At 49.9% G+C, this 140,218-nt stretch overlaps 10 protein-coding genes across 35 annotated transcripts in view; 3 read left to right on the top strand and 7 right to left on the bottom strand.

Moving 5' to 3' along the window:
* Window positions 1-1,942, bottom strand: part of LOC122385978 (adenosine receptor A2b-like) — a 6,599-nt gene extending 4,657 nt beyond the window's left edge. The window contains exon 1 of one of the 2 annotated variants that reach the window (XM_043374735.1): window positions 426-1,942. In XM_043374735.1, the coding sequence (XP_043230670.1) occupies window positions 426-1,166 (741 nt within the window). In that variant the 5' untranslated portion in view covers window positions 1,167-1,942. The remainder of the gene's footprint in view (window positions 1-425) is intronic. The other variant, XM_043374734.1, reaches the window with a different exon arrangement.
* Window positions 1,943-3,637: 1,695 nt separating this feature from the next.
* Window positions 3,638-34,973, bottom strand: LOC122385985. The gene is made up of 3 exons (XM_043374748.1): window positions 34,077-34,973; window positions 13,009-14,805; window positions 3,638-5,078 (listed from the first exon to the last, which is right to left on the bottom strand). The coding sequence occupies exons 2-3, from the start codon at window positions 14,803-14,805 to the stop codon at window positions 5,055-5,057; spliced, it is 1,821 nt and encodes a 606-aa protein (XP_043230683.1). The 5' UTR covers window positions 34,077-34,973; the 3' UTR covers window positions 3,638-5,054.
* A 5,544-nt stretch (window positions 34,974-40,517) lies between these two features.
* LOC122385980 lies at window positions 40,518-47,561 on the top strand. The gene is made up of 4 exons (XM_043374736.1): window positions 40,518-41,712; window positions 42,090-42,137; window positions 45,998-46,041; window positions 46,767-47,561. The coding sequence occupies exons 1-4, from the start codon at window positions 41,113-41,115 to the stop codon at window positions 46,864-46,866; spliced, it is 792 nt and encodes a 263-aa protein (XP_043230671.1). The 5' UTR covers window positions 40,518-41,112; the 3' UTR covers window positions 46,867-47,561.
* Window positions 47,562-50,070: 2,509 nt separating this feature from the next.
* Window positions 50,071-61,996, bottom strand: LOC122385967 (mitochondrial tRNA-specific 2-thiouridylase 1-like). 10 transcript variants are annotated; one of them, XM_043374718.1, is made up of 11 exons: window positions 61,891-61,904; window positions 59,817-59,901; window positions 58,973-59,138; window positions 57,912-58,093; window positions 57,440-57,538; window positions 57,154-57,281; window positions 56,765-56,782; window positions 54,761-54,928; window positions 54,263-54,381; window positions 52,270-52,402; window positions 50,071-51,523 (listed from the first exon to the last, which is right to left on the bottom strand). In XM_043374718.1, the coding sequence occupies exons 2-11, from the start codon at window positions 59,899-59,901 to the stop codon at window positions 51,407-51,409; spliced, it is 1,215 nt and encodes a 404-aa protein (XP_043230653.1). In that variant the 5' UTR covers window positions 61,891-61,904; the 3' UTR covers window positions 50,071-51,406. The 10 variants fall into 10 exon arrangements, 9 of the variants coding, with proteins under 9 accessions (XP_043230653.1, XP_043230650.1, XP_043230649.1 ...); XM_043374715.1 differs by lacking the exon at window positions 61,891-61,904 and adding an exon at window positions 61,735-61,813; XM_043374714.1 differs by lacking the exons at window positions 56,765-56,782; window positions 61,891-61,904 and adding exons at window positions 51,789-51,876; window positions 61,735-61,813.
* A 65-nt stretch (window positions 61,997-62,061) lies between these two features.
* On the top strand, window positions 62,062-77,085 carry LOC122385965 (histone-lysine N-methyltransferase family member SUVH9-like). 16 transcript variants are annotated; one of them, XM_043374712.1, is made up of 9 exons: window positions 62,062-62,079; window positions 70,245-70,407; window positions 72,548-72,709; window positions 73,055-73,220; window positions 73,545-73,668; window positions 73,974-74,061; window positions 74,338-74,491; window positions 74,822-74,928; window positions 75,722-77,085. In XM_043374712.1, exons 2-9 carry the CDS (start codon window positions 70,306-70,308, stop codon window positions 76,331-76,333), a joined length of 1,515 nt encoding a protein of 504 aa, XP_043230647.1. In that variant the 5' UTR covers window positions 62,062-62,079; window positions 70,245-70,305; the 3' UTR covers window positions 76,334-77,085. The 16 variants fall into 16 exon arrangements, with proteins under 16 accessions (XP_043230647.1, XP_043230631.1, XP_043230641.1 ...); XM_043374696.1 differs by lacking the exon at window positions 62,062-62,079 and adding an exon at window positions 69,072-69,107; XM_043374706.1 differs by lacking the exon at window positions 62,062-62,079 and adding an exon at window positions 69,082-69,107 and having other exon boundaries at window positions 70,236-70,407.
* LOC122385969 (beta-parvin-like) lies at window positions 62,569-69,006 on the bottom strand. The gene is made up of 8 exons (XM_043374723.1): window positions 68,578-69,006; window positions 66,197-66,286; window positions 65,720-65,893; window positions 65,217-65,314; window positions 64,814-64,975; window positions 64,427-64,567; window positions 63,820-64,063; window positions 62,569-63,469 (listed from the first exon to the last, which is right to left on the bottom strand). Exons 1-8 carry the CDS (start codon window positions 68,690-68,692, stop codon window positions 63,393-63,395), a joined length of 1,101 nt encoding a protein of 366 aa, XP_043230658.1. The 5' UTR covers window positions 68,693-69,006; the 3' UTR covers window positions 62,569-63,392.
* Window positions 77,086-77,846: 761 nt separating the features above from the next.
* On the bottom strand, window positions 77,847-96,132 carry LOC122385976 (ubiquitin carboxyl-terminal hydrolase 47-like). The gene is made up of 22 exons (XM_043374732.1): window positions 96,017-96,132; window positions 89,624-89,851; window positions 88,546-88,798; window positions 87,821-87,996; window positions 87,292-87,466; window positions 86,816-86,937; window positions 86,039-86,232; window positions 85,200-85,407; window positions 84,613-84,813; window positions 84,124-84,279; window positions 83,666-83,845; window positions 83,193-83,414; window positions 82,659-82,865; window positions 82,300-82,426; window positions 81,666-81,997; window positions 81,204-81,366; window positions 80,736-80,854; window positions 80,280-80,417; window positions 79,978-80,093; window positions 79,668-79,776; window positions 79,212-79,476; window positions 77,847-78,914 (listed from the first exon to the last, which is right to left on the bottom strand). Exons 2-22 carry the CDS (start codon window positions 89,840-89,842, stop codon window positions 78,667-78,669), a joined length of 3,930 nt encoding a protein of 1,309 aa, XP_043230667.1. The 5' UTR covers window positions 89,843-89,851; window positions 96,017-96,132; the 3' UTR covers window positions 77,847-78,666.
* A 549-nt stretch (window positions 96,133-96,681) lies between these two features.
* LOC122385960 lies at window positions 96,682-103,303 on the bottom strand. Its single transcript, XM_043374685.1, has 4 exons — window positions 103,125-103,303; window positions 97,987-100,909; window positions 97,496-97,672; window positions 96,682-97,182 (listed from the first exon to the last, which is right to left on the bottom strand). Exons 2-4 carry the CDS (start codon window positions 100,877-100,879, stop codon window positions 97,151-97,153), a joined length of 3,102 nt encoding a protein of 1,033 aa, XP_043230620.1. The 5' UTR covers window positions 100,880-100,909; window positions 103,125-103,303; the 3' UTR covers window positions 96,682-97,150.
* Window positions 103,304-103,671: 368 nt separating this feature from the next.
* On the top strand, window positions 103,672-118,378 carry LOC122385958 (small glutamine-rich tetratricopeptide repeat-containing protein alpha-like). The gene is made up of 7 exons (XM_043374683.1): window positions 103,672-104,023; window positions 114,796-114,915; window positions 115,281-115,445; window positions 115,761-115,909; window positions 116,391-116,527; window positions 116,764-117,031; window positions 117,544-118,378. Exons 1-7 carry the CDS (start codon window positions 103,937-103,939, stop codon window positions 117,662-117,664), a joined length of 1,047 nt encoding a protein of 348 aa, XP_043230618.1. The 5' UTR covers window positions 103,672-103,936; the 3' UTR covers window positions 117,665-118,378.
* Window positions 110,483-113,786, bottom strand: LOC122385959 (roundabout homolog 1-like). Its single transcript, XM_043374684.1, has 4 exons — window positions 113,589-113,786; window positions 111,815-112,080; window positions 111,282-111,526; window positions 110,483-111,037 (listed from the first exon to the last, which is right to left on the bottom strand). Exons 1-4 carry the CDS (start codon window positions 113,653-113,655, stop codon window positions 110,692-110,694), a joined length of 924 nt encoding a protein of 307 aa, XP_043230619.1. The 5' UTR covers window positions 113,656-113,786; the 3' UTR covers window positions 110,483-110,691.
* Window positions 118,379-140,218: the final 21,840 nt, after the last annotated feature.

Here is a 140,218-nt window from a genome sequence, read left to right as displayed (position 1 = left end):
CCAGTTCCGAGAAACATCGGTGAGGCGTTTTACCTCGGCGGGGCGACTTGCCCCGGTCTACCCTACACTAAAAATGTTTGAATAAGCCTATGGCATTTGACTTGAAGACCCATGAAAAGACCTGGGTCACCTTTTTAGCTGCATTCGAAATAAATCGCTAAGACCGCTTTGGCTTATATGATTTATATCGCTTTTCGAAACTTCTCTTTTTAGGGAGTTACAAGATGCGAAAACGCCCCACTCACGAAACCGTGACTGGGTTACCCCAGCCCTAACCAGGGGAAGCCTTTTGGGTGAAATAACTGTCAGAGGTAATCATATAACTTGCATGTCTTGAATGTTAGCAGCTCGTACATCTCAGGCAATTGATCAATATTTTAACCCTCCCTAATCACAGTCTCGTCGTTCAGCCGCTCGCTACTTACCATCATACAGGCGGTCTTGGTGTCCCCGGAAGGCCGGTGGCAGCGCGGCCCAGGCCCGGTAACCTCCCGCGCCATCCTGTTCTGACGCCACGCCTCGCGGAAGATGCCCACGTAGAGGCCGGTGGTGGCCGCCAGGGCCATCAGCACGTGCCCAGCCACCAGCGGGACAGCCGTGGCCGCCGGCAGGACGTACACCAGGTCACACTCGGCAGCCGCCGGCGTCCAGGCGTTCAGCTCGTCCACCAGTACGATCGAGTTGAGCAGCAGAGAGTACACGTAGATGATCACGACCAGCGAGAGAGCCCTCCGGCGCGACATCAGAGCGGGGTAGCGCAGCGGCAGCTTCACCGCCACGAACCGGTCCACCGAGACGACTACCAGCAGCAGGATCGACATGGTGTTGGTGGCGTTGGTGACAAAGTAGCGCGCCAGACAGGGCCCCTCCTCGCATCGGTACGACACGTCAAAGTAGAAGGAGATGTAGTAGGGCACTGAGAGCGCTGCCAGGAGATCAGCACCAGCCAATGCGACCACGAAGGTGTTGGTGGTGGTGCGGAGGGAGCGGAACCGCGCCACGGCGACCATGACCAGGAGGTTTCCGGACACAGCCGCCACGCACACGATGGCGTCCAAAGTGACCACGTACGGCGTCATCGCCGTGTAGCCGCCCAGGGAGCAGTTGGAGGGCGCCGGCTCGGTGGGAGGCGGTCGGCCCGAGCCCCACGGAGCGCCCAGCTGCATGGTGAGCGTAGGGGGAGCCTGGTGAGGTTGGAGAGACAGCTGCCCGCTGGATACGGCTACAGACGAGCGCAGTTGTCTTGCGGAGCAAATAGAGAGGCCGTTGTTCACTGCAGTACCAGCTGAAGACGAAGAGTCTGTCTCACGGCCACTGTGTCACTTGAGAGTGGCCGGCCTCCGATCACTCCAGAGGATAGCCGTTTGATTCACATAGTTCGTGGTCTGCACTGGGCCAGCCTAATTTAGCTGGAAACTGAAATGATAAGAAAACGTCCTACTCAAATAGCAGTCGTTTTCCGAGTCATTGCTGGTAGCATCGCTGACAGTACAGTACACAGAACTCACGCTGGTCTTGTGTTTGCTTCTTAGTCTCTTTTATCGGATCTTCAATGCCCTTTCACGGATTTAAACCCATCTTCAGGAAACACTTGAACTCTTCTGATCCACTACCGCAATCCCCGTTCGATATCCTCTCAAAATACTTGGAGAAGGACTCTCGGCCACAGCGACTCTCTCCACCTCACGTCGATGTCGACTCTGACCCCGCCGGTGCCGACGCGCAGCTGTCGGGTCCCGGTCGGCCGATAGCGACTATCGTTCTGCCGGCAATTACCGCACTGTTTGCGCAAATAGCCACACCATCAAACGCCGATGGGCAGCGCCGAGAGCGCGGCCCACGCAGCGCGTATACGGGCGGCGCCGGGCGGGGCAGACGGCACGCTGGGCTGTGGTATGACGCGTATAAAGAGACGATGGTGGGAAGAGTGCTGTGGAAGGGTATAGATAAGGCACATTAAACGTTATGCGCCAGGCGCGGCCATAGCGCGGGACGCGACGCCAGCGCCGCCTATCGGCAACGCCAGAGAACTAAGGTCGGTGAGAGCACGGATTTTGATGGGTGATAGCGCAGTGTGAAAAAATAGGAAAGTTACATGAAAATGTCGCTATACTACGGTATAGTTCACCATCTGAGCGACATATTTATGTATTTTTTATCCATGGCGGATAAAAATTGGACCCGGGATCTGGCCATGGAAGAAAAAAATGTTGGTCAGTGTAAGCACGGATTTTCGTGGAAATGAGCACAGTGTGAGAAAATAGGGAAGTTACATAAAAATGTCGCTATACTACGTTGTAGTTCGCTATCTGAGCAACATATCTATGTATTTGTTATCCATGACGGATAAAAATTGGACCTGGGATCTGGCCATGGAAGAGAAAAATGTTGGTCAGCGTAAGCACGGATTTTCGTGGAAATGAGCACAGTATGAAAAAATAGGGTAGTTACATAAAAATGTCGCTATACTACGCTGTAGATTACCATCTGAGCAACATATTTATGCATTTTTTATCCATAGCGGATAAAAATTGGACCTGGGATCTGGCCATGGAAGAAAAAAATATTGGTCAGTGTATGCACGGATTTTCGTGGAAACTAGCACAGTATGAAAAAATAGGCAGCTTACATAAAAATGTCGCTATACTACGCTGTAGCTCACTAACTGAGCAACACATCTCTGGCCTCTGCACTTTTTATCCATAGGAGAGAAAAATTCGACCCGGGATCGGGACATGGAAGAAAAAAATATTTGCACCACCAAATGAAATTAAGATACATCACTCCCGTTATATTTGTATTGAGTCTTTCATGAAACAATTTCGCTATACTACGGCAAACAGCATGACGTCTCGCATATATTGAGACATATTTTGACAATGCAATGTAGGTATAATACAATTTGGAATGTTCATAAACATTTTATCTTCTCCTGCCAAATCCCGGTGCCAATTCTCCCCGAATATTGGTAAAAAATACGTCAGGGTAAACGCATATTACTGAATTTAATTGCATTATATCGCATTTTTCAGTTTATCGTTAAGTCTCCACACAGGGACGTTTTCATCTGAAGTTTGGCCGCCGGAGCCACCGCGAGGCCTAGTTGCACGAGTAGCCGATAGTCGGCGCCACCGTCGCACTCGGCCGCAGCCAGTATACTGCCAAAAATGGAGCTATTATGATATCGCTCGTTGGTAACTAAGTGTGGCGTGCTTCATAAATGATCGCCGCATAGAGAAACAACCGTTTAATGAAGAAAATGACTTATATTTTACTCATAATAACAATCTGAACCCCAATGTCCGCTTCTATATGGAGTTTGGCGCATAACGACATGTTTTGTTTGCGTTCAATCGCTTAAATCACATAGAAAGTAAGATATGGGCGAAGGCTATTTAGTTTGGTAATATTAAAACTATTTCTTATGCCTATTTAATTTGTTGTATTCTTTTTACCGACAGCCTTACCTAAATAAAACAATTGGCAATAAAAGATACAGAGGAAAGGAAATGCCCACTGCAGTGCTCAAGCCTATCCTCTGCTGACGTGACGCTGCAGTGAGGGCCTCTGATTCCTAGTGTCAGGCTCATTGCTCCCATTGACAACCGTTCTCTTGACTCATGAAAAATAATTCCGATAATCGACACTTAATTGAGCATTCAGACCTTGTCCATATTCTCAGTGTAACACAAACACGGTGTGTTGGGAAACTTCATCGCTAAAGGCACCTCAGTTCGCTCAGCGCTCACATTCCGTTGACAACTTACTGAAAACTGAAGCTTCATAAAAAGACAACAGTCCAGTCCTCAGTATTGTGACAAAACATGACACCATATGGGTAGTTAGGTAGGTACAGCAGCACATGTTATCCCTCTAAGCTGTTGCCGTGTAGCACACATCACTCAAAGAGCCGCTGTGTGTTAGTAAGTGCACTTGGTACACATTATGCAATTACATAGTGTATTCCAGACTTCGCCAAATTAAACAGTAGTACCGTAACGTGCCACGCTGCAGTGTTTCTACTTTTGGTGTTCGGAATTATGTAAATGTTTGAGTTGCAAGTGGCCCTTCTCAGACGGTGAAAGCTGATACATAGTTGCAAACAAATCATCCGCCGGGATAGCGCTACATTTTCATAAGTACACATTGCTCTCCCCCGTTTCAGGAACTAACGCTACCAAGGAATAGAAAGCACTCGTACTGTAACACCATGCGTATCCCAACTGCTAATACTGTACAATCAGGGCCTCTAAATAGACGATCAGGATCTAGCCATCTGCCATTTTCTCTGTGAAACTTCATAAATGTCGTCCAGTCCAACATCAATTATATCAGCATTCATAATCACTTTTCGATGATACACTCGTTGTGACGATCCATCGGTCCTCAAAACAGTTTACATTTTGACCTCAATAGCACCGTCTATTTTTCACTCAGCAACCTGACGAAGTTATAATATCTCACGTTTCCATATACTTCGACAGAGCACACGCCCTCACCGCTAGCTCGGTGTTTCTCTCAGACGGTGTAGTCTCTCAGTGAGTGATCCGTCCAACCTGGCGGGCTCTGGACCACCACGGCGCTGACGCGGTGGCCCAGACCACCGCCGTGCCGACTCCGTCGCGCCCAGGAGCCGTGTCCGCCGAGCCACCCGGCCGGAACGGTTCCGGACAGCGCCGATTGCCTCACAGGCCGTGATATCGTCCGTAATGATTGCCTCAGAGTAGTCCGTATCGTCCGTGCCGATTGCCTCAGCGGGCTGTGTTTTTAGGCGGGCCCCATCACCCATTTTATGACAAAGGTTGGATCACGACTCACGAGCGCTGATAGTCATGGCCTCGACATCTTTCAGTCCGAAAGACAAGCGACTGTGACAGTCTCTCGTGGTTTGTTCACCTGTCGCGCGGCACATGTCCCTCACTCTCCAACCCTTCCCTGACAGACAGACGTATCCTCCCCTGTCGCCCCGGACGCATTCTCGTCAGAGCCCGCGGCCAGAGCAGCGCGTAGTCGCCGGTTTCAGGTCGCCGACACCCTGGCGGCGGTGGCCGGAACTACTGCGCCGCTCTAGTCGACACCTGAAACAAACAGACCCGTGTGTGAAAATGGTGCACAGTAAATGTACGATATTCCCGGGTTTGAAGTGCACTATGCTGCGCTCAGTAGCAGCCATCCACTCACTAGTCACTACTGTATAACGGCACTGTTTCATTCCCTGGTGTGCAATTTCGTTTATGATGATAAACGTTTATTCGCAGGTGGTTAGCGCATAAATGGAGCAACAAAGAAGGATTCCGTTTAATTTCATCATTTGCGTTGAGCTGCGACTAAACAGAAAGTTAAATGAATGAAAGAAGTGTGAGATTGCTTAGACTTGTGCCCGGCAGATTCATTCCTCGTGATTGCCGGTAGCAGACCCTTTACAAAACGCAATCATGGCTGCGTTTTGTAATTCAGTGTGGCACAATTAGTTATGTTCATGATTCGTTGCGTTTCGGGTTTGTGCTAGCCTCTGCAACTAGCGCAATGGCCAAACTAAGGTTCGATCGTCAATTATATCAAATCAGCCTCTAATCATATGTAGTCAGTTGATCGTTAAGTGACGTCACAAGGCGGGTGGTGACGTCACGAATCCCACTAGAGCTACGTCACACCGGATCCGTTGCCGTTCTCAGAAGGGTTGGCCCATACCGGACACTGAGTAACGGGGCACTTCTCAATAACCGCAAACGTCAACTTCACTAGACATGTCGCCCACTTTCTCCTGTGTGTTTTATGCATTGACATTGCCCAACCGGTCGACTTCAATAGAAGCGGCTCCTGTTTTCATTTCGATGAAGCCTCACTATCAGTTGGTGACCATGGCGCTATCAGACTCTGGCCGGGACGACCGTGGGGATGGTCGTGATCGGTTCGCGGCAGTGAACTTTCAAACCGGCGAGTGACATTCGCCGAGGCTGAGAAAGCGCCTCGCCGAGAGAAAAACCCGTTTGTTTGCGGTCCATTCGCTCAGCAACAGTTGAGCACAGAGTCACGCTTCAGCAGACACCGGCACCGGTCAGCTGCTTCGTGATCAGTTATCAGTGTCTGTATCATCATCCGCTGTCTAGGGGATACAGGAGAGAGACAAAGAGAGACAAAGCGATAAATCGCATAGCTAGAAAAAAGAGGAAGGTGCTTGGTAAAAAAGAGTGATAAATAGTGAGAAAGCGAGAAATAGGCATGGAAAGGTGGGACGCAGAAAGACAAAGGAGAATATCAGAGGACAGAGAGAGAGAAAGAGAGAGAGAGAGGGAGGGGGAGGGAGGGAGAGAGGGAGGGAGGCAGAGGGAGAAGAGAGAGAGAGAGGGAGAGAGAGAGAGAGGGAGAGAGAGAGAAAAAAAGAAAGAAAGAAAGAAAGAGAGAGCGAGAGAGAGAAAGAGAGAGAGAGAGAGAGAGAGAGAGAGAGAGAGAGAGAGAGAGAGAGAGAGAGAGAGAGAGAGAGAGAGAGAGAGAGAGAGAGAGAAAGAGTGGGGAGAGAAATGTAGAGAGATATAATACCAGCTCGTGAATTATGAGGCATTCTTCACGGATCACCTCGGTACCGTCTCGCCTCTGCCCGGCTAAAGTGCTGCTCTCTCCCTAAGAGGCGGGTCGGGATCACGGGGCCGTCTGCTACGGGTCACGTCGCCCCGCTGCCCCCACCCACTCTCCACGCTTCGGTGCTGCAGAGGAGAGAGAGGCGGAGAGGCTGGGAGAGAGCGGCGCGGTGGGTCAGCACAAGCCGAGATGGAGACTAGCAACTCTGACCGAGTACATACCTTTGTCAGACAGGTCGCTTATCAGCTGCATAGCTCAGCTCAACTGTCTGACAGTCTTATCCCCAATAGCGACACAGCTCGCCCTGTTGGACATCAGAGAGACCTCAAGACCTGAGTCCACCGTCAACTTACACCCTGCTGACACACGCCAGACATTCATCCGGCACTGAACGACGGATTAGAGAGGTCAGAGAGCTAACCTGTCTTCGCAGCAGGTGAACGTGATATGTATCCGATTCACAGACAAATATCAAGCATCTTTATTCTCTAACCGACGCCGTTTCCGGCATCGAATGTGCTGTTAGCCGGACAGTCACGCCCTACCCCAGGCCCCGCTGCATTGTCAAGGCCAGCGAGGCTGCCTAGCAGCAACCGGCCGCGCCGCCCGCCCCGCTGCCAACACAAGCAGCCCGCATAGCACTGACCCACCGCCTTGCCCAGCAGCGACCCGCTGACCGTTCAAAAGCTAACCCATCGCCCTCCTGGCACGAACGGCACGCCGGGTCAGTTGGGTCAGCGGCTGGCGCAGACTAACAGCTCGGAGTGGGACAGGCGGCGGCCAGTGGGGTGGGCGATGGCTAATGCACTGACCGACGTAAGACAACGCGGAACGCTCAATAGTCAGCCGCGCCCCAGTCAGTGCATTATTAGACGACTGAGGTCTGTCTATTGGTTCATTTTCGTCTACTGAGTCGGTATTATAAAGGCTGCGTCAGTAAGCTTACTATCAGGCAATGTTATGTCGTGTCCTGTCGGCTGATGAGTTGCTCTATCATCTGATTTAGTGCGCAGTCCTTTGTTTACATTTACTAGTATGTCTGATTCTGCTCTCTGTCACCTCACAATAATGTCAATGATTTGAAGTCATGAAATTTTGACGGCGTTGTCAGTCTGATGGCCGTTCAACGCCCTCCTATTGTCAATTCCCGCTTTGTTCGCCGCTCGACCGACCGGCATACCACACCTGGTACCGCCCGGGGCGACCCGTGCGCCGACGGACGGCCGACCAGCCGTTCCCGAGTAACGGGTCGGCTACAGGCGGCGACAGGAGCCGTCTTTGCAGCCACGTGAACGGAGGGATCCTTGGGCGGTGACTGTTCGGCAGTGGTTAATCTACACCTACTCATCCGGATGAGCAACATAGGTGTGAGCATTGAGAGCACACCTTGCAGTGACTCAACTCTCCCTCCTTAGTTCATACTTCAGCCCTAGCTAACCGACCCCGCCTTCTAACTCCACCTGACTGCATCGTGCCCAGCCCGACAGCACTCCCCGCGCACCCTCGCCGCGCCGGTCGTCACGCGCGACTGGTCACCGCCCTGCCCCCGGCCAAGATAACGTTACCGGACACGGCCGGCGCTGTCCGGACGACCACGCCCCGAGCAAAAACCATCGATCGACACCGTCATTTTCAGGTATTTACGCATGATTGATGATACAGGTGTTTCTGGATGCCAATAAGTGGCGAGGTGCTAAATCACGAAAATCTGAACCATGATTGTAGATTTTGGCCGGCAGGGATATGAAGGAATGCAATAAAGCAAAAGTGCCGAACAAAGAAATGCAACCGTGTATGCATCATACATACGTTGATAATGCCTTGGGGACTGTGAAGCTGATATGCGTATATCTAAAACCATTCAATGTATGACTTAAGAGTCATGTTACCTTTTCCTCAAGTTATAATGAATATGAAATAATATTTTCGGAGTTTCTTGAGTGATATATATTGAAAAATTGATAGCAAATATTTCGATACTCGTAGTGGTACCTTTTTCAATGCGAGTGATGCACAGTCCAACCAACAACAAAGCTCGCACTGTGCATCACTCGCATTGAAAAAGGTACCACTACGAGTATCGAAATATTTGCTATCAATTTTTCAATATATATCACTCAAGAAACTCCGAAAATATTATTTCATAAAACCATTCAGCCAAAAAAAAAAACAATCTCAATTATCTAAACGAATGACATGCTTACTGCAAGGCGATTGGATGGGATTGTCAGTGGTCCGATAGCTAAAGCCATAATTAATGAAATCGCGTCTATAACGGCATATTCATTAGTATTTTCAACAGCCGTTTCCGATATTTATTGGCTGGTCTGTCTGCGGCCACATCCAGGTTCAATAGTTTCCGATGGCCCACGAACCAGTTCCAGTTGGCGATTATTTACCGCTGGGTTTGCCCGTTTTCCCGGCGATAAGGACCGCTAGTTCCCGGTGGGTTTGTCCGTGTTGCCACGCCCCGAGCCATGGATGACCGCGGATACGACCAGGGAAAACAGCAGCGGGTGTGGGCTGTGGACGACTGAGGGTGTGGGGTGTGAATGACCACTGGTGTGGGCGGTGTATAGCCAAGGGTGTCGCCAGTAGGTCGCCCTCGGACAGGGGCCGGAGCACTGTCCCACTGACCGGCCACCGCCCCTCTGTTTTGTCGGTGCCGCGCGCGTGACCACCGTGCCACTCTGTGCCACCGTGCCACTCTGTACCGCCGTGCCGCTCTGTGCCGCTGTGGTGTGCCGCCCTCTGCCGACTGCCGCGGTGACCGAGATGCACACAATGGACAGCCCTCCCCTCCCTCACCTCCCCTCTCATACGAGGTCCCTGTTGGGGCGCGCCTTCCCTTCCCCGCTGATGATTCTAATACGGCGAGAGCCGGAAAATTCAAGCCTCCAGTTCCCAACAGATGGCATTGGAAACACACCTTAGCATGTCTACTCAGCATTTTTGAGTCCGTAGCTAAGGAAGGTTTCATCAACTTCATCGAGAAGCGGCGTTCCATCTGTTGAATAGGCCAGCAGGCGCGGCCAATCCGGTCGTTCCAGCGCCATATGGCAGTTGATCGCTAGCTAAGGTTCGTTAGCCCTCGATGGCCTATTTCCCGGAGCCGCTGTCGGGTCGCTTGGTATAACTGTGGCGTGGCTCCACCATCTGTTGTGTTAGCCGACAGCATGCATACTGCTATAGGCACTGTCTGAATATCGGCGTGTGGCTTGACCCAGTCTGTATATCGGTGTATAGCAGCAGGCAGCATGCTTATACCGCTACGTACTGTCTGAATATCGCTGTGTGGCTCGACACTAGTCTAGATATTGGTGCAAGGTTTGACACTTACCGGTATAGTTAGTTATACCGTTTTTTTTTGTACGGCAGTTGTTTGACCTTGTTCGTTTGACAATTCGATTTGGACTTCATACGCCCCGGCGTGATATTTAGTCAGACACGGTAGCAAGACTGGTGTGGAGCCTTTACCGAATAACGGACACCACCTATAGATTTGCCAATGAGCAGTTGATAGTAATCGAGAGCTATAAGGACTGATATATGCTGAAGCCTTGAAATGCTGAATGATGCAGGGCTTAGCACCATGATAGTTTCTGAAATAATGCACACAAGTCCCTTCATACTTACAAATTTATATGTGGCAAGGGATAACAAAAGATTAAATAGTTTCTGCCACAGATAGAACATGTATGACATCGCGTGAGCCTATATGTATAAACACAACTATTTCAGATCCAGACTAAATTTAGACTGCTGATAAGTTATTCAAGGCACTTGTCATGGACTAATTACGGAGCGAGCGAAGCGAGCGGAGTCTCATACTGAATTAAGGGAAAATCCTGAGTATGAGCGGCCGGCCGGCCGGCCGTGGGGACGCTCTTCAAAAGCTAATATCTTAGGAACGGGACATCCGATTGACAAGCGGTCTTCTTTACTGAATGTCACTTGGACGTAAAAGTTATGTGGTGTGATGGCCACCATGCGTTCTTGCCAACTACCGCACGTGGCGCGTGGTAAAGTTGGACATTTTTTAAGAACCCCCAAAATTGCAACCTCAATAACGGCACAACGGTTGGGCCGATTGAATTGAAACTCGGTACACAGTTAGGTCTCCATCACATAATTCATCTGCATGTGTTAAGGTTGGGGTGCTACAGCACGTGCGCACGTGCAGGGGGCGCTCCCAGATCTCGAGAACGGCCTGGCCGATTGCGCTCAAATTTGGTACACGGTTGGGGACCAGTTAGTAGGGTGCCGTGCAAAAGTCAGTTTGGACCCCGCTTGCACGTGCGCACGTGCAGTGTGCCGCTTCCAGATCTCGAGAACGGCTAGGCCGATTGCGCTGAAATTTGGAACATCGCTAAAGACCGATTAGTAGGGTGCAGTGCACAAGTTAGTTGGAGGTACCCCCTCGCAATTTCGCACGTGCAAGGCCCATCCTCTCGCTCGCTCCGTTGGTCGCCCAAAAGGCGTTTTACTGGTTATCAACATGGTGTTCCGTTATAGGCCTGCGATATCCTTCATCGGTTTCTTTCTTCTGGGCAGCAGTAAATGGCTAATCCTTTCCCTGGATGTCACCTTTGTAACGGGATTAAGTCCGTAAGCCGATTAGTAACCGCAAGACTATCATGGCCTCCCCACTTTACAGGGTGATTGCAATTATGATTGAACGGTGGGAAAGAAGGAAATTATTTTGCTCTTCCGAAGCCCAGACACATGCTGGACAGTGGATACCCATATGCCAGCATATGTTTTATGGAGTTTTAACAAGTTTGCTTGCTTTGAAAGTTGTGACTTTGTCGCATTATCAAAACATCAGAAGAAGCAGTTAATGCAGCCGTTAATTGAAAATGGTTTCTATGTAGTTCCACGGCCGTCTCTCCGTACTATTTTAGCGATAATATACCTCCGCATGGCAAAATCCCGCTATACAAAAGCGCATTTCCAAGATTGCATTGCCCTTGTAGCGAAACAAGGCAATTGTTAAGTCCTTGACAGCGTGGAGGAATTATGATAATCTGTCCGCGAATCGAGGTAATTTTGAGCAAACAGGCCGTCACATAAGCGTTAACCGCATGTGTTTAGGTAACATAATCATTGAGTCCATATGCGGAGCTTTCACATGATTACCCACTTAAGTAAAATATGTCTCCGGTTAGCCGGAGCCCGCGGAGTAAGCCAGGTTCCATGAAGCTGGTTATGTGCTCACGCACATGATGTCGCAATAGCTTATAGCTGCACGGTTCACCTTCCCACTGCTCAGTAGAGTGGGACGTCTCGGTCTTTGTAATTGGGCAGCAGCAGACAAGAGGCAAGTACCGCTTGCCGAGGAAACACGGATCGAATCCCACACATTGGTTCATTAGCAGGTGGGACGCTGCTCTGAAGATTGTAAGATTTTCAATCTTGGCATAGCAGTGACGTAAGTTAGCGGGGCGATCTCTGCCCGTCGTAAGACGATTTGTATGCGCCCTTCGAAGTCGAGGTGCATGGGATAAACCTAGGCCATCACAAAGCGAGAAGGTGAAATGGGTGAGCCCAGCCATCACAAACCGATTAGGTGAACGAGGTAACCCCAGCCCGTTGTGATCCGTATGGGTGAGCGGGTGACCTCGGTCGGGGCGGCGTCACCGTACCGAACCGCCGGCCTTGGTCATCCCTGGCCGGCTGATGGGTGACGAAGTCGGGCACGGTTCCGGTCCCGCGGACGCGGCTCCGGTGAGCCGGCCGCTCTGGCTTCCACCCGTCTGAGCAGCTCCCACGGCTAATCTGGCCGCTGAGCGGCACCACAGACTCACAGGGTCGGAGCCGAGTCCGACCGACCGCCGGGGACGGCCCCGCTGTCGGTGTCCCTTTCAATGGCACTTCAGAGCGGCTTTAAAGTGGAGTGACCCTGAGACTGTTTGAACTGGAATTCCACCGGAGTGGCCCTGACGGACCGCTAAATCACAGAAGTTCTGTCAAAGAAACCGTTCAAGGAAGAAATAGACCACCCGCTAAAACAAGGCAATTCTGACATTGACGAGCCATAATACATTCACTGGGAACCTGTGTGGCACCTGGGGCATTTCCTGGACTGGTGCTTTTGGCACAAATGTGGTGCTTTGTTATCTGTATCAATTAGGACAAGAGCAGAGAATCAATTGTTTCCATGTGTTGAAAAATGTATTTAATACGTCAATAATTTTATAGCGTAAAAATATTCAAGTCAAACTATATAATATAGGTATGTATGTACATCCTTGACGTTGCTGATAATATGATTTGAATAGACTGAAGGTATATACGTATTACATAAGGCATTCATCCCTTTGGCCGTTCTGGTCCTAGTTTAGTTACCTACTCTCTCCGGGTTGTTCAATGAATGCATGACTCCACAGGTGTATGTATGTACGACCCACTCTCTCTGATAGTACTGACCTGCTGTCCGTCTACTGACGATGCGCAGCTGCCGTGTCGGGAGCCGACCCGGTGTCCCGGCTGACAGACAGTGGCCTCCGCCGGAGCGTGCAGACCACAGAAGAGCAGCCGACCGGCGGCGTGCACCTCCTCTCTGTCCAGAGCGCGCTCGCAGCTGGCGCAGCGCAGGCACGCCACGTGGTAGACCGAGTCGGCGGTGGGCCGCACGCCGTCCTGCGGGTACACCGTGTCCTCGCAGCGCACACAGAGCGGGTACCAGCCGTCAGAGTCGGTGCCGAGCGCGGCCAGCGCGGTGGCGGCGGCGCGGCGCGAGCCGGAGGGCTTCCCGGCTGCCCGGTACCGTCCCCGTCGGTCCACCGTCCATGCGTCGATCGAGACACCCGAACGGGAGTCGGTGTCGGGAGCTGGAGGCTCCTCTGAGCGGTTGTCGGGCTCCTCGAACTTGGATCCGAGGTCGTCCCAACTAGCCGGGTAGCCTCGCACCGTGCCTCCCAGCACAGTGTACAGGTCTGCCTTGCGGAGTCCACTCATATCTCCACTCTCGAGAAGAGCCTGTTTGAAGGCGAGGAATGAGTCGGGCAGCGCCGAGCGAGCCTGTAGCTCCTCCAGTCGGCGCACGTTGTGTACCGTCAGAGCGGCGGAAGGCACTTCCACTCCAGGAGGCGGACAATCGCCCTGGCTGCTGCCTCCCTCGCTGCTGGCTCTCTCAACTTCCTCTCCGAAGTAGAAGTGTTTGTCGACCGTGGTGGCTGCCGATACTTTCCGAGTCGCTGTTGGACTCTCAGGGACAGCAGGCTCTTCCTCTTGCTCCTCCTCAGAAGAGGCGAAGTCAGCCGGTGAGACGCGCTCACTGACAACAATGAGGAACTCCTGGCTGCACTCCCGCTGCTCTTTAGCGGGGATGTAGCAGTAGCCCGACTCCTCTGAGATGACCGTAAATGATTCACCGGAATCCTCCTCAGTTGCAGCAGCGGCGCACGCCTCCGACTCTCCGCCGTCACTGGCGCCGCACCTCTCGCCCGCCCGCTCCGCGCGCGACTCGCTCTGTTCCGAGACGGCGACCCGCTCCGAGCCGCCGTCCGTGACGTCACTAGCCCGCTCCGAGCCGCCGTCTGTGACGTCATCGGACCGCTGCGGCTCCCGGGCGCGGTCACGGGTCGCTGCCTTAGCGTGGCTCTCTCTATCCGAACGCGGTGTCGCCTCGCTTTCTGACCCTTCCAGACCGGAGTCGTGAGCGTCGCTGCTCGCCGCCCAGTCGCCGGCGAATGCCGCCGGTGCGCTGATGACGTAGCTGGGCTCGGCGAACAGCTGATTCTGGTATTGTTCTGCCAGTGACAGCCGGTAGTGGAGGCCGGTCGGTGGAGGCGGTACCGACTCGACACCGCTCCGCTCACTGTAGCTCGACGCTGCCGACGAGGGAGCCGGACTGGCGTCGGCGTCGGTCTCGATGTCAGAGGTGGATGTGCAGGTGGCGGCGTCACTGGTCGACGAGCTGCGCCTGGGTAGGGGTGCTGCTTTCGGAGAGGGGAGGTACCGCACTACCTTGGCCTCCTGCCGCAGGTGGCGGTCGCGGTGGTGAACCAGCTGAGTGCGGCGGCGTGTGCGCTGCGGTCGCCGCGGCAGATCCGGTGACCCGCTGCCGTCGACCTTTAGCGTGACCCGACCGCTGGCGAAGGTCACCAGAGAGGCGTCCCCCGACTCCGAGCGGGGGCTGGGAGCGCGAGCAGGGGTCGGTCCCACGCCGGCAGGCAGACTTTCTGGCCCTCCGCTGATGCGAACTATTGTCACGTTCGACATCTGAAACATGAAAGGAGATACGGGATGAGAATGTAGCATAACTATGAGAATGTGTCATAACTAGACCTTTCACTACATAGTCTGTAAAGAGAAATGGGCTATTTGAATGGAATGCCGATTGTTGGCATGTTGATTGGCTCTCTGGAAGCTGCCTGATAAACTAATGATTTGTTACATAGTTTTAGGGGCTTATCTGTTTCAACAATCAGCATTTTGAATCATCCACGACGTTTCATTAATTTAGACGAATGAAATCGTAAGCGCACAAAGTCGAGCTCCTATAAATTTTTGAGATTTTCTTCTATCGCTTCAACCTAAAACCTAGGTTTTGAAACTGAAGATACATCTTAGTATTTCGTCACAGCAATGTAAAGGCATCATTTTACCATAATTGGTGCGGCATTTCGGAATTCGTGAGTCGGACATTCTCCTTGATGCCGGCCCGTTCCCACGATATTCGCTATTCCACGCTGGTGATGTTCAGGAAATGAGATATAGCAGACCGGTAATTGTCTATTGTTCAAGTCGAGTCGAACGGAAACGATCGTGCGCGGTATATAGCGTAAAATAGCCTCTATACGGACAAAATAGGATCTCTGTTTCAACAACTTACTACCAGCCCCATACAATAGTAAGAGTTTATCACACCTGAAGACCCAAGAACGGCACTATAACGACGCTCCGCTGTTGGCATTGTTCCATAGAGCTTAGCTCCCCAATATACCCAAGTGGCCATACCGGAATGCTGTTATAACGGTTGTACGGTTATTGGTCGCGCCGGGCCGCGCGGCGGCGGCGCGGGACGCGCTGTGCGTGCGCCTGGCACTTATGCTGTACCGCTGTGTCTCCGTCGCAGAGCTGATGCTGGGCAGTATAGGCTGCGGAGTAAACTGGGACTTCTACGGCTGAGCATCCGGGCGACGGTGGTCAGAGGTCAAGTGCGTAAAAAACAAAACTGCACGGCGGTAAGCATTTGCTTCGAACTTTTGATATAGGTGATAAGTGTATGCCAATAATTTTTATGTGGGTCGTCCCAGGTCCCTGGGTGCCAGGTACTAATTGTGCTATTGATGGACCGGTGTCGTATGTGGTGCGCCTAGAAGACGGAAGATGCTGGAGACGTCACATAGATCAACTTCGTGAAAGGGGACGAGAGTCAAAAGAGATCGATCTCCTAGTCGGCGGCGCTGACGGAGCTCACACAGCTGCCTCTGGCTGGCTGCCGACTGCCGCCGCGCCGCCGCTGCGTTGAACGCGGCCACTCGCTGCGATCACGCCCAATAACCGCACAATAGTGGACTAGCAAAGCAATGTGTGAATTTTACTTTCGGAAGATCAGAAATTTCGATTGAAAGATAATAAGCTGAACCCAATAGCCTCGTGATGCTAGGGTGCTTGCTGGTTGTTATACCATGTAAATCTGGCCGGCTTGGGCGTACCTACCTAATTTAATGCTCTGCGAGGCGCCATTATGGAGATATAGGTATTTACCGAACTTGATGCTTGGTAATGCATTCAATAGGATGCGTAGCTAGAAACGACTGCTTAGTAGTCCCCCAATAGACTACGAGTGTCTGCCCAATGAAGTATAGGTATCATAGAGAGACCTCTCTCCCCCTCCCTGACCTCAAGACGGCACCAGCACCCGACATGCTGTGCTGATTCGGCGCACCACGAGGTGGCGCTCGCTGTTGGATTTAGCGGAACGGAGCCACAGACAGGGTCTGGTGGGCTCTGCCACCTACCGGTCAGGTCTCGAAGCAGCCAGTACGAAATCAGTCCACCTAGTGGCGAGTCTCCGAAGCAGTGGCGGCACAGATGTCTCTGTCAACAACCATTGGAGCCGGGTGCCTTTACGACTGGATAGGTACTTGTGATTGTGAAATGTGAATCCGATAGGGGCCATTGGGATTTGAGAGGCCTATGGCGATCTAAGAGGGCCACACCACATGCTTCCATCGTTGATCATTCAATACACACATTGATCTATCCGCGGGCCCTCTGGGTCTTAGGACTTGAAACTGGTCGAGAAAAGGCATTGGGCAAAATAGACTGTTAAACATTCGATTGTTAGGGGTGGCAGGGGAAAGGATTTATTTATAACCGACAGGCTCATCTGAGCTAGTCTGGCTATTGACACCTGGAAGTTCCTTTTTTAATGATTTCTCTATAGCTCGGTGCTGCCAATATGCACTAGCTCCAGGAACACCGGCGAGCTGAATAAGGCTTCGCAGGGGCCAACCACTAAGACCAGTATAACGACTTTTGGGGCGACTAACGGAGCGAGCGAGAGGGTGAGCTTGCACGTGCGAAATTGCGAGGGGGTACCTCCAACTGACTTGTGCACGGCACCCTACTAACCGGTCTCTAGCGATGTGCCAAATTTGAGCAGAATCGGCCCAGCCGTTCTCGAGATCTGGAAGCGGCACCCTGCACGTGCGCACGTGCAAAATGGGGCCCAACTGACTTTTGCACAGCACCCTACTAACCGGTCCCTAACCATGTGCCAAATTTGAGCGCCATCGGTCCAGCCGTTCTCGAGATCTGGAATCGACCCCTGCACGTGCGCACGTGCAGCAGCGCCCCAACTCTGGCACATGGATATGCAGTGCCTAGTGGGTGCCTACCTACATACATGCCAACTTTCAGCGCAATCGGCCAAGTAGTTACCGAGATATTGCAACAATTACAAAACGGACACCTCTTCGTTTTGCACGTGGCACGTGCATAAGGGGTCACCCACATGCATCGAGAATAGTCCAATACTTGGTAGAAGGAATGAAGCTATCCTACAAAAATTACCGCATGTAAATCGGTCAAGTGGTTGCTGAGATATAAGCCTCGCAAAAGCGTGACCACGGCCGGCCGGCCGGCCGGCCGCTCATACTCAGAAACTTCCGTTAACCCGCGCCCTGCTGGGGGGGGTGTTTGAACACCCCCCCTTGTGGTTTTTCGCGAATATCTCAAAAACGGCGGCGCGGAGCGCCGCCGTTTTTGGTACACCTTATCATACATCAATTCTACACATGTTGTGAAAATTTCAGACCAAGGTCATTCAAGGTCAGGTCACCAGGTCACTTGAAGTGACCTCACCTCATAAAAAGTTTCAATGTCTGTCATAGCTACACCGAGTGACCGATCGCTTTGAAACTTTCAGCGATTGCTAAGAGCAATAGCATGTACAAAATGTATATCTCAGAATTTTGATATCGATGACCTAAGGTCAGGTCAATTTTGCGACCTCCCCATTATAAGTCAATGGGAGAAAATTGAAATGAGCCTCTTTTGGATGAAAGACATTATAAACACTCCCAAACACCGAATTACAAGTGGTTTAGACACACTGAACATGAAAATGGTGTCCGTGACCCTTGTTTATGCCCTGAGGTCATCTTAGGTCACGAATGGTATCTAACAGTTTTTCGCAAATAACTTTTGATAGAGGCATGCTAGAGCGATGAAAACGCCTTAGATGTGTTCAGCTCGACGATACGGATCGACTGATATGCAACATGACCCTTTTCGGTCAGGTCATGACCTTGACCTGAGGTCAAATTTTCAAGTTGACCTTTCAAGGTCAAGTTATAGTTCATTCGATGCGTCTTGACGAGAGGAACACGATGCCGGTAAAAGTAAGCTCGTACAGGGCTTGGGTCAAAAGTTATTGCAGAAAAACTGTTTCCAAAAAAATCGGCTATTTTTGCAGTTTTTGCCCCCTGCAGGCAAAACCGTTGACGTTAGGTCAAATCTGAGAGAATTACTCAGAAAGGGCGTTAATAGGGCTATCGAATGCGCTTTTCCGCGGCGCTGTAGCTCTATTTGTTCCCGAGTTATGCGTTGGCTTCTTGGAAATTTTCGCCATTCGACCTGGAAATCGGCGAAATTTTGCCTTCAATGACCTCTGGTGACCTGACCTTTGACCTGACCAAAAAATTGACCGAAGTGATTTCCTCATTAGTTTTGACGCCCTTTCGAACGCCGCCTTCCGCGTATCGCTACGTGGCCCAGGAGCCGAGTTACAAGGGGGGTGTTCAAACACCCCCCCCCCCCCCAGCAGGGCGTGGAAATCCAGGACCCCCAGCCGGGCGCGGGTTAATCTAACGAAAGACTACGCTCGCTTTGCTCGCTCCGTAATAAACCAGTATAGCGCCTTTTGCGGCGACTAACGGAGCGAGCGAGAGGGTGGGCCTTGCACGTGCGAAATTTCGAGGGGGTACCTCCAACTGACTTGTGCACGGCACCCTACTAACTGGTCTCTAGCGATGTGCCAAATTTGGGCACAATCGGCCCAGCCGTTCTCGAGATCTGGAAGCGGCACCCTGCACGTGCGCACGTGCAAAATGGGTCCCAACTGACTTGTGCACGGCACCCTACTAACCGGTCCCTAACCGTGTATCAAATTTGAGCGCAGTCGGTCCAGCCGTTCCCGAGATCTGGAAACGACCCCTGCACGTGCGCACGTGCAGCAGCACCCCAACTCTGGAACATGTATATGCAGTGCCTAGTGGGTGCCTACCTGCATGCCAACTTTCAGCGCAATCGGCCACGTAGTTACCGAGATATTGCAACAATTACAAAACTGACACCTCTTCGTTTTGCACGTGGCACGTGCATAAGGGATCACCCACATGCATCGGGAATAGTCCAATACTTGGTAGAAGGAATGAAGCTACCCTACAAAAATTACCGCGTGTAAATCGGTCAAGTGGTTGCTGAGATATAAGCCTCGCAAAAGCGTGACCACGGCCGGCCGGCCGGCCGGCCGCTCATACTCAGAAATTTCCGTTAATCTAAGGAAAGACTACGCTCGCTTCGCTCGCTCCGTAATTAATTCAAGTGACTACGTTACGAGTAAGTTTAGTTATTTTCTGAACGCCATTTATCGGCCTTTGCAGTATTCTTATGGCTGAAACAGACTCTTTCCGCATTCAGGAAATCGCTTGCGAGAACCTATTCAAATATATTATAATTCTGCCTGCATCAATCGCATGCGGGAGGTGCGTGCGATTGTCGACTGATGCGAGCGTACTTTCAAGTATTTGAATAGGCTCTCGCATGCGGTTTGCTGACTGCGGAAAGAGTCTGTTTCAGGCTTTAGCCTCTCTTTGCGCTTTGCAGCTATGCATGAATTGTCTTGCAAGGAGTATCTTAAGGTATCTAAAATATAAGGACACGATTTCTCATATATGATATCAATTTTTCGATGGACGTTCTGCCAGGACGAGCATTTCGAGTAATCATTATGCCATGTTCGCTGTTCTAGCAGTTTCGCCACACGGAGTGCCGCTGTTATGAACGAGTCGCTGTTTTCTTTTACCGTGTGACACTATGTAGACTTTCTGTGTCTCCTTATGACACGTCAGCACCGCCACCGGGCGACGACAGAAACCGTGTTTGTGTTATGGAATCATCACCGTCTTAGCATTGCCCCTTTCACATCTTCCCAGTGTCAAACAGACCAGTTGATCTCAGCCCAGATTTCAGTCACCTTTTCTCCTCGCTGCGATCCCTTCTCTTGATAAGTCATTCAAACCCTCAAAGAAAAAGTAAGCTCTTTAGAAAACAAATAAGTGGTGGCACATGTCATGCGTCAATCACTTGTTTAAATCTGGGATCTTTCTGATCCTGTTTTTATTCCATATGCCTACATCTCCCTCAACTAGTGCTTCAATTCAAAGTGCTGCTAACGTGACGTGGATATAAGCGTAGAGCGTTTAATCACTTTATACTGTATTCATGTGCGCTTCACTGCAAAAATGATGTAAAATATTTTTTTTTAAACCGTCTAGACAAAGATATCACAGTTCAACAAAGTTCGACCATGTTTGCCATTCCGTGTGCTTCTTTTCTTGTAACAATTTGCAAGTACAAACAGCTAACAATGGCTCGCAGATTAGGCAACAGAACCTCTCACATCTCACGCATCACGGACACAACAATTGGAGGCCCACCTTGTCCGGCCGCGTCGGAATCCCGCATCTCCGAACACAATACAGCTGATCGCAATGCTACCAACACACAGCGTGCCCTGAGTGACGACCGAGTCGAATCCATCCGTCTCATGACGCAACCGCCGCCCGTCCGACTTTCGTAACGCGCGCCGGACGTCGTCGTCACAGCGCCACGCTCGTCGACATCGTCACTGGCGACAGGCGCCGCCACGCGAACCAGACCGTGCGAAACGCGGTCACTGTTTAGTGTTTGCAATGCACGGCGATGGGTGGGGATGGACAGAGCAAGTTGGGTGATGGGCAATGTGGAGTTGCTGGAGCAATGCATGTGCAACTTTGCACTTTGCACGGTGTCATGAGCTTGCTCTGTTAAGGCATGAGAGCACGCATCATACTTTCTTGCGTGCGAATGAATGCAGTGATCTGAGGCGCTGAAGGTCTAGCAGATCACTTCAGACCAGCCTGAAACCGACCGGTAAAAACACGTCGGCCCCCGTTATTGGCCGTCTGAGGTGAAATATGGCGTCTATGGGGCGGCGGCCCTGGCGCCGGCGCGACGCCGTGGCCCGCCCCTAGGGTGAGGATCACAGGCACCGGACGCCTGATAAACGGGACCGGGGGAGCCTGATTGCCGGTCTGTGAAGAAGCGAGATTTCGGTCTACTGTTCACTGGCATTACGCAGCCGCCAGCACAGAACTGAAGGCATACCGAGCGGCAAAAAAAGCGCTGACGGTATGACCGGAGCTGCCAGAGCGGTGACGCGGAGGCACGCACACAAAACCAAAGGGTGACGACAGACAATCCAGAGGGTATAGTATTGCAGTATTGGACAGTTACTATTGTGCTCATGTGCAGTTCCCCACCGATTTTGATGTAGCTCCATATAAAGCCTCCCTACATCTACATCTGTAGACGTAGATGCAGAAAGACGCAGACGTGGATTCCTACATCTGCCGCTTCATTTATACTCGTTTCAATTACGACCCTCCAGATAATCTTAGCAAACCTCCAGGTACTCCAAACTCCAGAGTCCATGAACATCCCTCTCGTCTCCCTTTCAACACGGAAGGAAGCACCGCGGTGTGCAGGAGCCGAGGAGCGCCTCCGGCCGTGACAGACGGACGGGGCTCCGACGTCGGGGCGCGGAAGTCTGACGAAAGTCGACGCGTCTTGCGGCGGGCGCATTCTGACCTGGCGCCCGTCCTAATGAGGTACTTTCACACCATGGCCACCGACGCAGAGTTATGCAGCCACGGCAATGGGGAGGCTGCGCCGACTGCTAAACATTCATTGGAAGGACAGGAAATAAAATCCAGAGATAGAGAGATAGAGATAATGGGAAAGTGTCGCATGTAATGAGAATGTAGCTAATGCTGGGAGACGGTGACTAAGAAAAGGAGCAGACACCGTCAAAAATAGAAAGAGAATGTGATCCTACCAGAAATAGGAAATTATGCCTGAGACAGGAGATGACCCCGGGATAATGAAACGCCGCTCTAAAGTTCGATATAAGACGATTTCAGAGGCTGGGTGCCGTACCAATGCGAGGGAAAGTGATGAGATGGTAGAGATAGGAAGGGAGAAATGGAATGATGGAGAGAGGGATGATGCGAGGTAGGAATTAGAGAGTACAGTTAACTGCTAATACGGGTCATGGCCACTCAGATAAGACTGTTGTTTGGCTAAGATTCGGTTAGAACGAGCAATCAAAATAGAACGCGGACTAAGATACGCCACAATAGGAAGTCCAGCAAAGGGATGCACATCACGAGCGGCATTATACGCATGCAGTTGCTTATGGAGAGCTCACGAGAAGAGTCCGTACTACAAGCAACGTTCGTGAAAGGCGAGCCGATCTCTCCTCTCTCACAGCCCGTGACCCGGCCGAATCCTCACAGCTCCCACATCGCCCGCATCCTGTGACGTAACCTCCACTGTGAACGCTCGTGCCCGGTTTGTGTCCTGTCACTATTAGTGCCGATCCCCGGCGGCACGGCGTGTCGTCGCGCCGGCTTTCGCGCTACTAATGGCGGCGGGCGGAGGCTCTCCCACGCAGCTGGGAGCAGCCAGACGGGCCACGTGCCACCTACTCCAGATACACTGGGAACGGGCGCCGCTAAACAGCCCGCCCGAGTCGTAAACCGACACCAAGTGAATGCTCCATATGCGACGCGTCGAAGATGCGCCAGAGGTGAGCATTGTCCCCAATACACGGCAATTAGGTTTACGAGAAAAGCAGCAGAGGTTAATTATTTGGGAGAGAAAAGTATACATGAGTACCTACCTATTTACACATGTACACGGAGCGCTGATTATTATTTTTTTGTTATTGACGAGCTGATTTTTGCGATGAGATAAAAATACATATTCTAACGTGCACGGTGTATTTTAATTGAAAAATTACGTAATCTGGTTAGTGGTTACTGCGTCCGACTCTAATATGCCCGCATACGCACTATAATTCATTGTCAATGTAATTCGTATTTGATCAGATTCGACACGATTGAAGGTGTGAGAGTCTGTGACAGCAATTTCTTATTGGATGCACTGAAGTTGGCGTATTGAAAATCGATCGATGACTTCTGTTGCTACCACCCTCCTTTATATTGAATGGTTACAGTGCACCACTAAACGTATGGTAAGTGACAATGAGCGCCGGCCGTTTATAAACAGCCTTTGTAGCTGGTCAACAAGCCAATGTAAAATGGGCAATGAGACATAAGCCACAGTGAACAGGCTGTGGCATTACCAGCACTGCCATATCTTCAATCTCTTTTCAGAATTTTGAATTTAATTGAGGCTTCTACGACAAGAAAAAGAAAATAAAGAAAATGTAAGGAGATCACTGTCACAAACATGGCTATGTTTGATATCAAAATCCGTCCAAAGCCCTTTACTTTTACTGACAGCGTACAGTAGTTAATCTATGACCATTGACCAGTGCTGACGAATATAGCTCATGCCTCTCGGGCACGGTAGGGTTTATTTGCCAGCCTACTGCCATGGTAACGCACCTGACGCACCTCACATTACCCAACGGCCGGAACACTTTCATCCTCCTCCGGCCCATCGGGTCCGTTTAGAATCACGCATAAAACACGGCCCTGAATGCTGCCTGATTCCCGGCCGTGTATTAGTGTAACGACGCTAGTCCGGCCGGAGGCAACCACTCGGAGCCGGACTTGGTAAAAGTACCGCCACCTGGCACATTACAGCAGATCGCCCGGCCGTAATGTCATGTTTTCTCCGCGCCGCGCCGGGCGCCAGAGCAGCAGAATGAAGACCGATCACGCCGCGCCGTGACTAGAAGCTGCGCAGGGAATGGTGCAGACAAAGCGCGCCTCTTTCTCTGAACTTTCGGCGAACGGGAGAAGATTCGTTGGAGAAGCAGTGGATACAGGCTTGTATTCTAGCGAATGGCAAACTAATCACGCATCATGTTACACTCATTTACCCGCTAGCTAGTGTGACGTCCATCATGTGCTAGTTACGTCATAAGATCCCACACATCAGTAGTATCCTCTGTCAAGCAGCTTGGCTCCTATTGTCACTCCAGCGGTGGTGTGTGACGCCGGATCCGCCCCGCCCCGCCACACAGCCCGGTCGGGTCGTCGGAACCGGCGTCCGCCCGTCAACTATGCAGTTATTGAGACAACTGACGCGTGGTCTGCTCCGCCCCGACAGGGCATCGACCTCGCCAAAGAATCGACAGGCTGTCGCGAAAGGCAAGAGGGCGCTGTTCCATTAGATGATCCTTGCTATTGTCTGTCATTGGGCTATCTTCACGCTGATGAATCGTGTGTGTTTTAAATTTGCAAATGTCAATTGTTATGCTGATTGTGAGAACTATCATCGATCTACAAGAATGCACAACGGTTGCTCTTTTTATTCACGGAACCGTATAAGCCGTTAGGTAATTGATAATGTTTTTCTATAGATAAACAGTGAAGTTGTTTGGTAACGATGTTATGAGGAATAGGAAAACGTTTCTGCTTATCTATAAAATTGCTTTTGCTTACACTTTGTTAGGTTTTACGTCTCTGGAGCTGTTTTTGCCCATAGGTAGTTCTTTTAAAACATTGGTCCGCCATTTTTTAACTAATCAAAATATAGGTAGAGCTTCAAAGACGTCTCTGCTCTCTAGTGATGCCTTTTTGTTTTTGATTTATATACATACCTACGTTGGCAGTTTTTCATTAATTATACAAAGAGCTTCCGAGACATAAGTATTTCAATGTTTCGAAGGAAAACAATTACTTGATCCAAGCCAATTTCTTCATATAAATTCTCGATATTTCAAAAAGCGGGAAGTGAGTGGCAAGGCTGTAATAATTATTTTGCAATGTAGTTATTTTGGCATCAAGAGCATGCGTATCACTGAAGCTTACTCTTTTTTCATTGTAAGTATTTGATATGATGCTCAAGCATTCGGTATGTGAAAAGTTCAGCGCGATGCTCATGAGTCACATCTCAATTTAGGTATATTATCACAAGCAATATACCTACTCTATAGCAATATACAACACACTCCAGATGTGCAATCTATAGGAATAGGAGACACAAGTAGCACCTTTTTTAATTGTGAAATTATGAGCGATAAATGCAATATGTATGTAGCAAGGTCTTTCCAATCTGCCTACATCAGCTCAGCAGTGCGGCTATGACTGTCGTGTCTACATAATTCCCGTGATACTGGCATATCTCATTCTAGATGTGACGTAACACCGCCATATCTCGGTCCCAACTGTGACACAATTCTGCCACACTTCACATCACAGCCGCGGTTCTCCATCACAGCTCAGACCCAGCTATAAGACAGTCGCGTTTCCGGTGCCGCTGCCGCCGCTGCCGCAACTGATTGTCCCCCCTCGGCCCTCCAGTGCCTTCATACACCCAGGCCCCTACAGGCTGCACCCACCCAGCCAAAACGCCGGCCAGTGACGGCTCTGGCCTGCACTTATTCCGCTTCAGCAGCGCGTCTGGACTGGCTAGAACGGCCACGCGACAGCAGGCGAGATTCGTTTATACCCGTATACGGTGATTTTGATAATTATAAAACTTTCGATAGATCAACATCACGATGCAAGTTAAATAAGATCAGCATCGTGTTAAACTTGCATCATGAGGTTGATCTATCGAAAGTTTCATAATTATCAAATCAAATTATTAAATACAAAGCATATTCAATGTAAGCCTAGTTCTGTTGCTTCTTTACTCTTCTTTACTCAAAAGATACGAGCAGAGCTGAGTAGATATGAGTGCGAGTACGAGTTTTGTTCAAACTACTCGTACACTCGTTAAAACTTGATTTCTCTGGAAACTCTCACGCTCGCCAAGCGTGAGACCTGACCTGACCCTTACCCCAACCTCCCATGCAATGTTTATCACGACTGTTTGTTTGTCTGTCACTAAAGCTGAGGCCACACAGCACACAGCCGGCCCAAACCACTCACGATTGCACCAAAACAGCCCACAGGCCGCGAGCGCCCCGGGCTGTTCGCACCGTGGGTCGCCAGGGAGTGGTCTGGTGCAACTACCTCCGAATACACGCACTATCCCTCACTCTCTCCACCCACCACCCGCGGCTCTGCCCGCAGCTGCAGGGCGAGTACGATTGCCTGGCACCGTACGACCGCCTTGTCCCAGGATGGTGAACTGTCTCCGTGGGATCGGCGAAGCGTTACGTCGCGCCTACTCTGGGAATCGGGCGTGGTCGCCCTCCAGCTCAGTGAGAGTGCGAGCTGACCAGCGGTCTTTCGACGGTTACTGGAAACAGCTCACTCTGGGCACTCGTTCTGGTTTCTCCGATGACAGTTATTCTGTTGAAACATCAGCGAAATAGCGTTTCCAGAACTCTTCAAGGTCTTACCTGCTTTAAATTGTACACACTTTTCGATCTTATTTTTATAGGTAAAGTTCCTATGAACTTTCAATTGACTTCGAACATCATTTGTATGGCTGCTTGTTTGATTAAAAACTTGGTAAAAAATTCAATTGCAACCATTTAGGAGACATTCGGGACATTTCATTCATAAAAGTAACTATTTCACATTTTTCGTTGTGTCGGAGTTGATTCGGTGCGGATCTTTGCCGCGTTGCCGCGGGGTTATGGCTCGGTGGTGGCCCGATCGTCTCGGGGCGGCTATGACACAGCGTGGGAACAGTCTGCGGCTCGTGCGTTTGTGAAAGTGGCCGACGGTGGGGGCGTCATGCTTCTCTGACGCCGGGGGCGTCCACGGTAACCGCACACTTGGTGCGTACTTGGAACGTGCTTACTTACGGTTATGTACTTTCTTACACATGCAAATGAATATGTGTAATGTGCACTATGAAGTGTTTGACTCTGTAAGTAATAGAGAATGAACCCATTATGTTTCTTTGCCTTTATTTTACTTTTTAAGTTATCCCACAGAAGCTGTGTTTACCTCATAATTTAATCACAATCTGCTGTTTCGTTCTTTTTCACCTGAAAGTTAACTGCCTGGTGCAAACATATGCCCTCTGAGTATAGCAGTTTACACTCAATACACTTATATCTTATTTCGTTTTCTCCCTCCGTCGCTAGGTGTTTAATGCTTATGCTCGCTTGAACAACACTCCAAGACACATATGTGCTCACCTACACATAAAATACGACACCGACTCTCCTCCCCAGCCGGTCTATTCCGCGCACCTGCGGTCGTCGGTCACGCGCGGTGACCCAGGGCGCCATATTCACTATTCAGACTCGTTCGAGTCGGCTGATGCGGGGTGGTCTTCACAGTCAGCTGGCCAGCCGGCGCGCCACGCGCCGCCGCTGCGCCGCCTTCGTCGCAGGTCGCGCGGGCGATACCGTGGATACCGTATACTGTACTGGTTTACCGGCCGCAGAAATACCGGCGCAGCTGTGACCCGGCGCGACTCGGTGAACCGACTCCACTACAGACAAAAATCGGTCGCAGTTTCTGATAGCTACCATGGACTTATTTTTCTTTAAGGAATAGTCGAATATCATCATGCATTGTTAAAGAAACTACATAGATAAGGTTCGTAAATTCAGGGCTGGCTGACAAGTGGCATCCTAGGCCGATTCATGCATCACGTTGCCATTCATGTGTGAAATGAGTGATGTCATTATGAGAGGTTTTAGAGAGCTGACGCGCTGGACTGAACGGAAGATAAACTGTTTTGTTTATTTTTTAGAGCAATTCAGGCTATTTTGGTGAGACTCCGTTAAAAATGTAATTACAGCAATACTACTTTCATAAATTCAGCTCGTGATGCATGTAAATATTGCATGCTAATTGTGCACCATACTGGCCTCAATTACTTCACATTCCCTTGGGACTCTGCTATACCCGGCGCTCAATGATGCCACACGAACTCAGTGATGTATGTGGGCAGCATGACGTCACGTTTTGGCCCACCAGATCGCCCGGGGCAGAGTCGGGTCCGCCGGTGCGACTGGGTCCCTGTCTAAACGCAGCTTCACTCTCCCAGCAGTATAGGAGTTGCAGACAGAGTTGGGTTGCGAGCGGCGCTACTCGGAATATGAAGTAAAAGTCTCGTCACTTGCTTGCTGCTTGTAATCGTGCATGCTGGGAATAAGATACGAGTAGGAGCAAAATAGATGTAAACAAATGAATTAATGCCTTTTATAAGCCGCTCGAGTGTCAATGAATGAGCAAGGCGTTAATTGATTTCAAACTGCTTTAATAAGGTTTCACTCGAGCGATAATACTAGGATCAGCTGTCTGTGACGCTGGTTCATTGACTTGTGGCTAGAATCAGTCATCATTCATTAACCACCTATAAAGTGATGTTTGTTTAATCACTAATTATCCATTGTTGCGCGGCGGCTGGTTTTAAAGTCCAAAACATCAAAATTACTCGTGCTACACCAAACGTGAAAGTGATTCACTTTCTTTCTGGCACCTACAATTTGCGACACCGTCTGATCATAGCTCTGAACACCTTACCAGCGAGGTGGAACGAATGGGTTAGGATGGTCTACACCACTAAATTTCTTTAAGCATATGAGTCGCTTTCTATGCTCAAGCATTGGCTCAAGTCCAAAGTTACAATGCACTGCATTAATTACATCGACGCAATAATTGCATGCGCATACAAATTACAAAATGGACAATTCCTGCACAATTCGTATTCGTAATTCGTATCCTTCATATTAAGCCAAAACATAGACCTCTGTATACAACAGAAGTCCGGCTGAAATTTCATCAAGCCTGTTAATTAAATTTGAGAACAAATTGGCATCGCCCAGCATCCGGAATCGTCGTTTCTTTGGCGCACTGCTGACCATTTACGGCCACCTTTCATTAGAAAACATCCGGCCTCCGATAGTCACCGGCCCCTGACTGGGTAACCCAGAAACGAGAGGGTGCGCCGCTGGCTGGAATGGGCGCCTCTGAGATACAATATGGCCATTCGGTGGTGATAGCCTACAGAGCCGTCCCCCGGACCATCCATCTCGCCGGGGAGTGTCGCGGGCGACGGAGAGAGAAACTGCAGCCCGGCAGACGGACAGACGGACGGACGGACGGCGCCGACCATCTGTCGAGCGGCCGCGGCGCTCTCTAGTGGCCCCCGGCTACGTCGGATAGTGTCCTGAGGAGATGCAGCTCATTTAGCTGATCTGCGTCTTGATGAGCTGTAGCTCGGATATGCAACAGCACTTTCAAATTACATATGCATGGTTGTCATGTCATGCATGAGTCTGTGCTTAAAAAAAATAGGTTCCAGGACGAGAATTTCAAATTGCACACCACCCAGCACAGAAACTTTATACAACCCGGCTGTCCGGCAAAGGGAACATCGCACAGAGCTGTCCGGCATGCCAGCTAAACGTTGCACGGTCCGGGCGTCGCAGGACCCGCCTCAGCCGCGCTGGGTTCCCTCTGGTGGTAGACTGTGCCGCCAGACATGCAGGGTTAGTGGCTTGTGCAAAGCTGCAGTCTCCCGACGCTGAGGTCTCCTATGCTGCGGTATCGCGTGCTAAGCAGGTTTTCGTTCCTGTGATGAACTGCAGTCACCACGGGAAAACGCTGAAGAATACTGTGCCGCTGAACACTAGGATATCTTCCTATGCGCAGCGGCAGTCTCCATGGATTGAGGGCGCCTACGGTAAGCATAGAGATGTTTTTCTTATTTAGCTCTTACCTATATGAATTAACCTATTTGTCACTATGCATTAGAGAGTGTGCACATGCTTATAACTATCAAAGAATTATCGGAGCAATGTCGCTTGATGTTTCATCGCCCTCTTCAAAACTGCCTGATCCACACGGCAGTGAGCGTGCCTAGCGTGTGTAAAAGTCGGCCGGAGTAGTTCCAGCACGAGCTCCAGATGAACAGATTGGTCCGAGATCAGTGTCGCCAGCTGGTCCGCGGGCCATCAAAGACACGCAAACCGTCTCGACCTCTTTTGACTTAAGATATGTACCGCCCGGTGAGGCTATGGTGCATGTGTGCTACAAATCGATAATAAACATAAAATATCTATACACACGTAAATCTCTATATGCTCACATATAGCCTTCCTATTGAGCAATTAACAGTTAACACTTTACTGAATGTGTTTAAGTCTCTGAGAATGAGACTTGAAGACACTTCACGGAGAGCTTACAGCCAGCTCGTAACACTAGCAGCTGAGTCACTTTGACTCATAGCTGAGTCACGACTCGCTACCGAGTCTCGACAGCCGTCAGCCAGGGGAATGTAACACGAGGCCACCACAACCGTAAGGCGCCGCGATGACAGCGCCGCCGATCTACTCCCGTTCTTTTCGTGGCATGATACTGAGCTGCCGTCATCACCGCAGTGGCAGACACCACCACCAGAAGCCGAGCGAGCCGCGCGGAGCCAGCGAGGTGTGCAGTCAGTATCGCTGTTAGCGGTGGGTCCTGACCCAAAGCACGGGACCGGGGCAGCCACCGTGAACCCGCGACGCCCCGGCCGGCCTGCTCTCACTGCGTGCCGGGGGCGCCGCGCTCAGCGCCACGGCCACCCTAACGTGCGTCCAGCGGGGGAAGGGAATAGTACGATACTTGTTGTGCGAGAGACGGATGCTGAGAATCGGAAGTAGTGAATGAACGCACGTGCAAAAATTGTGCCAAAACGTGTTAAAAGGAAACGCTACGCTCATGGACAAAAAAGAAACGAAGAACAATGGCGCGTCACATCCGATGCAATTTTGAAGGCATGATAAAAATTAGCTCGTCAAATACGCTTAATATGAGAAATTTGTCACGCCCCGCATTTATTCTGTCCAGCTATGATGAATATGAGAGATGGCGGATGATTTTTTTGTTAGAATTACGCAACTTTGTCTTTTGGCAATTCATAAGACCATCACTCAGGTTCCAAGCAGCGGGAGTCAGACGCTAAATTTATACGCACGAAATCTGATGAGCGGTGACCTCGGACGCACCCTGACGTAGATGAATGAGTCTGCGCACACCCCTACATCAAGTGAAACCCATGCCTAGTTATTATGTGAATTCCTGGGAGCTTTAAAACCCGTTCCTGTGTGATTGGTTGCCAGGGCTCGAAAGAACATCGAGTCTGCGAGGGAGCGTCTGTCGGCCCGTCCTTCCAGGTAGCGTTCTTCACTGATTGGCCAGCCGGGGAGTGGTTCGCTCATCCATAGTCGAGGCGCGCGCCTCAATATGCAAACGGGCGCGGGATGTACGCAGATGTGCAGGCGAACGGCCGGCCGCTGACCCCGTGTCACGGTCACGCCGGGATTGTGTCGACAGAGGTCACGCGTCGGGGGTGCTGGTACAGCGCGGGTGCGGGGTCGCACTGTGGGGCATGTACGCAGCTTTGGACGAGGTCACACATCGAAAAACGCAGCGGGGCGCCGGTAGAACACGGCGACAAATGACAACAAGGAAGAGATCACATACTCGAGGAAAACTTCATTAAAGGGACACTCCCACCTTAACATTAGTTTTGAGTTGAGATAGCCAAATTGGTGGCCATGGCCTGCAAATACCGGTTTGGGCACTCACAACATCGACAAATGCTTTAATTCGGAGATATGGAATTTCAAACTTGCAGTTTTCGGATTCTAAGGGCTAGTGCATTGGTATGCCCCCTTAGAATTTGTGACGTCAGCGGAGATCTAACGATTTTTAAATCTTTTACTAAAACGTTTGGTAGCACGCGGTGGTATATGCTGCTTTGCGCGCAACAAATGCCGCACTTTCAAATAAAGTCGCTAGGAACAGCGGAGATCCCAAAAAGTAAACAAAAGTAAAAGTCTAATATCTTGAAAACCGGTGAATATTTTTCGATGAAATTTGGTAGATATTCGTTTTCGCTCTTTCTGAACCGAGCGACATCACTTTCGTGCCAATTCATTAACTTTTTTGAAGGTGGGAGGGTCCCTTTAAAGCTTCGAGCGGGGGGATATTTAGTTTTGACAGACATACCAAGGATATTCAAACAGCGAAGTGCTTAGATTTCATCAAAATCGTAAAGGATCCAAAATGTAGAAATATATAAACACATCTCACTACATCATAGAGCCATTTAAGTTGAATGAAACCAATGAAAGATGCTGCCCTTCTTCCATAATCAATTGCAAAAGTTACCTACACCTCTGCGAGTCAATTTATGAGCATGCAAGTAAGTACTGGCACTGCAAAAGTGATGGTTTGCGTGGTCATTCTGCTCATGATGCCTAGCGCCTACACACCAGCCCCGCTCATAGACAACTGGCGATGTGTTGCCGAATAGAACGTTGTAGTGGAAATCCTTATATACAGCCACGGGGATGTTTCGCTGTGTGTGTGCCCCGGGCAGAAAGAGTATGGGAGGGGTTCCTAATGGTGAGAAATACGCAAACAGCCCGCTCAGGACGTGCTTCACTTTAGAAAGTTACCTAGCAGCGTGTTCAAGTCGTAGTGGAGGTACAGTGAGAACGGAAAATAGTGGTGAGCTTTTACGGTATAGGCTCGCAATGCAATGCATGCTACATTAATGCTTCATTCGCTGGTTTTTTGTTGTCAGCTTTGTCAGATTGTCAGCACAGTCATTATATTTGAAAGCAATTCCATGGAAGGCAAACAATAGTTAAGAACGTGTTGCTTTTATTAACTTACTTATCTAGGTGGCAACAGAAGAGCCTATATAAATCAGCACCATGCAGAATAAAGTTTCGCCCACTGTGCCTTATGCGTTGTTTATCTATAGGTGTAAAATTAGCCCCACACTTGCAGGCTTCATCACTGTCACTTTTCATGACTTTGTTTCTGCATATTACGACACACTTTTTGTTGTAATATTCCGTGACAAACATCCGCTTAGCCATAATTACCTAATATGCCCTGCTTGTGTAATTAAATTCCCTCAGCTGAATTACTGATGGGAGGAACGGCATCGTTGTGCCAATAGTAGTGGTGTAAGCTGTGAAAATCCGTGTGTTTTATGCCAGCTTGGTAGCAGTAGCGCCGGCGGCAGGGTGAATGCTCCAAAGAAAACTACACTGTCCATGTGGGAACAGGCACGTGAGAATCTGCCGCCAGCCCCTGTGAGGCCTCCCTCCCTCTGCAGCAAACCGTCGCGCCTCTCCGGTATTAGAAAATGCGCGCAAGTCAAGCGGATTGCAAACTGGCGCTTTTATTTGCAACGCCCTTTATCCTCACCAAATCTTTCTGGAGCTGCTTCTGGGCCATCAGTGCGACTGATAATGTAACCGACCATTGTGAGGAAGGCTTCGCTTGTGTCGTGCGCGACCACAAACCTGTAGCCACAACCTCATTATTCTGAATATGCACGAATGGGTCTAAGTTTCGCGACATTGGAAAAGTAGAGCATCTGTAGTGTAGCTTTCTTGATGAATTTGTCTCTTAAAACTATGATTAGGTCAACGCCTTGATAGCAGGCCTTAATTTGACAGAAATGTTCGTCCAACATTTGTTGACTTCTGCATAGACTGGACATAAGTTTCTTGCTTAGCTCGCTAAAGATCAACAAAATTCAGTTGTCAGTAACCAAAGCAATGCAGATGTCATGGTTTGTTGTTCCGTTTAAGAGATTCACATAGCACCCACCGGACCATACCTACGACCACTATAGGTATGCTGCAGCTCGTCGGCCCGTCGCGTTTTTATGAATAAAGGGAGATGAGCTGTCTAATTTTGTTTTCAATGACACATGGTTCGAGCGCCACGCATAGGTATATGTGCTAGTCAGTTTGCTATCGCTTCAAACTCAGTTACTCAATTTACCATAAGAACATGCGCTATATCGGCATCTGGTTATAGCAAGCTTACCACAAGAGTAGTTATCCCACATAGAGCAGAGATTCGACTTACCTTGAGTCCGTAAGATTCTGTTTATGTAGATCCTTTCCTTGCCTTCGCTTCACTAGCTGTCACTTCGTGATCTCCAGTGTCTCACTTATTACTGTCCAGCACTTATTAGTTTCTTCGACTCCTATCAGCTCTGCCTCTCCCCTACATGTCCACTATGTAAGCACACTCCTCGTTTGTCCAACTCGCTCTCCCAGTACCGCACTCCAGTCCCCGTGTCCGTAGCCACTCGTGTCGACCTCACGTGCACATTGCCATGCGCCGCGCGCTGCCGCATCCGCGCCGCATCCGTCGCTGTCCGCGAGCCGACTGCGGCGGCGGCGCGGCGCCTCACTTTCCTCCGTCGGCCGCCGCAAGTGCGCCAAAGACGCCGTGAGCGCAGTGAAAGGAAACGGCGCGAGGGCGTCCGCACGCGTCGCCGCCGCCGCCGCGGGGCACGCTCGCCCGCTGACGAGCGTCGCCCTCCCCCGGATCCCTCATTAAACAGGCGCTAATCGAGGCGCACGCTAGCCGCTCTAAACATTAGCTGAGGCGGAGGAGACTTCCGATTGTTAGAGGAGTGGTCAGGAGATGCCTGTAGCGCTGACAGAGGTCGTCAGCGGTCGGCGACATGGATGGAATACTAAACAGGCAATCATGAACACGTGCAACTAATTGGTTGACTCCTTGTATCTTCTCATGGTTGGGCTTTGCAGTGAAATTACCGCAGCACCGCAGCAAGTCCAGTGGTTTGGTGACATGCCACTCAGCAACCAGCTCGCCATTGTCCATCCTCAGTATTTACGGCGCAGTGTTTCACGCCCAGGAGCGTCACTCTGCGGTGGGCGTCCACACAAGAGAGCGCGTAGCTCGTCAGCTCCCATTGTGACCGCGCACCGAGCCGTCTGCCCGCGGCGGCTCGGCGGTCGGCAAAGGGAAGCGACGCTCCGCACCCAACACCTGCCGCCGTATTGCCTCATCAGTCTGTGTTCAGCCCGCGGCCGGAATCGGTACTCGTCTGTTTGTGTATGCCTAGAAAGTCTCAGGAAGCTACGACAGACAAGGAGAGTGCTCCCAGCTGTCTACCAGGCGACACGTGATGGGCACGAGCTGAGAGCCCACAAAGAAAGGGGGAAGTCGAGCTGGGGTCTCAGGGATAAACAAATATGGAGTATGATGACCGAGCAGCTCATCGATAACTCAGTGTTTGGACTTCGGAGCATGCAAGAAAGCCGACATGGTACCTAATGATGTTACGACTTTGATTATGAACACTGAACAGTGCACTTCCACATTTTCATTATAAGCTCTTATTTCATTGAAGCTAGCCGCTCTATAACGAAAGTTGCGAATGACAGATGTGCTCAACAAGTGTAATTTGGTACCCGTTTAGGGTGAAAATTATTGAGTAGATTGAGTGTCGGATAATTATGCAGCTCATTGTGCAGACCTTGCTATTGCGTCGCTGCTCTTCCCGGGAAGAGTCGGTCAGCGAACTCCTAAAACGATCGGCGATTGCATAGCATAAGTCCTTGTCTAAGCACTAAGCACTAAGCATGGCACATTGAACGACTCGCTTACATTTGTCCGTAGTATTTTATTTTCAGCACAAACGGATACACCTTTTGATCATCTTCGCACATGTTATATTTGGTAGGGTTATATTTGGTATGTAATTGATAAGTATGAGTTGGGGATCGGGGATCCTTTTAGAAATGGCACTCAGCATCAAGGCGTGGAATATTTAACATAATGGATATATATTTATTGCAATCACGTGAGACGCCTTAGGACATTCATATCAAAGTCGTGTCACATTCCCGTGCAGTGAAGTACCTCAAGTGCGTAATCTACCCCATATAAAACAGGTGCTCGATCACTTTGAATACTCGTGTCTGATCTGCGATTAGTCACGGTTCTTGAAAGTCGTTTTTGCTCTCGACTAAATGCCGTCAATTGCTTCATGCGTCACAGACAATACATCATGCCGACCGGCCAACGAATGAGCTCGGGTGCGCTCCACGGTCAGAAACAGCCCGATTACCGACCCCCGACCATCCCCGGTCTAGAAGGGACTATTCATTATCAGAAATTAGTCGTGCTAACCCCGCGCACCGACCCGGAGTTTTTGTGGCACTCTCATTACCGACCGCGACTGGTCTGCGGCCGCAGAAAGTATGCCCCCGCGGCTGCGCAGGGTGCGTTGAGGTGCACCCTGCCCGCCCCGGGGCCGTCCGTACGACAGGACCCCATGTCCCCGGTCCAGCGCGCACCCATTGCTCAAGGACCTCAGTCCTGGCGAGTGAAAACTATTCGGAGCGATGGCCCCTCGCCGCCGGCCGCCGGGGTGGCGTCTGGCTGGCTAACTTTCGCTGCTTCTGCCGGGCTGCCGACGATGAATCCAGCTCCGGCGGGCCCATTGCCTCCGGACGACATCTGTCAGACGGTGGATCGTACATTCCGCGGAGAGACGCTCCATGGTCGACGGAGAAAACACGCCAGTGATCGGCCGCGCCGGCTGCCGAGTGAGCATGTCTTATTTCCGTCTGTGAGGCGAACAGTTGTCCGACGCTACGTGTCTGAGATTCCATTGGATAGGGGTGGCGTAACATGTAAATTATCGACGAAGGATAATCGCTTTCGAAGTTAATGTTATTCGTATATTCTAACATTCATACCGTGGTAGAATTAATTCAGTATGATTATTCCGATAGTAAGCGAAAACAGTAGGTATTTTTGTGATGAACCTTTTACTTTTGGCATGGTTTATAATCAATTCAAAATCATACAATCAGAGCCAAGGCCCTCACGTCAAATCCGAGCACGATCACATATAAATTATTAGCTTTATAACATCATGGCCAAGTAACAAACGCCACTGCCTCTGTCGGCGTTCGCTGCTGAGCCAAAATCAATAATCGTATTTGTGCTAGAGCTGAGCCTCTAGTTAGCCTGTCGGTTCGTGTTTCCGTCATTCATCGACTATTGTCTCGCCATGTGATGCGTCTAGGTCTAATGTCGGCGTCGGTGACCAAAAGCAGACGATCGGAGATATACCTAACTCGTCTACAGGTACAACGCGTGTAAGAACGCGTCTACATTGTGCATTACCTCTTGCTGTGTATCTGTCTGAGCAGTGATTACTGTCAGAGATGAACTGTGGGATGAACGGGCATGAACCGCAGTCACAACTCCATCACACGCTCTGACGACGCCCAACCAGCGCCGATCAAGCGGGGGTGACTCGATGTCTCTAGTCTTCACTCCTGCCTGGCCGCAAGTGCAGTATCGCGAACCCAAGACCGCCCACCTCCCGAGTCCCGACCTCGGGTGCCCCCGGGCGACCGCCGCGCCGACCGAGCAGCGTCACCGAGCCATCGAGACCGTCACGTCACGTTCACGGTCCGTGACGTCACGCGTCACGTCCTCGGCGGTCAGCGTGCGGTCGGTGCGCGGGTCGCGGCTCCGGTAAAACACGGGTGCTGTGGTGTGGATCACTGATTTCCATACGGTGGGCCGGTGAATCACACTTCCTTGAAGATGTCGGGCAAACATGAGCTGTCATCGGCCTCACAGTTGTCTTGGAAGTTGGAAGTTTGGTTAGGTTGGTATGCTGTGATCCTTAAACGCTGCAATGAGGGGCGTGTTTACCGTGTTTTGAGATGCTCTGAGAGTGTCCAGCACGCACAGGATGAACTCCAGTGACCCAGGGGTTGTCGGGCCGGTCGCGGCCGGTGACCGCTCGGTCTAATGAGCCACTTATGTCAGTAACGAGCCCGCGTTTGGTATGGGGAGGCCGACCATGAAGTCCTGGTCGAATCGAGAGTGATTGATGTGGACGCCGCTCGCCGGGCGCCCCAGGCAGAGGTCAACGATACAGCTGCCGCGGAAAATCCAGCGTCACCTTCTCTTGCCGTAACATCAGTAGAACACAAGCGTAAGAGATAATTTGGCACATTGTTCTACAAGCGGGGATTTAATAGGACGACAATTTTACGCCGGTTGGACTGGAGATCTCCCTCGCCGGACTAGTGCGGTGTAGTGCCTATTTCTGGGCCGAGGTCACCGGTACTGCTTGGATAGGTGTTTGAAGGCCATCCCGCTAGTGGGATGGCCTCTCGAGACTCTCAGTCCGGTATTTACGTCTCAAACGGACGCACTTTGCAGAGAGCATCCGGGCACAACACTCCAGAATGGCGACAAAGCAACCGCTGTTATACGTGAGGACTGTTTGCCAAACGAGGAAGAGGTCATGTCGGCAGTTTAGACCCCGGTGGCATGACCTCGGCATTTGGATTGTGAAGTGTCCTACTGTGCGATAATTGGCAGCATCCACTGCAGAATATCACCCTCCAAAACAATGGCGAGCCCAACGGTGCCGGGGCCGATGCCATTTCGGCTGTCTAGGCCGGCACGCACTGTCGCAGTTTTGCAGCCAACTCGTCCGGTAAAAGTCTTCGTCGTCTGAGTTTTCTGTTCCGTGGCAGTTCACAGAACCGTTTCGTGTTTTTATCGCCACGGTCCGACTGTCTCCGCGTTCTGTGCAATCCGGAAAATAGCGGCCGAAGAGGGTCAGCCGCCGCCGCGCAGTGAAACCAAGTGCGTCTGATTTGTCGCGGGCTCGCCGCGATGGCAGCCACGCTCGGTGGCCGTGCGCCATTGTCTCCCGAGTGATGGATATCTGGCCAGGAGTCGGAGAGTGGCGCCGCGTGTTTGTCGCCGCTCGGCTGACCAACAAATGATTGTTTGCTCTCTCGTCAAAGTTTCAGTGAAAACGGTGTAGCCCCAGGCTATCCAATAAACACCATATGGCGGCTGCGCTAGTAATTAATAGCACAAAGTGATCGCCACACCCTTGATCCTACCCATATCATTCCATGGCAAGAGGGTGTAAAAAAATGAACAAAGGGCTATCTTTGGTACAGCAGCTAACACGTAAGTGGTGCAAACGGTGCATACCTACTCATTGTTTAGAGTAACAAAAAAAAAATAATCACCATAGAATCATTTATTCATAAAATATTCGCACTTTATTCTCCCACAATACGAGCATCACATTGGCTTTTTATCACCCACACAAAGAAAAAAACTGAAATACGAATGATAGCTAACGACGTTTGTCGACTAAGCAGGCACGATATTGACTAAGTTTATTATATTGTTTGATATTGAGTAAGTCATCGATGAAGCTGACCGGTCTTAGAAACTTCGCGTGACGCACTTAAATGCCTCTTGCTATTCAATGGCTGTCATGATTGGGCACGATAAATTTGGAAACTTCCAGCAACGACATTAAGCTAACGTATATTAAGTTCGGTTCCCACCCACTTTAACTGAATGATGCACACCTAACCTACCATTAACCTGGATAACGTTTCGAAACTTCAAATATTAGAGCTAACAACTCCATCAAAACGGCTGTAAAGTTTGTCGAATGTGCGCCAGATGTTAATTGTGATTCGTCAGTTTTTAATTACGTACGTTACATTGACAAACCGTTCATACAGGGTGACACAAAAAAGCGGTCATCACCAAAATTCGAATAACTTCGGAAGTTTTATTCAGATCATCACCAAACTTCGGCCACTTTAGGTCACACCTATGTAGCAGACATCCACCAAGTTTCAAGTCTTCACTACGAATACTTTTAGTACAGTGTGTGTTTTACGGACGCTCCACAATGTGCTCGTGAGCGCCCCGGCGCTGCAGGGCGTAGGCACACCTGCATCCGGCGGGCAAAGTTGCCGATAACCCGATAAGAATAACGTTTCAGGGGTAGCACACCCCCTGAGCACTGTCTCCAAAGGCCATTGCACTCTGTAAAGTGCACAGCCATCGGGTTATCGACAACTTTGCCCGCCGGATGCAAGTGTGCCTACACCCTGCAGCGCCGGGGCGCTCACGAGCACATTATGGAGCGTCAGTAAAACACACACTGTACTAAAAGTATTCGTAGTGAAGACTTGAAACTTGGTGGATGTCTGCTACATACGAGTAGGTGTGACCTTAAGTGGCCGAAGTTTGGTGATGATCTGAATAAAACTTCCGAAGTTATTCGAAATTTGGTGATGACCGTTTTTTTTTGTGTCACCCTGTACCAAAAACTATTAAGCTGGAGAAATTTGTAATTTTGCAGGCGGTGTTTATTTCATTAGTATTTAATAAAACGTTCCTTTGTTTATCGCTAATCAAAGCTTTAAAACAGTAGACTCATAAGTAAAAATTATCTCCCACAGAAAATTGAAAAACACCGTTGCATCCTGACCAGTGACCCCTCTCCGTTACACCTCCCCTACCCCCCCCCCCCCCACCAAGGTCGATGACCCGACCCCTGGGCGGGTGGAGGAGGCCGGCGACGGTCAGCATCGGTCCGTCGTTACCGGCACTAAGGCGACGGCGCCGACGTCGAGGGCGGCCATCGATCTCCACCTGTGCGCGTCACGGGCACCGACGCTGTGCACCGGCAGCACAGGTCGGAGGCGAGCCACAACCGTGCTGGGTCGTGCGGCAGACTGGAACGTGCGGGTGGCGGTTCGGAGAGACGTGGTGAGTTGAGAGACGTGTCGAGAAGGACGTGACGTTTAGAGAGACGTGCTGTTGAGAGCCGAGACAGACGTGTTATCCAGCGAGACGTGCTGAGAAGAACGTGAAGTCGAGTGAATTACGTAGACTACGGTGCCTAAACTTTCTCTGGTGTCCGTATTCTGTGTGTGATCGGGACTAGAAGTAGTGAGAAGCCATCAGTATGGGCTGAGGACCCCTGGGGCGAGCAGTCAGGACTGTAAGAAGGCTCAGTGCGTAGGTGATACATGGTAGTCAGCCCAGAGACGATATAGCGCGAGCAGGTGTGTGATAAGCCCCGAGGTCTCGCAACGTATCTGACTGTCGGCGATTTCGCCACTCCGTGTGACATATCGCTCCGTAAGACGCCATGGTCAGCGGGCCGGCGGTGTCCCTGACATTGTGAGCGAGTGACGCGGCCATCCTACACAACACCAGCTGTTGGACTCCTCGAAGCCAGTTAGCGCGGTCAGAGACAGACTTCGAGAGACAGTCGGCAATGGGCGCCGGGTCAACGAAACCTGGCGAGCCCGGCCAGCGGACGGTGCACACATTTGACGAGTCCAAGAGCAGTAGTGATGAGCCGACAGAGACTTCGTTCGGTCTGGACACGCCGCCGCCAAAGCAGAAGCGGTCACCGCCTCGGCGAAACCCCGCTGCCAAGGCGGCGTCAGCAGCGGTGTCCAAGCGCGGCGCGGCGAGTTCGAGTCGTCGCAGCGCGGCAGCGACCGGCAGCCGCGACGCGCCCGGCACCAGCGCCGGCGGCGGAGGAGTCGGTCTGGACACACGGGCTGCCTCGGCCGCCGACCTCAGCAGCCAGCTGGACGAGCTGGACGCCACCTTCACCTCTCTGGGGATCGTGGGCCGACAGCTGGGCGGCGACGGCTCCAGCTTCAGCAGCCCCAGCAGCTTACAGAGCAGCCAGACCAGCTGCCAGCTGCAGCAGCAGCTGGACACCCAGCAGTCGCTGCAGCAGAGCTCCGGCAGCACGTGCTCGCGCTCCGGCGGCTCGCGCGCCAGCCGAGAGAAGCGCCGATCGCAGCCGTTCAGCTGGGAGCAGCGCTCGGCCAGCCAGCAGGAAAACTGGCAATACCAGAAGGTGGGCGCGCGAGGGCACGGGCTGGGGCAGCGGTGGCACCGGGCACCGGTAACACACACGGATAGAAATGAAATCAGTGTGGATATAAAGAGTTAGCCAATGGCATTTGCATCGTGAAAATCAGTCCGATGATTCGATAGATTTTCGGGAGAAGGCTTACGCCCTCTTGCCACTTCCAGCCTAACAAGGGTCGGCTGGAAGCTGTCCATTGGCTAAAATACGCCTTTCACCATTATCCGTATGGCAGAGTGCCTATGTGAAAAAGTGAGCACCCGACCATCTATTTTGTGGCGGTGGACCCCTCTTTCGGCGCCAGCGCATCGGACACGAAAGTTATGACTCCAAATCCAGTCTGATATTGCCTTTCTTTGTTTCAGGTGTCACTAGACGGATTCGATCCGGAAAAGTTCAAAAAGGCCAATAAGGTAAGTGTGTGATGCTAAATATGAGTGTCTCTGAGATCTAGGCATGAACATTTAGGTATTTGAGAAATAATGTCCTGTGAATTCACTTTACGCCGAATATGTGCAGAAAATATGCATCGTTCACCATGTGCTGCACTCGACAGGCTTTTAAAAGAATTTCCATTTCCTTTCCTTTTGCATTTGCGAAAGCCGAATCACCTATTCTCAATCAATCCGACTGCTATCAGAGATCACGCTCGTTCCGCACTGTTGGCGATACACAATAGGTAGGTGTGAAAAGTGAGACCGGACAGTTTCGCGCTTGTCGCCGTCACAGATCTCACAACCCTGGAGATCTGCACAGATCGTCCGGGTTCTACTGCGGACTACTGTGACGTGTGCTGTTGTGCTCGGCTGTCCGGTGCGCTACCGCCACCAAAACACATCAAAGGGCGTCGTACACTTCTTCGAAACTACATGTCCAGTACCTGCCGTGTCGTTAGTCGTTGGCCTGTATACGACATGATACTATGTATGCTGGCCGGCGGGTGGCCGACGTTCGATAATCACGTGACCCTTATGTATACGACATGATACTACCGATGGTGGCCCGCGGGTGGCCAACGTTCGATAATCACGTGACCCTTATGTATACGACATGATACTACCGATGCTGTCCCACGCGGGGCCTCTGGTCGATAGTCACGTGACCTAATGACGTCATTGGTTGGCCGTGCTCTATTGTTGCTGGTCTTTGCTAGGTCGCGACCTTTTCGACCCAGTGATACCCTGACATTGATGATTGATGCATGTGTATAGATGGTGTCAGGCTTTCGAGAACGTGGGGGACCACGACATTAAGACGGTCGACTATTGATACCTATGCGCTGCTAGAACACTTTGGAGTTTCAGCAAAGTGACGTTTGTCATTGTCTTACATAACCATTACCTACCTATTTCTATACCTTCATGCTGTGTTGTGAAACTAGTTAACCCTATTCCTGGCGGGGGGGGGGGGGGCCTCAGGAGCCCCCCCCTGAGGTTTTTTGGTTATATCTCCCAAACGCGTTGAGCTAGGAAGCTCAAATTTTCTGACTTTTCCTAAAAGGCTTCTACGCAACATGTCTGAAAATTTTGAGTTGATCTGACCTCAGGTCAGGTCACCAGAGGCGGTTTGGTGACGCTACCTCAGAAAAGTTTGCAATCACGCCAGAGCTAGAGTTTTTGACCGATCAATTTCTTCTCTTCAGGGTTTAGTTAGGGTACCAGTATGTGCAATTTGTATATCTCGGAATTTTGATATCGGTGACCTAAGGTCAGGTCAATTTCGCGACCTCCCCATTATAAGTCAATGGGGGAAAAATCAACTCCCTGTTTTTACCACTAAAACGGGTCGGAATGGCCCCATATACCATACATGACTTCATATACGATCAACCTTCACTACCTTGAGGTCTGTTTTGCTGTTGGGCAGCTGTGAGGTCATGTGACGTCATCAAAGGTCACCAAAGGTTTTTGGCCAATAACTCCGTACAGGAACAAGATACAGACGCGTGGATGGTCTCATTGTGTTCAGCTCGTCAAGACGCATCGAATGATATACATGATGACCTCGAGGTCACGTGACCTGAGGTCAACCTTTGACCTTGACCTTTCGAGGTCAACATATATATCATTCGATGCGGATTGACGAGAGGATCACGATGATGCCCTTAGTTTGTTCCTATCTTGACTAATTCGAACGTTATTCGAGAAAAACTCTCTCCATATCTAGCGCCGCCATTTTGACTTTTTCGACCCCTGTGACGTCATCTTTGACCTGACCTGAAAATGACCTTTGTAAAAATTGTAGATCTTGGCCGTGCGTATCCGATGCCGTTTACCGCTTGTCGCTATCTTGCTTCGTTCTCGAGATCTCAGGGGGGGCCGAATCGGCCCCCCCCGCCAGTTTCTTGTCCCGGCGGAGCCCGCCAGGAATAGGGTTAAATATCAGCACATTTTTACTTTCAGGGAAGAGCATTTCCTTGTCTCCGTTTTCTCTTTTTTCCTAATCGAATCGCTGTAAGATACCGTCAATTCATTTACCTCCAGATCTACCTAGCTTTCTCGCCCTGTATTATGTCACTATATGTAGTCTTCCGCGTTGAGATCCCCATCAGAAGAGTATATAAATAAACTGTCCGTTTCGTAACGCCACGTAACTTCAGCTCGGACCGGTCTGAACGCCCCTGGCGATTCTAAATACCTGCCTTCCTGGCTCCTGCCTCTCCCCATCACTCTGCCCGGCCTATCCCTCGTCCTATGACGCCGGAGAAAGGCCGGGGTGCCGCCGTCGGCCGACGCCCCTGCACCCAGCACCTGTTGCGTCATCGGGGCACTCAGTGGTATCTCGCCTCCCTGCCCGTGCCGCGTCTTTCACTATACCGATCGCGCCGCGCCCGGTAAACGGACCACTTTCGATCTCAGCTGGTTGGTATGCCATCCGACGGCCGCCGCTGGGGCTGTACATTGTTTGTATAATGTAGTGGCCCCGGAACTACTTCTCAATCTCATGGGAATATCATAAAGAACATAGATATTCCTTACCCTGCAGTAATGTTTCATAAAGCACATGTGCTGTATGCTGAGGTGGAAGAAGCGTAAAAAGCAACGTAGCTTACGCAAATTCACCGTCTTATCGAAATTTAATAGAAAATACGCTTCCGTTTGCAATGGCCAGCGCCCAGCACTTAACAAAATATGTCTTGACATCACCGACCCTTCTGTCAGAATGCACAGTCAAAATGCACCAGACTGTATAAGAGAATGGAAGGAACGTTCTACCTCACTGAGTTGCCCAGCATCATCTCTATTAGAGAGACTATATGCCACATTTTCCGCCCTAGCTGACGCTGAGTGACCCTGACATCTCTGCCCAGTCAGCCCTCCATCATGGGCAGCGGGTCATACGTGTGTAATAGGACAGCAACGCTACCCGGATGTCGGCTGCTGTCAAGTGCCAAGAGTCTCTTGTCTCGCATTGATCGGTGACGTGTCCGTTTGTCGAGTCGACCAATAAATGGCCAACACCCCACTGCCCGGAAGGGGGGATGGCGACAGGCAGTATCCTTATTGTTACATGGCTGAATTGATTGTATCCTTGTTGGCATATTGTCAGCTTTAATATGGATGAAAGACTGTAAACAAGTGAAATTAGCGTCCGAATATTTTCGGGAAAAAATTATCGGCAATCAAAATCCATTTATGATTTGGTGTTCTTCCCTTGCACGGCAATCAATAAGCCTCGTCTCCCAAAGAAGCAGGCATTTCAGCAAACGCTTAAAATAAATCAAAGAATGATGCTTACACACGTGACTCTCCAAGCTTACGTAAAAAAATATGCTTTCATCAGGTTTGTAGCCTGTCAAACATCGACTCTCCCAAGTCGAGCTATCGCGATCCCATCTAGTACAAATTGTTGACATTTCGTCTCCCTCCATGTTAAGCAGGATTTAGTTATGCGGACTTATCATCAAATCAAGCCGACAGAGTCCCTCAGGGGATCCAGCCGATGGTAAATCCCCAGCTGACCCCGATGCTCCTCTGACGGTTATTTCTCCGACGACAGAGCTGATGGACATTATCCTCTCAGCTGTCACATGCCTACTACTCAGTACTCCCGTCACCAGATCACTGAGCATTGATTCGGTGGTGTCGGAGTCAAGCTAGCGATTCGGATACCAATTCCTACAGCACCGTGACAGTCATTGTATTATTACCAACCCCCCCCCCCCCCACCTTACCCCACCCCTCTGTTCCGACCTGTGAGTCCGGGTCACGAGGTCGACGTACCGTTGCGTTTCCGCTATCCTGACAATTGACATGCCGTCGTTCTGTTTCAGGGCGCGGGCTTCGATGATAGCATTGGACTACCCAGGGACTTTGGGTGAGTCAATGGGTGGTCACATCTCTGAACGACGAAATCATGGCATCGTAAAGCTTCATGATGAACACGCATATGTGTTACATTGTATCAATTCAGTTAAATTATAAGAGCACTTCGCATCATTCGTTTTAGCTCGTTTTCACGCTGCGCAGATGCACGAGCCCACATTTATAAATAGTAAAGCTACGACACGATCCGCTAACAGCACGCTCTACGATTGCTGACGCCTTTCGTTTCTTTGACTTCCATCGCGTAATTCACCGGTGAAATTGCAGCGGATGTTGTTCATGTTGCCACCACCGGCCAGTGCCCTGCACGTGCCAGGTGCACAATTATAGTGTCACTCAGATGTTCACAGAGTGTGAAAACCAGCCATTATCTCGCTAGCTTGTAGTGGTTTCTAGCCCGGTGTAGTGCACGAAGTTATCAAAAATCCGAGGTGTAATATCTTGGCGAATCTGAAGTGCGGTGCTCGCAACTACTCTGCAGTCTGCAATATGATATTTCATCATATTCTGCATATTTCTATTATGCAGCCTATGTAGTATGTTGTAGACTCATGTTGCCTGTAATCCAGTGCAGTCCACGATAACCATGATGCACGTGGAGGCATTCACAGACATTTGCAAGATAATATGCCAATAAGAAAGCAACAACAGCCATCCACCTCTGAGGTGGTTATCCTCAACATGCTGCTATTGACTGCCGTTTATGTTTGCTTTCAGGGCTCGGGGAGGCAATATGACGGTGCCCGAATACGACCATCAAGACCAGCAGATCCTGGCGAGCATCGAACGAGACTTTGACAAGCTGATCCCGCTATAGTCGATCGGGTCGAGCGCCGATCTCATCCTTTCATATATAGTATGCTCATGAGAAAGCACAGGGAAAGTACGAAATGCAGGAGATAGCTCGTCACCCCAGCATCTGTCGGGGTGCTTCAGACCCAATCGAGCACTGGGGCTCCTAAGTTGGGCTCAGAGAGATATTCGCGGTAAGACGGGCCAGATCGGAATCCTGGAGCTCAGTGCAACACTGCTGAAAGAGACGTCAAACCCGACAAGATCGAATGTCGGCAATTCCCATGACGAGGGTGATTACAGCTATTAGCTGGGCGACGGCAGCTGGCGCGTTCAACTTTCAACGGGCTCAGAGGTCGGCGTATGAGGGACGGATGAAGGTAGCTATCTCAGAATAATAGGCAGTTCGTATGTCGAGTTTCGTGAGGTCGACCCGTGCATCTCACACCGAAAGCCGAACCCAGTCTCGAGCAGACAGCCCAACCTGTATGTCGAGCTGACAGTTTGGTCCGTGATTTGCGCAGGCAGTTTGTCGAGTGGGAACTATGTCCGCAGAGACAGGAGCGATTTTGCTGGTCAACTCACTGAGTCAGTCGGTCTCCAAATGCCGTCCAAATGTGATTTAGATCCGTCCGTGGCAGCCGGGAGCTTCGTATGTGATCGGTGGTTTGCTGTTACCGGAGGAAATGGTGTTACATATTAGAGTGAATACAACTGTATATAAACATGCCGTCGTCAATGACTTCCGCAAAACTATTGTAAACATATATGATGCGTCGATATTCCATCCACAGAAAGAAGCAGCCCAGTCGACTGTGGGCAGCCGGGGAACAGTCTTTTTTCCCCTGTATGGGAGGAAAGTTAAGAAGCTCAGAGACGTGACGCGGCCGAAGATAAAAAAGTTTGAACTAGGGAAGCGATGGTCGATGGTGAAAGACCAAACCGTTTGATTCTATTTTGAATGTACTCATGATGTTGCTGTATCTTTGCAATGGATACTTTTGGGTAGAAAAGGTACTCGGATACCTTATTGACAAAACTTGTTAGCTGCCTTTGGCCAGTAACAACTAAACGGTACCTATGGCGGTGCCACGCCAATTCGACGCATCGGTGCAGTTGGGCCGCGTCCTTACAAACAACCACCAGCCGACGATTCTTTTACAATTCAGCAGCAATGAAAGCAAAACTTCGCCTCCTAACGGTGCAATATTTAGAGCGGCAGTGGTCCAACTACACGATCGATTAGGAATTCCCTGTTAGTCGGCGCGACTGCGTCATTCAGTTGGAATTTAGGGCATTTATTTCAGCGAAACTCCCGCATTCCAGGCAACAACAGCCTATTCTGTGAATTGGATCGTTGTCATTGAGCCATCAGCATGCTAGAATTAGAAGTCGAGTGCCAGCGTGCCAGCAAAATATGTGTGTTTACGTGCACGGCATGGCACGTGTGCCCTACTGTGCACGTGCTTGCAACGTGCGTTGACAAGCATATGCGTTTCTGCACTCAAGTTAGTCTGTAGCGATGTTAATAGCTCAAATGTTGACTGGTGTCAAATAGTAAGTAATTCAATAATGCAATCATCTTTCCTTAGCACGCATACAGCCTTGACAAAGCTGGCTCTGGTTCTAATACTGAGTCTAGTGATGCGTCGAGTGATGAGTACATGGATCGACAGCCGGGTAACACTTCTGAGCGCGATCCGGAATCAATACTCGATTCCCGACGGTCCGACGTACAGCGAAGTCGGCACGTAGGTTATCGAGGTCAGTGTCGACGTGTCTGGAACATTATGGGAGTGTGCAGTGCAGTGCAGTGGCGTCGATCAAAGTCCAAGCATCGACAACGGGGTTCAGTTAAATTGCTATCTGTTTGATGACTGATCTGGCGTATGGATGTATCAGCAAACATGCGCTAGAAGAGGTAATTAGAGAGGAAGCATATAAGTCGCACTTGTACGATGCATCCCACTTTTCAGTACAATAATATTAAACGGTTCGAGTGCATTACATAAAGCCTACCAGTCGATAGTACAGTCTGTCTTAAAAGTACCGCGCAAAGTGACGGTGGATCCACCAAGCCTGACTGAGAAAGGGCCTGTTTTAATTTAAAAGTCACCGACCAATTGACCTAGGGAATGGACGAGGATGTCCATTGCTTCGGTTACCCAAATTTAGCAGGCCCTTGCTCAGTCAGGCTCGATGGATCCACCGTCACTTTGCGCGGTACTTTTAAGACAGACTGTACATAAGTTAATCGGTAGGTACGAGCTACGTGAGTAATGGCTTCGGCCCATTTTATTATTATTTTATTTTGTTTACGTCCGGAGTTGTTCAATAACCTTTCTAAGGCCCGCAATGTTTTTTACTAGCGTCTACCCGGGTGTGCACAGCACGGCTATCGTCCAGTCGCCGCCACCGGTACCTATACCTGCATCGACCGGCCAGTAAACGGTGGCCTGCCGGTCTGCTACAGAACCAACAGAGCGGCGCTGAATAAATAACCGGCCGGCCGGATCACGGCCGGCGCTCGGGGTGGGGCGGAGACAGGGTGCAGCTGTAGGTAAAGGATGCGCTGGGTAGAGTCTTTAGAATTCAAGTGCTACGCTCTGCGATTATTATTGCTTTTTTGGGGAGGGGAAATAAAACAAAAAACTTTAATAATTTATCAAAAGCAAATAAATGAAAAAAGGTGCAGGTAGGAGAGTCTGCATCACAGACCTAAGAAAACTGGAAGTAGATGAGATGCGAAAAACTCCTTCATCCAAGAGGTACTCCGCCTTTTCGCTAGCACATACTGAGTCTGTCAGTCTAAGCAACAGAAAGTCAAGGCGATCTAGCGGGCCGGATGAAGTCAAACGCCTGGTCAAACGCTGAATAAAAAGAGCCGAGCAGATTTAGTGGATCAATCCTCTACTACATGTTCCAGAAAACTTTGTCGCTGAGACAGTGCGACCAAGTTATCTTCTACTTTTATTGGTCGCTTAGCACGATGCTAATTTCTCTAAATCCATCACTACATGGATTTATCAATGAATGGAGTTCGACGCCAACGTCAAAAAAGAATTGGTAACACGATTTTCTCATATCAGGAATTGAGCAAAAAGAAGCACGGTACATCGGCAAACACCCTCCGTATCCTTTTGGGAATCTGAGGAAAGATACTATCGTATCTTAAAAAGTAAACTGCATCAATCAAATATTTCCATCGCTCTTATCATTAAGTCGCCGATGTAGTCAACATTCTGTATTTAAAACATCTCATCTAGCACCAACAGCCTAGTTACATTGCCACAACATTTCATTCCTGTGCTGACAAACTACACAACAGTAACACAAAACAATCCGCGACATAGATAACATTTAAAATCGATGACAACATGTATCTTCCACAGGCTACAGCTCTATCGAAATCCGATGGCAGTTTCCGAAAACCCGCAGCTCCTGGCGCAACCCCAGTACCATCCAGCTTCTAATCAGTACCGCCCTAGGCACTCTATGGAGCCTCGAGTGCTTCCAGCGTGCCCAGCCATTACCTGCTGTGGTCCGGTCGGTGGCGGGCTGGGGGGGGGGGGGGGGGACGTAACCGGTGCCTCGGTGCCATGGCAATGACCACGACTACCGTGAGCCGGCGAGCAGGTCAATACTGCGATCACGGTCACAGGCGGGGCGCCACGGCGGGCGGGAGGGTGGGGCCAGCGGGCGGACAGTGCCGGGTAAGGCCAGCGGGCAGACTGTGCTGGGTAAGGCCAGCGGGCGGACTGTGCTGGGTAAGCCAGTAATGCCACCGGTGCTGGGTTTGGCCTGTGTTTGACATACGGCTCAAACTCCAGCAAATATCGAACGCGAGCCACCGATCCACGTTGGGCTGAGCCTGAGTTACAGTGGCGGTACTCGCTGCTTCTCGAGCACTATTGCACACGATACACGCCATAGGTACTAGGAAGGGCGTTATTATTACCCCTCCCCACAGACATCAGCCCCACCCAGCCGCAGGGCAGGCTGCCATTAGGCCAGTACGGCGAACACCTACGACCAACAACATAGAATCCGTCACGTCACAAGAACGCGCGAGCACAACAAACCGAACGCCGCCAAACAACGTAGATTCCAGCTAACAAGCTCTAAAACAAGCTGTGCATAACTATATGGCTATCGTCTAATGCGTAAGCTCCATTGAGTTCAACAATCCAAAACGACATCAGACATATAATGCTAAGTAGTCTAAATACACGTGACCTGTTCCACGTGACGGCAGCATGATCAGCTTCAGAAACAGATATTATCTTCATGACTTAGCGGTCTAACGGTTTTGACTAACAGGCGGTACCCCGTGACTACCTACATATCAATGTCATCCACATATGGACGCGATATTTCAAGGCATCGGACTTTTGAGGGCCAACACTGAACACACCGCTCCTGGTGTTTAGCTTGTCAATCTTGGGCACCTGGCTAGGTCACCACTCACAATCTTAGCTCCCCGTCCCAGGTAGCCGATAGGGCTCACCGGTCCACGCACCACCCCCAGACATTCGCTACAGATCAGCGGCTAGCTCACCGGTTTGTCAGCTCTCGCGTCGCTTGGTGCGGCAGCTGTCCACGTCCAGGTCGAACTGGGACGGCCCCGGCCGGAGGATCCGGGCCGAGCCCAGGCACTCGTCGCCCCGGTAAAATACGGCGAACTGAGGAGAGAAGGGGATCGACGCCGGGTCAGGGCACCAGAGACGCAGCAACGATAGGCTCATTATCAAAAACGTCAAATGGTTTGCGTGTAATACCAGTGATGGTCCCATCCTAATTTCACTTTATTTTAGTTTATTTCACGAAAGAATGATTCTATTTCGCTTGACTTATTAGTGCGAAATATGGTCAGCCGACAAAAAATAACCGACATAGTCAGCCACATCAAAAGTAGACGTGTGTTTCGTCACACGAAGCATCTCTCACCGAACCCCTGTCCAACATGAACGGGGACAAGCAATGACGGGGAAGCCAGGACGGGCGGAGACAGGCAGTGCAGGAAGTAGGCAGCGAGCTGTGATGGTGGGGGCCAGTGGGGCGCTGCCGTTACCGACAATGGGTTCGGCAGATCAATGATGGATCACGCGACCGACTGGTGCTGGGTCCCGCGGCATACGGAGGACACGGACACAAGGATACGAGGCAAGGACACGGACAAAAGCACACCGAGCAAGGACGCTAACATGAGGACACAATGTAAGGACACTGTCCACTGACATAAGGACACAGACATGCTGACGGACGGATACACGGACAAACGGGCAGGAACATACATACAAACACGGGAAAACAAGCACACAGACACATGTCAATAAACGAGCCCACGGACACAGATCACGGATATATTGACGAGAAACGTACCAAGAACACACGGACACAGACTCGCCTCTCTGTCGATCTCGCTCACCTGACCCGGGGTTAGGGCGCGCAGGGGGTTCGCCAGTGACACGGTTAGGTCGTTCTTGCTGGGTGACCGGTGCCACGGGTTGTGGGTACGACTGGTCACCACACACGGTACTAGCGCCTCGGTGTGCTGGAACCTGCCGGGGATGATACGTATCTCTTAGGGCAGGCGTTATACACCCAGAGAGCAAAACATTGAACGAACAAGCGTCGCAGACATGAAACATTTGCAAAATACCTTAGTATCGAGTCAGTTAAATCGCAAAAGTAGGAGCTCCTACCACACCACAGCCCTGACGTATGTATTTTGCCGTACGTCAGCCATTTGATGTCACAGCACACCGTACCGCGTAACGTATCCATGTGGGCGGGCGTGCCAAAGAGCGTTCAGAGACCACTCATTTACCGAGATCACAGAGTAAAAAAAAAACTGGCATTGCCGCTGCTCAAGAATCTCATTGGCAATCTCAGCAACGTCCAGTATTTCAGTAAGCGTTTCCGGCTTGCATTATTATAGTTATTACACAAGGGTGGGAGGGGCGACCAGCCCAGCAGTTCAGTCTCGATATAAGCATTTAAGCAGCCTTCGATATCGAGAGCACTCAGAGCAGCCCTTAATAGTCAACTACTGACGTCACAGTCGCTCTCAGTCACGAGTGCCCAGTCGCCAGGTAGGCTGGGGCAAGATTACTTGGCTAAGGAGCTCCTCATTGAGCCTAAATTGGGCAAAGTGAGAGCAGTGCTCTGCTTGCCGGCTTAACAAGTAACCCAACATTTCATCGTACGAATGGCGCTTTGGTCGATGACGAATACTGACTGTACTACCGGCTACCGCACATAAGACTGCTTCCCAAATATGTTATCCGTAGATATGGAGAGGTATAGCACAAAGAACGCGCAATACGTGTCCGACGCCTTTCCCCAACTAGCAATCTACCGCCGACAGTCCGGACGGTCGACCGATGGTTCTTCCGTGCCAACCAATCTATCGACTGTTATTGTCATCGGGTCGCTCTCACAAACAGTCCATACGAATGGTCCTACCACACTAAACACCAAATTGATGAGCCCATTTACACGAGATGGTCTTCGATAGATTAACGTTTGAACTATTACTGATGCACATATTCAAACGATTGATGCTAAGTAATAAGCGACAACCATCACGTCTGTCTCCATCATCCTTCTATTGGAGTCTTGGACAGTGTCCGTAGATTTCGTGTCTCGTCGTTGATGACCCGGGGTGTTGACACGAGAGCCAGGGACGATGTCGTGACATCGGACATTGGTCGTCACCCGTCAGCGTGGCGTGACGTGACGACGACGGGACGACGTGACGCCGTCACCGCCGCTGTTTTCACGCCGCAGAGCGATCGATAGCGGCTCAATGGTCCGCCGCAGCACCTGGCTCCTACAGACGGCCATCTTTTATATGAGGTCTTACGTGGGTAAAGAAAAGCAAAAAAAATTAATTGGTCTAACCTTTTATGCGTTCCAGATGATTTAAAGGTCAATTGATATGTTTCAGGCTTCATACGCTGAATGGATTGCTTTTCAGAGGAAGGAGGTTGCATGTAAACAGAGGCGAAATCAGCGTCTGCCGATCGAAAGAAACACACTATGAAAGTTTGAAGTGCAGAAAATTGAAAAGATTATCAAGGGAATCGTTTGGCCTAAGGGTCTTTAGATAAAAGAACGACCGCCTGAACTATGGACTCCCTCAACTAACTCAACCAATGATGTTCGCAGTCAATCAACTTACTCCATAATTCGATGGCTTTTCGATAAAACTCCATTAACCAGAATTCATCCGCGGTCAGTAAATTTAATTCAAGTAATCCACACTAATCCCAGCCCACCCACACCAGTCACCAACCAACTCAACTCAACTCAATTCAGCTGTACTCACTCAAGACACCGCCCGCGCTCACTCACTAACTCTCCTCCGCATTCTATCCACGATCACTCGAACTCAAACTCCTTCTGTGCCCACTCACTTGAACTCGCACTCGAGCATTCCCCGTCCGTAGAAGTCCTCGGGTGGGCTGTGGATCCAGTGCGGCTGGCCGGCGTGCACTGTAGACGAGTAGAGAGCCGGGTGGTCGTGGCCGGGAGCCTGCGGACAGTGTCCGAATAGTAAGTCAGTGGGCGGGATCGGAGCAGTCAGCGAGGCTGCGAGCTTTAAGCCGTTAGTGAGCTGGGACTAATCGGTCACTGAATGAGGATTGAGCGGTCAGTCAATAGTAATTGAGAGGAGACTTAACGACATATGAAACCGACAGATCCCCGGAGGGTCGACAAAATAGAACGACGAGCGTGAGCAAATTATGTCGTAGAAACGGAAAAAAATGTACCAATTGCCTCCTACAGCAAAAATACAAGAGCCATTCACCATTCAAATAGATGATAAAGACGTCAGTGTTAGGACTACAATCAATAACAGTAATATCTAAGGACCCTTAGCGACACTATTAACCTCACGATCATCCACTCACCACCAGAATATCTCCGGAATCGGTGAGCTTCTCGGCGACAAAGTAGGCGCGCGCCAGCCCGGCGATGTTGCAGCGCTGGCCGACGGTCCACTGATGGACTCCGTTATGGCGTCCCACCACCTCCCGAGTCTCCAGGTCCACGAAGTTACCGGGCCGCGGGTCCACGTACTGTCGCGGGTTAGACCGGGCGGGTTAGGGGGAGAACTTGGTGTTCTGTGTCGGCGTGCGAGACATCACACTGGAGAAATCACAGAAATGCACTCACATCGATCGCAATCAGTGAACACATGGAATCCATACGACAGGATAAAAAACAGAGCTCATGCATAGGACACACATTGGTCATGGAAGGAAATAGTTCACCTTGTGATATGTCAAATGTACCACAGCTAACCAACTTCCGTGGTATAAAACAAATAAAACAAATAAAAGTAATTTATCAGTAACGGCACTTGAATTGACTTCAGAATGCCGTTTCGAGGAAATCCTGGACAATTGGAGCAAATAACAAAGCTTATATAACTGTGAAAGGTGAACTATTTCTCTACGCGACAAACGCAAATAACTGTGGCAGAGCATAACGCAAATCAAAATAAGGAACAAAATACACGTAGGTAGTGGGAACGAGGACTGAACCATGACTGAAGTTAGGATACTAGCATCAACGTTGTGCGATTTTTAATCACGTACGAGTAAGATGAAAACAAACATACACGATGACAACTGATCTGGGTGTCAGTAGCAATATGCCTGCCGACGGCTATTTTATAATGCATGCAAAAGAAGCAACCGATGAGCTAAAACTGGGCCTTGCATTCAACTTATATTTGGGAAAATAATGGCGCTACCATAATACGATTTTATAGTTTCATGTAGACCTATTTCGCGAAGGCCTCCATACAAAATGTATTCTTGCCATGGTTGCTGTCCAAATATGGATTGATATAATAGCACGCCAAGGACAATAGGGCGCAATTTAAGCCAAATTGTTCCAGCACAGCCCTGTGATGGCGACTTCCATCGATCCCTGCGGTGAGCACCGTCCTTGAGGGCCGCTGCAGCCCTCCCTAGGTCGCTAGCAACCACTGTAAAGACCTCTCAATAGTGCTCATTGTGAGCAGTAGATACCGATCGTGTAGCTGCTCAGCCTGTCCGGTCCTGGAGACATTTACTTACAGTGCTGACTGCTGTATGACATTGATCGCGGTCACTTTGCCCATCGATCGAGGGCACATAATGAAGGCCGTCGCTCTGTATTTGCAGAAAGTGTATTCAGCCATTGCACTAGGCCACAGTGCTAGTCTACCGCGAATCAATGGTGGACAAAAGCTACCGAGACCCTTACGCCTGTCTTGATTTTCGTGGCAAGCCATAACACCCAACCACTACCCAGTTTTGACTTCAAAGAACTACTAGGAACCCGGCTAGGCTCTAGCTTTAGCCGACCCCGGTTCAAAGGCCTTGGTTGATCCAGCGAATCACGTCACGCGTTGACCAGCGTAACGGAGGTGGTTTCCGTCACGGAACTGGTGGGTCTGACCGGACTCTGACCGGGATCAATAATCCGTCCTGTGTCACACTGCCAAGACGTGATCATCCGTCAGCATGGAAGTCGACCATTACCGTGTAGGATGCTTAGCAAAAACGGTCGCTTTATCGTTCCGACATCAAGTCTCATCAGTTCCGAACATGGCTCCGATCACAATCGAAGAGGGAAGATGAGAAGTCACTGTTTGCTTGGCTAGTGAGACGTTTTATGCAGTGATAAGCAATGTTGTGCTCACACAGGTAATCGGTGTATCTGCTACACCGATTAGTCTAGGGCTACGAGTCTGTGTCTGTTTTTTACAAAATGCCAAAAAAAGACAAAAACAAAAAATAGCACTTCCACACACAGCCGATGCTGTGATGAAGCCAACATTCAGATACAGTTCAACGAGTAGAACAAGCACAATACAGGATCACACTGACACTAAACCAGCACGGCAGCCAGCTTGTATTTACCAACTGCGCAGTTTTACACTGGCCAGCGTCCCATGGAAAAGTAAAACAACGCAGTCAGCTTGCTGCGGTGACATCGAATATCGTGTATCAGACACAAGCTACAGTTTACATAAAACGGCAAAATTAGGTTTCATAAATACTGAAGACGAATGCTGTTCTCATTCCAAACATAACAGGAACAGGTAAATTATTTATTGCCTCTAACTCATTTCAAGAATCTGGGAGAACGTATAACTTTAGCAGTAGGTACTTAGCTGATTTATACCATCTGCTCCATCATACCAGAGCACGTCCGCACATAACGCTAAAATAATTTGCTCTACGCAGCACCTCTTTCCATTGCAGTCCATCCAGCTCCGAGCAGTTCTGCATACCCACCTGGCACCCACCTGAGCTATAAACTCGCTGAAGTTCCGTTTTCCGATGAAGCAGATCCCCATCGACTCTTTCCTGGCCGCTATCCGCTCCAGGCCCGCGCTGCTCGCTATCTTCTTGACCACATCTTTTGTAAACTCGCCTAGGTGGCAGCACGAGCGGTGTTAGACAATACATTTGGAGTGCCTTCAAAGGTTATGCTGAGTCACCAAACGCGTTCATTTCATATCAAAAAGGTGCTACGATAACTTCAGTGTTAAACTTTTCATTCGAAGATTGACGATATGGACGGATACTTACCGAGAGGAAATATGGTGCGGCGCAGAGCCTTCTGCGGAACTTGTGACAGAAAGAACGTCTGGTCCTTGAGGCGGTCCACGGCTTTCAGTAAACGTACCTCTGTAACACAACATATATAGGTGAGACAGTAAACTCTCCTCTACAGCTGCAAACAGCATCTTAAGCCCCTTCCGAACAAAGTACGGCAAAGATAATACATCCGAATTAGTCCACTTACATGCAGCTTACGAATATAACTCAACCATCTAGCATAGATTACCTGATCCATTATCTTCAGCGATTCGCCACAACCACAACTACCTTAGTCGCTCGTCAAATACCGCATTTATCCCCTTTCCTTCATGAAATAATGCATACCATATCCATGCTGCTCTGTTCCTGAACAGCCACATCTCTCCATTTCCAACTCCCAAGCCACCACCCCGTCACTCCACAGTTCACTCTCCCCGTGTAACTCCCCTCCGCGACTCACGCTGGCCGGAGTATTCTGTGGCGAACTCCCCCGCCGAGGTGCGCGCGTAGTGTCCGGTGGCCAGCGCGTCAGCCCCCACAGTGTGCCGCGCGTGCTCCAGCAGAGCCGTGAACTTGATGTGCCGGTTACAGAGAATGTCCGGGTTGGGCGTGATGCCCGACTCGTAGTCGCGAATCATCTCACTGGAATCGTTACAAGTGAGGAACGGCGATGAGCGCGGGATGGCAGGGAGGGGTAGCCTAAATAGAGTCTGCAATGATGGGGCAAGAAAATTGGGTCAAGAGCATAGGCGCGGGAGCCGGGGGGGGGGGGCAGTGGGGGCAGCTTGCCCCCCCCCCCCAACTCTGGGGCCGTGGGGGCGGTGCCCCCACAGCTTTGAGACGGAATACCACACTTTTTTTGCAAATGTTTTCTTTTTTTGTTGAAAAAGCCGAGGGGTGAAAAATAAGTGGCCTAAAACCGGTGAGAAAACTAGATTTGGGGAGAAAACTAGATAAAGCCGGTGAGCTGAAAACTAGATAGATAACAATCTCTATTATGGTGTGCCCCCCAGTCGGAAAGTAGTTCCCGCGCCCCTGGTCAAGAGTGATAGAGCTTGTGAGTGGCGACCCGAAAGAGTGGGTTGTTTACATACTACAAAATCAGTGGATATTTGTCTCCAATGAGAAGGCAACATTAGAACTAGTGCCCAGTAGTCACATATACAAGTCAGGATAGGTATAGAGACATCTGATGACATAAACATTAAACACACTGAATGGATGTTTAAATGAATGCAAAGGTGAATGCAAAGGTAAATGAATGAATGAATGAATGAATGAATGAATGAATGAATGAATGAATGAATGAATGAACAAATGAATGAATGGAAAATACATGAATGAATGAATGAATGGCTGAATGGAAAATACATGAATGAATGAATGAATAAATGCATGAATGAACGAATGAATTAAAGTGAAAAGATGGAAGAGGGTATGAAGAGATGGGTGAATGAATGGATGCATGTATCAGGAATTATGCCTTTCTTACTATAGACAGGCTGGCACAAAAAAGCTTACATGAATACATCATTCCAGTACTCTTTGACGAAGTTGACCTCCTGGAATGGGATCTGCAACTTCTTGCAGACCCAGGCTGCATCCTCTGCATCCTGGTCAGCTTTGCAGACACCCTGCTCATCCCGGATGTCCCAGTTGCGCATGAAGAAGCCCAGCACTTCATAACCTGGACAAGGATGGTAGGTAAATGACATCAGTACAGAGCAGCACTAGTAAGATCAGCACATAAAACATGTTAAGTCAAGTGTGCCAAGGGTCCATATGCTGACCTCATTCTGATCAACATAACTATAGTTCGTTTTTTTCAAAAGGACTCTGGCTCCAAGTACGTTTTTCGAAAAAGCACGCGTTTTAGCGACCAAAACGAGCAAAAACTGAACCTGAGAAACTCGAACGTCGCCTTATTTTAACATGTGAAATATTCCCAATAATTTTCATACGTGCATTTTGGAACCAGATATGGGAACAGTGGTGACGTCATGCTGTCAAACTTGTATTGCAATGTAACGTATAACTATCATGGACGAAACCGCTTACTCGATTATAACCTCGGCAACAGTGAAAAACGAAGTTTCCCCCAAAACCGTCGAAACTTTGTCCCATCGTACGGACATTGGGTGCCTGCTGCCACCAGTGACGTCATCATAGTATGCTAATTTTTCAAGACACAATTTCCGGGTACTTACCGTGCACAATTTGAAATCGAATATTTTTTCGGTAAGAAATTCTTGGCCAGACGCTGAAGCTGCCAAAACTCACGTGAGAGGTTCGATAAGGAACTTGGAGCCAGCGTCCTTTTGAAAAAAAAACGAACTATAACCACTCAACAACAGCCACTACTTACCTTTTTGCTTCAGCAGCAGAGCTGCTACACTGCTATCAATGCCACCAGACATAGCACATACTACTCTCTTAATCTGTCTCCCCATCTGTGAAAAGAAATGATTCTGCTTCATACTCCATTGATACAAAGATTATACTTCGTACCTTCAAGCCCCTACACTATGATAAATAAAAGAATGACTTCATTTATTGTAGAAAACTGAGCAATCATTGCAGTCCTGCAATGCATAAAAATAGTAAAGGGACCTAATTCTTACCATATACCTATGACAAACTTATGAAAAGCATAATCCAATAAAAAATGCCATTACTTCCCAAGGACTTTATGGAACTCCCATTTTTGGTTACCTAAGTCCTGACCATCCTTAGGTGTTATACTGGATGACAGTGAAAACAGGGCCCCTGGCGCGATTTGATCAAGGTTCGTGAAATTCACATGTGACGTTTAGCATGTAGAAGTAGAAGGCCCACAAAGGGGGAGAAGTCACAATTGTCACGTGACTAATATGCCCTCCGGCGCCCTGTTTTCACCGGCGTCTGTTATACTGTTGGTATACACATAATTGTAATCAGTAATGATGGCCCTTCCTTACGTAAGTATCTTAAAGGAAATAGTTCACATTTTAACATGGGTTTTGAACTGGAATAGCAGTTCCGTAGCTTGGGCTGAGACGAGCATAAATCAGGAGCTTTTACAGCCCAACGATCACCCTAGGCAAAGATATTCTATTTCTCGTCCCGAAAAATGTGTCTTGCGTTGAGGATGTGTGCCTTGCATATATTCGCATCCAGTATGAAACGAGCATGGGTCCCGAAAATTCTTCAGAAACTAGAGAAATTATCTACGAGAACTCTAGAGAAATTCGCTCCAGTGAGGCGCTATGGGCGCTCCAGTAACAAAAGCACGAGCAGATCGCCCAAATGCCGGTGGCCGCGATAATTTCTCTAGTTTCTGAAGAATTTTCGGGACCCATGCTCTTTTCATACTGGATCGCGGTGCCTTACAGAAACTGAAAAGTTCTTCCTATATCAAAAATATAGAAAATAATCTTTTGCTGTAAAAAGGTTTTATTTTCTTTGCTGATCATTTTGAACATAAAAAATCACAAATCCATTGCAAAAAAATAATTTCGTGAAAGTGAACTATTTCCTTTAAAGGGACCCTCCCACCTTCAAAAAAGTTAATGAATTGGCACGAAAGTGATGTCGCTCGGTTCAGAAAGAGCGAAAACGAATATCTACCAAATTTCATCGAAAAATATTCAGCGGTTTTCAAGATATTAGACTTTTACTTTTGTTTACTTTTTGGGATCTCCGCTGTTCCTAGCGACTTTATTTGAAAGTGTGGCATTTGTTCCGCGCAAAGCAGCATATACCACCGCGTGCTACCAAACGTTTTAGTAAAAGATTAAAAAATCGTTAGATCTCCGCTGACGTCACAAATTCTAAGGGGGCATACCAATGCACTAGCCCCTTAGAATCCGAAAACTGCAAGTTTGAAATTTCATATCTCCGAATTAAAGCATTTGTCGATGTTATGAGTGCCCAAACCGGTATTTGCAGGCCATGGCCACCAATTTGGCTATCTCAACTCAAAGCTAATGTTAAGGTGGGAGTGTCCCTTTAAGCTTCCACAAAATGAGGGTTAAAAAGCTATGAAAAAGCAAAACAACATGCTTTGCCTTAGGATGATGTAAAAAGTAGACAGCAAAACTGCAGATGATGCAGATACTTCAAAACAACAGCTACGATTCTAGGTTAAAGGTCCCTGGCTGAAGTCAAAGTAATTGTAATGGTATCAGCTTGATAGGTACTGCCTCATTCTTTCATTTTTCATGCACACTGTGCATTCTAACCACGAATAGCTAGTAGAAGCAAACTTATAAAAATGCTGAGAGAAATCATAGAATTTAACGTACACTTAACAACCACAATCCATCAAAAAATGCTGACTTTGAACTTGACTTCGACAGACAGGCGACAGCAGCCTCATGCATGAGAGACCATTCAGCAAACAGACACAGGTAAAAATGGACTTAGTAATATTTCTGTTCGAAAAAGCAGAATTCCCTCACCTTGCTAGGCAACTTGCTGGCAAATTAAAAGTTTTGTTGATTCGGCACCAAGTTGCTAGGCAACTGACGTCTGATTTAGTAATTAGTGTTCAATCTTGTATGTTTCAGATGCGTCGTTACTGCCGCAATCAAAATATGGAAGCATAGGGAGAAATAGCGGCCAAACCTAAAGCCCACTACTTATGTAAGGTAGGTCTTTATTTATCCTTTGGTAGGTCAATTCGGGTATTGAATTTGGCGGTCCGTACCGCAAGCGATGTTTTTTCAATGTTTTAGCACCATGGTGCCAATTGGCATCGTGTTATCGTCAGTTCACAACAGGATTGGGCGGGATCCGTGGTCAAACACTCACAACACCGCCGGGCGCCGCTCGAACTGTAGGACAAATCATGCATCGTGAGTCGTCGCGCGGCAGCGCAGCGTCAAAATGTCAGATATCTATGACCATTCCCACCCTTTTTTCACCGTAGACTAACAGGGCTCTTGCTGTGATTTACCGTAACCCGTACGATAATGTGACTGGTTAGGCGATGCGTCTTGGAACTGCGCAGAGTAAGATTGAGACGTGTTTTAAGCCAGCTTTCCCATTCATCTGCTAAACAAAAACCGAACGACGTTGGCGACAGACAAGCCGAAATCACCATTATTCACTCCTCAGACACGTCTGATACGTATCCATATTAGTAAAACCGTATATTTGCGACATTGGCACAGATGTGGATGACCTCTAGAAGCTAGTGTGAGGGTTGTCACTCGTACGAGGGTTGCCGCGAAGATCGGCGGCTATCAGGCTGCACCGTTAAACTCGCCAGGTGGGTTACCTTCGCGGCACATGCAGTCAGTCGCGATAACATATTACGAGAGTCAGGAAGGCACGCTTCAAATGCACGTAAGCTGTGAACATTGTTCCATGATACTGGATGGAAGTGTAACGTAAAAGCACCGAGCTGGAAGCACATCCCGATTACAGAGACCAGACTAGCCGGTCGTCTGGCAGTGCGCGCAGCAAAACCGTCCAAAATATTTGCAAAAATGTGGAAATCGGCCAGCCCTAGCCGATTGCTTTTAAGCACATGATCAAAGCAAAAATCGCATAAAAGTAGCAGGGCCAAAGGCGATAAAGCATTATCTTCGGCAGGTCATTCTGTTTTCATTTGTCGAAAGACCAGTCGCACTGTTGCATAGAGCGAAATAAAGGCACAATGTCCTGGAGCACATTTACATGTGAACAAGTCACTTGTTAAAACACGTCACTCGTTACCTTATACACCGTCATATCTCGACATAAAATTCATAGATTCTCGACTAGGTGTGAGTACCGTTATATCAACTGTTACGGTACATGCTAAAAACTTACTAAAGGAGCAAGAGCCCACATCACATTAGCGCGCACCTATTCACACTCTACAAAAGCGTCTAAAATAAGTTAGCAGTTAACGCTGAAAAGGGCCGTCCAAGTTAGAACCGTCAGCTGGTTATCATACATCACGCTCTCCGAAACACTAATTCAGATGTTTGTACTTGAAAAACAGATTGTACAACACTCGAAGGGTCGACTTCAAGTCCAGATTAACAATATCTGAAAAAAGGAGATAAACGGTCACTTATACGGTGATAAAAGGTTGTTGTGAAGGCGAGTTAAGAACATTACTGTGGTCGTTTGGTAAGTAATTTATGACAACATATATTGAACAACTAATGCAGTGAAAACCAACTGATTGCATTGACGGACACTGAGGGATGCCACAACGCTCACACGATAAAACAGCCCAAAACGTCAATATCCAATAATTGATACCGAGCCGCTTGAGTTATCGACCTTCCCAAAGAAGCCCTGAGAGCACACTTACTACTGTTTGTCATCCTGAGCTCCCACTTCACCCCTCCTAGCTCACCGACCCTTCCAGCCTCCCTCAGTCCCTCACTCACCCTCGGGCCGCGGCTTGGGCGGCGGCAGACCCGCGTCCTGCATCAGCTCGAAGGCGAAGCTAACGTTGTGCACCTTATCCTCGAAGGTGCGCGGCGTCAGGTGGAAATCGTACAGCGGCACGAAGTAGTCCTCCAGCAGGCCCATCATCAGGCACAGGTAGACGCCGTCGTTGAACTGGCTGTCCAGGTCGGTCACCTCCAGGTTGATTTTGTTTAGCTGCTTGTTGGCGAACGTGACCAGCGACTGCAGAGCGGACGGGGGAGGGACGAGGTGAGACGATAAGTCGATATTCTTAGAATGAAGCAGAGGCGTACACTAGCCACAGCTGGTGACTAAACTGATCACCGTCTACAGCTGCTCTACCGAAACCAGAAGGACAGTAGCGTTCTGATGCCGGATCCCCATGAAGGTCACCACGGGAATGTTTGCCGAATATCAGCGACATAAGTTTACACCGCACTCACTGATTAACCTATCCGGGGCATCATCCCTGTAGCTACTGCCAGTTCCGAAGTTCGAAGACAAAACTGATCATCATTAGCACGACGTAGGTACCTTTTTGTTGACATGCAGTTTGTTCGGGCTGCGATACCCAGATGGACGTACCTTTTTGACAACCTGCAGCTTGTCGGGGGCGTGGTCGAACAGCGTATCGAAGGCGTCCCTCTCGTAGCGCAGGCCCAGGTCGTCGTAGGTGGAGGTCATCTCCTCCTCGACCAGGCGGTGGCTCAGCTGACCGTCCTCCTTCTGTGAAACACGGGAAAGGGAAAATAAACATTTAAATTAGCTCCTGAAACAAGATCACGTACTGCATTCCATCAAGAGGAGTTGTTTAAATACGAGAACATTTTGTGTAAAGGTAAGTCGCTTTCCCTTCGTCCATTTATAAACGGTGCGAAACCTTCAATCAATTGTGTTTTGAATTCGTTGACAGCCGGATCAGGTCGAGATCCAAGTACCGGTCTACTCTTCGCCCGCCCACCGAGCTCTGACCTTGACGATGACGACCTTGGCGAACACGTTCTCGGGAAGCCGGATCGGAGCGCGGTAGTGGCGCACCAGGGCCACCAGCAGGTGCACGATGGCGATCACGTTCTTCGAGTGGATCTTCTCCACGTTCCACAGCTGGCTGCCCTGGTGGCCGAGACCCAGCATCTGTCCAGAGAGGGGGAGGGGATGTCAGCTCCACTGGCCAATAACATTGGTCAGCAGAGGCTAGGCAGGTGAAGAAAGCCGGCAGCAGTGCTTTATTTTCGTGTCCGAACACAGTCTAATGCACTGCAGTAAGTGGTGCCTAATGAAGGAACGACCTTATGTCACGTAAAAGCACCTAGCTCGTCGAATGTCCAATGTGTGCTGTTTGATGTGGTAAGCCATCTGAAACTGCTGTTCTCACCTGGTTGATGGACCCGATGACCACCTTGAGTTTCTGCTTCTGAGCTACCTCGGACTGTGTGACCTCGGGCACGGCCAGCGTCACACCGCTCAGCTTCTCTGCAACGTGCGGCCAAAATAGGTCAGAAAGTGGCCTGAATGCTATGACATATAAGACAAATATATCCTAAAATGTCTCCAAAGCACTCATGTGAGTAATTTGGCACACACCGCGTCTATTTAACGGCAAAATTTCACGCGTCTCCGCCCAGACACCAGCTTATGTCAAAGAAGAAGCCAATGGTCAGGTCCAGGAAGGGCTGATTGCTCTGTAAAGTGAGAAGCTTGCATAATTTTATCTACGCTTTTGCGAATCTACACTGTGTCAAAAGAACTTAGCTATACACAGCAGCATTACAAGTTTGTCTCGATCCATAATCCATAGCCCAAATGCCGACCTCCCCGTTCCCTTCATATTGCCTGTTGCCGTCCCTGCCCATCTCCCCATCCCCATCCCGTCCTCACCGGTGAGTTTCTGCAGCACATGTCCGTCGTAGAGGTCCTCCTCCAGCGATTTGACGATGATCCGATACTGGGCCAGCTCATCGTTCAGCCAGCCGGTCAGCACACGCCGCAGGTCGGCGAACCGAGCCGAGTTGTACGAGTGGGGGTCGATCATCGAGCGCTCCTCACCCTCCTCTGAGATAGGAGACAGCAGAGGCGGCAGACGTCAGAGGGGCAGAGCAGTCATGCCAGGAACAGAGCACAGGGCGGAGATGGATGGAGGCCTCTGGTCAGCGATGGTCAGTCAAGAAAAAAACTTCGAACTTGATTGAAAAAATGAACAAAATGCATTGCAAGGAAACTGTTGTTTACTGAATATCCTTCATTACAAGTATTTTTGATGATTTATTGTAAAAAAAAAAAACACCAAACACATAGGTGAAATAATCCCAGCTGCTCTAAAAACTCAGGCTGTTTGGATGACGCCGAGGCACTTACCGATGTTGTAGTATTCGGCCGGCAGATCGCGCAGCACGGCGCCGCCCGGCGAGTCGATGGCGAACTTTCCCTCGCGGCTAACATTCTGAACTGAAACACAACCAGATACGAGTCATTTGGGCGCAATGCTCAGCGTAAAAAAGTACCTCCTCAGCTTCATGGCCAATAATTAGAGATGCAGAGCTCTAACAAGCTTGATAGTTGGCTCTGAGCACTGGTTCGCCAGGGTCATGCATGGAAACCACAGGAAAAGAAAGCAGCACACAGCACATCAATTTCAGCACCAAAGCATTCGCAATATCCAGGAGCATCAAACATTGACAGCTTCCAGCTGCACTTCACAGACCACACACTTCACCCCCTAGCCAGTAGTGGCCAGTGGCTATTCTATGCTGATAGCCACTAAACGCATGACTCGACCGACTCAAACCGATTCAGATCGACTCAGAACGACTCAGAACGACTCAAACTGACTCAGACCGACTCTATTCTGATTTCTGATCGACTCGGGCAGACTCAGAACGACTCAGGCAGACTCAAACTGACTCGACCGACTCAAACCGATTCAGACCGACTCAGATAGACTCAGAACGACTTAAACTGACTCAGATCGACTTAACCGACTCAAATCGATTCCAATCGACTCAGACAGACTCGGAACAACTCAAACAGACTCGGGCAGACTCAAACTGACTCGACTGACTCAAGCTGATTCAGATCGACTCAGACTGACTCAGCTAGACTCAGAACAACTCAAACTGGCTCAGACCGAATCAACCGACTCAAATCGATTCCGATCGACTTAGACAGACTCAGGCAGACTCAAACCGACTCAACCGACTTAAACCAATTTAGACTGACTCAGACAGATCCATTAGTTTGACCTGAAGCATCAGACCTGAATCAGTTTGAGCCGGTCGAGTCAGTTTGAGTGTGCCTGAGTCGGTTTGAGTATGTCTGAGGCTGTCTGAGTCGTTCTGAGTTTGTCTGAGTCGATCGGAATCGATTTGAGTCGGTTGAGTCGGTCTGAGTTAGTTTGAGTTGTTCTGAGTCTATCTGAGTCGATCTGAATCGGTCTGAGTCTGCCTGAGTCGGCTGAGTCTGCCTGAGTCGGTTTGAGTCTGCCTGAGTCTGTCTGAGTCTGCCTGAGTCTGTCTAAGTCATTCTGAGTCTGTCTGAGTCGATCGGAACAATTTGAGTCTGTTGAGTCATTCTGGGTCAGTTTGAGTCATTCTGAGTCTATCTGAGTCAGTCTGAGTCGATCTGAATCGGTCTGAGTCTGCCTGAATCGATCGGAATCAATTTGAGTCGGTTGAGTCAGTCTGAGTTAGTTTGAGTCAGTCTGAGTCAATCTGAATCGATTTGAGTCAGTCGAGTCAGTTTGAGTCAGCCTGAGTCAGTTTGAGTCTGCCTGAGTCATTCTTTAAGTTATCTTCTCTTACCCAGTGACGTCACAACAGCATGCTTCGGCCTGGCATGGCGGCTTAAAACAGGAAACCTTAACCTTGAACGAAAACGCTACCTTAAAATTCTACTTTTCCACCCCTGCTCACCTACTGAACAGTGGACATGAACATGTGCAAAAGAGATGTGCAGTTGCAGTGATGCCACCTGATACTGCATGGTGTTGGCCATGCCTTGCAAGGCTTGATGCAGGCCTTGTTTCCAATCCAAATCCTATTTTTGGCAAGTGCTTGAAAAGACAACGCCAATAATCCTGGTTTATAAAAGTTTAGGCATAAGTATATATTAGGTCCGAGTGGACAATTGTGACGCTGTTGATACAAATATGTAACAGCAAAAATTTTAGGTTTTAGGTTAGGTTAGGTTGTAGGTTTTAGGTTTTAGGTTGTAGGTTTCTAGGTTAGGTTAGGTTAGGTTGTAGGTTGGTAGGTTGTAGGTAAATGGGTAAGGTTAGGTCAGGTTTGATTATGTTTTTCTTTTATTTCCAGGACATATAAGTATCATTTTTGGATTCAGGATGTCAAATAATGTGAGAATATGAAAACTTTGGCGGCGTTCGATGTCTCCCAGACGGCAAAGATTCTTTGCCGTCCGGCCAATAACGTCCAAGGTCAGCGGGGGCTCGGCTGCGGTTATGAAACGTGATTGGCCGGCCGGCGAAGAATCTTCGCCGTCCGAGACATCGAACGCGGGGTTTATCTTTTAACAGTCACTCGGACTTAATGTATACTTTTACCAAAGTTTAAATACCACCCAATATGTTCCAATGAATTATTTCATGAAAAAGCGAATTAAAATAAATCAATATTGGAAACAAAAATTGTAATTACAAGTAGACGAAATCGGCGCAAAATGTGAACAAAAATCACATCACAATTCGGCATCATTTAATAATAAAAAACATACATACAACTCACCTTGTTGTATCTTTTTCTTCCTTCCAAGGGTTCCGATCTTTTCCCAAATAGATTCGTCCTTAGAGTTATTTCTCGAAGCAGGTGTTCCAGGAGATTTCGGGCGTGGCGATGCCATCTTTGCGAATGAAATGTAAACATACTATAATTTTGTTTCCATATGTACGTAGGGGGAATATGGCAGCTAAATTTCCCTATTTACTTTTGCAGATGGTATACTGGCAGAACATTTCTTACATGGCGATATTTCTTATGAAGCTACCCAGTATAAGTACAAAAACTTTGCAAAAACTTATTTTTTGGCCTCCTTTTGGTATTATTTCTTTTTGAAGCGTTGTGAGAATATGTGTTGAAAAATATGGGCATTCAGTAAAAAAATAATAATTCAAATATTTTGCGATTCTCCCATGAGAGAATTTGCGATGAGAGAATCACTCGAAATTCTCCAAATAGCGAGCTCTTTTCTCGAAAGTCATGGCAAGGAAACTGTTTACCGTCTGCTAAAATAAGCAAGCTCCCCCTAATTTGAAAAAGTGCACACGCGCGAATGTTGATGTTATTTTTGTGCGAGACGCGGTCAGCCGGTCAGCCGCGTGCGTCCTTATTTTGATTTTGTCGGTGGTAGTTGATTTTGTCGTGGTTTATTTTTTTTTCTCGATAAAACCGGGAATAACGCCGAACGCGAATGCTATGCTATCGGTCCGACGGCCTTTCGGAAATCGTATAGCCTTTGAGTTATTATTAGTTTTGTCGAAAAAATAATACCAGTCGGGGAAACTATGGTAAAATCTGCTATTTTTAGCAGTCTGCTATTTTTAGCAGAAATCTGCTAAAAATGGGTACGCATGTGACGTCATCGTACCCAAATATAGCAGATTTGGGTACGGCCCCATACAAAGGCAGATCTGCACCCTAATTGAAGCAAATGCGCATCAAATGCCTGGCAGATTCATGATGAGAATAGTGCTGAGAGTGTTCTCTGCTATTTTTGTTCAGATCCGACTATTTTCAAATTCATTATTTAAAAATAGTCGGATCTGAACAAAAATATCAGAGGACATTCTCAGCACTATTCTAATCATGAATCTGCCAGGCATTTGATGCGCATTTGCTTCAATTAGGGTGCAGATCTGCTTTTGTCAGGGGCCGTACCCAAATCTGCTATATTTGGGTACGATGACGTCACATGCGTACCCATTTTTAGCAGATTTCTGCTAAAAATAGCAGACTGCTAAAAATAGCAGATTTTACCATAGTTTCCCCGACTGATACCTACCGCGCTCCGGGAGCCCAAAAACCCCAATTCATCATCATCTTCACCAGTTCTCTATAACTATATACCTACCGTGATCCTCGCCTACCGTGCAGTCTGCAGAGGGCTGTACCTACTCTGTTCTTCTGAGTCGTTAAAAAAAAAACACAAAGTATTGGCATTAGTAGAGGCCAGTTTTACCGACAGAAAAATAGCCACCTGCCTGAATTTTTTGTCTTATGACCGCTTCACATAGGCAGAGCGTAAACAAGCTGGGCACGTAGGCGAATAGGGCTCTACCGTTTACGCTCCGTATGTGAAGCGGTTTTAGGCAATATGCAGTAATGTCTGTCAATTTAATTCATTTTGAACTGAATTGATTGTGATGTCTTGATTATGATCTGTGCAGCTTTTTCAGGCTTAGTTCAGCATTTGCCCATCTGTATCTGGCAAATTGTTGGTGAGCCTTTGCTCCTATCATGCCTGGGAAGGTGGAGGCCTTGAGCGAGCTGGAGAAACTCCAGCAGCAGAATCGCGAAGCCAACCGCAAGGTGCTTCAGGAGCTTGGTCTGCTTGAACCGGTGAGTAATGGTACCAGTTACATCAGATTGGGTTTCAGCTGATGGAGTCTTGAGCAGCCATTGGATTGGAAGCAAGGTAGAGCAGGTACTGACTGAGCAGCCTGGCATGTGACTTGTGAGAACCTATGATTAAAATGCAAAGTGGGCTTCAGCAATCAGCATTGAGCAAAGACTTTTATGTTGACTTCTTGAGCCCATAATAATCTTAATTCCTAATTCTTGAGTCAATGATGGAGAGTCAGCAGCCACTGGTTTAAGGTTTACAATTTAAATGATTTTGTGTGCCTACCCATTTAGAAAGTGTTATCACTTAGCAGATCACAGATAGGTACTTTTGTCTTGAACTTTTGCAGTTGCACCGAGTACCAGAAAACTGTGCTGATTGGTGGCATCTGGCTATAATCAGCTCTTTTTCTCCACAACTGCTTTTTGTGGATTTAGCCTAAATTATTTAATTGGAATTGACCAGTTGTTGGAGCCAGATCATGGACCAAGCACTAAGCAGGGGTTGTGCAGGACCCTGAGTTCTGCCATTTAACCCGCGCCCGGCTGGGGGTCCTGGATTTCCACGCCCTGCTGGGGGGGGGGGGGGGGGGGTGTTTGAACACCCCCCTTGTAACTCGGCTCCTGGGCCACGTAGCGATACGCGGAAGGCGGCGTTCGAAAGAGCATCAAAAATAATGACGAAATCACTTCGGTCAATTTTTTGCTCAGGTCAAAGGTCAGGTCACCAGAGGTCATTGAAGGCAAAATTTCGCCGATTTCCAGGTCGAATGTCGAAAATTTCCAAGAAGCCAACGCATAACTCGGAAACCAATAGAGCTACAGCGCCGCGGAAAAGCGCATTCGATAGCCCTATTAACGCCCTTTCTGAGTAATTCGCTCAGATTTGACCTAACGTCAACGGTTTTGCCTGCAGGGGGCAAAAACTGCAAATATAGCCGATTTTTTCGGAAACAGTTTTTCTGCAATAACTTTTGACCCAAGCCTTGTACGAGCTTACTTTTACCGGCATCGTGTTTCTCTCGTCAAGACGCATCGAATGAACTATAACTTGACCTTGAAAGGTCAACTTGAAAATTTGACCTCAGGTCAAGGTCATGACCTGACCGGAAAGGGTCATGTTGCATATCAGTCGATCCGTATCGTCGAGCTGAACACATCTAAGGCGTTTTCATTGCTCTAGCATGCCTCTATCAAAAGTTATTTGCGAAAAACTGTTAGATACCATTCGTGACCTAAGATGACCTCAGGGCATAAACAAGGGTCACGGACACCATTTTCATGTTCTGTGTGTCTAAACCACTTGTAATTCGGTGTTTGGGAGTGTTTATAATGTCTTTCGTCCAAAAGAGGAGCATTTCAATTTTCTCCCATTGACTTATAATGGGGAGGTCGCAAAATTGACCTGACCTTAGGTCACCGATATCAAAATTCCGAGATATACATTTTATAGATACTGTTACCCTTATCAATCGTTGAAAGTTTCAAAGCGATCGGTCACTCGGTGTAGCTATGACAGACATTGAAACTTTTTATGAGGTGAGGTCACTTCAAGGGACCTGGTGACCTGACCTTGAATGACCTTGGTCTGAAATTTTCAAAACATGTGTAGAATTGATGTATGATAAGGTGTACCAAAAACGGCGGCGCTCCGCGCCGCCGTTTTTGAGATATTCGCGAAAAACCACAGGGGGGGTGTTCAAACACCCCCCCCCCCAGCAGGGCGCGGGTTAATTGGTCAACTCTGAGTAACGGGAGGATGTAGATACCTAAGCTAAGTGTGCCCATCAAAGCCTGATATGGCATACTCCACTCAACAAACTTCAGCTGACTGCAAGTGCAGCTGCTCCCTCCAACTCTAGACCGTCCCCTTCAGAAGTCTCATATGTCGAGCGCTGGAGGGACTTTAAACCAAACTCTCACCTGAGTCACCACAGGCACAGTGAGTGCAATGCTTTTCCAAATTCCAGCTGAGCTATGATGGGAAAGGCGTACTGCACACTTGCTGTTTCTTGCACATCTGGATTTCCAGCTCATCTGCAAGCTTTTTATTTTACCATGCTTGCATTAAGGAGTTGAAGCTGCCAGCCTATATCAATGCTTGGCACTTAAATTACCTATACGATTTGTCATGCAGTTACCACCTCTGCGATCTGCGATTCGTGTGAAGAAGCGACCGGCGCCTGCCATCAAGAGCCGACCAGCCAAGAGGCCCCGTCCGCAGCCGGAGCGAGATGATGCTGAGTACGGCACTGAGCTGACAGAGGGACGCCGGCGTTCCACCCGCCAATCCAACAAGGTGAGCGGTGGGGTGCCAACTTCACGGAGCAGGCCAGCATGGCCAAATGCCAGCTGGACTGGAAACCGGCCCCTGGTTCGCCGATGGCCACTGTAGTCCGGGCGCCCGACCCGCCCCCCCCCCCCCCCCCGACTTTGTTCGATATTTTTACCGTTCCGTGAACATCAGTTGTCACTTGTCAGTTTTTGTAGTTCCGGGAGGCTTTGCTAACTTCTCTAATAGGAGGCAGCATTTGATGTTTGCTATCCTCTCACAATAAATTGGACTTCATTTGCCTTGAATTGAATCGAAAATGGTGTGCCGGTCAGTTGGCTTTACTCTGTGTAACACCTCAATCTTCTTCAGCCGGTGAAGTTCTCCTCGCTGGATTACGGGTCGGACGTGGAGGACGACTCTGATGACGAGGACTATGATGACGAGGGCGGCCGGCGGAGGGCCAGGAAACCCTACACACCGCGCATCCGCGTGTCCGTGCCCAAGAACAGGGAGAATGTGTACGGCGCCATTCCGGGTGAGTGAGGACGACGCAAACTCTGAGATCGACATTTATCGCTTCCTGATCTTCTTTAGCAACAGTTATAAGCCGGAAAAAGTTTCGAGGTAAAACGTTTCCTATATACTCGTAGGTAACAAACAATTAGTTGTCATTCGTTGCGAGTAAGTAATTGATAATTCGGAAACTGGTAGGTATGCTAATTATGCATTTTTTCTTACGCAGTCCACTCTAATTACGAGTATGCTACTGCACATCACCCCTGGCAGATGGATCTGGAGACTGTGACTTACCTAACTTACCTAACCTAACCTAACCTTCTTTCCTACCCTGTTTGTCTAGGTGTTGCGGTAGGGACGTGGTGGCAGACGCGACTCGAGTGCTGCGCGGACGGCATCCACCGTCCCACGGTGGCCGGCATCCACTCGGGGCCCAGCGGGGCGTACAGCATCGCTCTCAGCGGAGGGTCAGTAGGCGCAGTGCGTACCGAGCTACACCAGCGGGGCGGCTCCTGCGGCTTGGGGGGCGGGGGGGGGGAAGTTTCCTCACTATGTGTACTCCGTTTCCTTTCTGAAGTTTCGCGGTAAAAAGAAGGAAAAAAAAAACGTTGAAGCTTTGGAAACTGGGACCATTGGCCACTTTAAATTAAGTCGGTGTTATTTTAGTCGATAAATTAGGTACCAAAGCAAATGACACTGTCCGTGAATTTGTGCCTCTTTTCTATTTGCGCATCAAGCGCAATATTACTTCAGGTCCACTGATCTGTTTCAGGTACGAGGATGATCTGGATTGGGGCGAGTGCTTCACCTACACCGGCGAGGGCGGCCGAGATCTCAAGGGAACGGCCGCGCAGCCGAAGGTAAGTCAACTGACAGCACCCATTCGGTCCCAACCCGTTCTCGCGATATCCCACCGATCCCCCCCCCCCCCTCCCGAGAAGCCTGCGGATACCAGATGCCGTCCTATGGAAGTCTTCATAGTTCATTCTAACATCGTGGCTTTCCGACGCTGAAATGGTTCAAGGGAACTGCGATGTTAATGCGCCGTGCGGTTACTGCGAACATTATTTATATTGTGATAACTTTGCTAAATGTAAAAGTTTCAACCTCCCATCTACGGGCGCGCCTGTCCCCAGAACCTGCGCACGGCGCCGCAGTCCAAGAACCAGGAGCTGACCCGCGGTAACCTGGCGCTCACCAAGAACGTCGAGACGCGCACCCCGGTCCGGGTGATCCGCGGCTACAAACTGCAGAGCCCCTACGCGCCCGAGGAGGGCTACAGATACGACGGTCAGTGGGCGAGGGGTAGCGGAGATGATTCTGAAGGAGTCCCGGGGGAGGGGCAAATAATCGATCATAGAATAACATCAAGCTAGTCAATCATCGTATCGTATATTTAATCCTCGTGTCGTTGCTCATCGTTATTTGATCGTCCACTTTTACGAGCTCCTTTGTGCTCGAGATCGTAAAAAATGTATGTATTGGTGATGAATTATATGTAGATGACTAGAGACCCAGAAACGTAAGCAAACAAGCATTTAGGCAAACGAGATATTAAAGTGAATGGTTTTATGTGACTTTCGATGAATAATCCAGTGACGCTTTTTGCTCCACCTCCAGGTCTGTACTGGGTGGAGAAGTTTTGGCTGTGCCGCGGACAGTCGGGGTTCATGGTCTACAAGTACGCCATGAAGCGCTGCGAGGACCAGCCGCCGCCTCCCTGGGAGGTAGGTTTACTTAGTACTTACCCCATTGAGCGAATCCATAATTCTTGATTAGGATGTATTTAGGCTTGCCAAGTTGTCTTGTTAAAGGGACCCTCCCACCTTAACATTAGATTTGAGTTGAGATAACCAAAATGGGGTCCCTGGCTCACAATTACCGGTTTCGGCACTCACAACATCGAGAAATGCCTTAAATCGGAAATATTGAATTTCAAAATTGCAGCATTTTGATTCAGAGGGGCTAATGCTTAGGAATACCCCTCTGAATGTGTGACGTCAGCGCAAATATCTAACGATTTTTAAATGTTTGACTAAAATGTTTTGTAGCACGCGGTGGTATATGCTATTTGCGCGCAACATCTGCCGCAAACGCCGCACCTCTAAAATAAAGTCGCTAGAAACAGCGGAGATCCCAAAAAAGTAAACAAAAGTACAATTCTAATATCTTGAAAACCGGTGAATATTTTTCGGTGAAATTTGGTAGATATTCGTTTTCGCTCTTTCTGAACCGAGCGACATCACTTTCATGCCAATTCATAAACTTTTTTGAAGGTGGGAGGGTCCCTTTAACCTGTGCCCCGTCGCGGTGATTTTAACCGAGACTGACTTCTCCGTCTATCCTATTATGGCTGGCTGAGACGTCATAATCCGTGTGGTTTTATGGCGTTTATAATCTTCTGTGATTCTAGGGTTAAATAGATGTCACACCCGCCCCCCTTTGCGAATGGCTCAGCTCTCCTGTTTTGTGCTATCTAATTGGTGGTAAGCTGACGTTTTCCGTCTGCTGCTATTTCAGAGTGGAGCTGACGGAGACTCTGCCTCCTGTGATGAGCCTACGTCGGAAAACGAGGAGGAAAAGGAGGAAGAGGAGAAGGAAAATAAGGTCAGTAAGGCGAAAAGGGGTAGGAAGGGACAGGGCCGACAGGGGCGGAAGAAGGAGGCAAAAGCAGCGAGGGATGTCAATGAAGAGACTCCGGGTGGAGAGGGAGATGGAAACGAGGAAGAAGAGGAGGAAGCTGGTAAAGAAGAGCAACAAAAGATGGAGGAAGAAGATGAGAACGAAATACCATTTGAGCTGAAGAAGAAAGAAAACAATGGAAAGGAAGCCGCGGATGAAGAGAACAGAGAGCAAGAAGTGATCGATGATAAGATAGGCGAGACCAAGAAGGCGCCTGCAGTGCGTGGCAAGAGGGGAAGGAAGAAGAAAGAAACGAAGGCTGATCCCACCAATGTGCTCAAGAAGGCCGCTGATAACGTAGAACCAACTGGTAAGGAGACTGAAGAAAACAAAGGAACGGCGAAAGAGGAAGATGATGGAAAAGAACAGGAAGGAGGCGAGAAAGAAGATGCAAAGGATGAAACAGAGGAAGAGGTGAAGGAGACTGAGAAGAATGCTGACGAAGAGTGACCCAGTGACAGTTGAGGCGGAGCACTAACGACAATTTGAGATAAAGTACAACGAACGCCACAGCTTTCAGAAAAGCGCCCCTGAGGCCTGAAGTGTGTCCCCCGAAGTCCTTGAAGTGTCCCCGGACCTGTGTATGTACGTACAATGGAGAGGGACCCCGTGTGCACCGTTCGACAGCTTCCATTTCTAGCCTTTTCTGGTCGAGCCGTACGGTGTAGTGATTTTTGGCTGTATGTAACTGTTACTGCCGGTGTAAGTGAACGGGAAGCGCGCTTCTCAGCATGGTTTTCTAAGATTGTATGTGATTGCTTGGGCTGCGGCAAACGCCAGTTGCCCGTGCTGTTTGTTTTCCATTGGTTTTGCAATGCTGAGCCTGTGCTTGTCTGTACCGATGAAAGATTGCCCATGTCATTTTGTCGTGTTTTGCATTTTGGGACGTTATTCACGATTTTTACGTCAATTTTATTCTTGCCTTCCGCGTACCGTTTTTAAACATCGATTTCGGAGAAGACGTGCATTTATTTCATTGTTTCTCAACTGATGGATATTTCATTCCATGTTTACAACCGTGCTTACCATTCTAATTCTATCATCTATGTGCATCAAACAGTTTCATAGTGTTTCAGGACTTTCGAATCGGCCTGTCGTTGACCGCCGAGAGTACGCTGCTCATCGAATACCGTTGTGCCATAATTGCACTTCCCGTGTATCAGTGTAAATGACGTTTGATGCAATAAATGTTCTTTTTTAAATGTGTCGTTGAGATCCCCTCCCGGCCTCCACTCGGAGGGGAGTCTAGCGCCCGCCATGTGATGTCGGTAACCGTTGGCACTTCGCATGAGAGCGACAACTCCGTCAAGCTGTCAGCTGAGTTTTTTTCGACTTCCCACAAATCTAGCTGTCAAATGTTTCCGGCAACATCTAATGCTACCGGGTGATATAATGCGCTACACATATTGCTGTTAATTTTTCAGTCGGCAGCAATCTCTTAGCTCTTTTTGACCTGAAAAGGCCAATCAGAGCTATAGGTATGATAATAGGATAGGGCGGAATTGGGCTGTACGGAACACCGAAATTGATCCACGGAGACGAGACCGTCCCGGTGCAGTGGAACCGGAATCACACAGTCCGCCCGCCTCCCAAACCGTCACCTCGGAGAGGAATTTAATGGGCCCTGAAGTGGGCCCGACTTCAACCACCGGTCGTCATACGGGATGACCGCCAGCCCCGAAAGGGTAGCGTGATGGGTGACGCGCATGGGTATGTCCCGAGGATGGCGAGGACGGACGTTTCAATTTATCTTTGACGGTTGCGTCGTTGCATTACATTCAGCGCCTATGATCTCGTCATGACCCTAATCTTTCCCGTCTAAAGATTCCGAGCTCATTCACCGCTCTTAGAGATATCTGAGACAGTCTCTCTTCATTGCCTGAAAACATCAGTTTATCCGGAGGAGGCATATCTAGCAACGCTTTCAAATGTTTTTAAATCATGCGGCGCGGATGAAAACAACTATCATCGATCAGTCAACCGATATATTAACAGAAGTCGAACGCAGGGCATGTTAACGCTTCCTTTCTTTGGCGTTACAATGGCGAGCACTCTGCTTACGATCAAGCGAGGCAACCTAGACAAGAAATGCAATCGTTAGGCCAAGAGCAAACGTCGCCGAATAAAAAATGCTGCCGGCAAGCCTTCGGGCCGCGGGTTAGCATCTTGTATAAAACTAAACGCACAGGCGCCGAATACAACGAAAGGAACGCGCAGAATCAGAACCAACGTGGACCACATAATTACCCTAACATTTAAATAACTTGATATAGAGAGTTCGGGTCGCAGAGACGTCTGTCGGACCCAGAGACCACTGACGTGGTATTGCAGACATCGAACGGGCACCGGCGGCCCCACATTGACAGTTACGGGCCGCCGCTGTGGACAGCGGTCCGTTAGGGTTTATCAACACAGCCGCGGCGCGGGTCTCACAGCTGCGACTCAGCGCGGAGCCGCGGCACTGGGCGCCGGTGATTGCCCGCAGTCACTGTCACAAATATCGCGGACTGTTCGGAACGGCGTCACCGAGCGTTATGAGCACTAATCACACTGTTATCTTCACCGTCCGATTCCGCTGCGCCCGCAGCCGCTCGCCGCCCGGTATCCTGATTTGTTGTTCCGGCGCACACCGGCGCGTCGTTTGGCGCCGGGCGCGGCGGCGCTCTCACAGCCTCGGCAGCGTGCGCGCACGGTGTTTGTACCCACACTAAGGCAGAGGGACCGGCGGCGTCGGCAGACACGGCGCCACCGCAGCCGGCTCGTCCCCGGCACGGCCGGACCGCCTAGTCCCCGGCCGCCGGCTGGATGTCTACGTGGATCTTGAGGCCGCGCTCGCGTCGCGGCGCCGTCGCCGACGATGAGGTGGAGCTGATGGAGGAACTGAGAGCCGAGCGCGCCTGGAGACGGGCCGTCTCGCGCGTGCTGATCTCCCGTCGCTGCTGGTCGCTGAGCTCGGCCAGTGGCTCAGCGTCGTCCTTGTAGTAGAGCACGTGACCGTCCTCGAGGATATTGAGCGGCCATGTGTCCAGCGCTGGGGATAAAGGAGAAGCGTTAATGACACCGGCACGTCTGTCGGTCTATAAGCTAACAATGGTTATTCATGAACTAACCATAAGTCGTAAGTTAAACCAGATACAACACGGGAATCCGGAATATGTAGTAGCAGTCGACATTACCTTGCACATTATGATCAAAGCCTCCGTATGCCGTTATAAAAAAACAAACATTTTATTGGGCATTTCGACGGAATATTTAAACTCCTTCCATGAGCTCATTCTCAGATCCACCTCTCCCACTCTCGCCCTCCCGAACCCCTCCCCGTTCTCACCGGTGACGTTAGCCAGCCAGTCGAGCTCCGTGGGCGCCAGCAGCGCGTTGAAGTCGTTGGGGAAGCTGCCGGGCGGCTTGGCCAGCCGAATGTTGTCGGCCGGCACCCCGGAGTGGCGACTGAGCGCGGCCAGCAGCGCCTCCGGCGTGGCCGTCGGCAGGGTCACCTCGTGCAGGTCGTCCAGCGTGTAGGTGCTCGGGTGGAAGCGGCGGCAGAACAGTGACAGCTGACCGTCGCCCTCCACCTCCTCCGCCGAGGGCAGCTCCTGGTGGGGTCCGCGAGGGGACCAGGTCATAATGAGCTAACGAGGCGCCGACATCAGCTTTCCGTTACGGCACTGAGTCCTCTCAGAAATCAGAAGTATTACATGGAACACCGCCCTGGGAAGACGAAAACCTATCCTTGATTATAATATATTTTAAGAAGTTCATGCGAATTACAAACCGATGTCCTTACCTGGAGGAAGATTTCCCAGTTGGGATAGAGGGGCACTTGATCGTTGAACTTGTATGTGTCCAAGTAGATCTTGCCCGGATTCTTCCAACTCTTCTTCCTTAACCGACACCTGTAAAAAACAAATCATTGTCTTGAGTCACCAGCTACCTAAGCGTTGTTGATCCTCGGTAATGGACGAGTCATCGCCGAGGCATATACCTATCATCATCGATCAAACGTAATCTGCTTAGCAGCTAACATAAAATACAAACAGGAAACCAGAATCAGTCAAAAAGTGCAGATGACGAAATATAACGGCGTCATGTCTTACCTGTTCATGGGAATATCGACGCCGAGTCGTGACTTTTGTTCGGCGAGAATTTCCCGTTTGGCCTGCGCGATTGTCATACCCTTCCGCAGAATCCACTCGAACAGGAACTTACTGGGCTGTGGGGGACACGATAACAACGTGAGACATACATCAATGACAAATTACAGACATTCGATATCGACTTCAACTAGCTTAGCCGCGTATCATTCCCGTAAGAAGCAAATAGAGCTCACCATTTGCTACTGCTGTTTGCTACAAATAGGTAGCGAGCACTATTTGCTCCCGCTGTACCGTTCGTTTACCTCCGTGGCGTTGGGTTCCAGTTTGTAGACTTTGCCGCGCACCTCTCCGTCCCTCAGTCGTCGCGACAGTCGCGCCACAAACGTCACATTGTCGCCGTGCGTCATCAGCTGATCGTCCAGACGCGTGCACTCAAACTCCTGCCGAAGGAAGGTGGATGTCAGTGGCAACTCAGATGGCATGAGGGCAGCCTTTATACAGCAAACAGCGCTTCCCGGCGCTTCCTAAACGGGGATAAAAGAGTCAGACATCGAAAAAAAAATTATCGAAACCCCACAGGAAGCAAGACGGCCGCACTTCTCAATCGAAACAAGGTTGGTATAACTGAAAAGCTAATGATGAACATGTGGGATTTATGACGCCAACTAGACGACAGTGGTCATTGGCTAATGATTGAAAAGCTGTGTTCGAGCCATTATTTAGAGGGAGTTCCGTTCAGGCTGGAGACCGGCACCCACCTGGTTGCTGGTGTAGATTTTGAGTATTTTGAAGTAGTCTCTATGCACGTTGATGAGGGTCTCGATCTCCTGCTTGAAGCCGCCCAGCGTGATACGATTGTCCAGACGGACATCCCATACTGCGCGGAAAGAAAGGCGGGCGTTAATAATGGACGTCAAAAGCGACGGGGACGACACGAAGATGCTCCATACTCATCAGCTACATTACAAATTACAATCAAAAGATTTTTTTATCATTTTTATACTAAACATGATTTTTAACTGCAGTGGTCCTTCATAAATATCGATCAATATTAGCAGTCCTTACAGAAGACCGCGTATTTTTTCGTAACGTGCATCGTAGCTACCGTACCACACATCGCATCCACTAACGTCAAATCTATAAAGTCTTTTCCATAACAATCTCCACCGGCCATCAGCCTGCCCCCACCATCCCAATAATGGTTACCCAACACCTCAGAAACTCACGGAAGCCGTTCTCATGCGGTGCCGACTTCTCGACGACAAAGTAGCGTCTGATGGGTGGCTGGTCAACGGCAGCAGCGGCGGGGGCGGGGGCGTCATCATCGGCAGCGGCGGCGTACGGCGCATCACTGGGGTCGTCATCGCCGCCCTCCACGCCCTTGTAGCCCTGCCGGGGAGGGGCTGCGTGAAGGGCGCTGGCGGGGGAGGGGAGGGAAGGAGCGACCGAATGGACGATGTAGGGTACAATCAGTTAAATAGATGCTGATATTAAGTGGTCTTTTCCCATGTACACCTCGTATGCTCGTATTCTCTATTCCCTCGTGATATTCTCCAATCGCAGGAGTTTCTAAAGTCAAGTGATAAAAGCTGTGAAGGCACGGTCCCCTGTAAGCCATGTTCAATCCCTTCCCCACCCCGCCCGTCAAGAGTCCGTCCCCAGCTCCCCCTCCGCCGCCGTGCACCGACCTCCTCCTGCGGCGACAGCATGCTCTGGTAGTCTGATCCGGCCGGAGAGTTGCTCGGTGTGGCCGGCAGCGACCCGCCGCCGGCGCCGGTCGGCTGCTCCCCGCCGATCAGAGTCCGCTCGCTGTCCGTCACACTGCTGTCCTCTGAGGCACTCTGGTCCGAGCTGCCGCCGCCCAGCAGCTCGTCCCCGCCGGTCGGCTCCGGGCTGACCGGAGGGGAGTCGGCCTGGTCCGGAGGGGCGGCGCCGCCGGAGGGAGCGGCGGCAGCGGCGGCCAGCGCGGCCGAGATGGACATCTGGTCCAGGGACGGGATCGCCAGACGGTCCAGTGTCTCTGTGAGAACAGGAGAGGACGCAGAGACGTGATGGCTGCTGTGGCTAGAACTTCGTCTAAGTTTCATAATCGGCTTACCATGGACACTTATCATCTGTCGCAACGTATTACAACAAATTACTATTGTATCTATGCCACAGCGCAGCATATTAATTCCACTGTGCCACAGACCTCCTCTGCTACCGATCTCAATTGACACATTAAATGCTTATGACATTCAAACAAGCTCATGCGCCCGTTCATAGCATGAACAGCCCCTGACTACACAAAAAGCGCTAACAGTCATAGCGCTGCCCACTCACCCTGGTCGGTGTTTGGCACGATCACCTGCAGACTGATGGTGTGCTCGTGCCGGTCGCACACGCGGAAGAACCCAGATGAGGTGAACGGCTGATCCAGGTCGTCCGCGTCGTCCTCAGCGACGAATACCTGAAGGACACGATCCTTTCAGTAAGGCTGCGGTTGAGATAAGACATCAACAGATTCACAGACACAAGCAGCTGCAGAATTAGGGCTCGTCATACAGCTGCGATCATCAAATGAGCACAAATATAATGATGAAATCTGAGCTAAGAGTTACGCCAAGTTTCACAATTGTTGAGAAAAAAAAAAACGAAACTTCACACAATTCCAGAAGTGATATTCTATCGGCTTGACTCACCCTGCTGTTTCGGTGGAACCCCTCCAGTTTGAGCGACCTCTCGGGATGCAGCAGCGGTCTCAGTTCGCCGCAGTACCGCGCCAGACAGAGACGGGCCGAGTCGGACAGACCCAGCGCCTGCCGCAGCTCGGTGACCGACTGGGAGAGCGAGACCCGGAGCGGCGTGGGGCCCGACACCCGGCCGTCGGCCACCGACACGCGCAGCACCTAAGCGGCGGGGGACGGAGGGGCGTCGGGGCATGGTGGGAGGGAGACGTTATTGAACTATTGGCGATTGGCATGTCATGCGTGTTCTAAACCAACATAGCCTTTCGAGAAGAGCGTCACGTTAGCGTGCGTACCTGAGACGGTTGCCTGGATATTTTTTTTTTTCGCCGTCTTCGCAAGATGACACCCTGGTCCATCTAAACTAGTGTTACTAGAACTATTTTCCGCTAGGTACTTTATATCATCACGGAGACTGCACAGGCTGCCCTCCTCCGCACGCAACATCCCTCTCGCCGTCCCTTCCCGCCCCAGCCTACACATTCTCACCTGCAGTGTGGTATCGCCGGCCGAGTACACCTCGAACTGGGCGTCCTCGGCTCGCCACTCGAGCATCAGGTCCAGTTTGTAGGTGGAACGCACGCCGCCCAGCACCTCCTCCATCGTGTGGCCGGCGTGCTGCTCCAGGCTCTCCTCAATGGCGTCGTTCAGCTCGTCGTAACGCACCAAACGACAGCGGGAGAGCGGCACGTGCTTGTCAAACTCCAGCATCTGGAAGATAGAGAGGGAGAGAGGTTAAACCTCAGCAACTAGGCTGAGATGGCAGGAGATTGAAGTCAAGGAGGCTCTTGTAGTTAGACTGGATCATTGGACAAATAAAGGAATACGTAGCACTGACTAAAACGTAGTGCTAGCAATACCAAGACACCAAGCTAATTTAATCATACATGGACTGCCAGTATGGCTAAGGCTTCAACAGTCCAAGGAAGGCTTTGCCAAGAGTCAGCCGGCGATCATCGTACCTTCCATCCCAGTTCGGTGGCCTCCTCGAGCGACATGTCCTTGTGCACGTGGAAGGCGTTGCTGACGGTGGTCTTCAGCACCGGGTGCACGCCGAACAGCGTCAGCTTGCACATGCTGCGCTCGCGCTCTTTGTTGGCACGCTCCTCATCCTCGCCCTCGCGCATGCGCACCAGCAGTTTCTGCCGGATACGTAACGCGGAAAAATTACAAACGTGCACGGTGAGAATTGGTCGTTGCCACAGATTACAGAAGCACTCATTTTCCGTTCATGATTAATACACTCACCCGTACACATTTTCACACCTACGTTAAATTCAGCGCTAGCGAAAGGATAGCAAACCCCAATGACAGCAATGAGCTGTCTAAAAATTCCCTAGCAAAACGGTTCTTTCGTTCCCCGATAGGTCCCATCTCCCTCTCCTATTCTCCCTGCTCCCGCGGTCCCCCTTTCACCCACCTGGATTCCCTCAGGGAACTGGTCTTTGGTGAGCGGCAGCTTGTTGCGCTCCCTGTCGATGCGTCGGTACATCAACATGTAGGCGTTGGTGCTGGAGGAGTAGCTGCTGGTCCGGGTGCCGCCGCCGTACGTCCGACGGATATCGTCCTGCGTCACCTGAAAAGGGCCAGCGGGCAGATGTCAGACGAGAAGGTAGGTCATAGGGGTCTTAGGCGGATATTCTGGATGACAGACACAGGCGAGTCATACATGTCAGAAAAAAAAAATTCAGCAGCGAATATAATCCTGCAAAGATCGCAGGTCAGACACATAGCCTGGCGGTGACCAAGAGTACATAGCGAGCACCGAGCACCAACCGCATACTGGCATAATGTGACAGCCGGGCCAGAGTGAATAAGGTCCGACGAACTTAAAAAAGTTACATTGTCACTTTACGTTAGACAGGTTTCCCTCTACCTTTGACATCTCCCGTTCCATCTTCTTACTAACCGGCGAGACGGACTGGTCGTTAAAGCAGAACCACTCCTGTTTGGCAAAGTCCTTGATGTAGGCGTAGTAGTGGCCTCCCGAGGCGCTGCCGGCGTGGATCATTATGGAGAAGAGCTCGTACTCGTACGGACCCCGCACGGCATTACGCCAGTTGTTTGCGCGCGTCTCGCTGTCTGTCGAGCAGTCGATACCCTCGTCCTCCTGAGAGGTGTGGGGACGGAAAGGAGGCGTCAGTGAGCAGGGCCATAGTAAGCACGGTGCAAACAGAAGATGATTAATTGAGTTGAATCAGCTGTAACCTGATCGTATAAGAATAGGTGGTCTACCCGTAGTATCGATGTGATTGTGCGCATTGAAAGACTGAATATCTTTTGAAAAAATATTGTTCAACATTAAAACTAATGCGCACGCAAATATAAAAAAAAAACGAGCCAAATAGTAACAATCGCAATAACGCGTGGATTATAGGAACATTCCGCGCTATCGGTCAAGTCTGTCAAGATCTTGCTCTATTTATGTCTTTGGACAGTTGTTCCGCTTGCCCACCATCCCCACCTTCCATTTCCATTGCACTATTCGGTTCTGACCTGTCCGGGGTCGCCGTCTGTCATATTATGCGTCGCAGCGGCGGCGGCGGCAGCCGGGTGAGCAGCCTCGTCGTCCAACACTGTGCCACTATCGGTGGTCGACGTATCGTCGCTCCTGGCTCCGTCACCGCCGTCGGTGGCTGGGTGCGCGCAGCCGGCGACATCAGAGACGAAGTCATTCAGGTTCAGAATCTCCGGGAACGATACCCTGAGGGAAAACGGCGAGGCGTTAGATATAGCCATTCAGCGCTCTGAAGTTGAAACGAGTGGTCTTCGTAAAAGGATGAGATAATTGTGACAGGAACAGAAGGATGAGAGGGAATTTAGGACAGCCGCGGGCGCCCATCCGAAAGAGAATGCAAAAGCAGCTAAGCGGCAGGGTGGGATGACACGATGGAAGGAGGGAGAAAGGGAGGGAGGGTAGACTAGAGAGAGAAGGAGGAAGCGAGCGAGCCGTAACTGGGCCAGCCGGAGAGTCCGATCTCGCATTGCCACACGGGCGACGAGTGAGCGGGTAAAACACGGCCACGGCACAGAAGCGCCGCCAATCCAAACACGCACCAGCGGAACCAGCTCGGGCAGACAAGCAGACGCAGGGAATAGTCGGCTTACTGTCAGCTGAGAGCGTCGGACCACGGAACGGGAAGAGATGCAGCACCGCGGCAGCACTGGCCGCTGGTACAAGTGAGTGACTGATCACTGCTCAGCCACAGCGGAGCATATCCGGTTGTGCAACCGCTCAACAGCTTGGATGAATTGGTGTTCCAATCATTATGAGCAGACGTTGACTTACACATTAGCACAGAGCGTTCAAGACGTCCTACGAGAAGACGGCTTACCTGTCGTTCAATTTGATGCGATGCAATGTCTGGTAGTCAAAGTCGAACCGTTTGAGATGCAGCGTCAGCAGATATGGGAACGTCTTGAACTTGAGGCCCTTGTGAGCGTCGCACTTGCGTCCGCAGTTGTCACAGTGGTACTGGTTATTTCCATCCAGAGTTTCGGGTTTCACAAATCCACGCAGTGCCTCCTCCTGCGAAATAACTTCGTTAATGTCTCGCAGAAAATATGCAGAAAATTTGTGACGGGAATACAACTTACAACATTTCAACTTTGGTTACAACATTTCAACTTTGGTTACAACATTTCAACTTTGGTTGAAATGGTGTGAACTGTGAAGTGCTTCATCTCCGCAAAATAACAATAATTAAGTCGAAAGGTTTTATCTAACAAACGGAGCTGCCAGCGTCTCACTGTCACTAAAACGACCGCCAATGTCAGACGTCTGAGCGTCTGACACCACCGTCCGCTGACCCCGGAGCTGACCCTTTTGGCCAGCGCCACCCCGGAAAACGCGTCAGTTTAGACCGTGTCTCCCGGCCAGCCAGCCGACGGTAGTCTAGTCTACCGACTGTGGAACACTTCGTTAGTCTACCGAAGGCCGGTGAAGGCACAGCTGCATTGCTGTACTAACCACAAAACTAAACTGGTGGCGGTAGCACCGAAAAATGCCGTACTCATCAAACTACAGAATGACGCAGTGGTGCCGAAAATTATCGTTCTCACCACAAAACTACCGATTGTGGTGGCAAGACCGAACCTGTTTTCATGCTTACCACACTACCGAAGGCCGTGGTGGCGCCGAACAGCCGGATCGGCAGCGGAATGTCCAGGTAGGTGTCCTCCCGGTCCTTCTCCGTGCCGCACTCCAGACACTTGACGTAGTCGATCATTTTGCCTGTCAGTTGAAGGAGGAGCCGGGTTAGTGGACAATAGCAAGGGACAGACCTGAGGCAATAGCAGCGGCAGTTCCGAAACTCAAGATAGGTCGATTGAAGGAATGCTATCATCAAAACAGATCTAACGCTTCCGGGTGCGACGAGTGCATATATATATATATATTTTTTTAAGAAAAAGTCGGAAAAGTAGATCAATTAGATTTTCACTTTACCCAGTTCTTGGCTCTGGTCGACATAAGCACCGCTGGGATTTCGATTCACAGTCAGGCATTTTTTCTGCCTACACTGGCTCCGCCACTTTCCAAACCCATCCGTGTTCGATGAGCCACCATCGTTGCAGTCAGGTCACTGACCTTCGTAGAGTCGCGAGATGAGATCGTGCTGCTCGGTGTCCTTGAAGGTGACCTCGAGCGCGTCGAACATGACCCTGCAGAGCTCCTGAATGTCGTGCTGCTGCCAGGCCTCGCTGCTGTCCCAGCCGAAGGAGTAGGTCAGCTCGGTGGTCTCCACCGCCAGACGCTCTGTGGTCTGACAGAGGGAGAGCGGGGAGAGGGAGGGAGGTTAGTGAGAGGGGTGGAGATACACTCGGTGGTCTCGACCACCAGATGTTCCGTCACCGTGATCTGAGAGACGGAAAGAGATGTCAAAGGGTCATACGATGGGCATAGAGTCACCGCAGAAGTCGCCGCGAGATTCATGCGAGCCTGCTTTCTCGTCGCGCCATCCAGCACGGTTTATTCCGAAGCTTATTTGTATTTTCGAGAGTCGAGCACAACGTCAAAATGATTCCAACCGTCCCCCACCCTTCTATATCCTTACTGCATTTCAATGGGCGTCCGATCGCGACATCCAAACTACAAATATCCAGCAGCAAGCATTTACCTGCATGTTGACAAACAGCTTCTGCAGCTGGTAGGGAATCGACTTGGCCGAGTCCTCCCGTGTGCCCTCGTACTCCCAACTGTACATGGCGTTCCGGAACTCGGGAGTCATGAACAGCGTTTGCAGCAGCGAGTTCAGGTAGCACGTCATGGCCTGGTTCACCAAACCCACGTGACCTGGCGGATGGGACGGACAATAGGTCACGTGGTGTGATCGGGCAGGGGGAGGGGCGCCAACGACACGGAAATGTACCGGTCCAGACGACAGATCAAATAAACAACTCGAGAAAGAAGCGAAGGTGATGCTATCATCAAGACACGTATCGAGAGAACAAGTAAACAAAAGAAACGGGAAAATGCACAACGGTCGCGGTACTCAAAAGTTCAAAAACGAAGCGAACTCTCTGCTCATAGTCTACAAACATATGCAAAATCCATAATCGAATCGATATTTGAAATCGCATTGTGACGTTTGTGTTTCCGATGATTTGAGGTTTGACGATGACAGCTAGCTTCGCTTCACGTCCGTAAAACAATTTTAATAGGTAACATACAGTCAAACAGTTCTATTATGTTTCCAGTTTTCACCGCATGGAAGCCCTATCTCATAATACACCATCTCCTCTCGGCCCTCTCCCTCCTCCTCCTCGAATCTGTCTACCTCTCCGTTCCTCTGCACCCCGTCATCCCCTCCCCTCCTGTCCGCCTGTCAGAGCGCGCGCCCACCTGTCTCGTTGCTCTTGATCAGCCCGCTGGCGTAGGTGTAGGCCGGCGCCGAGTCTGAGCCGCCCTCCGCCCCGCCCGCGGAGGCTGCCACGGGCGAGGTGCGGCCAGCGTGATCGCCACTCTCCAGACCCGCGCCCGAGCGCTGCTTTCGGCGCGGCTTTGCCTCCGTGATGAAGAGGTTGTTTCGCGACTGAGCGCCCGTCTCGAGACCAACCTCGACCAGCGAGCGGTTCAGGTAGTCGTTCAGAATCAGCTGGAAATTAGTGCGATCCATTAGACAATGAAGCGCAATCCATAAGACAGCGTTCGTACTATAACGTCGGAAGCTGATTCCAAGATCACAGAGGTCCCGGGATGAGCCGTGCAAGTCGAAATCTCACGGCACCAATTGATCAACATTCAACAGAGCCGGTGGGTATATGGCGAGCATCGGTCGGGAGGAGGGTGACCAGTGAGCCCCCCCCCCCCCATGCGAGGGGCAGTACAGGGTGTGAGGTTAACCAGGGTAAAGTGCTGTCCAACCGGCTGGCTCGCTGCCAACGCGTCAGTCGGTGCCGGCCATGACGTCACGCCGGCGGCGTGACGTCATGGCCCCCGGCCACCGACCGACAAACGTGAACATATCACGACGAGTCGACATAATGAATTGATATTCATATCAATTCATTCAATTCATCATGATGAATGGAAAATGAAATGAATGGAAATGTCACTTCAGTAGTTCGCGGGCCAGCAGTATCCGCCGTGTGTCTTATCTGACATAACGGTATCCCGTGTGACTGTCCTGTGCCTCCGACACCGATAGCATACATACATAGTCGGAGGCCACAGCCACTTCCGGCCAGAATAGATAAAGGCAATAATGCATATCACACGGCGTAACAACACAAGTAAATTGCGATGGCACGGACTCTACTAAGTACTAGTACGTGACAACTCCGATAGTCGATCGCGATGACGCTTGCTTATCATGCATTATGCCAATAGATGTGTTAAAAAACATAAATCTTCCCCTACTGGCAATGAAAATCACTTATCTACACCAACTAAACCCGTACTTCTATTTGGCTGAACTCACCTCCTCGCCGCCCGCGCAGTGCTGCAGGGAGATGACGAACTTGTCGGGCGCGATGTTGGTCTGCTTAGCCACCTCATCCACCAGCATGGCCACCTTCGCTGAGCCGGCCAGGTCGATGGTCATTTTGCCCGTCGGCCCGCCGTAGGACCCGGTCAGGTCACGGACAATGCAGCGCGCCCACGCGACCGGCGCATCGTCAGGATCCGGCGCCTCCGGCATGGTGACTATCTGTGTGGCAGAGATAGGGTGATGTGAAGTAGGGAGAGGAAGAATGAAAGAGAGTGGGACAAATGAAAGAAGAGGAATAATAAGGAGAAGAAAAGGAGAAAGAAGGAAGAGAGAGGGATGAAGTGGAAATGAGGGTGATAGGTAGGGAGATAGGGATAGAGGGGGAACAGGAGAAGTGGGATATAAACTGGAGAGAAAAGAAAAGAGATTAGACAGGAAGAGTGAGTGAGGAGAGCAGAGAGAAAAGATGAGGATAGGAAAGAGGAGGAAAAAGGAGAAAAGAGGAACAGATAAAAAGAAAAGAGAAAGTAAGGATAGCAATGGAAATGTAAGTTGGGGAGACAAAGAAAGAAGTACAGATCTTTCAGACTCCAACAGTTTGGCTCATTCCAAATTCATGGGGGGGGGGGGTTGCATTGCATGCCCATTGACCAATGTTCAGTTCAAGAAGGATAAGCTGATAAACTAGCTTTTCACACTAAATACAGCATGTATACTTTAATCTAGATGTGGACTGTGGTCAGACTAGCTGAGTTCAGATATTCCTTTTAAGTTTATACAATTTTGTGGTCTAGGATGCTGACTGTTGGGCAGCTAGGCTTATCAAGCCTCCACTTTTTGTGACCCTGTATATGCACTTGGCACATACCTATAACCTATATCAACATCAATGCATATCTACCTACCTACCTACTATCCATAACAGTGACAACTGACAGCTTATGCAAAACAATATAATATCAATATGAAATTTAAGAAAGCAAAATGTAGATTAAATGACTGAGCCTAAAAATTGTATGCCAATCACATGTCTATTTAAATGAATCAATTGCATCATAACCTGAACCAGGGACATGGTGACAAGCATAATTCAAACACTGAATTTTCATATCCTATGACATTTATCATTTTTATCCTGATCCAGTTAATCATTATGAAGCTAGATGAGATACAGCAATTATTCATGCCACCAAAGTAGCTTGATAATAATAGATAGGTAAGTAAGCATCTGACAACCAGTGATTTGCTAAAAGGGAATTTATTATTCATTTGCACGTTAAGGCACAAAAACATGCGGCACATCAAGCGACTGCTGAGATGACCGATGAAATGGATTAAACCAATTTAATTGAACAGCACTTATACAGGCAGGTACCTATCGATATTTTTTACACCGGGTTCAACGCTCATTGCAAAAGTAATGCGCATCAGCGAGGATTACAATTAAGCGGAAAACTCCCGTTGCCATACCTACTAAACACCGTTATTCCGGCCACTTGCGATTGAGAAGCGAACGTCTTAGGCCATTCAACTTCTCGTGAAGCTTCTGACACCGATCGTAATGCCAAAAATAACACTTTAATCAATCATACTGCGACACCTGTCACCTAACATTATCAGCGACAAAAAACTTTTTTATCTACGATAACACTACGATAACAATAAATTTTGGAGCCATCTGCGCCGCTATCGTATCAAGCTGTAGCTGCCATATCGACAGTTATTTTTATTTTCTAGCATATACAATCTTGGCATATACCTTCATTCTCTAAAGTATATTGGTATTGTGCGGTTCTTGAATGAATATCCATCGTTTTTTCAAATGTCATTTACCAATATTCAGGGGCGGAGAATTGTCATAATCCCAGGGGGTGCTTTTCTAGCACCTGGCGAATGGAAGCGTCGAATTCTTGCGTAGAAAAGCACATATAGATGCGTTTTCCAAGCAGCATCACTCTCCTCGCGACTTACGCAAAGCAGTTTGTGTCTCAGACATATTTTAAGCACCCCTAGAGCACTATTATATGGCGACTTTTGAATTTCAGGGGGTAAACCCCTAATTCTCCACCCCTGCCAATATTTCATTGAATTTCAAAAGTCATAATGCATTGAACCGAATAAAACTATGGAAACAACGGGTCTTGAACTACTCGTTACAAAATGCGGGAGGCTCCCGCATTTTTCCGGACACGCCTAAGAGCTGGACTTTTTGATGACGTCTTCGGGTGACGTCATGTCGTGTGTGACGTTTCGTGAGCAGGTAAGGAAAGGTCACCACCGCTGGCGAACATTTGGTGCGGTAAATGGCAAACACAAATGCTGCGCAGAAAAGACAAATGTGTAACTTCAGACAACATTCGATCGGACGACAATGTCAAGGCGAATCAAGAAGTTCTTCATGCGATTGTTAGTTATCTGTCGTGCTATTTTAGTATGATTGTTATTAGCAGTTGATTTGTGAAATGTATTATCAAAATCAATGTTTATTGAACGCAGATTCAGTTTATTTTCAGATGTACCTAGGTACCCTTACATTTCACTCATCTCAAGCTGTTCAAACACCCTTGACAAAGTCGATTAAGAAACGTTGGGTATAATTTATACTGTGTTTTCTCTGCATTATTAACATATTCATCATATATACAATATAAGGGTTACATGCTTTTTACAGGGAGACATGTCAGACAGCCCAGTAGGATGAGGCTTCGTCAAGCGTCATTTTTAGCAAAGCTTTTCTTGCTTAAAATCCAGTCTGCAAAACATGGCAGGGCTTACACTTTGGCTTACACTTGACTCCCAGCTGTTGTGTCTTTGCTATGCGATGTTAAACATATAAAACATCTTACTATTCATGTATGCGCCATGACTCATGTAATCTTTTCACAGCCAAGACGCTCCTAAGGTACCTACTGGGAATGTGGGGAGTGCAGCAGCATCAGTGCAGCACCGATGGTCGGATGCGACGGCTGCGATAAATAAATGGTACCACTTCCGTTGTGCGGGACTGACTAAGGACTAAGGAGCCAGGTAAGCGCAAATGTTTTCTGTCTCAGTATTTTTGTTGCAGCTGTAGTGATCAATGAAATATTTTCCGCACTGTTCAGCCAAACATGTATTTCAAACAATCTGCTTCCCAACCAAGGGCGTCGCCACAGGGTGGGGGGACGGAGGGGATCTCGTCCCCTCCACTTTTTAAAATTTTAACGTTACGCCTATGGCGTTGCATGGAAAGAATCGACTTGAAATGGTCCTCGTCCCCTCCAAAATGGTCAATGTCCCCTCCAGTCGTCGCACTGTGGCGTCGCCCCTGTTCCCAACTACACAAATTTAGTCAAACAATGTGCCAATATGGAATTTTCAGGTTCAGTTGAATGGGATAGGAACAATGATAATTGTAGATTACGTATACCTGCAAGAGAGGAAAACAGAATACATTGTATTGCTTGTCCTTCACCAATACTGTTATTTTTCCATTTCTAGAAACACCGACATGGCGATGCAGGTGGTACTGCCTGGTGAGGCCGCGGTCTCCGGAATCGCCTGCAGACGAAGTCACCTGGCGTCCATCTGCACATCACTTGCAGCAGTGAGGCCTGCTGACAGCGTCTGGCAGTGTCGGCAACGTGCCAGCCAGCTATCTGGAGTCCTGCTCACCGCAGGTCGCCGACAGGAGGGGCGACGCATCGTCTCCGAGGTCGCCTCAGCAGCAGTGAGACCCCACTGGCCGTCTTCTTAGGCTTCAACTAGATTGCGAACAACCTATGCTAAGACAACGCCCATGACGTGTGATCCGGTACCGCTACCGCACTGCGCGCCTGTGCCCGCCGTGAGCCGCTAGTGCATGAGTCCGACCATGAGAATATGTGTTTATGTTGCTTTTACTATTGTTTATACGTTGAAGTGACGAATTGCTTATTTTTCGCAAGCCTCCGCTGTCCGGTTGCCTGCAGCTCCATGCAACGCCAGCTGTACTGTTGTTTTAATGTTGTCTCTCCGCTCAGCTGTACTGTTGCCTCTCCGCTCATAACAACCTATGCTGAGACAACGCCCATGACGTGTGATCCGGTACCGCTACCGCACTGCGTGCCTGTGCCCGCCGTGAGCCGCTAGTGCATGGGTCCGACCATGAGAATATGTGTTTATGTTGCTTTTACTATTGTTTATACGTTGAAGTGACGAATTGCTTATTTTTCGCAAGCCTCCGCTGTCCGGTTGCCTGCAGCTCCATGCAACGCCAGCTGTACTGTTGTTTTAATGTTGTCTCTCCGCTCAGCTGTACTGTTGCCTCTCCGCTCATAACAACCTATGCTGAGACAACGCCCATGACGTGTGATCCGGTACCGCTACCGCACTGCGTTCCTGTGCCCGCCGTGAGCCGCTAGTGCATGGGTCCGACCATGAGAATATGTGTTTATGTTGCTTTTACTATTGTTTATACGTTGAAGTGACGAATTGCTTATTTTTCGCAAGCCTCCGCTGTCCGGTTGCCTGCAGCTCCATGCAACGCCAGCTGTACTGTTGTTTTAATGTTGTCTCTCCGCTCAGCTGTACTGTTGCCTCTCCGCTCATATATGACACCCTCTATATGAATAGCACTACTGATTGTCATACCCACTGTCCGTATTGTCCGTAGTGGTGTCTACGCCCATGTTAATACAGCGTGCAGAATCCAGATTCTATTGAGGAGAGTTGAGCCAAGTCACCATAGGCTCGGGAAGAGAGCAACGTGGAGGCCCACTGCCCCTTCCCCGGCCCCCACTGGGGGCGCCAGCCACTCCAACTTTTGACTGGATGTCAAGAGCGTCGCCACGAGGGGAACGAGTCGCCGGCCAGCCAAGGTAGCCAACGGCGTGTGAAGGTTGCCTGACCTCGAGGAAACTGAGATGGCACCAACGGAGGTTTTGTTAAGTAGGCGACCAAAATTCGAGCGGCAGCAACCTGGGCACCTTCACAGATAGCAGTGCCGCGTATCAGGGCGCCTTCGACGTTGAGCTGGGCGCCGATCATCAGGACGCCGGGGGAATATGACCCAATATCCCCCGTAAATATGTGCCTCGGAAGGGAGACCCAACCATAAAACTGAAAGCTCGCCGTATTTTATCCACTATTTTTCGAGCAGGTCCATAGATTTCCGTCCTCAAAAGTGCGGGGATATTCCCCAGTGTTTGAGTTGGATGAGACTATAGTGGCGTTTACACCGACAGGAGATTCCCATTGCCGGCTGTGGGAAACTACTGTCGGTGTAAACGCCATTCATATTTCCTGCGTCACCCCTGTGGGGACGCCCTTACTCCATGGTGCCGAGCTTATCAATTTGGATATCAATGGAATCAAAATCTTATCGATCGATGAAGAACTAAATTACCCCGACCCGGAGAGCGTCTTTGGAATCAAAGCAGTAGCACATGACGCAAGACTTCAGGCAAATAAATCCTTCTTGTCTGAAATAAAACGTTTGTGTATTGATAAGCACGTTTTATAAGCAATGGTAGCAAGATTCTCTATGTATTTGGTTAAAGTGATAATTTAGTAGCAGATACTTACCGTCGCATTTCGTTATCTTTAATTAATAATTTATATTGTCAGAAAGTGCAACATGTCTCTTCACTCAACAATAATTACAAAAGTGAAAAAGAAATGATAAATTGCTTATATTTTGGTGAAACTAAAAATTAATTCAGCATATATTTTTTTTACAGCGTTGAAGTCCAGCTCCAAAGGACAGCTGACGATCGTAGCCGAGCAGGCTGTTTGGTACTTCTTCACTACTTCTTAGAAGTACCCGTTAGTACCGATCATGTCTCACATAATAAGCTATTGGAACAAAAATATCCATGTTCTTCTAATTATTCTCCTTTCACACTTTAAATAAATGCTTTTGAAATGCATTTACTAATTAATTTCACAAAAACGGCTTGAAATTTTACAACGTAAAAATACTTATTCCAATTTCCACCACGAAACCACCACTATATTACTTGCTTACAGAACCGTGCGCACAGTGCGCGCAGTTTTATCGTGACGTCAGAGGGTGCTTCCTCAGTGGCGCCCCCTGGCGGGGAACGCGTGCAAAAAGTCCAGCTCTTAGGCATGTCCATTTTTCCTCCCGCCAGCGGGATATACCTATCGCGAGGAGGCGTAAGTCCGGCCAAACCATAATTTCGTACTCTATTTGTGGCTCTATTCGCCACTTGACGAGACGACGGCTGACGGACGCCGGTGACGGTCCGATCAGGTGTCGATGCTCCCGGAACCACCCACGGGTCGGTCGGCGCCTCTGACCGCCGCCCCGCCGGCTCCCCAAACCGGCCACCTACGGTTCAGCCAGCTTGGCCTGGCCTGTGTGCCGTCCAGTGCCTGCCAGGCTCCTCAGGATCCTCTCACCTGTCGCCGATGGATGCCGGGGTCAGCTCCAGTCCAGGCCCGCCGGGTCAGGTCAGGTCGTGTCAGCCGGGACCTGCGGAGCGGGGGCCGGCGTGGATCGCCGCCCGGGGCAGAAGGAGGCCAGGCCGATGGCCCACCTGCGCCCACGCAGCCCGCACCTCGCCCGCGGCTATTTTGGGACACTGAGTCGGGGTCGGTGCCAAGTCGCCGGCGGGCGGCCGGCGCCGGCAGGGGGCAGCAGCCGATGGATAGGAGGATGGCCCGGAGGTCGTGTCTGATCGTCCAGACTGGCCACGGGCCAGCTGGGACATCAGCAAGGTCAGCCGTACAAGGGTGTCACTGTCACCAGCAGCCATGTGGTGCCGCATGGTGCGTGCGTGTGTTACACCATGACCAATTTCTCAAGAGACACACAGAAAAGTAACTACTCGTTCGGCAAAATATCCTGACCGTGTTATTTACAGTAGCGACATAAGGATAAACACATGAAAACTGAATAAATGCTGATGGATAAATATGGCCACGAACCAGCTAAGACTTAAAGAACATCGATTCACGTAACATAAACGCCAGAGTTATTCACTCGAAAAAAGGCATCCAATAACAACCGTCGTAGAAACTTCGCTATCGTTAGCCAATAAGTTGCTCCAAGAGTCAATGAAATAGACATTTCATAATTTTATTGTAGTTTTATTAATTCTTAATGTGCCATAATATGTATCATATTACAGAAAGCAGCAGAAGCCAAAAGCTCAAAAACTGAGCTCGGTGAACGGAAACAATCACAGCTAACACTTTTCACGCACCGATGACCTAACAGCGAGCCAGCCACCAGCCATAAACCAAAGCGTCGCTTATTTAGCGTGGCCAAAGCTGGACAACTGGCGGCAGTTGACGACATTGAGGCACGTGCGTACGACACAGATCCATCCGCGCAACTGAGATACCAACACTTGCCAGTGGCCCGCGAGGCGCACGGCAAAACTTAACGATAACGGCAAAGAACGCGAGCAGCGTCGCTGAACTCAACTAGAAGACGACGCCGACGGTGGCTTGACGGATATCCGATGACGCTTGGCGGATGACGCCTGTGCGGTGCTTGTGGTGGCCACAGGGACCCGAGATTCCGCCGGCCTAGGTATCTGGCTCGGCCACGTTGGCAGATTCTGCGGGGAAAAGAAAGTAGCGTGTGACAACTATCGAGCCAGCTGAATCTATGGCTTTAAATTGACTGTGTTAATATGATGCTACGATATAAGATCACGGAGGGGATATGTGGCATGGTATACAAGCAGCCGGGCCAGTACGGTAATGTATGGCTTGGTAACGCCTCGCAGTCGCATATGCCAGAAATACACAAGTTTGTTCACCAACATCTATTTACATATAACTCTTAACCAACATAAGCAAATCAAAGCATGAGGGAAATGATTGATAATTCTATCAGAAATGGCTGAGAACAGAGCAGTCGGCACTGACCGTGCGTCCCGGGCGGCTCGGGTGTGTCCCGCGGAGTGCCCAGCTGCCGGTAGGGGGCAGACGGGTCGGCCGGCTCGCCCGTCGGCCGCTCCTGTGGCCCCTCCCGACCGTTCAGAGTCGGCACCTCCTGTTCAGGGATGGTCTGCGGCCCGTCGTCGGCCGGTAGATGTTGCAGTGCTGTCACAGGGTAGAGGGAACGGCGGTAAGTTCATTGACACCACAGCTTCGCATGGTAAGGAGCACAGGGCGGTAACAAAACGGTATACGTCAGAACAGGGACAGTTCAGTTGTCAAGTCGCACAAAACAGACGCAAAAGGCTGCCGACCCAGGACACCCACCACACTAAACACCTAACCTCGAAAAACACACGAAAGCTTCACTCAGCTAAGACAAGGGTGGTAAAGAACAGAAGGGTCTTAAGCTAGGGTGCAACCTACCAAAGAAGGGAGCCCCTCACAAGAACACACGACTCCGGGGATGTGTCACTTACCCGGTGCATTCGGCTCCGTTCCCTGTCGTTCGTGTCTCTTGTCGGCCAGGTCGGTCGGTCGCTGCTCATCCTCAGACTCAGAGTCGAGGCCGTGCGGCGCCAGGCCGGCCGGCGGCGGCAGCTCGGCGGCCGGCGGCGAGGGGGGCAGCTCCCTGGCGCGCAGCAGGGCGCCCAGCCGCTCCAGCACGGCCTGCACCAGACGGCCTCCGGACTCGGCCACCGGGTGGCCCATGAACGGCACCATGGCCTGCTCCAGCTGCTGGTTGAGTCCCGGCGGCGGCGCGGCGTGGCCCTGACACAGCGCGCGCAGCAGAAGACGCTCCAGGCGCGCGAGCAACGGCGCCGACAGCAGCGCCGACTGGTGGTCGTTCAGGAAAACATTCATCTCGTGTAGCAGCCGCGCCAGTTGCAGCTCCGAATCATCGAGTGGCAGCGGGCCCAGTCCCATAGGACCCATGCTGGGCGGCTCGAACGTCTTTGGCTTAGCCGTGTTCTTATTGGCAGCGTTCTTGTGCGGAGCCAGGTTCTTGGTTGTGGTGTCTTCGATATCCGAGTGACCACCAGCCTCGGCCGCCTCCGGGCGCAGACTGTGCGACAGATTCTTGGTGTGCTTGTTGACGAGGTGAGATTTGATCTCCTCCCGCTCAGCAGCCAGCAGGTGGTGTCCGGCCGAGGCCTGCGGAGCAGACACTGCCGCTGACGCTGAGGCAGCCCGGTTGCGCTGCTTGTGACGCGCGCCGCTCAGCTCCTCGACGACGATCGCCTGGACGGCCAGCTGCACCTGACGGCGCTGGCACTCCGTGCGCACCAGCTGCAAGTCGTGCAGCAGATTGATCAGAAACTCCGGCTCCTCCTGGTTCTGTGCGATCAGCGCCGTCACACAGCTGTATATAGCGTCCACCTGCGGGTTGTTCTGCGGCGTGGAGGCGCGGTGCACGCGCGGTCGGCTCGGGTCTGGCACCGCGGCAGCGCGAGTGTTGCTGGCGCCGCGGTCCAGTTGCTGGTTCTCCTTGTTCACTTTCTGTTTCTTGGCGCGCGGACGAGCCATGAATCCCTCGGCACGGGGCTCCTCCTGGCTCTCACTGTCGCCCCGCGGACGCTCGCTCTCTCGCTCTCCCTCCGTACCGGCAGACAGCAGGTTTTGACGCGAGTAACTGCGGAAGTTATCCCAGTAGTTGTTCGCACGCGAGCCCGGAGCCACCTGGTTGTTCAGCATGGAGCGTGACTGCGGCCCGAAGCCGTCAGCTAGCTCCATGGTGGGCGGTTCATCTACTCGGAGTAGGCCCGGCGCCAAGAACTGAGGTGGCGGGGGCGGCGGCGGCGCCGGCGTCGCGGGCTGAGAGGCGGACGCCACCGCCGCTGCCGTCGTCTGCATCTGACGCTGCATCTCCATGATCTGCTGCTGCTGTCGCTGCAGCAGCTGGAAGCACTGTCCCAGCGCCGACAGCGTCTGCTGGTGCTGCATGTCGGGGGTGGCGGTCGGCGGCGGAGGCGGTGTAGGAGACGCATATGACCACCCAGCCAGCGGATACTGACCCGGCACAATAGGCGGCGGGGGTGTCGGGTGCCCGGCGTGGTACATTCCCGGCCAGGCGTGGTGCTGGGACCACGGCTGTCGGGAGAGCGACTGAACCATGGCGGTGACGTGCTGCAGCTGGGCGCGCATGTCTCCATCAGGGGACGGTGGGCGCTCGGCCGGCACTTGACGACCCATCAGGAACGACGGCTCCAACGAGGCGGCGCGTGCCACCCGGTCAGCACTGGCCGGCCGGGGAGGCGGCGGCACCTCTCTGCCTGCTGACCGGCGCAGCCCGGCACTCATCACCGCCGGATCACGAGTCGGAGTGCCTCGGGCCACCCGGCCCATCGGCCGCATCACGCCGGTCGGCGGCAGTGAGTGCGGCCCGCTCGATCGACCGCCGTTGTAATCCTCACAGCCGCGGGTGTCTCCACGCTCCGGCTCCTCCTCCAGTCCCTCTGCGCCGTCCAGAGCGGCCTCCACTTCACCGAGCAGCGCGCGCAGATCGGGCGGCGCCTCTGCGGTGGTGGCTCCCGACAGGCGCGCGTCCTGCACGGCCGCCATCAGCTGCCGCAGCTGCTGCAGTTTCTGGCGGGTGGCGTCCAGCTCCATGGCCTTGTCCCGCAGCGCGGCCTCGGCACCGTGCAGCGGCCCGGCCGGTGGCGCCGCAGAGCGCGCCGGCTCTCCGCGGAGAGCCCGCAGCAGACGATCCATCGGCACAGCGGCCGGCCCGTCCGCCTCTCTGTCCTCAGCCGGCTCTTCCTGCGCCGAGAAGGTGCGCGGGCGGCCGGCGCCGGAGCGCTCCATGTTGCCCCAGTTGTGTAGTACGGCGGCGCGCAGTGAGTCGCCGGCCGGGTCCCCACCGTCCCGTTTGCGGGCGGCTCCCGGGCCGGGTCTGCCGCGTACCACGGCCACCTTCTGCTCGTGATCGGGCCGGTCGTTTGCGGTCGGACCGGCACCGGCCGCGCCCGCCAGCGCCTCAGTCTCACTACCCGCCTCCTCCGCTTCTAACTGTCGTCCGCGCTCGGCGAGCTGGCGAGCCCGTGCCTCAGACTCTGTGACCTTGAGCAGGAGCTCCTGCAAGTGGGCAGCATTCTGCTCCAGACTGCGCCTTGTGCCAGCAAGGTGGCTGTACTTTGCAGCCAGAGCTGGATCACCTGACTCAAGGATGCCACGCATCACCTCATCAGTCTGCTGTATGAAGCCGCGCAGCTGGGCGAGTCTCGCCTCCAAATCGGCTCGATCACGCCGTGTGCTCTTCAGCAGCTGGCTGATGTTGGAGCTGAGAGAGGGGCTGTCCGAGCGAGCCCCACCAGACATCTCCTGCTCCAGAGACAGGCCATTCACCGCTGACGTCAGCCAGTCCTCAGCCATTGCAAGGCTGCTGTGCGGTACCAGCAGGACCTGAAGATCAAGATATGACCAGAGTAAGGAAAGACAGTGTATGTGTGGTAGGGTATACGCTTTCTTTAAAAGCATTTTCTTTAACCCTCGCCCGCACATGGGGGGGGGGGGTGGTTGCCACCCCCCCCCCCCCAGGCAGTCTTTCTGCTCTGCACTCAACATTTTTAGAGCTAGAAGGCTGATTTTTCGTATAGCTGCTCGTCTATCCTTTCTTGATGTCCACTGAAAATTTCAAGTTTCTGTGATTTTTGGTTTCGGAGATATGACCTTGTTTTTCAGGTTATGTCATGACCCAAATGGCCAATTCTCAACATCTTGCGTTTGCCATGAGCCTTGTGAGCTTTTGACACCCTGATTTCGGCCTTTTTTGCCAGTCTTACCTCCCACCTATCATGGAACATGTTGTTCGACGATGTACAGGGGTCAAGGTCAGGGTCAAGGTCAACCTAGGTCATCTAAGATAATTGCGTTTTAGGCAAGCTGAATTTACTTTTTGTGAAGTTTTTTGACTGCATTTTTGGTAAAAGCTTCTCAGATCATGATTTCATGTGATATGGACCCAAAAACAATCGGTGCACACATCAGTATACACACAGACACACACAGACATACAAACACATATAATTGACCTTGACCTAACTTGACCTGAAATGACCTCAGCAGCAAAATTCTGGTCGGATAGTGTGACAAAGAGGTTCTAGCTGGCTTGGAACCAGAAAACAGCATCGTCATCGGTATTTGATAAGCAGCGCACTTCATATCCAACGGTGACCCAAAACAGCAACATTTTTTAGTTTGACCTGACCTGGAAGGTCAATGACTGACCTGAGAAGGTAAAACTGGGTATCATTGGATTCGTCTCTTCCCAAAGAATCTTTTTGGTCTTTACTGCTAAGCTCTATCTCCAACAGGAACGAAATGGCGCGGGGGGGGGGGGTGGCAACCACCCCCCCCCCCATGTGCGTTCTAGGATGGGAAAATGGCATGTGCGGGCGAGGGTTAAAAAACGTACCTACCTACATAATAACCATCAAATCTGGTTAGTAGTAAAGCAGGCATCACACTTGTTTTATGCAACCAAGGAGAGGCGCTGTAGGTTGTTAGGTTGTAGGTTTAGATTTTAGGTGGTAGGTTTAAGGTTGCAAGTTGTAACTTGTAGGGATTACCTACATTGTAGGCTGTAGGTAAGGTTGAGAGTGTTAAGACAGGTTTGGTTTGGTTTGATTAGAAAGCATCTCTGGGTAATGGGTATAGCGCCTCTCCTTGATTGCAAAAAAAAAGAAATGTGACACCTTCTTTAAGACAACCAGAATCTGTGCACAGCAATAACTAACACAGTGTGGTCAGTGGTCACTTAACCCTCGCCCGCACATGGGGGAGGGGGGAGGTGGTTGCCACCCCCCTCAGGTAGTCTTTCTGCTCAACACTCAACATTTTTAGAGCTAGAAGCCTGATTTTTCATATAGCTGCTCCTTTATCCTTTCTTGATGTCCACTGAAAATTTCAAGTTTCTGTGGTTTTTGGTTTCGGAGAAATGACCTTGTTTTTCAGGTCATGTCATGACCCAAATGACCAATTCTCAACATCTTGTGTTGGCTATGGACCTTGTGAGCTTTTGACACCTTGATTTCGGCCTTTTTTGCCAGTCTTACCTCCCACCTATCATGGAACATGTTGTTCGACGATGTACAAATGTCAAGATCAAGGTCAAGGTCAACCTAGGTCATCTAAGATAATTGCGTTTTAGGCAAGCGGAATTTACTTTTTGTGAATTTTTTGACTGCTTTTTCATGAGCTATCATGAGAGATCATGATTTCATGTAATATGGACACATAAACAATCGGTGCACACATCAGTAATCAGTATACACACAGACACACACAGACATACAAACACATATAATTGACCTTGACCTAACTTGACCTGAAATGACCTCAGCAGCAAAAACCTGGTCAGGTAGTGTGACAAAGAGGTTCTAGCTGGCTTGGCATCAGAAAACGGCATCGTCATCAGTATATGACAAGCAGCGCACTTGATATCCAATGGTGACCCAAAACAGCAACATTTTTAGTTTGCGCTCACCAAATTAAATATAACTTTTGGCATTGTTTTTTACATTTTCGAGGAAAAGGTCAATGATTCTTCACACATTAATTCAATTATTCACATTTTCAGCCCCTGTGCCAGTCACAGACAATTTTTTTTTGTCCTTACCTGGGATTGATCAGTTTAAATATTTGAATGAATCTCAATCTATGCTACTCACGCAGCACCTCCAATTCATAAAAAAACATCTAACTCACTGAACTCTATAATATTTGACTCTATATAATGATCTAACTTCATTTGACCACCGTGTTTATGACATATATGGCGCATTGTCAACGATTCATAAAATCAATTGTTGTATTATTGTTAAAAAATATTGTCTAATGACGTAATGTTCACAAAACATGCAGTACTTGGCTTTAAAAGATTATATTACATAGAAAATTAAAATTTGATTTATTTGACCCTTTGAAAAAATAATTTGCAAAGAACAACACTTATTTTTAGTAAAAATTATTTTCTTTGGCCTGTTTGAATATCTTAGAAAATAATAAGAATTGCGCGTTTTTTGATATATGTAAGACATGGGATTTATTTGGGAAACTTTTAGCAACTGATTTTGACAATTTCAGCTTATTTGTGGGAAAAAGCTTAAAATGACGTCATTAAAAAAACAATTGCTTTTTGTTATGGCTTACGTATCCTAAGCATGACGTTGAGTTGTGACGATCGCGTGTCGGTCAAGGAAATTTTCTTGTTTCTTTTCATATCTCGGAGGACAGAGAGGAAGTTGCAGCTTTTGATAAGCTAAATGCCTACTGAAGTCGAGTCATCAGATTCTGATCGTTCTGATAAGTGAAGCCCTTGAAATAATACTAGAGGAGGGCCAGTGCAAGTGTGCCCCCTGCTCAGAAACACTTCAACTTTGACTTTGTGGAATTTAACCCTCTAAGGTTGAGTTGGAATTGGCTGCTGTGATGTCTGATACTAAGAAAATAGTCTATTCAATTATTCAGTTCTTGAACGCCCAGCTTCATGATGGCAGTTTGTCACAAGACAGTCAGGTAAGTTTGGTTTCTTATCATTATTTTCCCAGCACTTGTAATTTGAATTAGGTACTCATGTTGTTACTTGTTGAAATAGCTAACATTTTAAATCGCTTTGTATTGTACCATAAAATGGTTTTATTATGGTGTCCTTCTTCCTGTAACTCAATTGCAAAGGTGGCTGTGACCTTATTTTAATGCTTGGGGGCTGGGCTCACCATGTTGGAATTGGCCTGCTTAGAGATACTTCTGTTGAAGTTTTGAGGGTGGGCAACAATGTGGTTACCTACCTTCCTATCTACAGATTATACCTGTTTGGCTCTTGGCCCAGACATCTGAAAATAATTGACAGGGAGCTGGAAAGTGAAGAATGAAGATTTACCCTTGTTATCTGGCATCTAAACCTTCCATGGGTCTGCAATCTTGAGGTGTATATTGTGACGGGTCCGATACACCAGCAGACGCCTTTCCAGTTTATTAATTCTTCAGGAAGTAGGCCTGCGAACACACGCACACAACAAGCAAAACCGTTAGCAACTCCAAGCAACTCCATGCACATTGCACGCTGCATAGCAGGTCATGCGGCAGCCACCACGGAACACAACCATGCACAACATGCAACACACACACAACAACACAACATGCCGTCGCGAGCAGACGAGGACGCAACATGCCGTCGCGAGCAGACGAGACACCAAACCCAGTAAACCAAATATGTACATGCCCTGATCCAGCACGTCACATTCCTCCCCTCACAAATCCAGCCTATCGGGGGCCCTCCTTGTCCTTGTACTTCGCCGCCTGAGTCCCAACTGTTGCTCTGTGCGCGTTGCGCACCCCACCGGCTCCCTATCCAACAATGGAGGATTATCCAACGGGCCAGGGGTCACCTCCGAGCTCGCTGCCTGTCCTGATTCGAAGTCGGCACCGCTGTTTCCATCTTCCCGACGTGAAACCTCCTCTTCGGCCCTGCCATGTGAATCTTCCACAGAAACAGCTTCTGACTCGTCTTCGCTGTCGGGTTGTTGAAATTCTCCTTCATTCGGCGTCTGATCCTGCCGGTCCCTCTGATACACATCATCTCTATCCCTCCGGTCATGATGGTTAACATCGACTTCAGGCCTGTCAGCATGTCTTTCACCATCTCGACTGTGGCAGGGTTTCAGCCTGTCATGGTGAACCACCTGCCGGTACCTGTGCTTGTCTACATGCTTGATTCTGTAAGTCAAGCCATCCTGCAGAACGGCTACCACTTGGTACGGCCCATGCCACGGTCTTTGAAGCTTCGGTGAGCGGCCCGGGTATCTAACTGGTTTGAACAGCCAAACCCAATCCCCAACCTTGTAAAAGAATTGCCGCACACCGCTTGATTGCCGCTCTCTTCGTTTCTGCGCTTCTTTCGCGATGTTCTCACGTGCCCTGCTTTGTGCTCGAGACCAAGCTTGCGTCACTTTCTGAGCGTAACTCTCCCTGTCATTGCCGGCTCCTGGAGAGCCTCCACCGCACGCAACATCCACCGGCAGTCGTGGTTGTCGACCATAGAAGAGGTAGAACGGCGTCTCTTTTGTAGTTTCATTCGCGCTTGTTCGGTATGCCATCATCACGAACGGCAGCTTGTCGTCCCAGTCTCGCTGATCTTGTGAAACATACATGGACAGCATTGTGCACAACGTGTGGTTGAAACGCTCCGTTTGTCCGTTTCCTTGCGCGTGATACGGCGTCGTCCTCGACTTTTTTATATGCAGACGCTGGCAGATCTCCTGGATCAGCGATGCTTCGAAATTTCTTCCCTGGTCCGAATGAATGACCTCCGGGCAGCCATGGCGACAAATCAACTCCTCCACCAAGATCTTGGCCACCGTGTCCGTCCGCTGGTCAGCCAGTGCAAAAGCCTCTGTCCACTTGGAAAACCCGCACGTCACGACAAGGATGAAACGATTTCCTCGATTAGTCCGCGGGAAGGGACCCGCGATGTCCATGGAAATCCACTGCCACGGTCTCACTGGTTTTGGCATTTCACCGAAAGGCGCCCTCCCAGGAGCAGGAAGACTCTTCTTCATCGCACAAAGACGGCACGTCCGAATCCACGTTCTCACATCCTTGAACATTGTACTCCAATAGAACCTCTCTCTGATCTTTTCCACTGTTTTTGTGACTCCTAGGTGACCCGAGGCGGGATCGTCATGACACATCGCGAGGACCTCCTCAGTTAGAGATCGGGGAACAACCACTTGCAAGTGTTCCGTCGCGTGGCGCTTGTACACGCATACCAGCCGGCCCTGTCCGTCGACCTTCAGTCTGTTTCGCTGCGACATGTAGTGCTTCACCGCCGAAGATGCATCAGAGGGACATCTCTTCCCCGTTCTCACCAGCTCCATGACTACTGCTATGTCCCGATCATCACGTTGGGCCAGCGCCATCCCGTAGTCATCATCCAACGTCACTGCAAATACCGGAGCATTGACCTCGCTGTCTGTCCCTTCCACTGGGCCACGCGAGAGAGCGTCCGCGTGTGGAAGTGTCGGCCCCGGCCTGTACTGGAGGTCGTAGTCGAGCGCCTCCAATTCAAGTATCCAGCGAGCAAGCTTGCCTCGTGGATCCTTACTTTTGCGGAGATGCACCAAGGGGTTGTGGTCCGTCCGCAAAACAAATCGGCGTCCATGCAGGTACACACGGAATCGTCGAGTGGCCCACACAAGGCCAAGGCACTCCCGTTCGGTCGCCGAGAACTTCCTTTCAGTTTTCGAGAGGCTGCGACTGGCGTACGCCACCACTCGCTCCTGGCCTCCTTCTTCCTGTGTCAGTACCGCTCCAATCCCTACTTCACTGGCGTCCGTGGTCAAGATAAAAGGAGCGTTGAAGTTCGGGTAGCACAGCACAGGTGCAGATGTCAGCTTCTCCTTGAGCTGTCGGAACGCAGCGTCGCATTCCTCCGTCCAGACGAATCGTGCACATCCCTCTAGAAGCCGGTGTAGAGGTTTCGCCACGTCTGCGAACTGCGGAATGAAGCGTCGGAAGTACGAGGCAAGTCCAAGGAATTCTCTTGTCTCCTTGACTGAAGAAGGCGTCGGGAAGTGTTTTACGGCCGAAACCTTCGCGGGGTCAGGCGAAACACCTTCTCCACTGACGACATGACCCAGAAACTGAACTTTCTTTCGAAACAGCCGACACTTTTCAGGGTTCAATGTCAGGTTGGCAGAACGAAGGGCCTGTAGGACGTCCTCGAGTCTCTGCAATGATTCGCCGAAGCTGCCTCCGAACACGATTATATCATCAAGATATACCAGGCAGATGTTCCATACCATTCCCGTCAACGCCACCATCATCAGCCGCTGGAAGGAAGCTGGTGCTCCCTTGAGGCCCATTGAAGTGACATTGAATTCGAAGAGGCCCTTGTGAGTGGTAAATGCTGTCTTGTGTTTGTCCCGTTCCTCTACTTCTTGCTGCCAATACCCACTTTTGAGGTCCAGTACGTGAAACCACTGGGCCCCAGAGAGGGCGTCCAAGCAGTCATCAATCCTTGGCAGAGGAAAAGCATCGCTGATTGTGTCTGCGTTCAACCGACGATAGTCAATGCAGAACCGAATGGATCCGTCCTTTTTCTCAACCGGAACCACTCGTGCCGCGTACGGAGACGTACTCGGCCTGATGACGTCTTTGCTCAACATGTCCTCTACCATGTCGTACAGCCGCTGACGGGTGTGGTGGTCCACTCTCGTTGGTTGCGCTGCTCTTGGAGGCATACCCTCTGTCCGAATTTCATGCTTCACAATTCCAGACCGTCCGAGACGTCCATCCGCTGGGAATCTGTCTTGGTAGTCGTGAAGTAGCTTCTTAGCCTGACACTGCTCTTCTCGTGACGTCAGATCAGAGTCAGTGACCAGCCTCTCAACAAGCGTCTCCATTTTCCGTTTCACTTCTTCCGACTTTTTTCCGACTGATTCCCGAACACTCCTGACGTTCTGAGCCAGGGACTCATGAACTCGCGCGACACGTTCGACGTGCCCCAGCGTGGTCCCCTGGTGCAGCTTGACAGGTCCTTCTCCCGGATTCACGAGCCGAACAGCGATCTCCTGCCCTTCTCGCATCACGTCCAGTACCCGGGCTCCCACTACATCGTTGGCTTCTTCAAACGTAGGGTCTGGGCTATACATGACCTCTTCCTGGACGGGAATAGCAGCTTCTACGACTCCCCTTACAACAATCTCATGCCGCCCAGGCAGAACGACCTCGCGAGTCAGTCTCACTCGTGCACATCGCGGTTCTGCTTCTCCTTGGGAGGGGGTCGGAGATGAACATGTTACATCTTGACTTCCTATGGTTACTCTGCCCGACGTCCAGTCAATGGTAACAGTTGCTCCCAAGCGTCTCATCGCATCGGTTCCGATCAAACATTGCGTGTTCATAGACGGCACCACATAAACAGGGTGTTGCAGGAGAACTGAAGAACCAATACATATATCTGCCAGTACTCGGGCCTCACAGGACAAGGGCTTACCGTCTATCGTCACTGGCTGCTGCTGCGAAAGACAACGCCGCAGCTCACGTACACCGGGAACACTCGACCCAACCAGCGTGCATTCCGCTCCCGTGTCCAGCAACCATACTACCGATTCGTTCTGCACAGAGCCCCTGACATACACAGCCCGACCACTTGGAGTAACATAGGACGTCGTGCCCACCAACAAACTGTCGGGAGAAGACTGGTGGTGGGCACCTAAAAATCCAACTTAACACGACACCCACGCGCTATGTGCCCCATCTGACCACACCGATAACATTGAAAAACGGCTCCTTCCTCCCCACCTGCAGAGTTAACAGGACACTCACGCGCCATATGTCCCACTTCACCACAGCGATAGCATTGAGCACCAGATCCCCTTCCACCACCGCCGCGATTTGCACCTGGGCCACGAGCAGCACCCCCATAGCTGCCACGACCGACGCGTTCCCCGTGTCCACCGAAGCCACCTCCACCACCACGAGGGCGAAAACTCCCACGGCCAGGGAGGGTCAGCCGCCCGACATGTGCTTGAAGATCCGCCATAGACGCCGCCACCGCGGACACCTGGTCTCGAAGCTCCGCGACCTGAGCATCAACAGACGGAGTGGTCTCCACCCGTCCCACTGAGGCCTGCCGACGGGAGAGCTGAACTTGCTCAATCCGGCGTGCGCTGCGTTCCAGATCTGCAAGGGAACCCCGTTCTTGCTCGGGTGCCTGAAGCATCAATGCCATACGCAAGTCATCATCTAGCCCATTGATGAAGGTGGCTCGCACTACGCCCTCTCGCGGTACCACATCCCAGTCCGGATACGCTCGCTCAGCAAGCTCCTCCAACTCGTGCATGAAATCTGCTGTGCTTTGTCCAGACTTCCTTCGAGCAGAACTGAGCTGCAGCGCATAGTCACTCTGGAGTCCTGGAGAATCATATTCATCCATGAGCGCCTTGTACAACTTGTCATATCTACTCTTTTGCTCTGCAGGGAGGTGCATAAAAAAGTCATATGCTTTACCAGCCAAGGAAACAGACAACTGTGCCAGCTTCGTAGCATCATCTCTCCATTCATTGATGCCTGCACATTGTTCAAATTTATGAAGAAACCGACGCACACTGCCACTGCCATCAAAATCAGCTGGTCGCACCGCCTTGCTGCCGCCAGGTGCCATCGCGTACGCCTTTATCTCTTCCTGAAGAAAATCACTGTCCGTTTCAGGCTTGATCATGAGCTTTGTTGCCACCAGCGCCTGCTGTCGCCACCGCTGCCACCAGTGTGACGGGTCCGATACACCAGCAGACGCCTTTTCAGTTTATTAATTCTTCAGGAAGTAGGCCTGCGAACACACGCACACAACAAGCAAAACCGTTAGCAACTCCAAGCAACTCCATGCACATTGCACGCTGCATAGCAGGTCATGCGGCAGCCACCACGGAACACAACCATGCACAACATGCAACACACACACAACAACACAACATGCCGTCGCGAGCAGACGAGGACGCAACATGCCGTCGCGAGCAGACGAGACACCAAACCCAGTAAACCAAATATGTACATGCCCTGATCCAGCACGTCACAATATCATCCAAATTATGGAGCTCTTGTAAGGTGTAACTGAGTTGGTCTTGCTTGTGCTATTAAGCTAACTTATTACTCCCCAATTTTTAGTTGTATCTGCTTGAAACAGTCTAACATTATCTATTATATACCTCAGGGAAATGCAGCCTTTGTGCTACTGCTGCCCTTCATTCTCTATGAAATAGTTGTCATTCAGGAAGTGGTTTCTAGAAGTTGGTTGAGTGGACAAAGAATGAATGATGTTTGCACTTTGCAAGCATTTATAAGGTATTTATCTTTTATGAATGCTTGTATGACATGCCTTATAGACATTAGAGTGGCAGCCTCTGCTTACCTGGCCTATATGCCTGGATTTAAGGAATGTATTAATTGGATGCAAGCCTCTTAATCATAAAAATATTAAATAAATCCACCATTTATTCATATTTCTAAGCTTCAGTGTTCTAGCAGCTAGCTTCACACATGCCATAACTGACAACATTTGGGTTTTGTCAATTCATCTTATCAACAACAAATAACAAACAGCAACGCAACCTTTCGCCAACCTTATACATCTAGCAACAAAGGTCAACAATGAGCCAGCGCCGCGGTGGCGCCACCTCGGTCGTCTACGTGTCGTTCTCTGGCGGCGCCTCGGCCGTTTCCGGCGGCACGAAACACGAGGCCGTGCCCTCGACGGCTCCCTCCTCGGCAGGTTTCACCTCGAAGCGCACTTGCGAGCCGGGCTCCAGGTCTGACACGTCCACAGAGCGCATATCGGCCGGGACGAGCGCCTCGTCTGCCACCGCTCCGCCCACCGTCATACGCACGATGAACCCGCCCGGTGACGGCGCGTCGGCGCTCCAGCGCAACTCGGCCGAACTGCTAGTACAGTCGGCCGCCACGCGCGGCGCCACCATCAGCTGCGCTGAGGCCTCGGCGCGGTCGAAGTAGGTTTTGGCTCGGCAGATGTAGCTGGGAAGAGAAATGCAAGAGTGAGCATGGTTGCAAGAGATTTGAATACACCAGAAGCTGATCTTTTACATTGAACATTAGAAAGACGGAAGGTTAAGGATTAAGGTCAACTTGCGTTAACTGTCTAGAGGAGGGCGTCCTCGCATTTGCGTTACCTGCATTAAGTGTCTACTGGACGAAAAACAACCGAGTTCCATGTCCTGCGCCTTTGGCTGCCCTCCTCCCACTGATGCACCGTGCTCACCTGCCGGCGTCAGCACGCGTCACGTTGGCAATGCTCAGTTGCCAGACGTTACGCGTGCGCTGCGTACGGAGCGTGACGCGCGGGTCGTCGGGCGCCACGAGCGTGTCGTCGCGCCACACGAGCATGGTGGCGGCGTGGGAGGCGCTGTCGGTCAGCACGCGGCACGTGAGACGGAACGTGTCACCCTCGGAGAGCGGGCCCGACTCGGCATTTGATTCTATCCGGATTACGCTGGGCTTGCGAACCTGGTAAACAGAGATGAGACACGGCATTCAGTTTTGTGGCCTCTCACTTCAAGTGTTTGTGAAGGTTCTGCTGAAAAAAAAAACATTTGCGAATGTTTCAAGTTTTATCGCCTTTATCTTTGCGTCATCTGTGTTTTCTTACGTGACGAGACACAGACAGATAAGGCTTGTCTTTTTGAAGTCACTTCAGTTATTCCTTAGTCAAAGAGGAATGAGATTCTGAACTCAGTACCTAGCAGTTTCGTTTAGCCATTTTGCCACCGTATGCCCCGTCCGCCTCCTGCTCACCTTTAGGTCATACACCGCGATCAGCCGGTCTGTCGTGGCGTCTGTACAGGTGAACCTGCCCTCGTGGTCGGGCTCCAGTCGGGCCAGCCACAGGCTGCCGTCGCCCCTCAGTTGGAACCCGGCGCCGACGGCCGGCACAGTGCTGCCACCTTTCGGCCGACGGTGCCAGGTGACCGCGGCCGGGTCGGCCCGCAGCGGGTCGCCGCCGCACGGCAGCACCGTCGCCTCGCCGGCCACGCCTGTCAGGCTGTCCGTGTGTGGTGCGGCTGTAAAGAGGGAGGTTATGTTACTCGTCTGGTCAGAGGTGCCGGGTGGTTGAGGTCATATTTTGTTTGGGAGTGAGGTGGGGAAGGGTTTCAGGGCCTGGTAGGCGGTGCAGCTGCTAGGAGCAGACGGGATGAGAACATGTAAATGGGGCAAAATGTATTACGGGCAGTTGACAGAAGAGGGTGGACGAGTGGCCGGTGAGTGGGGTCAGAACGGTGAGGGGGTCGTAAACCGGGTTGGGGGAGACGTGGTCAGGGGTGGCAGGGTCAGTCATCAATGGACATAACTCGGTCAGTAACGTAACTGCTCACCGTTACTCTTAGGTGTGTATCGGGGAGTGCGAAAGAGGTCTGTGGAATGCTTACAAGACTATCGTGAAATTGTAGTGCTGCATGAAAGCGAAAGCTCGCCATCTTCCAGGGTGTTCTGATTGGCATGGCTCAGCTTCTCCCGGTAGAAAGAATAGAAAGTCTATTGGAATCTGCAGCTGACGCGCTTCGGTGCACCTGGCCGAAAGCATCCATTGCAGCATTCACGGCGCATCTAGAAAACAGAGTTTGCCTACTATCTTTATCGTCAGCATAGCATGCTGAAAGGGATGAACCGCAACATAAATTTTTGGTTGATGGCTGTCATTTTTGGCTGTCATAATAGTCTGTCAAAATCGATCGCCTACTCTCCGTTTTCTGAGGAAGGAAAGCTATTGACTGAACGCCAGTAATATTCAACAATGATTGTGTGGATTATGACTGTTGTCTAGTGTCTCCTTCGCTGATTTATGTAGATATGGGTGATGGGAATGCCGGGGTCACATCGGTCGCTTTCATTAGCGCCGCCGGCACGGCGCGGTATGTTATGGAACGATAGATCAAATGTCAGACAGCACAGGCACTGCGGTGTCATACGTTTGCCGTTTTGTAGGTTGGTATCTGTTGTTGAGCATGGACAACATCGTAAGATTCCCCTACATTTACTTTGACACATAATGAGGTTTTCGCTTCCGACGTTATTTCATTGACTTCTTGGTATCGGGTCGCGTCAAACGAGAGGTTGGTCGCGTTTCTTGCAGTGTGTTTTCACATTTGATTATGCTATTTATCCTTTGAGGTCACTGTCGTTCTCACGATCTTGGATACGATGCGAGTCACGTTAGAAAGTCTGTCATGTGTGCACACAACCCACATGGTGCTCTCTCCATGGGGATGTGCGGTACGCAGTGACGTTAAATTGACAACGCGCCGTCAGTATAGGCGGTAGTAAGACTGCGTTCCGGCAATCAACCGACTAAGATCTGCAGTTGAAGTGCGTACGATTCCAGACTTTTTTGTGTTGCTGATAAATGTCTATAAGCCTGATAAGGATCTGTAAATGTTTATGTCTACGCATTATGGTCGGACAGGAACTCACGACGCTACCATAGCTAATCATCAGCGCCAGTGGCTATGGCGATGGTGTCTGTTATCTACTGGGTCAGTAAGGTCACCCAGGACCCATTCGTCCCGCCTACCTGGCTGTGCGTCCACCGACCAACCAATGGCCATCGCTGCCACCCATAGCACCACTACCGCTGTCATGACGCCTGCTCGCGCACACCGTCCACTGCCGGAGCTCCGCGCGCTGACTGCGCGGCGCACCGTTCACCGTTACCTGGCCCGCACTGCGCCGCGCCGCGCCGCGCCGCTCACCCTTCGCCCACGCCCAGCAGATGCACTCTCGCTCTCTCGTGTTGTGGGGCCGTTTCGTGGCGACCTACCGGCGCCGCGCGGGCCCAGCCACGTGCCCCGGGGCTGGTTTCGCCGCGAGCCGGCGCGTGCTGAAGGTTTCGCCGGTGTGGCCTCCCCGAGTGGGAGAGACTTTCCCAGGGGATGAGTAACTATTGGTGCTAGGCAACGGCTGTGCTCGGGGTTTGTACGGTTTCCGCAGTCCGCTTGCTTTATATCAGAACTTTACACTTTCGGCACATTAAAATGATAGTGAAGGCAACTTTTCGCGCTTTTTGAGTCGTCTCTATACCCCCACCCTCGTGAAGCCGTGGCCCGTGAGAGTTCCGATTAGCACCTTGTTTCCAGGATGTAAAATTCGAATCTATAGTTTAACAGCTACAAACCCCTCCCCATGCCCATGGATGTGTCTGGTATGGTCTAACTGGGTCTAGCAAAAACAAACCGATTCAATTGTGCTTGGAATCCATGTTCACAAGTTCGCATAACAATGGGGGAAAATTGCGCCACCGCTTTCTACTCGATGACTGAGTGATGGGGACTGACGATGGTAGAATGTACCGGTCGGAGAATGGAGAGGCAGATGAGAGGCGATCTTTACCGTCTCCGCTTTCGCCGGGAACTAATCCCTTACTCCGGATACGGAAGTTGTCTGCTGTGTAGTGTGTATGACAGCAGTCAGCTGCGGGATATACGTGCAATGCTGAGAAAGGGATGGTCGGATCCATTCATTCTGTATACAAAGGGAACGTTGTTTAGTAGGCTCTTGAGGCTGAAATTAGACGCTGTGTTTACATTCCCTTTCCTGTTTTCACCGACCGCTTTATGGGATGCCGTATGCTCATTGCTCACTTTCGCACTTGGGCTCAACCCAGCCTGGCCCGACCTGACCTTACCCGAGCTGGCCTTACACGACCTAGCCTGACCCGACCTAGCCTTGCCTTGACCTGACCCGACGTGAGCTGACCTCTGTGTGCCCCCTCCATTCCCCAGGAGAGTCTGGAGGTGGCCGTTCAGTGTTTGGAGACGTCGTTCGGCCTCAGCGCCAATGACACACACCTGAGCGTCGACAAGACGCTGCCGCAGATCTTTGCAGATGGACTCAAACAAACGGTGGGTTGACCGGGCGTCGGACGGTGGGCCAGGGATAATGGGTGTAGATGTCGAACGATGGGTTGAGGCGCCGGATTGTGAGTCGGGGCGTCGAGCCGTCGAATGGTGCGCGGCCGGAAGTGAGGTCATATTTGAACGCTGTATGTGGGTGAGGTCATTGTGTAAGGATGGTGAGTGAGGCCATTGAACGACGGGTCAGGGTGGAGTGGATGAGTCGCAGCGTCGGATGGTTGGTGAGGGTGCTTTGTGATAGGTCGGAGGAATTATAAAGTTGTGTCCTTTCATTTCATACGTTATAGCGAACTTGAAAGTCATCGCCGGTTCTCCTTTTGACACTAACACTCCGCTGTCTGCGCTCGCCTCAGGCGTCTGCCGCCGGTGTCACGGCGGCCACCGCGGCCCCGGAGCCCGCCCCGCGCGCTCCGGAGGCCACCGCCGAACAGAAGGAGCGAGCCGAGGCGCTGAAGAACGAGGGCAACATCGCCGTCCGGGAGGAGCGTCTGCACGAGGCGGTCGACAAGTACACACAGGTCGGTGGTATGGTGGATAAGTGGAGTCTGTCGTGCTGGTGGGGTCTGGGGGGTCTGATAGTTCGCTCAGACTGTTGGGTGGTCTGATGATGGAGCCTGCTGGATGGGTCTGGCAGTACACTTAGTCTGTGGTTTGTTGGTCAGGCTTGGCGGATAGGTTTGTAATGCATAGTAGTTCTGATAGTGGTCTAATTGGTCTCACCCACCAAGCCACTTTATCTGCAATGATTCGCTTTGCGTTCTCGAGTCCTTGACTTTCCATTTTAGTCACCCTTATCTTAATATTTACCACACCTCAAACGCCACTCTCCACAGGCGATCGAGCACGACGGCAACAACGCAGCGTACTTCAGCAACCGGGCAGCGGCGTACACCAAGCTGGGTAACTACCTGGCGGCCGTGGAGGACGCCCAGCGCGCGCTGCAGATCGACCCCACCTACACAAAGGCCTACAGCCGGCTGGCGTGAGTAGTCGCGGGTGGGGCGTGATGCGGTATTGTAGTGGGTCAAGGGGTTTGAAGATACACAATCGCTCGTGATATCGTAAAGGACAGTTGTGATTATTGGACGAACGGACGGAAGGGGTAGGGATGTGCTGGTAGATTACCGTTGGACGGAAGGGATAGGGACGTGTTGATAGATGACCGTTGATAATGACTTAAAGGAACGGGATGAACGGACGTGGGGTATGTGATGACATAGGAAGGGGCCGTTGATGATGTGACATGTCGCTAGACGTTTTGATTGATGGTGAAAAATGAACTATGAAACGGTCGGCAGATGCCAGGCTAGCCGTTTGCCAGGTTAGACGTCTTGAGTCTGTCCACAGTTTTGTGTTTAATTCGTTTGTTGTATCCTAGAATTGTCAGCGTATGTAAGCCGGACTTCCCAGCTGAATGACCCACGCTGTGTTTAGCACCCCTCTGACTTGTACCCCATCGGCAGGCTGGCGTATGCCGGTTTGAACCGGTTCGATGAGGCCAAGGCGCAGATTAAGAAGGCTCTGGAGCTGGACCCGACCAATGAAAGCTATCAGAACAACCTGCGGGTGATCGAGGCGCGGATGGGCGACACGATAACAGGTGGGCTGGGAACTGATGGAGCTCATGGATGTGACCCTGTCTGGGGTGGATCGTGGATCAGGGATGGGTGGTTGGTGACACTCGGAATACCCTAAAAGGACCGAAAATGTTGTAGTCTGCGTGAATTCCATAAATTCAACTGCCCAGTTTGTCCCCCATGATGTCAAAGCTCTGGACAAATTATGTGTTTTCCCTGTTTCGCTCTGCTCTAACGCTGCTGTATCGTGTGTCGGCAGCGGCCGGCGGCGCGCCGGGCCTGGGCGGCCTGCCCGGTGGGTTCGGTAACATTGCCAACATGGGCGGACTCAACCTGGAGGCCATGCTGAACAACCCGGCCATGATGAACGTGGCCGCGCAGATGATGCAGGACCCCAACATGCAGCAGATGATGAACAACTTGATGGGCGGCGGGGCCGGAGGGCCGCCCGGAGCCGGCGTACCGCCCGGAGCCGGAGCGGGGGCCGGGGCAGGAGGCGCCGGTGGCTTCGAGGCACTCCTACAGGCGTGAGTACCGACAGGGGGATGGAACTGTAACTGGGCGATTTTAACGGGCATACCGACGAGGGGTGGGGCAGTAACTGGCCGATTCTAACCGGGCACGACATGTTGGAAAGTAACTTGCATTATGTGCCTCTAAATGCGTTTACTGTATTCGGGTGTCTGGTTGATTGTTTGTAATTCGATAAATAAGTAAGCTACCTATTGTGTTTACTGGCTGAGCCGACTAGCGTATGGTTTGAGCTCGGTTGGATTATCTGATGGTTCTCGGTAGGTGGCAGCAGTCGTTACAGGCCCGATGGAGCTCAGCCTAGCAGAACGTGCCATCCTTATTCTTGGGCGGATGACAGGGATTAGGAATTGCTCAGCATGACACTCGAAGGGTAAACGGTCTTTTCTTCAATCCCCTAAAACACGTTTTATGGTCGAAAGTGGAGCGGCTACTATTTTACAAACATCGCTGTTCGTGTGCCGTATCGATACCACTCTGACACTGTTTTACCGCCGCTCTCCGGTAGGGGCCAGCGGCTAGCCGAGCAGATGCGAGCCTCCAACCCGGAGCTGATCGAGCAGCTCAGGCAGCAGATGGGCGGCAACCAGCCGCCGCCGCCGCCCCCGCCCTCGTCAGGGGACAGCTAGACGACGAAGGTGACGGCGAATGGCAGGCGGGTCCGGCAGCGCAGCCCGGCGCAGCGGTCGGTACCATTTTGTACTACATGCTCGTGACAATACCCGTTCCGCTTTCCAAGGCCTTGCGTGCTCGGTTCGCCCGCATTATATATAGGCATCAAATAATACAGATTACTGAGAATAATCGAAATGTTGTTTCGTTTGTTCGTTAGTTCCCTCCTTTTCCGGAAAGACCTTCGCCCAGTTATGTTAAAGCAGTTACACTTGGAAGAGTCAGGAATGCATAAGGGATCCCTTTCCATTTCCAGCCTTTTACCAGCGGGGCGAGGAAACCAGGGACGGCGTACTACAGTGGTCAGACCTGAACCCCTAATCGGAGCTGTGACTCCATAGTCCATACACGTCATTTACAAAGTTTGGTTAGACTTAGAATGTTCCGTTGTGCCTAGGTGGAGCTTAAGTAAGTGAATTTCTTACATGGTACGCGATCAGGCATCAGTTTTGGGTTATTCCTCGTAGATGACTCGTGAAATTATCGGCATGCGGCGCGCTTCCAGCGTAAATCGTGAGCAGAGATTCCGAAGAAAAGCTGGCATTGAAGTTAGTTATACTGGTGCGCAGCCATTGCCTCGGTTGTCAACTGGTGTAATAGCTCAGATATTACGGCTGTTACGACACCACAGTGTGTTGTGAAGTGCTCGAGAAATACACTTCTCCAAATGAGAACGTTTTGAATATGTAGGGAGCACATGCGGAAATCCGCAGTATTTCAGTGTTCAGAGGTTTCAGAAAACGCAGTGCCTATGGTTAGCGCGTATCAATTCTGCAACAGCGGTGCATCGCATGGGCACATACAAAACCGAGGGGTCCACGTCTGGCGTAGTCGCTGGCTTCGTCACTATCACTGATTCACACTTGGGTAACCGGCCCTGACTGGTGCCTGGTGCAACTGCCTCTTTTAAGACGGCTTGAGGGAGGGGTATAATATAAACCAAACCCACAGACCCCTAACTCTGCTGTTCGGCGAAGGTTGGGTGACGGCTGGCGTAACTTATGGATAGGTCCAGGTCCGTTCTTCATACAAGGCATTTTGATTTACGAAATGCGAATGCCTCAGAATACTGCTCTTCCGAATGGACCTCAAAAAGTGCTAGGTCACGCTTTACCTGTCGAAAATGTATGCAATGCCAATCGTTTTCGTGGAAACGCTGACAAAGGTTTCATTTGCGGGTCTTTCTAGCCGGTATTCCTTACATCATATTTGCATTGGCGTTCCGGGAATTCCGCTATGGATCCACATGACTGACAGAGCTGCTGGCGCAGGTTGACAAGGTAGGGCATGGTCGAGGGACCTGGCTGTCGGCAGTCGGTCACACTACTCCCTCGACTGTAACCACTTGTCCCTGGCTAGCCCGTTCCAGTCCTTTGACCAGTTGTCCCAGTACCCTAACAGCAACCACCCCAGTCCTCCTGATGGTAATCGACGAGTCAGTAGTCATCTAATTAACCGATCAATATACCTGGGGTAGTTAGTCACCTGACTAACTACCCCAGTTCCCATAACATAAACCACTCTCAGTCCCGTACTGCTAAGGCCTTGCCAGAAACTAACCAAATTCGTCGTCCAGTCAATTGGCGCTATAGTAACCACTTATATCCCCTAGTCCCTACTTGGCAACCACCCCAGTGAACCGTGGGTGTCAAATGGTTCTCGGAACGGTCAGGCCCGGCCGCGGCGAAACGTCGTCGTCGCCACCGGCCGGCCGGTATTCGAGGAATTGTGAATACTGGAGCACGCCACACACGACGTGAAACAAAGCCGTGTCGACCTGTCAGACATTGCTGACATTGCGTCGTGAGTCAGAGCGACACGGCCGCCATATGGGTGTGTCCCGTCCCGACCGACCTGTCGGAGTCTGGCTAACGGGTTGCTGAGTGGGATGACCTATACCGTTTAAATGATTTCATCGGCCTCAAATCTGCTTAGGTGTCAGCTTTCCTATAATGTTATGGTATCAGACATGATATTCTGTTCCTTTTTCTAATTGAAAACGCCAGTCAGCTAACTTCTTGAACCTCATCTTTAGGCGGATGCTCTCAACCCCCGGCTCGTTCTCGAATCAGGCCGAGTGCCTGACCGATGAGACATGACATTTCCCGTACGTAGTACGTAGGTACTTAAAGGGACCCTCCCACCTTCAAAAAAGTTAATGAATTGGCATGAAAGTGATGTCGCTCGGTTCAGAAAGAGCGAAAACGAATATCTACCAAATTTCATCGAAAAATATTCACCGGTGTTCAAGATATTAGACTTTTACTTTTGTTTACTTTTTGGGATCTCCGCTGTTCCTAGCGACTTTATTTGAAAGTGCGGCATTTGTTGCGCGCAAAGCAGCATATACCACCGCGTGCTACCAAACGTTTTAGTAAAAGATTTAAAAATCGTTAGATCTCCGCTGACGTCACAAATTCTAAGGGGGCATACCAATGCATTAGCCCCTTAGAATCCGAAAACTGCAAGTTTGAAATTCCATATCTCCGAATTAAAGCATTTTTCGATGTTGTGAGTGCCCAAACCGGTATTTTCAGGCCATGGCCACCAATTTGGCTATCTCAACTCAAAACTAATGTTAAGGTGGGAGGGTCCCTTTAAAATTGCCGAACAAGATATAACCTTTTCAGAAAGTTTTGACCCACTCCATGCTTACGCTTCATTTATTTCGTTTTTTTTTTGCACAAGGGTTTTTTGCTGAAGGGTCCTCTGCGTTTTGTCTGGCAATATTTAATCATCTATGAACTAGGCAGTACTGGGCAGTACCGTCCGTACCGTCTGTCACGCAGGGTGACACGATACGGATATATCGCAGTCAGCATTAGCTATAGCTATAGCTATAGCTATAGCTAACTATAGCTAGTCTGTAACTCGTAGGGGTCTTTTCCCGATATCGTCCCGACGATTACCTACCTAGACGGACGGGATGAACATCATCAGGTTTTTCAATTCAATAGCATCCCTCATTTTGTTGACAATAACATAAAATGAATGTTCTTTATGAATAAACCATGATCATTTAAAACATGAACGCTGAATGAATTACTTTATACCGCTCATCATCTCATCATTACGCGACCGAAGAGGCGAGTGCGAGAGGAGTGCGAGGACGACGACAAACACCTTCCTCCAGTGCCCAATCTTGGTGTTTGGTGCCGAGCATCGTGTCCTGTCCTTTTAGTTAAATGTTGTAATAAAAGTTACATAACATATAACTAGGTTACAGTAGCGCACTAAACCGTCCAGTGCAATCGCTCGTCCAGCGTCACGCAGCCCAGTCTTTAATGAGACGTTAGTGGACTCGTGCTTACCGGAGTGAAGGGCTATTCATTTGTTTTACTGCTCACGCATTCAGCACGGTGTTTTAGTCACGGCATATCCGAAACGTTCTTTGTTAAATAGGTCATAAATATTTCTGTAACAAAGCGTTTGCTCCACGATACCAGTTTTTTCTGACCTGCCACTGCTCAGTTTTGTTGGGCGAAACGCTACTGCTACCCTGCCCGGACGTTTTATATAAGAAGAACACGCCCTCCTGTGTCCACTCCGGCCGCTGGCCCGATCCCTCGGGCGGTCACGTGATCGGCCGGCTGGCGGGCATCGACCGGGCCTTCCTAATTTCGAAAATCGATTAAACGCGTTTATTAGAGAGCATTGGGCCAGGAGATGCAGGCATATCAAATGACAATAGGAAACATACATTGTTCCAATCGACACTCGCCTCTTGATTCGCACAACATGATCTAAATCTGCATCTATTTATTTCCCCCTATGCGCAGTGCATCTTATTGAGAGTCAGCCCATTGGGAACTACCTTCCATAACTATATGTCATGCATATTTTTTTTTAGATTCAAAAGTAAAGACATTCCAATGAAGCGGTTGAAATGCTGGCGCTTCCCGCCCTGTCCCCACGCAGAAGCCGGCGATATTTGTCCCGCGGCTGTTGTGCCCAGCTGGCGTCTGGCTGTCTCTGGGCGATTACCCGGCCACCACCGTATACAGGCCGGGATCGGTCAGTCGCGCCGCCCCAATAGCCCCGGGCGATAAACGATGGCACCCGGCTCCCGGTGGGGATGGTACACTACAGAGCGGGGCCGGGCAGCGATATGTGTGGAGACGGTCCAATGGCCAGAGCTCCGCGGGAGCCTCGGTGTGTTATTGTTTGATGATAAATTTTACAATAATTCATTTATTTTTATCTAACCTCTTTCTCTCTCTGTTTCTCTCTCTCTCTGTTTCTCTCTCTCTCTCTCTCTCTCTCTCTCTCTCTCTCTCTCTCTCTCTCTCTCTCTCTCTCTCTCTCTCTCTCTCTCTCTCTCTCTCTCTCTCTCTCTCTCTCTCTCTCTCTCCATTCTCTATCTGCCTCTCTCGTGCTCTATCCGTTTCCCTTTATCTTCCTCGTCTAATTCCCCACACTCCTAATCCTCTCCTACCCTATGATTTTATCTTTACTTGCTTCCTGTCTGTATCTCCTTTTCTCTTTTTCTCTTGTCCTTCCTCTTTCTCCTCTCCCTCTCTCCCTCTCCCCCCGGCCTTTCTCGTTCTCTGTCGTCAACCTCACACCGACCGGACTTCGTTGAAATCGTTACGCTGCGGGGCGCGTGCTCAAGTGGAACCTCTTGCTGAAGCACCCTCACCCTCAGAAACTCGGCCTACTGAATGGACCGGAGCTCTCGTCAAGCTCTAGCTGGATTCTGCTTAAAATTATGGAGGTCTTTCACCGTGACATTGATTTCATCGAATGCGTGTAGGGATAAGATAATTATGCCAATCTGAAAAATGTGTGTGGTGGCTGTGGCGAATTCCGCCTCCAAATAACCAGATCGGGAGAATGGCATTAGGTCGCATGCTGTTTTGTCGATAAGAAAATATGGATTAAAATCGTTGACGTTCAAACATGCAGGTGTTCCAGTTTCGTTCGGTGGTATTGGCGTGCTGAAGTATTCATGTTCTTCATCGACGGAAAGCTTCTTATGGATAATATAAGTGATGTCGTGATGTCAAGCCCTAAACGGATAGCAGCTGCACCAGCAGTGCCTTCAAACATAGATCCGTGTATTGTTAACATTTATACATGACACAAACTGACATGTCTTTATCATTCGCTAATTGTATGCATAACTACGGTACAGGTATATCAAAGAGCTTTGACATTTACGTATCGTACAAACCACAAATGAAGTTGGTAAATGCATTATAGATATAAATAAATTAGATAGGATGAATAAAAATTATACACGAATATGACGATCTATATATGCATTCTTAATCGTAAAAAATTAGGCATCAACCAAAAGGAAACATTGTCAACGTTTGAGCTATCGCCTCATTTTTTTTTCCACCGCTCGATGATCGATTTTCTGCGATACACTCGTCAGTCGACACCCTTTGCCGCTGTTAAATGGCTTCACACGCACTGTGCCTCGCCCTGTTCATTGGCACCGACCTTCACCCGTCTGCACCCCCTCCAACCCGCACGCAAGCCTGGCGCACTGTGCGTTCAGCTTGTGTGGTAAGGTCTGCCGCCTGGTCCCTAGCTCTATATGGCCAACCTCCAGGGAGGCTCGACTCGCACTGGGCAGTGTCCCCTTGGGGATGGAGGGCTCAGGGGAACGGAGGGGAGGGGTAGCTCGGAGCCGCGTTCATGAGGACTGGGAGGGGCTCGGGCTCGCTGGTGGATCCAGAAAGACGGTCTTGGACGCTGCGGGGGGGGGGCATAGCCCCCATGTAGTTTCTCAAATTCCAAAAAAACTCATCGGATTTCGATTTCTTCGCACTGTTGTGCAGATTAACACAAACTTTTCCTGATAAAATCTGTTAAGTTTTCGTTTTATTGTTGAAAAACCGCAAATTTTTGTCGATTTTGGGCGCTGCGGGGGGGGACATTCCCCCACTGCGCCCCCTGGATCCGCCAGTGCTCGGGCTTGCAGTATGAGATGTTTGAAGACCCTTGGTTTTTGCTGTCAAAGACAGAGGCACGATGCAGAGGCATGGCTGTGTAGACGGAAGTTTTATCAAGTGATCATTGCGATTGCTATAGGCAAAACAAATTCAATTGCCTTTCACACAAACCTCCTTTACACGGTGTTTATTTGATCCGTGATGTCTACCGCGAAGCGAAGCAAAGCACGCACCGTGTTTGTTTGGACGTCGCAGCAAGCGGGACTGTGCGTGCCTGTCTGCCGGAGTATGCTGGCTGATGCTTACGATATGATACTGCTCACAATCAATACCAAATGACAGCCTTGTACGGTCGCTTGCTTCTTGATGGAAAAACAGACCGTTAATTGAAAAACACTACTGTCGGAAGCATGGCTGTGAACGAACATGGCGTGTTGACACAGTATATAGCCTCAGGGGAAAACACCTCTGATAATGAGTGCATACGTGCTGAAATGCACGACGCACAATGCGATGTGGTAAATAGCCTGATATAGGTCAGGAGCATATTTGTATCACTATCAATTATTTTTTCGATTCTGAGGAATGATCGGTCCGTCCGACCGTTCGTTCTGACCGGCCGACCGTATACCCATATCCATTCGCATGAGCATGAGTATACCAACACGAATGCCCATTCTTTCTTCCATCAATCTGTCTATCCGTCCTTCTATCATCTGTCATGTTCATCTGGCCATCCATAAGGTTTTGTAGGGTTCAACTTTCCGTAATTTGTTTTCGTAAAGAGTGAACAGAAATTGAAAATCTGATAGCGTAATGGACTGCACGCACGCACACGTGTTTGCAGGTCACGGAGTGTATTTGCAAGAGAGTAATACTCAGGTTAAGCATGGCATTGCAAGTCAATAGCCATTGACATAAGATACCCCTACGTAAGCAGAATGCATGCAAATCTTATTACAAACACATTACATGCATACAGCGCATTGATTTCGTCGCTGTACCTGCGTGCCACCTCTAGCCGGCCGGGACAGGGCGGTGGGGGCGTCGGCTCGACCCCCGCGGCAGCGCGTGTCGTCGCGTCGTCGTCGTCGGCGGCGTCTGTCGACGGGTGTGTGTCGGTGTGTGTGTACACCTCGCCGCGGGCGGCGACAGTCGGTGTACGGTGTGTCGCTGTGAGGGCGGGCCGGTGCCGTCGGCGGGACGCGTGGGGGGTCAGGTGGACCACTGATCAGGAAGGAACAGGGACAGGTAGTCCGGCCGACAGTCCGGCCTGGTCTGGTGGATCGCAGGACGGCGAGGTGGGTCAGGTATACGGCTGGTCAGGAAGGACAGCAGTAAAGGACAGGTGGTTCGGTCGGTTGTCCGGTGAGGTCTCGCTTTGTGGGACGGGGCGGAGGGTTTGGACGGAGGGCCTCGTGACCCATCCGGGAGTGTAATGTAAGCGTCAGGATCTAGTGCCACGACCGGTGTAGTGACCTGATCTGGTGAAACGCTGGTGGTCTGGTGGGAAGACGGACTTTCTAGGAGGTGATGCGTCCGTTCGACGACTCAGGTGACTCACCAGGACGACAGCGAAACAGTGAGTAGTCATGCATTTGCATGCATGCATCCATTTGCATGCGTACACGAACATAAACATAAACATAAGACTCGATTGATATTCGTGTCTGAGATATTTATCGACAATTTACCTCTTCATCCTTCGATGAGGCCTTTTTGTCCATCGCTATCTGTTGACACACTGGCTAGTGGCTACAAGTGTGTTATAGCTGGACATCAGCAGCCAACACAGTGCTCGCTGCTCGGTTGCGCCTCCACCGGGGCATTCAATGCTCGAGGGAGCACTTGAAAGAGTGCAAGTGTCTGTAGCACTACCGTAGGCCGGAAGGATCGGACGCTCTGCTATATTTGAGCTACAGATAATTAATTCTTCATGCGGGGCCGGAACCAAAGAATGTCAGTCTGCCTTTGACATATTTGCTCGCCTTAGCTGGTCACACATTTTTTGTTGCTAGTTTTATGCGGCGTAGTATGCTTTAAAGCAGCTTTACCTACCCTCAAGTATCTAATTTGCCGCTCATTTGAGGGGATAAGGAGAAGACTGTACCGTATTATGGTGCTGTTCTGTCCTTGCGGTCTGTAGTCTGCCGTCCGCTTATTTCTGAAGGCTAATGATCCATACAGTTTGTTTGAAGACGGATTTTACTGTATCGTTTTGGTTTTGCAATGCAGAGTTGAAAAGCCTATACGTACTGAGTCCCGCAGCTCGTGAGATAAAACGAGTAAGCACCAAAACGTATGTATTTGTAAATCTGAATAATTGGTGGGCTATATTTCGAAAAAAAAAATAGTGAAGTTTATTTTCTGTCAGTTGCTGTCGGTTATTGACACTGTTAACTATAACGTCGGCATGTTTAACAAGCTACAGTTGTCCAATCCACACCAACTTACATCCTACACCATCAGGAATATTTATGCAATCTGATGATGAGTGTTCGCTAATGACTACCTTACCTACATCGGACCGAAGCTGCAAGGCGGACCCAGTGAGAAACATCGACTCTAACCGCTAACGTTGTGTAGGAGTGCTGAAGCTCCTTATGGTAGTCCATGTAATCAAGCGAGGAAATGCCCAGCTCCCCTAGCACACTACTTAATGTGACTGCCGGCCTAATTGCAATGGTTTTAGTCCACACAGCCCGAAAATGAGAGCTTTGCCGAGGAAATATGACAGGACGGGTGCAACTATGCTGAAGAGTAGGTTGGACTCAGGCCCATCGTGGGCAGGGGCTGGTTGGACTCATCGGTTAGGTGCAAGTGGCAAAAAGTGTAACAGAAGCACGATCACATTGCGACCAGAAACAAGAGCTTATGTGTTATTAGACGCTAGTACCTACTATGACCAAACTTGGGAAATAGGATTTTAGATTTAAGGTATAATGCATTTTCACATTGACCCCTACACAAATATAAACTTATTTGCTATCATAGTAATACACTTTTCATCGCACTACCCCATTATCTCGTCGAATTAGAGAGCTCGCGCAACTGGGTTTTGCAAGGTTAGTGTCCAACTGCGGATGTCTATAATGCAGAAAGAAACAAAGTGAGATTCTCATTAGATCCGAAAGTTCACTGGATAGGTACACAAATGCCGGCTTATTAAAGAGAAACTTTTACCTATTTCCATGGGATGGTGATTGGCTGCTTTCATACTTTTAGATTTTGTAATATATTTCACAACTGAAGATACAGCAAAAAAAACTATACTCAAACGGTACGGATTTTTGTTTTTATCGCGTTTACTGATCGGTGCCGCCCTCGTGTCTCGGCGTTCGCTCCGAATTTCCCGTTGGTCACGGCTGGCTGCGTGCTTTGTGCCCGTCTGAGGGCCTCGTCGCCGCCACTCGCTCGGACGTGAGAGGCCTCATTAATCCCAGATAACAGCGCTGTTGTTTCTCTAATCTAATTACGCCGTATGATTGCGGTGAAATTTAGGGATTGTGGCTGTTTATTCCAGACGAAATTGGTGGCAGTTCATTTTTTCGGTGATTTTATTCACAACACAGAGAGAATTAATAAACGATTTCACAGTCCTACAAACTGCAAGCAAATCTAGCAATCTGCTCATTTAAGCCCCAAAAGGAGGGCTTAACAAAGCACAGATAGTGCATGTATCATTTGTTCACATGTACATACATAATGCACAATTATCAAACAGTATGCTCGTACTGCATACAACGGACATTTAAACGAACATTTTTGTCAACTTTACATCCAGCGAACCGACCGTGTGCCGCTTTGTTGACGAAATGTAAGCGCGATTTACGTCAGTCGATGGATGCCGTGTTTACGAGGCACGTGGACAACGAACGGTGCCGGGGCCGGGTCAGTGGCATGTTAGCACCGTGCTACCGGCTACCCACAGGGACCGGCCGGTGGGCGCGGTCGAACACTCGGACCGACTCGTCGGCACTGCGGCCGGTGACGGGGACTGTGGGAGGGGCTGTGTGACTGTGTGATGTGGCCATGTTTGGTGGCTCTGTACCATGCCTGGAGAGTGATAGTGATTGAAATCTCTTATCCGAGTTCCGACTGTTAGTGTCAATAGCTCTTTTGTAAATTAAATGAAACTCTTAGCTTCAAGCAGTGTTAGATTGCATGCTAGACTTAACCCGACACCGCCTGGGCTATTTCCGTACCCACGACAGCCGGGGGGGGGGGGGTCGGATCCGACCCCCCCCCTGTTATCTCGAGAACCAATGGTCGTATCGAGCCCCGCGAGGCGGCGTTCGAAAGGTCTCTACGAGACCTTTCCAAAGCACTCTTAAGATTTTAAGATTGAGGTCAACTTTCGGGTCAAGATCAGGTCAAAGGTCAGATTCTGAGGTTTTGCATGATTAGGCTTACGGACAGCGAAATCGATAGCTGCTGCTCGAAACTCACCAAAAATGACCTCAAAGACCTAGTGAAGGTACCATGTGCGTATAGGGGTCATACTAAGTACGGGTCAAGGTCAGGTCAGGTCACGAAAGGTCACGGTTTTCACTTTCTGCTACATGGGCGTGCGACACATGTTTTATGGTTTATTTTTCACGCCGAATCCGATGGTAATGGTTATATGTGACCCCAAGTAACTGTGCTGGTGATTAGTGTGCATTGAAAGCATAAAAAATCGTTTATACCATACATAACTTAGCGAGGGCTAAGAAAAAAATCAATTTTGTAACTTTTTATTTTTGACATAAGAATGCCTTTTTCTAGACGATCTTTGTCCCAGGAATCTAGTGGTGCCATTTGTTTTCACATGCGATGTTCAGAAGTGCCTCTAATTCACGACAATGCTTATGACTTCACCATGCCCTATGCATGTTGGAGCAATTTTTTACAATTTGGGGGTCAAAAATCAAGATAGAAAGTTAAAATCTGGGAAATCTTATGTTCTAATAGATCTCTATAACACATATTCCGTTTTTTTAATTCTCAAAATTTTGGATTTTATTAGCGGTTTCCAAAAAATATAGTGTTTTGAATTTTTAGGGGTGTAAAACGCATTTTATGGAAAATCCGAGAAAGCCATTTTAAAGAACTCGTTGAGCTGCGTCTATTCATGTCCCTTATTTGCGATTTGCTTTAAACCTTGATTTTGGCGATTTTTTAAACATTTACCACTTTTTGACTGACAACGCCATGTAGTTACCTACATCAATAAAATCAATATGCCTCAAAAAGTTTTGGAAATTTTTTCTTACAAATTACACAGGAGACGTCAAATTGATAAGGAAGAAGGTTTGCCTAGTTTCAAGTTGATAAAACGGTTGCAAGTTGATAAAACAGAAAAACGGAGGGGGGTCGGATCTGACCCCCCTGGCGGTCGCGGGTTAACTGTCCCTATAACCAGGGTAACCGGGACAAGCTGAAAAGTCAGAACAGCTCATATCCTGTTCCTCAGAAGCAGCACTTCCCAGACAGTGCATCAAATATTCATTTCAGCTAAACCTGATGAGTGTCATGCTAACGATATCCAATTTTCGTCCGGCCCCGTGCCGCACCCTCTCTGATCTCTCCTGTGGCGCTGATGTGATCTCCATGATTAGGTTATTGGGGCCCAATCTATCACGTTACTGCAGCCAATATGTCGAAGATATATGCATGCAAAAGATGGCTCCTCAAGCCGGAGTGAGTGCGCGTGAAGTTGAAGTTATTTGTCATCGGTGCACCGTCTACGAAGTTGTAATACCTTTTCATGAATATCGCGAACTCATAGATCAGCTGGGAACGATCTGTCCGTGCTGGGTTTCATGACAATGGATGATAGATTGAAAGATAGAGAGACGGAAAAGGGGAAGAATTATCGTGATTTATCAATACATTTAGGTATAAACCATACATCCACTTACTTGCATACAACTACTATACATTCATGCTTAGGCATACACCCGTCATCCATGTACCTATGTCCCTTTTTCCATAAAAATGTTGCTCCGTACCTACCATTCCTCCATAGTCCATACCCTTCATACATATGTACCTACAGTGTACATGCATGCATATTGCAATGCATATTCTACATACATCCCTGCATTCATCTATCCTACGTTCATGCATTTGCATTTGCATACATACGCTTACGTATGCAATAATGTATATCCGGAACAGATTAACATATCTGTTCCGCAGTACACACACACGCACGCACGTGCACTGTACAATGCACGCCACGCGGCCCCCATTAAAAAGCACTCGTAGCGAACACTAGCGTTTGACCTGCAATCGAAGGGATCTGTTGACGTTAGCTCTAATTACTGCAGTTGCAGGTCGGTTCGAAACGACCGGCGAATAACAAAACAGACGACGGCACACCAGACGGTGGCCGGCTCGCGTGTCCGCGCGTCCGTCACCTCTTCATAACAGGGAGCTTTGAACACCGGGCCTGCACGAACGGGCGAATACTGCAGCTCCAAGGGGACCCAATTGCATCATGCAGACTAAAACACCGGGAGTGTCGGGGAATGGCTGCTGCAAACTCCGACATGCACGACACACCTTTGTTTTGTGTAGATATACTAGATATGTGTTTTATGGGTAACTTTGTGTGTGGTTTACGATACACAAGTTATAGGCACTGGCATGCGTTCATGTAGTACGCTTAAAAGCGTTTCACCATTGTTTTTAAACCTCCAACCACCGATTTAAGATTTGAGCAATTGTCGGTCTACCGTCGCGTTTCTCGGCCATCAGCGGTCCGTCACGGTCGACGCCGCCCTCCTCCGGGCCGACTCCAGTTTCCTCGGGCTCTCCTCTGAACGGAACGGTGGGGATTTTGGCGGTCGACCTCGCCATTCAGCCCCGATGACGTGCCACCGTCTTGGCGACAGCGGCGGCCGGCCGAAAAGCCGAGGTGCGGGCGCCCGGACGGAATAAAAACCGCCGCCGTTCGGCGGTCCACCGTCCGTCCGCCGCATACCGGCCCGTCCATTTGCATATGCCGTCAGCGGCGGCTCAGGCTGCCGCGGCGGCGCCCAGCACGGCGTCGGAATCGACTATGGCAGCGACGGCCGACGGGGCCGGCCGGAGCGCCGCGGGCCCGGCCGAGAAGGGACAGCCGAACCGGCAGTGACGCGCCGCGCACCCATCGCCGCCATTATGGAAATGCCCCGCTGATGCTGCGGTCTGCTGACTGGCGCGGTGTTTGTATTGTAGTCAGGGCGCCTGGTGTGGATAAATTGCCGAACGTGCTGTTCCAATGTGTTATTTCGAACGGTGGAAAGGTTTTGATGGATATTTGAAGACACCGGATTTTTTTCATAATGCTGGGTAGCATTCAATAGGACATGCCATTAGATGTGTAACGAATGCGGCTTATTCCATCGCCTTAGGCCTACAATGTATGTAGTGACAAATCACGTAAAGTCAAAAGTGCACTTGTTGCTGTTCAAAATTCAAGGTTTGCAGTCTCATAACCACTGGAAGTGTAGTATAGTGTTAGCCTCGGCACTATTTCTGGGGATTGCAACAACACCCTCACCAGCAGCACCTTCAACGCGCGGCCAGTGCCGACATAGAACGATTGGTGTTGTAACAGCCGGAAGCTGTGACATTTTTTTCTCCGTACATCAAAAAGGACATCTCTCACACTCTATACGTAAGGACGATCGCACTGCCTGCCGCGGCGCTGAGCCGGCGTGGGGAGGGGGTCGACCAAACGATCCCCGACTCGTCGGCCGGTCACCATTAAGCGAAGATCAAAGGCTTGCCGAAGGGTGGAGTACAAACACACCCATCCGGGCCGGCGCAGTGGCCGCCGACAAACGCCACGCAGCAGGAAACACCTGCTCCCGGTGCTGGACCAGCCTCCCGACGCCTGGCGCCACGCACATCCTGCCAACGCAGCTGACAGGAAGGTGGGAGGATGTCGTTGCGGTCAGCCGTCCGGCACAGGCAGGGACCGACATCCGGCGAAAATCGAGTGTGAAAACGTCATCCGGCAGGAGACAGCTGAGACGGATGAGCCGTGCTAGTGAGGATGACGTCACGTTCCGGCGGAATGGAGGGAAGAGGGTGACAGTCTCGACTCCGGATGCGAGACGGGATGTCGCCAATTTTCTGCCCCGGTCAGCGAGGCCCGGCAACGCCTGGAACCTCCGGCCCGGAAATCACAGGCGAACAAAAACTCAGCGGAGAAGGAGAAGGGGATTCAGACAGACCCGAGACCGACCACCGGAGGCCGACCACCAGAGACAGAACGCCTCGGGACTCGGCGCGGGACACCGCCCCGCCCGGCTTCGGCCGGAGCGGCCCCTCTGCTGATCGGATCATCACTGCACCGGACTTCAACTGGAGTGGACAGCAATCATCAAACCTGTCAAGTGAGTCATCTCATCTGTCCGCCTCATCAAGACTGCCTCCCCGTCATGGACAATTCAACCTCCCATTCACCCATCGGATGTCTCTGATCTGGATTACAAATGCCACTCCCTGGGGTCTAACCTGAGCCACCATTAGAGGGTAATGGATTTAACATCGTGGAAGTGTTACTCGACTGGGAAGGGGAGGGCAGATGGTCGCTACATTCCGCTCCCGACCGAGCAGCGCGGCAGTGGTGCGTCTGTTTGTAAAGGCGGGAAGGGGCTAATGGGCCTGACTGGTCCGGCCTTGTCTATGGGATAGACAGAGGGGTTAGAGGGACAGCCGGGGCGGGTCAGTAATGGTCAGTGTAGGCTAATGGCTCACCATTACATTGGTATTGGGGTGGCACTATCTGTCGGCCATCACGCGCGCGGTCCGGCCGCAGTGAGGTGTGGGATTCGAGGGGAGGGGAACAGGTCAGGTGGTGTCATTTTTGGGGCGCTGGTCACCACTGACGCGTCAAACTACGTCAGATGACGTCATGACAGTTCAATTGGCGATGTTTTGTAAATAATATTTTTGCGGTTAGGGCGTTAGGATTAGATTTAAGGCTAAGTTGGCATTGGCGATCTGACAACCGATCGTGGTACACCGGTTGAAAATGACCAGTATTGTATCGTCCGTTTGTAAATATAGCGTGAAAATTTAACAATCTGTCTGGGAAAGAAGGGAGGGTTACTTCAGATATGTTGCTGATTCGGATTCACGGAGAATGCTAACGTAATTATCTTTAAGTTGTCACGTCGACCACACGACTTTACACCGGCATAACATCACAGACTCACCGGGACTACACCGCGGCGATCTGATCACGAATCAACGGAAACGCAATGATCACGCCCTCACGACGCGACCACCACAAATTCGTTTTTTTCTAGTAGGTCAGCATAAGCTGTTTCATAATCTAACTAGTTTGGACCCGGTAGACCAGCGTTTCAATCCATTATCAATCTAGTGTTAACCCAAGGCTTATCAATCGATTCTCAATTCTTACAAAGTGCTCTTCGAGATAAATCGACGGTCAGCGTAGGATTGTCACATTCATGGGATACTCATCATTCGGATACGGTTTGTCATGAAGGCGGCCCAGAAGTCGTAACGTGTTCAGTTACAATTGGATAAGGAGAGTAAAACATCGTAAACGTTAAAGATTATTCTGCTCCTTCGGCAGCTCAGCGCCAGAACAAGAACATGGGGAAACTGAATCGCCTTCCGGTTCGTTATTAAATCAGCATTGAGCCGTTTCGTGACTCGAGTTTATATAGCCGAAGCCAAGCTGAACCGCCATTTCAATCGTTATAAATTGATCGCTGTTCGTAATATGTCCATCAATTTCCTTTCTCTCCTAGCATTATCGGTACTTAACAGATGTCGATGCTCGCTCCCTTCGAGGTATATCAAAGATTAACGTACAAATGCCACGGTTGCTAAGTTGATGCATCATTTGAGATAATTTAATCATAAACGTCAAGCGAGTTACCGTTCAATGTGACGTGAAAATGTCACCCTGTTTGTACAAAACTAGAGTTGGTTACGGAGGGAAGCGAGAAATTATCACCGCCCATTAATCACCATTCAGGTATGATAAGGACCGTTTTGTTCAGGTCGGATTACTGAACAGTCTGCAGACCCCAATTAATTGACAGGAACCATGTAACGTGCACGGTCACACCACGCATTATGCCGCCGGGCAGCATTTGCCTACACTTCCAACCCACTCGAGTTAGTTAACACCGGGATCGTGAACGTGACCACGCCCACCCGTTCCTTGAAGTAATTTGTGATTAATTTTGGGAGTATGTTGGGCCCCGTGAGTTTTACTAAAAACTGAGCGATTGTAGTCCGCGCGAAATGAAAAATGTATGACCCTTGACCTTAAACATGACCTTAAACAATTAACAGGTTAATTGACGCACCAACGGTAGCACCACTAGCGCCACCTACAAGATCCAATGCCTTCGGTGCAGACTCCGATAGCGCTCAGATGCAGCTGACAGTACTAGCAGTGCCGCCTAGCGTGAAATAGACCAAGCTGGTTCCCTAAACTGCCGCAAGAGGTCCCTCTTGTCGGCACGCAATTGCGTGTGACTGACTGAAATGAGTGGGTGAGTGAGAGAGCGAATGTGAATGATCAGAGTGAGCGAGAGAGAGAGAGAGAGAGAGAGAGAGAGAGAGAGAGAGAGAGAGAGAGAGAGAGAGAGAGAGAGAGAGAGAGAGAGAGAGAGGGAGGAGGAGGATGTCGAAGCAAAACGTTTTAATTCAGTCTTTACAAAGATCGACCCCATAAATGAAAGCTTTTGGTACGAATTAGATGCGTGGCACTCTACTGCCACCTAGCCCGTATAACCTACAACTACATCCACTAGGCGGCGCCAAAAGCGTCGGTGAGTCAGAATGGTCGCCGGTCAGGTGTGGAACAAGGTCATGTCACCGCTAAGCCCATAATTACAAGCATTTAAGGATGCTTATCACCTAACCCTCCACGTTGGCTTCATTTACAAATCTTGTAATATGTAGAGTCCATGAAATATCTTTTGTTTAAAGGACTCAGATCAACAACAAACCAAAGGTCTGAGTTTCAACTTCGTTCAACATCTAACAAATGAGGGAATCAAACAAGATAGCTTTTGATCACAGGGCACGTTCTCAAATGATCTAAATAACATATAGTGAACATTGCATTGAAATTACACTTAATTTATCGCAAACATCCGAGTAGGGTATGATACTTCATTGAAATCAGTAGGCAAAGTGTGAATTGCTAATGTAGACCAGAGAAAGCCAAGGGCGCGGGCAGTAGATCTCACATCCAGTCCCGTCGGATTGGAGAGCGCTGGCCCAGCAAGCCCTCAGCTCAGCGGAATCGCGAACAATGCACAAACATGTACCTGCTGAGAGAAACAAATTATCTGTTAAGACAGCTGGACGAACCCTTCTTTCAACGATTGACCCACGCTGACCTCAGTAGGAAGACGGACAAATTTGCGGGTGGTCAAAAGGGGGAGAAATAGACAGCAGTCACATATGATCAAAATTTTAATAAATCTTGGTGAACAACTCTACGGTCTAATTCTGGGAGAAACTGGTTACCTTTGTCAGTCGAAACCAAACTTAACATCGCGAGTCAGGTTAACATCAGATTAGCAGACAATTATAGGCTAAAACAGGAATGGGGAGACTAATTGTGTTATGATTGAGCGCGCATCACTAAAGCTTAGAAATTGAAAGACAGAAAGTGACCATGACTGAATCAGATGGCGTTAGATTCAATTGAGTAGCACCAGGGACTTGTGAGGAAATTACACCCACCCCAGTCACATTTCTAGTGTCGTTCCCTAACAAACATGTACAACAAAAGGTCAAAGATCATTTGCCACCCCAAGCTAGGATGACATTCAATCTCATGTCATGCGCGGCGTGAAAAGCCACTGACAACTATACTTACAGAGTTTAGGAGGGATACGTTAAAATTGAGGAATGCAAAGATGATACCTACGAAGTTGTGGCAGATCACCTCATGGATCCACATTACGGTTTGATACCAAACATTTTGTTTTAAAAGAATATATTTTGCCTAAGTGTCAGTTAAGAAACAAGGTCGCATGACCCTTGAGTACTCACTGGTCAGTGGATTATGCCAATTAATAAATTCAGATGATAAATCAGTAGCATGCATCAATTCGAGTCAGATTATTCCCAGTAACATCCAAGGTTATTGATCCCTTTCTATTGACATGATCTATTGAACATGGAATTTCAATGTCAATGATAATTGACCTCTCAAGTCACAACTGATCTCATATCTGGCCTTGGATGCTAGCACAACAGTTTCAGACCAGTGCAGTTTCACTTAACATCCTGGAATTGAAAATTTATAAGGCATCATTGAACCTGACAAACTTGTCAGATGGTGGAATGGATACAACGAAGGGCTGTCTATCGGATTGTCCTCTATCCTGGACAGCTACCTTGACTGAAATTATAATAAGTTTGCCAGCAAAATTACCCACTAGGTAAATAAATCAAATTACCATTAACACTGGAGAAATGGCAATGAGCGTACTATTGATTACACCAGTCTTTGCCGAGTCATCAATTTAGTTTAAAAAAATTAGCATCATTCTCCAATGGTCAGTTCCCCATTAGCTTATTATAATTTACTGCTCCTGTCTTTGATTTGATATAGCCATTTCCCATTGCTGATGTCCCCCATTTGAATACTTGGATACCACATTTGCCAAAATTTGTACACCTTCACAACATAGCAATCGGTGCACCGAGCTCCCTTAAATTAGAACACCACAAGTCAATTGTCAATTGCAAGTGAAATAAATCATCTGGTCGAGTATGTCATAAAAATCTGCATTATAAAATTGACTCTCATAAATCGGTTCAGTAAGATAACATGAAATCACATGAGTTGGATTGTTTTTTTTTCGAAATGCCAAATTGAGACTAATCCGGCGCACTACCTTAGAGTTCCCTTGATGCAAATACTTACGACCCCAGAGAAATTTGCGACAACGTGGCGAGGGACGCCAGACAACAATCCACATATAAAATATTCATGATCACAAATGATTGGGCACTACCGAGAATTACTTCATTAAATCACAGGCAACACTCAGAATAGTCAAGTTGAAATTCCGATCAAAGTTGGCGTGTCCAAGGTTAGACGATGAGAAGTCAGGATGTACCAAGCCGCAGACGACACGATCTTATGACGTCATTACTGATCAATAAGCGTAAACACAGTCTGTTTCCTGGAATATGACGTCACTGAGTGAATATAGCAAGCTGCGGTGGAGACGTTTCGGCTGGTAGGCGTAAATATCGTGTAGATGAAAGGAGTAGTAGATGGTCTGAGTATTTGGCGGCGCAGATTTCTCTATCCAATGATTTTTTTTTTTGTTCATGTCGCGGGTAACAATTGATTCGTACCGCGCAGCGGTGCGCACATGGACTGAAGGGATTCTACGGATCAGACAGGTAAGGAGATACAGAAGGAGTGACTTTGAAGTGGTCGATAGATATTGAAACCGGAATTACACAAGGATGAAAAGATCTAAGGATGGATGCTAGCCGAAGAGGAGGTATGTTGCAACACTTTCATGTGTTTTTGACTCTGCTGATACGTCTAAGTCTACTAGGATTGGAACTGTCTCACGTTACGGAAGAAGTAAGTACGTTAGGCAGATATCGGAACGAAGAACGCCATAAGACGCCCAAGCTGAGAGGTGAGTCAGAGAGACAGGACGAGGGAGAACTCCGCCGAAGGTGAGTGACAAAATACGAAGGTGATAGATTGAGGCGAAGGGGTAATTCCGCCAGGATGAGGTGAGGTAAGTCCACCGTCGGAAAGGATCGCAGCATGTATCACTCATGACGCTAACGCGCTTGAACACACATCTGCAGGACAGGATTCCACGGCGTCGGATAAAATTGTAGGATAGATTCAGTCATGGAGTCTTCGAGTCACACCGGTCAATGATTCAAAGGCGCCACTTGCGGGTGCCATGACTGCATGAGAGTACGGAGTAGGTACCTGTCTATGAGCCCAGTGAGACTGCGGTCGCCGGGCAGCAGGATTGTGTCCACCGGTTCGTTAGGTGAAAACGCGTAAGACGGTCTCTCACAGAAGGGCTGCAAGGGTCAGTAACCAACGTCCGGCCGCGGGGTTTTAGTAGGGAAACAGAGATGTGCCGTGAGCGGCAGAGGTTGACGGACCAATCATAAGCCACTGAGGAACGCTAATAACTGACGCTACCCGCGTCGATCTTTAGACAAGTAATCGGGGTCAAATGATGTAGGTGTTCGAAGAGAGTGGGCCGGCAGAGATTGATTGAACCAATCACATCCATCGACGAACGCTAATAATGTAATCGCTACCTGCGTTGCACCTTTAGACAAGTAATCAGGGTCAGGTGATGTAGGTGTTCGAGGATATTGGGCCAGGGAGCCCAAGAGGTGCTAGGAAGAGCACACACGATTCCAATGCTGGAATGGGGCGCGATAAGTCGTTGGGAGGTAAGAGTAAGCTTAGATGAAATTTACACTAATCACGGAGTCTATTGAACAAATTGCGTTTATTGTCCCTGATATGTACCGCTGGAGGGAGTTAGAACAATTGCTGGGAGGGACTGAGAGGTCGACGCGGGATCAAATTTATTGTAGTGGGATGAGAGAGGTATGACAAAGAGCGTGAGTCTGAGGGAGATTGAGGTATGCGTCATATAGTGTAAGGACCAGCGGGAGATCTAATCTCAGCATTGAGGGCGACATTAAATGGGGATGTACTCGATTATCTTTGGGATGATAGGCATTAGAAAGGGAGAGAATGGTGGGTAGCTATCAGGTATCAGATGGTGGCTTCAGGTTATGTCCTCAAGGGAGGCATCAAAATTATATGCTTTGGGGAGACATCCGTGTCCTAAATTCCTTATGAGACAGATACCATCCTAGGCAGTGAAGACTATATGTTGACAAGCGACAAGCCAGCCTCATTATAAATATTGTTTGTGACGAGCCCCAGGCGCAAGGAACGGTGGCAGAAAGGAATCGGTCAGCTTGAAACCAACGGACCGATCAGCAATTGGAAATGGGTGTGTAAATTACGTTTGAACAGGAGAGAAATCAAACAGCAAGAAAATCAACTCATTAATCAACCATTTGAGGATCTACCAGCCGAAAACACTCACCTGAGGTCGTTCCAGAGCACGGCGCAGGTCGGCAACCATCTCGGACAGAAAACACCCCCGATGAACGAAATTTTATTTAACAATATTTTTTTTGAAAACATACTCCCCACCGCTTCCGGACCCCCCGGGGGCACAATCACACTCTGGCGCCCAACGTGGGGCAATGGCTTTGTTGCATGCAACATGAAATCAGCAGAGTTGCACATACCCGAACCCAAAGAAAAAAAATCAAGTTCGAAGACTGGAGGAGCTATGGAGAGCAAACACGTTGTATCCACTAGCTATAAAGACGGGATATAATCCAGCAGTCCTGGGGAGTTACAGTCCAGAGGAGTTGCAGTCCAGTTGCATGCAACATGCAATCAGCAGAGTTGCGCATACCAGAGCCCAAGAAGAAAAATACGATCGACGAACTGGAGGAGCTACGGAGAAGAGACACGTTGTATCCACTGGCTATGAAAACAGGATGTCATCAACAGCCCAGAGGAGTTGCAGCTCAGTTGCATGCAACATACAATCAGCCGAGTTGCACATATCAGAGCCCGAGAAAAACAGGATCGAAGACCGGAGGAGCTACGGAGAAGAACCACGTATCAACTGGGGTCATGGCTATGAACACAGGATATAACCCAACAGTACAGAGAAGTTGCAATCCGGTTGCACACAACATGAAAATCAGCCATGTTGCACATACAGGAACCAAGAAGAACGAAACCAAACGCTAGAAATCAAGGAGGATACCATGCTACATTCAAGATCACTATTCAAGGAGGTGATAGTCAAGATGTCCGAAAGTACTTCAGCTGTTTCGAGGCGTTGCAAGTTCCGTTGCATGCAACACAATTTAGCAATGTGGCACATACCCGAAGCCAGAAAACAGGACCGAAGACAGAAGAAATTCAAAAATACTTCATAACATCCAAGAAGGTTGAGGTTAAGAGGACACAATTGAATCCGGCTATCAAGAAAGGTTGCAGTTCTGTTGCATGCAATCAGTGAAGTTACGCATACCCAAACCCAGAAGAACGAGGTCAAAACTGGAAATTTAAGGAGGAACATTAACAATTACGGAGTTAGTGGTCAAGGAGACAGAAGCAGGTCCAGCTGTTCAGAGGCATTGCAATGCGGTTGCATGCAACACGGAACCAGCAATGTTGCACAAATCCAAATCCAGAAGAACGAGACCGAAGACCGGAGAAGTAAAAAGAAGTATTGGCGTTGGGTCCAAGAAATCTGCGGGCAAGAAGGAAAGACGGATCCAGTCGTACGGTGGCGTTGCAGTTCTATTGCATGCAACAGCAACATGGACTCAGCAATGTTGCACAAAATCCAAATCAAGGAAAGCGAAATCTAAGACGGGTAAAATTAAGAAAAGCATTGACGTTGCGTTCCAGGCATTGATAATCAAGAATGAAGAATCATACCCAGCTGTTCAGATGCGTTTCAGTTATGTTGCACGGAACCTACAATCAACAGTGCTACACCTAACCGAGCCAGG

Source organism: Amphibalanus amphitrite, unplaced genomic scaffold, assembly GCF_019059575.1.
Source record: "Amphibalanus amphitrite isolate SeventyFive unplaced genomic scaffold, NRLGWU_Aamphi_draft 000236F_arrow, whole genome shotgun sequence".
Lineage (NCBI taxonomy): Eukaryota > Metazoa > Arthropoda > Thecostraca > Balanomorpha > Balanidae > Amphibalanus > Amphibalanus amphitrite.
This window is presented reverse-complemented; position numbering and strand designations above follow the sequence as displayed.

Bases quoted from the DNA above. Each gene is read 5' to 3' on its own strand.
- LOC122385960 (XM_043374685.1), bottom strand. From the start codon at position 100,879: ATGGCTGAGGACTGGCTGACGTCAGCGGTGAATGGCCTGTCTCTGGAG. The intron at 97,673-97,986 runs GTAAGTGACACA...ACCCTGTGACAG, and splicing joins AACGGAGCCGAATGCACCGG to CACTGCAACATCTACCGGCC. The intron at 97,183-97,495 runs GTCAGTGCCGAC...TTTTCCCCGCAG, and splicing joins CGAGCCGCCCGGGACGCACG to AATCTGCCAACGTGGCCGAG.
- LOC122385965 (XM_043374712.1), top strand. From the start codon at position 70,306: ATGCCTGGGAAGGTGGAGGCCTTGAGCGAGCTGGAGAAACTCCAGCAG. The intron at 73,221-73,544 runs GTGAGTGAGGAC...CTGTTTGTCTAG, and splicing joins TGTGTACGGCGCCATTCCGG to GTGTTGCGGTAGGGACGTGG. The intron at 73,669-73,973 runs GTCAGTAGGCGC...GATCTGTTTCAG, and splicing joins AGCATCGCTCTCAGCGGAGG to GTACGAGGATGATCTGGATT.
- LOC122385985 (XM_043374748.1), bottom strand. From the start codon at position 14,805: ATGTCGAACGTGACAATAGTTCGCATCAGCGGAGGGCCAGAAAGTCTG. The intron at 5,079-13,008 runs GTCAGTACTATC...TGTTTGTTTCAG, and splicing joins CGTCAGTAGACGGACAGCAG to GTGTCGACTAGAGCGGCGCA.
- LOC122385976 (XM_043374732.1), bottom strand. From the start codon at position 89,842: ATGCCGGAGGCGCCGGATCCTGACGATGCGCCGGTCGCGTGGGCGCGC. The intron at 82,427-82,658 runs GTGAGTCAAGCC...CGTGTCCTTCAG, and splicing joins GGTTCCACCGAAACAGCAGG to GTATTCGTCGCTGAGGACGA. The intron at 81,998-82,299 runs GTGAGTGGGCAG...CTGTTCTCACAG, and splicing joins CGTGCCAAACACCGACCAGG to AGACACTGGACCGTCTGGCG.
- LOC122385967 (XM_043374714.1), bottom strand. From the start codon at position 61,812: ATGCATGAGGCTGCTGTCGCCTGTCTGTCGAAGTCAAGTTCAAAGTCA. The intron at 59,902-61,734 runs GTACGTTAAATT...TTCTTTTCACAG, and splicing joins ATGGATTGTGGTTGTTAAGT to ATGGGGAGACAGATTAAGAG. The intron at 54,382-54,760 runs GTGAGTGGATGA...CACTGTCCGCAG, and splicing joins ATTCCGGAGATATTCTGGTG to GCTCCCGGCCACGACCACCC.
- LOC122385958 (XM_043374683.1), top strand. From the start codon at position 103,937: ATGTCTGATACTAAGAAAATAGTCTATTCAATTATTCAGTTCTTGAAC. The intron at 115,446-115,760 runs GTCGGTGGTATG...CACTCTCCACAG, and splicing joins CGGTCGACAAGTACACACAG to GCGATCGAGCACGACGGCAA. The intron at 115,910-116,390 runs GTGAGTAGTCGC...CCCCATCGGCAG, and splicing joins AAGGCCTACAGCCGGCTGGC to GCTGGCGTATGCCGGTTTGA.
- LOC122385969 (XM_043374723.1), bottom strand. From the start codon at position 68,692: ATGGCATCGCCACGCCCGAAATCTCCTGGAACACCTGCTTCGAGAAAT. The intron at 66,287-68,577 runs GTGAGTTGTATG...GTTGTGTTTCAG, and splicing joins GAAGAAAAAGATACAACAAG to TTCAGAATGTTAGCCGCGAG. The intron at 64,568-64,813 runs GTCAGAGCTCGG...CGTGTTTCACAG, and splicing joins CCAAGGTCGTCATCGTCAAG to AAGGAGGACGGTCAGCTGAG.
- LOC122385959 (XM_043374684.1), bottom strand. From the start codon at position 113,655: ATGACAGCGGTAGTGGTGCTATGGGTGGCAGCGATGGCCATTGGTTGG. The intron at 112,081-113,588 runs GTAGGCGGGACG...CCCTCTTTACAG, and splicing joins GTCGGTGGACGCACAGCCAG to CCGCACCACACACGGACAGC. The intron at 111,527-111,814 runs GTGAGCAGGAGG...TCTGTTTACCAG, and splicing joins TCGCGGTGTATGACCTAAAG to GTTCGCAAGCCCAGCGTAAT.
- LOC122385980 (XM_043374736.1), top strand. From the start codon at position 41,113: ATGGGCGCCGGGTCAACGAAACCTGGCGAGCCCGGCCAGCGGACGGTG. The intron at 42,138-45,997 runs GTAAGTGTGTGA...GTTCTGTTTCAG, and splicing joins AGTTCAAAAAGGCCAATAAG to GGCGCGGGCTTCGATGATAG. The intron at 46,042-46,766 runs GTGAGTCAATGG...GTTTGCTTTCAG, and splicing joins GGACTACCCAGGGACTTTGG to GGCTCGGGGAGGCAATATGA.